This window comes from Dermacentor silvarum, chromosome 1 (genome assembly GCF_013339745.2).
Source record: "Dermacentor silvarum isolate Dsil-2018 chromosome 1, BIME_Dsil_1.4, whole genome shotgun sequence".
Lineage (NCBI taxonomy): Eukaryota > Metazoa > Arthropoda > Arachnida > Ixodida > Ixodidae > Dermacentor > Dermacentor silvarum.
This window is the reverse complement of record NC_051154.1, coordinates 198780163-198924341: the sequence shown is the minus strand read 5'-3', so window position 1 is coordinate 198924341 and position 144179 is coordinate 198780163. Positions and strand designations below refer to the sequence as shown.

The window sequence follows — 144179 nt, the reverse complement described above, 5'->3', positions numbered from 1 at the left end:
TGTCAGTGAGGTCTTTTTGCTCCTCGCACTTTAGTAGAAGCCTGTTTATGCTGTCCTGCTGTTTCTGTTGGCTTTGGATCAGCTTGTCGATGAGGGCCTGTTGGCTTTGTAGCTAACTGCTTTGAATTTGCACTCTATTTTCGAGAGCCTGGAAGGCCGCGGTTTCGGCCAACGACGTTTTTGTGGTTCTCGATCCACTCGATCCGCTTACCACATCCGAGTAGCTCACGCGTTTGGGCGAGTGCGAGCGTGAGCGTGATCGGGAGGACGATTGTAGTATAGATGTAGATCTATCTCGTTTGGGGGTGCTGCCAGCACTACTGCTCAAGCTGCTGGTTAGGCTTCCTAATACCGGAAATTCTTCGCCGCCTGAGCAACAGCGACTGTCTCTCGCTTTGAGCCTGTCCATGCGTTGCTGTCGTATGTTGAATGGCGGTAGGTTGGGCTTCAGTCTTTTTTTGTAATCTTTGCTTGCGATTTCATGCCCTTCTCCACGTAACTTCCAAGCTAGTTTGTACTCATGGTCAGGTAGTTGATCGGTTTTGCCACATTTATAGCAGAACGCTGGCAGTGGTCTTGGACAGACATCCTGGCGGTGTCCCGTGTTGCCGCAGGTCTTGCAGTATTGCACCGACTTGCGGTAGGGTCGGCATCGAAAGTCGAAACTCTGGAAGCGGACGTAATAAGGAACGTGCGGTCCTTGTAAAAAAGATCACGGCCGCGGACGATTGCCCGAGCATACGGGCGTGGAGGACCGTGCGCCTTGAGTTCCTCGTCACTCGTGCCGAGCAAGAGTCCGCTTATTAGACCTCTGGATACATCGTCCTGAGTTCTTGTGTTGCCTTTTACAGTGAAGAAAGTGCAGCCAAGTTGTATTCTGTTGATATTTTCAAGTTTCTTGGCATCTTCCCAGCCGGCCGTGCTTGTAATAATCAAGTTCTCGATTCTCTGCACTTGAACACGCACTTTTTCGCCGAAGTCTTGCTGCGAGAAACCGCTGGCGCTTCCGGTGGCATGCATTATGGCGACATTGTTGCACTTTGCAAGGTCAAGGCCTGCTTGTGAGCGGTATACAACCTTGTAGTCATCGACTGGTAGAGGCGGCATCTTGGGCTTTCGCTGTTGCGGTGGTGGTGGCATTCTGGTCGTTTGTTCCTTGGTTGGAGCCAGGAGGGAAAAAATGGCGAAAGCTTGCACTAGGCCGCGCAAAGCTCAAGACACAGCGAAGCTGGCTGATTGATATCGAGCGGCTAGCCTCCAACGCGTTCGGCGTCAGCAAACAGCAACGTTCTTGGCCCTGTGCCAACTTTGGTTAGCCTGCCTGGGTTTGTGGCATGCCAGGAACGCTGTCACTCGTAGGCGCCGACGCGTCCAGCGCTAGTCTCGCGAAATGTCGTCAACGCGTTCGGCGTCGCCAAGCGACAGCGTTCTTGGCACTGTACCAAACTTGGTTAGCCTGCCTGCGTTTTTCATTCTGTTTTTTTTTTCAGCAGAAATAACAGTTTTGTTTTTCGCTTTGGTTGCCACGCATCATACGCTCAGTATGAAATAAAATATAAGCATGCAGGCCTGTTTCATGCAAATATCCCAACAGAGACCTATACAATGTGTTGTCCATAATCCATAGTTAGTGGCCTTCAGCTTGATCACTGTTTAATTTCACACCTCTAAGTACACATCCGCGAATTGTCTTTGCGCCACGGCACGTCCAAAGTAGATGGTGGGCATTCGCCATCTACTTGCCTTACATTGCCTTACATTGGTGCTGTCTTCTTTGCCCTGTAAGCCTTTGCGGCGTTGCTCTTGTTGGTGTAGTCTTCTTGCGGTGATAAAACCCTTTTATCCCCGCACAGAAGCCGCACCACTTCTATGCCTAAGCACAGTATGTGCCTGCTGCTTTCTTTTAATTTTTGCCGGTGACGAAGAATCGACTGGAAATGTTTTTGTCACCGCTCGCCCTTCTTCCCATGAACCGCAAGTGAAGACTACATGTTCGACGCCGTCTACATGTACAGCCTCCCGCATTTTTAGCTATATCACGCGAGCGTCCATCACTCGTCATTTGTGATAATCAGTGAGACCGGCAGAAGTACTCTCAACTGCACTAAGCACTCTCCTGTGCAAGAGTCGTCTAATGCGATGTTCTCTTCAGGACGACGTACGTCCATATTATAGTGTTCTCGCGCGACAAAGCTAAAAATGCGGGAGGCTCTATATTTCATTGCCTAAGGCACCACAGAAGCACTTCGCATTTTTCATTCAGCGGTGGGCATTATTGCGGGAAATGTGCGACGTCTTCCACGACGTTACAAGTGGAGCAAATTTGCGTTGGAGTTAACCAAATCCGACCGACCGACCGACCGACCGACCGACCGACCGACCGACCGACCGACCGACCGACCGACCGACCGACCAACCGACCTGCAGGCACATCAGGGATGTGCCTGCCCAGTCTCTCTTATTGCATGCTGTATATGTTCGACCGAACTCCTCAGGGTACTTACGAAAATTAAAACACATGTGAAAGTGGCAGCCAGCTTTGCTGGCTACAACATGGCGAGAAGCAGAAGTCGCGGAGGGCGTAAACATCCTCTTCTTATTATTTTTAGGAGCGAAGCTTCTTAGGCTCTCATGATGTCCATTGTCGTTGTCGCCGGCAACGGCAGCAAGACCCCGAAGCGAAAGCTCGAGCAGCAGCCGTAATTGTCCAAGGAGCTTCGCTCCATCATCAGCATTCACTTCGTGGATCGGCTGCCTGCTTTTTATTTTGAGGTCCCATTTCGCTGATTTTGCAGCGAAAGCCGTATATGGCTAGGCGAAACGTAAAACCGTTCGTCCCATGTTTCTCTAAACGTCTCCACTGACTGCGCCGTCAGTTACGTCGTTCTCTACGTCGCACCCAAGCAGCGTCCGCCCGTCATTGGCGCTTGCGTTGCACTTCGCGATTTTAACGAGGACGTTTCGTCGCAGCTGAAGCTAAAGTGCCGCTCGAGAAACTACCGCCGAATGTGGGCGTTGGCCCCGGCGAACGCGTTCCCGCCATTGCCACGTTGACGCTGCTCTGCCCACAACGCCTCCTCCTCGGCTCGCCGTTGTCGCAAACGTTCGATATCTCGAGTTAGCTCGGCGTCGTGGTTAGCAGCAACCGCCCGCCATTGGCGCTTGCGTTCCACTAGAAACGCAAACATGTAACCAATAATTGAGAAACGCTTCAGTACAGCATCGGAATTAAACCACTGCTAAACACCGGGGCCGCACGTTTCAGCTTCGCTGGTTAACCATCTATACGGAGTGCTTCGGTGGTGTCTTTTTTATATTACTAAAAAATTACGCATAGTTTATTCCTTTCTAATGCCGCCAAACTCAGACTCTTCCAAGCGGTAGTTTCCCCGTGGCTACGTCCAATACGCAAGCGGACTGCAGGCGACGATCATGCGTGCTCGAGCCAGTATAGCCTGCATGCACAACAGCTGCTCGCTGTCTGTGATATACAGAGACTGAAAGTTACGAAGGTCCCGCGGTTTCTTTTTTTTCGTCTTTATATATAAGTTAATTGTATTTCTTTAGATTCACAAGGTTGTTGCACAATTCAGATTTCATTTCAGTTAAAAGATATATTAAGCAAAGTTTGAATGCAGCCCCACGTGCTCTTGAGCACTTTTTCATGTTAAATAGGCGCATTGAATTTCGAAGTCTGGACCCCTATTTCATTTTCCACGTTTGCTCCGCAATCAGAATTTGCTTTATATTTCGCAACCTCTGTGTTGCTCAACTGCCGCTTTTTGCCGTCTACAGCGAAGCAGAATCCGCCTAAGTGATGACTGTCAGATCAAAAGCTCTATTATATACCGGTGACGGCAGCCGTATTTCTACATTGTTCAAGTGAGAAAGCAAAGAATACAAAATTCATGGTGGTAAGCGAGACGAATGCACAATCTTTTGCCCAGCAAGGTGGTTAACGGAAAGGGTATAGAGACAGAGGGAAAGTGAATCTGTGCTCTCGCAACATCATGCACAGCACAACTATACATACGTTTGCTCGGACCAGTGCGCTTCAAGAACTGCGCATACAGTAGCGCTCGAATTGCTCTTAAAGCAAAACTTTTTTTTTCACAGTCTCTCGGCTTTTTCTGACAGCGGCTGCTGACGACGATGTCTTACCGAACAGCTCCCACCCAAAAAAATAAAGTAATTACGTGTCCGACGCTGAAGGCGAACCCTCCGTTTCCCAGCGCAACCACCCGATAGTGTAACCATTAGGCCACAATTGCACGCACATACTTCTGTGGCCCCACTCTATTTTTCTATGTTTTGCCGCAGAAGAAAATAAAGAAACAAATAATAACAATAAAACAGTGACAGTGAAACTAGTAAGGATGACGATGCACTAAAGGAGAGTTCACTAGGTATCTAACGCATGTCCATACCTCTAATCGAATAATTTATACAATAGTAGCCTTCATCCGTTGGTGCAAGAGTCCTCCACTTACAAAATGAATGGCAGATCCGTGCACACAGCTCAGTTTTAGTTTATTCCCCCAGTACAGATAACTGCATCACTTCCAATCGAAGCCTATGTCTCTATGAGTCGCGGGAGATCTGCTGCTATGATTGCCTATGTGGATCGATTTTTTCCTACAACCCTTGACGTTTCGTTGTATCGCCGTCAAACCTCTTCTCCGCGAACAGTGGGAAAACCTTTGTCTTATATTATTCCCTTTTCTCGTGTCGACACCAACTAGCATATTGAGACGGTTGACGCCTGTGCCGCGCACGCGAGTTTTCATTAGTCTAAAGACACAGGAAAGAAACGGGCTGATAATAGTCAGTTTTACCACTGTGTTAGACGTCGTACTTCTCTCTGCGTGCAACTCTTTACACCGCCCTCGTGACACCACTACGTCGACGTGTCACGGTGTACATCTGCATGAACTGGTGTTTGCATTTCGGCATAGCCTAGGAACCGCGTTGTTCATAAACATAAACATTGCATAAGATTAAAGTTATGACCAGTGTGGTGCATAAACCTAAACATTAAATGAGATAGCGCGTTGCATATAGGATGGCAATAAATACACTTGCACTTATCGCATTCACTTTAAAGGCATTTAATTAACCGCTTCACGAAAGCTTCGCTTCACATAATTATATTCCAACATGTGTGTTCGACATGCATATTTCTATTTTCCTCCAGTGATGCATTCGGCACCGGTCCCGGAATATTTGCCTCTTGACACGCTCTAGAGCCCAGCCTATTTAACGCGGTCTGGAAAAAGAGGCGTTGGACAGTATATCGAGGGCACATGCACAACAGAGGCTCAATGGTCTCCTGGCATCCACGAGGGCCACACTTTCATGTATCGGTCATCCCAAAACGACAGTGTTGATAGATTGGTGAACGTCTACGTGCACCAGATACAAAGCAAAGCTACCAAGAGCCTTCGTGCGCTCCTTGTTTTATTTGTTCATTTTCTCAAAGCCGAAGCATTACAGAGAGGAGTGAAAAAAGAAAAGAAGACATCACAAGGGATTACAACACAGAGCAGGCACTCTATTCTTTAGCAAGAGCTGTCCCGAAGGTGGTAACGCCAATGACCGAAGCGATGGAGGCAGGTGGTTCCACTCATAGCTAGTTTTCGGGCTAAAAGAGTCAGCCTATAAGTTGGTGCGGCTGGCAAGGCACGCCGACTTTGAAAATGTCGTCATTGCAGGCTGAAATATATGATGACGGGTAGAAAAGAGTGTCTCCGAGAGTTTCGTTTAAGTTGATTTTTTTGTCAAAGAAAGAAAGAAAGACGTGATATCTTTCGACGTTGTGATAAAATAGGTAGGTCTAGACATTTCTTCATTTAGCTGACGCTGAAAGCTTTCCTTGCTTTTAGTTTCGTTGCTGCGTTATTCTCGGCTGCTTTTGCTTTCTTTTTTTCGCATTCATGCTACAGAACAAAATCTTCACTTTCTTTTCTCGCCTGTTCGTTTGTCTTAGCCGCATGTTACTAAGCAGAAAGGCGGCCGGAGTACGACGAAGCAGGAGCAGGGCCGGTAAACGTAAGGCTCTCTTTCGCATCGATTCTATTCTTTTCTTATCATCCAAAGTTTACGGCAGGCTGATCCCACTGATAAAGAGGGTGGAGCGCAGCACCGTTCGTGCGGCGCACTGTCGAAGCAGCGCAAGAAGGAATATCATCGGAATAGCTTCGTTACGCTATTCTGGCCCAGTATTCACAAAATGTTCTCTTACGTAAATGCCGTCTCTGATTCGCCATAGACGCGGCGATCGGCCAGTTATCCCGCCTATCGCTATCGTAAATAATAAGCAAGCGCCCGAACACTGGTCATAGTGGAAAAACTTAAACATGGAAGTTTTGTGAATAAGGACGCGAATTTTCACGGACAGAATCGATGTATCGTGCGTGGCAGGTGCACACGCCGTGGTGGCTTATCTTCTATGGCGCCAAGCTGCTGAGAACGAGCTCGCGGGTCCGAATCCCTGACGTGGTGGCCACATCCCATGGCGTAGGGTGGATGACGGAATGGACAAAAAAGACGTCGGTGACCTGGGGACGTATTTTGCGACGATCACTTTCGACGATAGTATTGCCTCGGCAACAGTGTCGCCGTCAGGCGCGCACTGATTGGCTGGTTGAGCAATATCGAATGAGCTGATTGGCTCGTAAAGCACTACGTCATGCGAAGCCGATAGTATCACCAGGGGATCATCGCAGAATACGTGGCATGAATTCAGTGGAACGTAAAAAAAACCCTGATTTTCAAAAAATTCATCTGAAGCACTCCATTCTGCCCTTCCTTCATAGCCGATGGTAGTTTGACGTCTTTTCGGGATAGCCTATACAAGACAATAGCGAAAGCAACGGCCAATGAGCAGCAGCTCAAAGGATAGAAAAGCTTCCTTTTATTTCACGGTGGCTCTAGGTTATTTCGGAAACAACGTGATGCAAATGGACGCGTTGCGATGCATGTCCATTCCGCGAATATACTACAGACGTAACGAGTTTCGCTCGACTTTAATAAAGGGAACGAATTCAAAAAGCTCACCGTTCGCAAGAACTGTGTGTCATTGACCGAGCGGGATAATATGTTCGCTTCCAGTATTGGCCACTGCTGGCGCTTGCTAACCGCTCTAGCCTACGAACGGCTTGTGTACACGGACTTGACAGCCTTACGATCGACTCATTCGCAACGACACGCGTTCCATCTAGGTGTCTTCGATCGTGCTCGCGCTCCGGAAACGGGGTCATTTATTACAGTTTGCTGCCTTGCTCACCACGGTCGCGCAATGCTTTCCAGCCGATTGCTGCTTTGCCGCCGCTTTTTCGAGTCCCTTGGGCATTCGGCATATCCATAGTGTTTGTGGTTTTCGGAGTAACATGAACGCTTGCCTGTATTGCGTTTTACGTAGAAAAGTTTCTCTCGCTAGGCCGTGTGTGTTCGTATCGCAATAAGCCGCGAGCTTTGTTCCAAAGACTAGTGTCGCAATCGCTTCTTTTGTAAGCTGGCGTGTTCCACTTAACAGTTGCAGAAAAGGTGTATTGGAGACTGAGTAAAATGGCTTTGTATTCTGACCGCTTATATAAGTTGTCAGAATAGAAAAATATATTACTAAGCCTCTTATTTTTACAAAGAACCACCTTCTCTCACAGCGTATCAAACCATCTGTGCCCTGAGATCTTAACTCCTCGTTTATTTATCTTATGCAACGTTGAAATTCCTTTCGCCTAAATTTTAGTGATGATTAATTTCAACCGCTCACTCGTCAGGCTTTACATACGTTCACTTGTCATTTTCTTTTCAGCTTCGCATGATGAGCATTTCAAACTTTGGCGCGCTGTGCTGTCTTGCTCTCCAAAGGGCCAGCTTACTCATTTTGTTGGTATATATTTTAATGAATGGTTCAAGGAATTCTGAGTTAACTATTTATTGTGGGCTAACTTGTACCCGGCAAGTAAATAAAAAAAGTGACTGCAACGTTCTCAGCAGGAGATCATGAAGCCTTCTTCTCTTTTCCTCGAGCGGCGCCTCACTTCTTATATTATTCACCGACAACGGTCACATATTATGCGAGTGCGTGCGACGAATGCACGTACCATTATGTCTTTGTCTTCGTTATTTTCACCAATACGCCGTTGTTCTCTTGGAGGGAAATTGTTGCAAGCTGTTGTCCATAGTAAAGTGGTATATGGCACTGAGTAGAGGTGTTTGACAGAATATTCACTGCCTGTCATAATAAGGTTTAATTCTGACCACATGCACAGTTTTTGTGCGACGTCGGCATCGTGATGAGCTCACTTGACCTTCTGGCGTAACTTCGTAGTTTAAGGGACTAATGCGGCTAAGTACTCGGTACGGGCCGAAATAACGGCGCAGAAGCTTTTCGGACAGGCTGCGCGTCCGTACGGGAGTTCACACCCATACTCTGTCACCTGGTGCCACTCGACTTCTCTTCGCCGCAAGTTGTATCGGTCGGCATCAATGCGCTGTTTTTGTTGAATTCGGTGTCGCGCCAGCTGACGTGCTTCTTCGGCTCTCAGTTTAAAGTCGCTGATGTCAGGGTTCTATTCTTCACTGTCGCTTATCGGCAGCATTGCATCTAAGGGTGTAGTAACCCCTTAGGTGCAATTCTGGCCAAAAACAAGCTGGAAGGGCGTCACTTGAGGGGTGCAATGCGGTATTGCAAGCAAATGTTGCATATGGTAGTATACCTTGTCCCATGTACGGTGATCTAAGTCTACGTAAGTTGACAACATATCGGTCAGCGTCCTGTTCAATCGCTCGGTGTTCCATTTGTTTGAAGGTGATAGGCAGTTGTTTTCCTGTGGCTGGTATGAGTCAGTTGCATAATGGACAGCGTCAAATCCGCTGTGAATGCAGTTCCTCGGTCCGTGATAATAACTGCAGGGGCACCGTGTCGTAGTACTACGTTGGTGAGAAAGAATTCAGCCACTTCAATGGCTGTTGCACTGATTAGAAAGGCTGTCTCTGCATATCGGGTTAGGTAATCAGTCGCAACTACAATCCATCATTTCCCTGATGACGATGTCGGAAAGGGACCAAGCAAGTCCATTCCTACTTGTTCGAACGGGGCTTCTGGGGATTCTATTGGTTGAAGGAGGCCTGCGGGTTTTAATGGAGCCGTTTTGCGTCTTTGGCAATCCCGACATGTTCTCACATAATGCTGCACCGAACTCAATAGTTTTGGGTAGTAGCACTTGGCATGGATTCGAGCGAACGTTCTACTCACTCCGAGGTGTCCTGCGGATGGGTCATCGTGACAGACTTCCTAGATTACGGATCGCAAGGCTGAAGTAACGACGAGTAGGAATTTCTCTGTGCTGTGCTCAAAATTTGTTTTGTAGAAGACGTTATTTCTCGTCACATACGATGATAATCCCCGCTGGAAAACTCGCGGAACATGTACGGGGTGTCCTTCCAGGTGCCTGATGATTAGACGCATCTCGGCGTCAGACTGTTGATGTTTGGCCATCTCAGATGTGGTCACGGCTCCAAGAAACGTAATTGTGTCCATCTTCCACAGGAGCAGATTCGACCGGTGCACGTGACAAGCAATCAGCATCACTGTGCTTGCGACCAGATCTGTACACGACCGTTATGTCGTATTCCTGCAGCCTCAGACTCCATCTAGCAAGTCACCCAAAAGGATCCTACAGGTTTGCAAGCCAGCCGTGTGAATGTCGGTTTCAGCTTCGTCATCAAAGTGCGCAAGAACCGGGTAGTCTTGAAGTGGGCGTCGTAGCTCATTGAATGCATCTTCTTCACTTAGCCAAATGAAAGGTATATCTTCTTTTGTAAATCGTGTTAACGGCTCGGCAATCTTCGAAAAAATTTTGCCGATATGTCTGTAATAGTCTCAAAGTCCTAAGAATTGACTAACGGCCTTTTCATCTCTTGGTCTAGGAAACTTTTCTACTGCTGCGGTCATCTCAGGGTCAGAACAGATGCTTTCAGAACTAATCACATGGCCGAAGAAAAGGTGCTCATGAAAGCCGAAATGACATTTTTGTGGCTTTATCGTCAGCCCTGCTGAACTAATAGCTTTGAGCGCAGTCCGTAGTCGTTCCATATGTTGATCAAAGGTGGTAAAAAAACCACGACATCATCAAGATAAACAAGACAGGACTGCCACTTTGACCCGGAGAGTACACTGTCCATCATCTGTTGAAATGTGGCATGTGCGGAACAGAGCCCGAATGGAAGTGCCTTGAGTGCGTACAGCCCGTCTGGTGTGACGAATAGTGTCTTCTCACGATCTCTTTCGTCCACTACTATCTGCCAATCTCCGATTTTGCGGTCGAGAGAGGAAAAGAATTTCGCATCCCGTAGTCTATCAAGGGTGCTATCGATCCTCGGAAGTGGATAAACATGCCGCTTTGTGACGACGTTCAACTTTCGGTAATCCACGCAGAAGCGCAAGGTTTGATCCTTTTTCTTTACCGGCACCACAGGCGAAGCCCACGGGCTGGTCAGCGGTTGAATTACGTCGTCTCTAAGCGTTTCTTCAACTTGGTTTCTGATGACCTCTCTCTTTTTCAGTGCCACTCGGTAGGGATGCTGGCAAATAGGCCTCACAGCTTCATCGACAATTATACGGTGTTTGGCGATGGATGTTCTCTGGACTGTGGATGACGTTGAGAAGCACGTAGCGTATTCTCGTACAAGGCTCTCTATTTGCTGCTTCTGGTTCGATGATAGCGCTGCTTCAATATTGATGGATGCGAGTATGAAGTCTACGTTATCAGACTTCAGTGGTGCAGCCTCGGAAGGGTTGAAATCCATAATCTGGACATAATCGTTAAGACGAGCAATGATAGTTCCCTTCACAACATGCTGGACTTTATTTACAAATTTAGTGAGAAAGACATTCGGACATCCATCACGCAGCCGAACAAGACCTCTGGCAATACAGATCTCTTTTTCGAGTAAGAGCCCAGTGTTACTGTCTGCTATTCCTTCATAGTCGCTGAATATGTTGCTTCTTACGGCGACAGCTGTGCTGGATCTTGGGGGTATCGTAAGGTCGTCGTCTATAATCTGGAGCGAATCAAATTGCTCTTCACACTCGAATGTCGCGATGGTGTGCTTCGTCGAGAACGACACACAAGATTCCTGCAAGTTGATTACTGCGCCACACGCCTGCAAAAAGTCAATTCCAATAATTAAATTCCTTGAGCATTCTGACTGGACAATGAAACTAGCGACGTATGTGAAGCCGCGTATTCCAATTCTATAGAAGTGCACCTGCCCACCGGGTTGATAAGGGGTCCTCCGGCGGTTCGAACTTACGGTCTTCTCCAAGGAGTCAGCACTTTCTTCAGTCTTCCGGTAAGTTCTTTACTCATAACTGAATGGTCTGCGCATGTGTCTACTAAAGCCGTAATTTCGTAGCCGTCTAAAACCAAACACAAATCGGAAGCAACATCACTGTTTCCGCAACTGCTCTCGCGTCTGTCGTTATATTTCGGAATTAGCGCTGGAGGCTCTGTTCTTGCGTCGACAGCGGCTTTACCTCCACAGGTCGCCGGTATCAGTTTTCCCGACGCGGGCTTTGGGAACGTCGCCTCGGGCTTTGGGAACGTTGCCTCGGGGAGCTTGAGGATGGACGCGGGCTCGATGATCGATACCTCAGCGGCACTGTTGACCGAGGTTGATGTTGCTGTGAAGTGTGAGGGCTTTGGCTCGTTGACAAATACTCCTGGATTTCAAAAGGGCGTTCACCGTTTCTTAAGCAAGGAGCGTTTACAGAAAAACCCTGAAGTCCCGCTCTGCGGTATTTGCACATCCGGTAGAGATGACCAGCTTCGCCGTAGTGGTAGCACAGTGGGATTTTATCAGGACGTGCGCCATATGTCAGCCTTCCGGAATCTCGTCTCAGGCAGAGGGGCCGTGAACCAAGGTTCAGATACATGGGTAGTTGCCGTGACGAGGTTCCTTTGAGTACTTCGGCGTACGATACTGTTGGCAGTACCGTTGACGATGCTTGTGGGTGCTGTTCGCGGACTGCTTGTCTCACTTCTTCGCGAACTACTTTTGCCAATGAAGAGACTGCTGTAGGGCGATTGCTATGTTGTTGACTCTGGAGCTCGTCTCGAACCACAGATGTTACGAGTTCTCGTAAGACATCGACGCTGTTCCCGACCACCGCTGATATTGCGTCCACAGATGAGACATTAATATCGCGGTTGTAGAGCCTCGCTCGCTCTTGGAGCGTCCTTTCCATAGTTGTCGCCTCGGAGCGGAATTCGGCGACGGTGCGTGGAGGGCTTCGAACAAAACCGGCAAAAAGTTCCTGCTTCACACCGCGCATCAGATGCCGAAGCTTCTTGTCCTCGCTCATGCTCGGATCGACCCGGCGAAATAAGCGGGACATATCTTCGACATACATTGCCACACTTTTGTTGTTTCGTTGGCTTCTTGCTTGCAAAGCGGCTTCAGCTCTTTCCCTGCGGTCTGTGCTCGAATACGTGGCCAGCAGCTTCCGTCGGAAGTCATCCCACGACCGGAGGGCAGCTTCATGGTTTTCAAACCACGTTCACTCAGAGTCTTGCAAAGTGAAGTAAATGTTTCGGCGCTTCCAGTCTTAGTCCCATCTATTGTAGTCAGCGACGCGCTCAAAGCCTTCTAACCAGTCGTCGGCGTCTTCAAAAGTGTAGCCGTGGAAAGGCTCGGGCGTCCGCGTCTGATCAACGACGATGCGGGTTGAGGCGGTCTGGGATGTCATTTCGGTATTGTCTGCTGCAGCTACTCTAGTTGGCTCCGGCAAAAGAGGAAACTCGGATGGCTGACTACGTAGGAGACGGCTAGTGCGCTGGTGGAAAGGCGTGAGCTCATAGGGTCCGAGTTGGCGTGGCTCGGGGCTGCTTTCTCCAACTCAAATGGGGCTGGAAATCATACCCAGCACCTCCACCAGAATTGTAACGAATGTTTCAAAGAATTCTGAGATAACTATTTATTGTGGGCTAACTTGTGCTCGGCAATTAAATAAAAAAGATGACTGCAGCGTTCCAAGCATGAGATCAAGAAGCCTTCTTCTCTTTTCCTCGAGCGGCGCTTCACTTCTTATATTATTCACCGACAACGGTCACATATGATGTGAGTGCGTGCTGCGAATGCACGTGCCATTATGTCTTCGTCGTTGTTGCTTTCACCAATACGACGTTGTCCTCTTGGAGGGCGCACGAACCTGCACGCGTTTATTAAATATGGTTTCTGTCTTGCGTCAATATAAAGTAGCCACCTGTGCAGGCTTTGCAATTGTTGTGGATACTAAGAAAGTTGCTTTTTTGTGGTAAACCATCCATCCGGCCAAGGAAGAGAGGTTGTTGCTCCTTTCGCCTGTTTTTAGAATTGATTTGCTGCCAGATTTATCCCCGAAATATTCTTATTATTTTAAGCACAACCATGCTACCACCTGTACGAAAGGCATACGTGACATCGAGCAACAAAGAAACTCCAAATAAAACGAAATGTGTTTCACATAAGCTTCAGCGAAAAAGATACAGGAAACGTTGTTCTACTTAAAAGGCAAAGGCTTAGGCGAAACTGCATCGGTGTCGAAACTACATAAAAGTAAAATAGTTCTGACTCTCCGAGAAAAGGAGTGATCTCATGCCTGTTCCGCGGCTCTGTCTTAGGATCCATCTCCTTCCTGATGATTTACCTGCAGTAATTAGCTTTTCTATTTCGTTTTCTCTAGGCGATTGTACGTGTCTTGCATCGTGCTTATTATGACTGTCTATACTTCGCCGCTGGCACTGCTGGCACTAACATATTGTCTGGTTAGGAAAGTGCAATATTAATCTGTTCGTGTTTTGTAGAGGTCAATGGCTAATGAACTTAAGCTGTTGAAATGCAATAAAATCACATAATAACACCCGGTCCTAGCCCAGAGAGTTCTCCCGCTTACATTCTTAAAGAGAAACTTCTAACGAGTGTTATTTCTTACAAATATCTTCTAATTCTTATCACACACGATCTTTCTCGAAATATCTGTTTTTATTTTGTGTCTCATAACGTTGCTTGCATGCTTGATTATGTTTCAGAGTGGGAGGTATTCGGACTTGTTGGTAATTTATATTGCACTATTTTCTTGGAATATGTTGATTATACAGCGTGAACTGAAATTTGTCTTCTCCTCCACCACCTCCTAAACTCTCATTTTTCAGTACTTATTTATGATTCTTCCTGGTGAGCGAAACTGGAATGAACTATATGCATCCCTACAATAACGCCCAATTGAGCTATGTAGGTTCCTGAATAAATAAAAAATAACCAAACAAACAAACAAAGAAGTAAATAACGTGCTCGCAGCGCTGTTAGCTGGAAACGCTCTAACGCAAGTCCTGAAAAGTCTTCAAGACTGCATGCACCGTTTGTTTATCGCTACTGGTTCGCAATCAAACAAGCAACAACATTGGTGTTGGTTGTGTTGCTTTTTTTTTTTTACTTTTGCGCAGAAACAACCCTTTAGTCTGTCTGCCTTTCAACCACATCTTTACTTGAAACATCTTCGTTATGGCGCACTTTATAACATTTATTTACTTAAGCCCAATCTATACATATTTTCTTTCATCCACGAATGTTTATTCTACAAGCGACTGTCATTTCAAACTCCGAGTTTCCACAAGCAGTAAGAACCGTTTTTCTTTTCTGCTCCGCGTGTGCTATAACTACTGAATCTTTAAAAACTTGAACTATGGAGTTTAAAATGAAAGGAGGCTAACTAGACTTTGTTCAGTTGGCTACCCAACGAGTGAGGAGAGAAAGGCAAAGAGAGATATAACACAGAAGTTTAGAGTAGTCATTTGGGGCACTTTACACGGCGCAGTGTGTCCACAGTCGGGCACTCAACTCTGTAGTCTTCAAGTGCTGCAGAAGCATGCAGTGTAGCTTTCTGGGATAATGAAGGTTGACGCAATGCTCCTAGGAACTTTGCCTCCACAAAAAAAAAAGAAAAAAAAAAGATTCAAAAAAAAGGATTCTCCTGGCAGCTCAAGGCACGGTGGAGAGTCTAGCATTGGTCTTCGAAAAAGGAACAGTGGCAGAGGATGTGCTCTGTAGTCACCTCACGTTTGCACTGACAACACATCAATGATTCGGTCATTCCGTTGCTATTAGTATAGTATGAATTACTCAAGGCCACTCTGACCCCGAGGTCGCACAGCAGCGTTGCATCACGTCGTGAGACGCTTGGCGGTACCTGCCTTCGTAATGACAGATTGAGGCATTGTAGGCGAGCGATTGAAGTTCTGGGGAGTCTTCCAATGAGCCAATGTGATATCATGCGCCAAGATGGCGGAACTCTCTCGCAGAATCCACTCCTGATAATGTTATAACAATTCTCTGTGCTCCGGCGTATGCACATCGGGCATTGTTTCGGTAATGGGGTTACTAACAATGCTGCAATTACATGACACCCACCTGAAAAACTATACAACATGTTTCAGCAGCCGTACGACAAAATGTTTTGTTGATTTTAAACGCTAATGGCGCATAATTTTTTTGGCGCGCTTAGAATGGATATCCAGCAGAATATTCCCATAATATCCTCCTCCGCTTTAAGGTTCGTCTTGTCCAAGATATTCTACAATGACGCGTAAGTGGTGAGATCGCGCGCGCGCGCGCGCGCGCGCGTGTGTGTGTGTGTGTGTGTGTGTGTGTGTGTGTGTGTGCGCGTGCGTGCGTGCGTGCGTGCGTGCGTGCGTGCGTGCGTGCGTGCGTGCGTGCGTGTGTGTGTGTGTGTGTGTGTGTCCTCCTCAAGCCCGTCCGGGGCTGTTCATGGCACTGCCAGTGAACGGATACGTGGCCCTCAAGCCCAATCTATGAGGTAATCTCCGGGCGCATCGCTTGGGCGAGCTGAGATGGATGGTGGCTTCATGCGCGTGACTAGTGTTGGAGTTCGCATAATCTCAAGTTTCGGAGAGGCGTTGAAGCAAGAAGCCACGCGAAGCGTTTACTCCTCTCTGCCTGCGCCATTTATCCCACCAGCGTTGTAATAGCCAGTGCTGTTGCCAGACCTGTTGGGCGACGCCGGTGGCGGAAAACGTTTCCCTAAAGGTGGTTTCACGGGAACGTGGCCCCCGCTGCCAAGAAACCGCACCTCAAGGAGAAATTGACGCTGCAGTCAAGCCACACCTCAAGTCTAAATTTGCATAGAATCCACACTCAGATTTTATTGTGAATTTTTTGTGCGATTCAAATATATGGACACTCTAGGCGAATTTCTGCCGTTGTCATCGCCGCCGTCGCCGTCGTCGTCACCGTCAGGGTCCGTGTAAAATTCAAGGGCGATAACACCGTCGCCGCGCGCCCTACATTGTATGTGCGAGTGAAAGCGTGCGAGGGCAGCCCGCGAGTGCGGCTCAATCTCGTGCGCGCGAAAGGGAGGAAAGCGGGCAGAAAGTGCGTCGTCATTCGCCGCGCGCGAGGCTCCAAACGTTGCCAGCCATCGGGGGGGAGAAAAGGAGGGGGGGGGGACGGCATTTTACTCCGGCTGGAAATGTATGTGGCGGCTGCGCGCGGTCACGCGGCCCAATCTTGCGAGCGATCTTCGTTAGGGGCACAGTCTATTGACCCTTTTCGCGGAGCAGTTTGTTTTAGAGAAACGAGATGGCGCTCACGGCAGCGCGCCATACCTCTCCTCAGCGACCGCGCACGAAAACGAAACCATTACCGCTTCTGCCTTGCTTCTGTGCGATCAGCTATCGGAAATGCAACTGAGTTTTCGCTAACACACTGTGCTCCAATCATGCTAGATTGAATCATGTGGATTGAAGACGTGTGCAGTAGTTGGCTGCAAAAATAGTGACTGCCATGTTAAGGAATAGAATGAATCTGCGTGGCCAAGTTCGCGGACCGCTGCTGCAACTGTCCGAACGTGTTACCGGCACTTCGTGATGTACGGCCTTCCTCGAGGATACTTAAATTTGCTCATCCGCCAGCCTTGCATCGTTAACCTTCAAAGAAAGGGCTTCATCCCCAGAACGTCGGCAAGAGTGAGTACCACTCGTTAAACAACGACAAAGGGAGTAGCGCCGCTTCCTGTCATAGTAAGTTTCGCGAACGTTATCTATGCACATCTGTCCCAAATGACAGGAAAACTTACACCCACTCTATCGCCAACGTATCAACAATAAGTCAATGGGCGCACACTTGAATATATGCGCGCTGTATACGCACAATAAATGACGAACTACACCTATGGCGCACGAGTGGTCGAAGCTGAATGTTTCGTGACGGTCCACAAGAGTAAGCGAGTTACTAGCTGTAATATATATTTTCTACAAGGTATTACAATGTCCAAAACAGCTACGTTTCAAGTCTTGTGCGCAGCAAGAACAAATCTATCGAAACTGAGCACACCCGCGAACGATTAGGCAGAATCAGATAGTGGCCGCACCGAGGAACTTCACTGAGTCAGAAACTGACAAGCCACTGCTTCAATATATTTGCCGAATAAAGAACAAAGAGAAAAACACACTAATCCTGACTGAATTCATAATCGGAAAGCTTGGACAGCTTGGAATACATATTTAGCCCCGCTTTTAGAACAAGCACCATATGCGCTGCTGGCGCCGTTTGGACATAGCTTAATGAGCTCCGAAAGCGCTTTTGCGTGTTCTCTGAAGCTGTGATCAAAGATTCGTGTCGTCCACCTAGTCACCGTCTACGATATCTCTGAAAACAGATGTTTTCCAAGCCGCGCCGGCGTCATACACCTCTATTGTAAACAAGGAGGCAACGGAGGCAGTTTAGGCAAGCAATGGACGCGTCACCACGTGATCAAACATGGCAGCGCCCACGGGATCGGCGCGAAAATGGTCAATAGGTGTGTCGGCGACTCGCAGCTTTGTGCGTGCTGTGTATTCTCGGCACTCAGTTTACGTTGAAGCAATAGATAACTGCATGAAGGTCATTTCACACGCTGCTGCGGCAGCGTTTCCTCACGCCAGCGTTTTGACAGCGAGTGTCCGCGGTCATCGAGTGTGATGACTTCATGCTTGCAGTGCGCGCTGACACTATGCTTGTGAATTTAGTTAGCAAGCGAATGATTACAAGTCGATACGGCTGATAAAAGCACTGTCTTTACTTCGTATAGCTCTCTGCTAATTTGCTATCGCAATCGATGCTTTGCCTTTCAGACGAAATTGCGACTTTGTTTTTTCTTAAGCATGAAATGCTTTTTGTTCCTGTTTCCGGCGACCTTCAAGTGACATTTAGCCAAAAGCCAGAGCCGTTATCCGGGCACTCAAACGAAAACATCGGGGCATCGTTGCGAGAACAAAACGAGATCATCCGGGCAACCAGTCCAAACTTAATAAAATGGTGTCTCTGGCCCCCACTACTTCGTACAGGACCGCATTACATACGCTAGTTACTGCCCAAACAAGTTACAAAAAACTATTGCTTCCAATTTCTTTCTAATGTTTGTTCACAATATCACAGAAGCTGTAACATCTAGTACTTTGAAGCTTTATTTGTCATTTCCAATAGCGACGTTCAAAAAGAAGATACAGGGCACCATACACTTGATTGTCATCTTTTGGCACTGAAACAGGGTTGCCTGTGCTCTTTTTAACGCCGGTGGTCCGTGAGTTGGCCGCACGTTTGGAGCCGACCACTTCGACGCGACAAGAAGAAAAAGTAGCGAGAGACGCTGAGCGCGCTGCACTGTTGGAAGAAGAAACGCGGTTGAATACGGTGGCACCACAGGCAGCGAAATATGCACAGATCCTCAAGCTGAACTTGCGCAATAATAAAAATATACAAAAGTATTGAGCGATAGCGCAGTGGTCAGCACGTCCGGCTCCCAAGTGCACGTTGCTGCAGCGACATGAGCTCAAATCCCAGTCAGTGGTGGCGGTTGTGAACGTGGCTTACTTCTCTTCGCCCTGTGGCGATAGTGAAGCTCAGAATGAAATGCAGCCTGATGGCAACACAATAATGTCGATGCGGACAACAGTCGTCTCCAGCGCAACAAAATGGACGGACGAGGGGCGGACTAGTCATGTTCGAGCACTTACCTGCTGCCACGCTAAAATATCCCCTTCTCTACATAACATTGTCGCAGCTTCATGCTACTAAAACTGCAAAATTTCAAGAGTACAAATTCGCCGCCCTTTGCACATTTGGCCTGGGCCTCTTTATATGTGCGAGAGAGAAACGCATTCTATAGCTCTCTATCAGACAAGGGAAAAAATCAGTTTTATGAACCTTCGTGTTTCAGCTAGTTCTTAACATTTTCTAGCTGTTCGGTTTTCTTTCTTTTATGTTTTGTAAATTAAGAGCGTGTTGCCCTCTCTGTATATATTATATACTGTTGTTTATCAGTGCCCCGACCCCTTATTTGTGAGGTCTGCATGCAGCCGCCTCTCATGTTTGACGTCATCAATTCATCTGGTTCTCTAATAGCAAGAAATGATTGGGCCGTAAACAGCGAGCTTCGTCAAGCATAAGCCATTTGAACTTGTCTGCAAAAACAAACCAAAAACAAAAAGCAAGAAATTCTACACGTATGCTTTAAAAATTTTCCTGCTGGGAGCTGATGAAGAAAAGAGCTCCAGTCGATCGGTGAAAGTTCATTTACGCGGGATCATTATATGAAGCACGGCGATGGAAATTGTGGAACTTAGATCTCACGGATTTAAGTGACGTTCTGCACTAATAAACTCACCGCCAGTCTTGCGAAACGAGCTCTGTAACCTTTGAGTTCGCGCGGGTTTAATTCGATCCGCATGGGGCTGAGAGAGGACTAACAGTTAATGAAGGAAAGGCCGAGGATGACGTCTGTAACTTACGGCGTTAACCGTCATTATGGGCGGCTTAAAACTGCCGCTTCGACAAGGCTTATGTTTTCTTTTTTCTTATGTTAGGTTCCCCTCTTCTCTCCGTTCCTTCGGATAAATGCCCACGAAGGCGTGTGTGTGTTTTTTTTTCCCTGATATCATTTTTGTTATTCGTCAACGTTTAGGTTTTCTTTTTAGCTATTATTTGAGATCTGTACATCTTAAGACAGAAAATTCCTTTTGTGTTTTTCATTTGGTATCACACCATCTTTTCCTTTTGTCTGCAACGGAGCTTGACGCATTTCTTCTCACGCGACAGCTAACTTCCTCCACCGAGGCTTTTCGTCACTTCCAGCGAATATAATGTGGACGCTTAAATAACGAACCGCTTTTACGGCTTCAGGGGCTTACGCATCAGTTTTTTATATATATTATTATAATTTATGAAGCCCCCATATTTCCCACCTAGAATGCGTACATATTAGCAGCAGGGTTCCCTCCAGACAGCAGCTGTGGCTCGGACATGTTGTCCCTCGGGTGTGACGCCTGGTCATAAACACTCGAACAACACCGCTAACACCATTCAACGGAAGCGTCAACAGTTTAAGAGTGTGATGATGAGTCGACAACCATCGGAGAAACAGCTATGGCAAAAAATGGAATATGGAATATAACTCCCACAAGAGTTATTGTGTCCCACCTTTATAACATACCCAATGTAGATATCTTCATGTGATCAATAAAAAACTTGAACTTTAACTTGAACTTGTGTACGAGCTTTGGTTTGTTTTGAGTGGTCCGTTAATAGCACCTTGTGTTAATAGCACCGGTTGAAGATGGCAAGCACCTCAGGCAAGTGAATCCCATCGCAATGTACACAGACAGTGAGATACGTTGGTGCACAGCTTCAGTCAGGAGCCATTTTATCACGCAACTAGCATTTCATTTAGATGCAGAAACGGACCGACGTGCCAATGAGCTTTTTTAGTGGAACATAATTTAAAATGAAGCTATCGGCGCGTCCATGCCTAAAACCTACTTGAAAAATACAAGCGTTGTCCAAACGGTGCCAAAATGGCGTTCAGATGAAGACCCCCTTGCCTACCTGAGACTACAAGGAGTATTACACGCAAAATGGACGACTCGTCAAATCTGAGCAAAGACTTCCGCGTGGGAGACGACGGCGTGTCGACTGTTGGTTGTGACGTTTTCTACAACCACCAAACATCCGAAAAGTAAATATCTGCTTCACAAATGATGAGGTTGTGTACCACGGGTACACAACCTCATCCCCAAATCAACCTCAACCCCAAATGATGAGGTCGTGTATCTTGCTTTAAGTACCAGTGTTTCAGGCACGTAGCGAATCCCTGTCATTGGGAGCAATGGCGCAAACGCTGCTGTGGGCTCTATATATTCAAGACCTGTGATCGCACGAAGGGTTTTGTATGGTCCAACTGTGGCGGTGGCCATCCGGCAAGCTATAAGGAAGGCTCTACCGACCTGCAACTCTGCACAGGAAGAAAAGCTTCATCGTAAGGGCTCAAAATGCAGTCCGATTTACCCAGCAAGAAGGCTTCTGTGAATCTGCCTCAAAACTGTGGTTCTCACTTCGACAACACACAGGGATTTCCTCTCATGAAATTGGTGAGTCTGGCTTCCAGCACAGCTACCACGGAAAGCCGAAAAGCAACGGAAAGCCTGCTATCATATATATATATATATATATATATATATATATATATATATAAACTTTATTTGGCTGGAAAATATTTTAAGTATAGCGGTGGTCGGAGCCCCTCAGTCCAGGGCCCCACTGGCCTCTGCCGCCTGCCTGACCTGGCTAATTAATAGCAGGAGCTCGCCCGTTCCTGCTATCATGGAAAACCAGAATGAGATACGTGAAAGACGTCCACAACGAGCCCATGAGGTGACGCTACAGGATTTCAAGGTAACTGCCAAGCCATCTGCACCGACTGATGCTACTTCCACGCCTGAGAGCATACCTTCAAGTCTTTATGACAGATCTTATGGGTCGGCGCTGAAGAAAACACGAGCGACACACAACGCACGTCAATCGGAAGAATGTTATCAAGTGCTGTGAGCCCTGTTCTTGGTCTTGCGCTTACAAAATGTTGGAATTTCTGAAAGCTCTAAACGACTTTTCATTTCATTTCATTTATTTCCTTCAAACCGTACATATATAGTTGTTGGCAGTAGTACTATGTAACTCCAAAGACAGTGATCTCAAGTGCTTTCTCCCGTTCAGACCCATTGCAGGATGGCTATGACTCAGTTTCAATGCTTATATTCCCGCCCTAAAGTTCCCCTTACAATGCAGTGGAACTGTTTCAGTCTTCATCTCCGCCTATCTAAACTCGCTTAACTCCTACGAAACAGCTCTGTGACCATCTTCGTCCTTTTTGAGGGCACATGGTATACCAACGTTGGGAGAAAGTCGTATAGCACATGGAACCATTTTTGCGAGGTCTGAGGGTTCGAGCGGCCACGAAGGTTCCATGGATGGTGACGTGCCAGGTACCGGGAGAAGAAGAGGTCCAGCGAGATCAGAAGAAGGTTTTATGTACAAATGTACATAATTTACACGAAGGGCTCCATGAGGTTTGGAGCCGTCTACATGCTAACATCTTTGCATGTTCTAGCGTTTACATCTCCGAGCGTCTACATGGTGGAGCCTTTCTCAAAACACTCAAGCTCCGCTTTTTATGCCGTTAATTTCCCCCTTTCACTTGATGAGGGAATTCACTGCAGTTCTTCTTGCCCAATCACAAACTTTGATCAGTTCGCAAAATCCCGCCCATCATGTGTCCCTGTTCGGCCGGGCTCCGCCTCTAATGTTGTCTGATCGCCCCCGCACACCAGGCAACGCGTGGCAACAATCAAACGTCGATGGTGTTCCCACGGGAAAGCTCGACGTTGGCCCTTTTCAAGTATTAGTGACCTCTCCATGACGGTCAGTTTGACATGGTCTGGAGACTGGCCTTCGCGGAAGACCCCGTTTCCGGGGAAGGCGGCGGTTGCTATCGTCTCGGAAGGGAGCTCCTGGCTTGCGTGTCACAGTCGGCGCCGAGCCCCGTCGTAGTTAGTCCGGGCGGGCGCTGGTGATTCCCGGAAACACCACAAAAGTACGTTGTCGTCTTAGCGCCGCCCGAGGCCAATGACCCATTGCAGCCTGGGGTCCCAGAACTCGTCTCGCCCATCAGCTCCGGGCAGTCGAACGGCCGAAGATACGAGACATAATTGCTCGTTCATTCGCCCCAGGTGACGCTGAATTAGTCGCCAGCTCCTTGGCCACGAGAAAACGACGAAGCGTTAAGAGCACTCCACAGCTGCATGTCTGCCGGTGAAGCATTCTTTGTCCCGAGAGACCGTCAGGCACAACACCATGCAGGTATACTGAGCAGTGGTTCTATCCCAGCTTATGTTGGTCCCGCCAACCAGAAGATTCCCCTTTTTCCCGAATTGAAGTGCCATGATTTTCATCAGGCGCTAAATACCACACATTATTTTATCGGCACAGATATTTGCACCCCTGCTGTGGAAGTGGTCGCTGTGCAAGTGTGACTAGGCAGAAGGATCCATCATTGCCCCTTGGAAAAAGATGCCCATGAAAACTATGCCATTATTGCCATGGTCTTCGAATCTCTGGCAGCGACTTCAATACACACCATTCGCTATGGTGTGATTAACTCGTCGACGCTTGAGGAAAACAGCCTATTGAGTACATGGACGCGGAGAACATATGTGTAGCGAATGACAGGAAACCAACCTTCTTCAGACCCTCTAGTTCTAGCAGTGTGATTGACACCGTGTAGATGACCTAGTTTCACTGATGATAGCTCAACCCACCGTGGTTGCTTAGTGGTTATGGTGCTGGGCTGCCAAGCCCGAGGTCGCGGGATCAAATCACGGCCACGCGGCCGTATTTCGATGGGGGCGAAATTCAGAAAACACTCGTGTACTTATATTTCGGCGCACCTTAAAAAAAACTCCAGGTTGTCTAAATTAATCCGGATCCCCCACTACGGCGGGCCTTATAATCAGATGGTGGTTTTTGCACTTAAAATCCCATAATTTAATTTTTTTATGATAGCTCCAGATCAAATGAACAGTGACCACTTCCTTATATTTACAAACGTTGCTGGATACTAGACAAGCGAAAGAAACTACTCCTCTGTCACTCGTTGGGATACATAGAGAACTTCCTGATGCGTCAGCGGGAGATCTTTTTGCGGACATGATGCGCACCAGTAAAGCAGCTACCAGATTTATGAACATTTCCAGTCCATTTTCCTGCTAGAGACTTATAGTTATGGAGCTTCTGTGCAGGCCGCAGAAGAGCGGAGCATATTTTTCTAAGGAAAGCGGAGTGTCTGCCACTGAGAATAACATTTGGACAAATAAATGCTGGGATTTGTACGCATAATAAATAAAAGAGATAACTGTGGGAGGCATTTCGCGCGAACCCATTGGAGTTTACCCTCTTGTCAACAGTGTAAGAAATTATTGGCACCCTTGTTGGGAAACCTGGCGAACAAAGACATTTTGACGCTGTCGTCTTGAAGCTGTACAAGTCTTTCGAGGCCTTATCAGAAGATTTTGCTCATGTCCACTCATCTTTCAGATCAACGAAGGCCACGGGCTCTTTACCACCTCTTCCTTCATCTGTTATGGGCACCCCTTTCACACTTCGGCTGCGAGAATCATCGCTAAGCAGCTTATGACGACGTTGTATTCCGGGCCTTGACCTGATTAGCAATTGAATGCTTACAAACATGCAGACGGTCGCAAAGACAATAGCTGCTTGTCTTCTTCAACGATATGTAAAGAGAGAAAAAAACGTAAAGACAGGGAGGTTAACCAGAGATTATCTCCGGTTGGCTACCCTGTACCGGGGGAGGAGTAAAGGGATTCGACAGGAGAGAAAGAAAGAAAAATAAGTATAAAAAGGGGGGGGGGGAGGAAAGAAAAGAAAATCGCACACACACACACAAAACAGAACTGTTTCTGTGGGCATTGTCACGCAGTCTGCGAAGGCGATATTTAGAGCACAGGTGATGTACAATAGCTTAGAAAGTTAGCATGGGGGTACCAGTTCCTAAACCTATAGTTAAGCTGCCGCTGATTTAGCCTCGTATCACCCGGTTTTTCTCTAGAGAGAGAGGGGGACGGGAAGGTAAGGAAGCTAACCGCTTAAAAGCTCTAATGAAAATAATGATATTTAAAAAGTATCGCATACACCTTGAAACAATTCCGATCGTCCTGTGCGGTAATTTTAAATGATACATTTAAAGTGTTTTAGTAAAAATAGTTGGAAGGCAGACGCCCAGGTGTTCGCTCTCGGTGTTTAAATGTCATGTAGCTGGTTCACTTCTTTCATTGTTTTCACAATGTTTTACATCAGGCTTATATTCCGAGTGTCTGGATAGGTTCTTTCCAAGAATGGTAGACATGAAATAGTTGGAAGTTCTCATATATGACATTCCTATAGAGACTCCTCGCATGAAATACACATTCTTTATACTTGACAAAACTAACTGAAGAACTGATATTTCCTAATTTGTTCTGAACCTGCACGTTTTTCATGATTCTGAAGATGCAAAAAATGTGGTGAAACTAAATATTCAGTGGACAGGATTATTCGGCACCTTCAGGGATTAACTAGAGTTTGCCCAGTTTGGATGGAGGAGTAAAAGAGAGATATATACAGCGAGAAAAGAGCAGCTCAGGTCACGTCCTGGGTGGGGAAGGTCAAGGACAAAATTTGTCTACACTAGCTCTATTTGGTTCGCCGAGCAGCAAGGGAAGCGTCTATAGTCGGGTACAACTTAAAAAGACAGGAGAGGCCCCGCCCAGACGACCGAAGCGCGGCAGCCGATTGCCTCCGCGACTAAAGAAATAGTCCCGCTGACGCGACTCGGCTAGACCCGGCCCAGCTCGAAGCGCGAGCTGCATGCTTTCCGTCGGCGGTGTCACCGGCCGACCGGCGCATGACGTCAGTCTAGAGTGTGCGCCCATTGGTGGAGGCTCGTGTGCATCCGCCTTTGAGGAGCAAATGCCGCTGCCTTCTAAAGTTGTACCCGACTATAGTATGTATGACTGGTTTTAGACAGCGCCGATGCGCTCATTGCAGCGTATTATATCTGGTAAGTCACATTGAACCCCACAAGGAAGGTGGGCTATCAATCCTTGTCTTCACAGCGCCGTAATGCTCTGTGATTGGAAGTCGACAATTTAGCAAGTATCTCGTGACGTTCCTCCAAAGAAGTTCTTTCGGCAGCCTCTGAATTCATTTAAATTATTTACCAAAGAAGGAACTAAGATCCCATTTCAGTGCCTACATTGACACGTTGATGTCACTGATAACGAAATAGCAGAGGCTCTTGCAAATGGAGCGCCTTCAGGGTAGAAAAGAGTGAGAGCTCCTGTTAATCACCAACATCCTAAAGAGACAATTCGTCGCCACTTTGGTTCACTTTAGACTCCACCACATAGATCTTCTATATAGAATATCAGATTGTGTTGTGTTGGTCATCAAACTTTTTTCTTTTTTTTTACGCTTCGGTACTGTTACGTAGGTTAGATGCAGCGCTGCCAGACCAAACGCTACATACATCTAGCCTAATAGAACCTGCCCGGTTTAGATCAGGTCAGATCCGTAGCAACCACCGTGCCATGCCACAGACGTCGAAGACGGTATACGCACGTGACGTTGCCTCTGAGATTGCGTGTGACGACCCGAGTCACATGCGGAATGAGATGAGCTTTTGTTGTTTAATAATTGCACACCGATGGGAAGATAGGCTACGTTAGAGCCAGCTATTCCAATACTCAGTTGAGAAATATGCACACACATTTCACAAACACACAAACTTACTAAGTCTAAAAGCAAACGTAAACTACAGAAATAGAAACTAAACCAGGAAAAGCGACCCATGTGCAGCCGGGTTAAATAAGATTTGCTGTACACCGCGCAATAAAAACACTACTTGCACACAACACACGAGTGTCACATAGAGTCCATAGAAATCTACAATTCAAATCATATTAATCAGACTGGTGAGTACAAGAAATCCCGTGAGGTTGTCAAAGCAGCACGGGACCATCAAGCAAGTATTATCGAAGTTGAAAATTCTCGCCTGTACAAGTGGCTTAACTTATCTCGAAAGTGGACTCGCTGTTGTTGGTTATATTGTTGACAGTGTGTGAGCAATTGTCCCACAGCATCCACTTTGAAAATGGATGGGGCCTGGTGTCACCAAGCTTCGCCTTCTTTTTTTAACTTTTATGCTGCGCCTCTTCTAAACCCTAATGTCGGCGGTTCGTGCCAACATACATGAAATACGAAAGTATCCAATTGCCGCTAAACGTAATGTTCGCGCTGCAGCTCCGGGCTCCTCGATGTCGCAGCGCGCTGGCGGCCCGCTGCTGGGGGACCTACGCAGAACGTCGCCTCGAGGGGCGCGACTTTGCGCTCGCTGCAGTCTCCCAGCTTCGGTCTGGCGCGCTCTGATAGCCGAAATTCGTCGTGCCACAGCTCCGCGGTAATCGCATTTTTCCAGTTCAAAAAAGTTTAATGGCTCACACGGAGAGCTCGCTTCAATTTTCCAGTCACGATGAGCCCACTGAAACTAAATGTTGAAGAGTAAATTAATAGATTTTTGTTAATTAGTGACTAGTTAACAGTATCACCCATCACACTGTGGTTGCTACCATTGACGCCATGTCCCCGAAGGAACCGTTCTTTTATTTCAAAACGGCTATTCTAAAATATTACTCAAAGTCCTTCGTAGAAACGCCCTGTATACCTCAGTTGAAGCCGAAGTCCGCATTTAAAAATCCGCGGCTGTCACCATACCTCTTGTATGTTCCGTTGTTGTGGTGGGCATCTGTTGAGGAGTTCCTGACTCATGCCACCTAACTGTCCGGATAATAACACATTTCACCTACTCGCCGATAACGAAAGCCGCCAATTAGAATTAATTTATCCATTTACAGGGCAGAATATGACAATAGTTACTGAGCACTGCACGGTTGCATTCATGACCTTGAGCATTGCTTATGTAAACATTATTTCGGTTATATGGCTATAAGGTTGCTAGGTGACGTGAAGAGGTACAGTCTAGCACCTCTACAACGAACGCATGTACAAAGAAGTGACCTGTATAGCGAAGGATTTGGTATGTACCGGCCGAATACTTTCAGCAATGTGTATCGTGAACGCCTCTACAGCGAGGACTCCTACAACGAATTTGCCTGTACAACGAAGGAATGTAGTCGACCCTGAGGGCTGATTTGTTGCCTTACAATGAGCGCACGTAGCGGCGCCGCCACTTCCATTCGTATCCGCCAGAAAGCGACTGTGCTCGGGACTCGTCGTACACAGGAAGGCACCCTAGGTGGTTCACATAGAAAGCGTCACCGTGCGGGAGGTTCCGGACACCGCAGTAGCTATGGTACACCCCCTGCCTCCCCCCCTCCCCCCCCCTCTACGTTCAACAGACGTGATGGTCTAGGAACTAACCACTGAAGTCATCGTCGCCGCCATTAAGGACGATGCGAAGGTACACTAAGGCAGCAGTGGTAAAAAGCGTGCAGAAAAATTACTAGGGGTCCCTTATGCTACAACTAAGACGTCTTGAAGGCGAAAGCCCGAACGCGGCTAACTCATTGACACGACGACCACTTTTTACGCTTTGTGAAATTTCTTTTGACATTTTCTTTATTTTCTTCATTCACATTTTTTTACACTACGCATCATCACAGCGAGTCCACATTTTGCAAAGTCATTTTTGCAAGTCATCCTTATTTCACATAACGCTGACCGTGACTCAGCAGTTATTTTGCTGAGTCATGTTCACTCCACGCCCATATTATGCAGTCATTTTTGCAAGGCATGCTTTATTCACCACACTCGGACCATGACTCAGCCCTTTTTTTGCTGAGTCATGTTCACTCCGCACCCATATTTTGCAGTCATTTTTGCAAGTCATGCTTTATTCGCAAAACTGGGACCGTGACGACTCAGCACTTTCGTTGAGTCATCGTCATTCTGAAACCACAATTTACAGTCATTTTTGCAAGCCATCATGTTTTTTGCAAGTCACCCTTCCTATGATTCAGCAAACTGAAACCGTGACTCGGCACCTTTTTTTGCTGAGTCACTCTCCCTTTGAACCTCAAATCTCACATATTTTTGCAGGTCACTCCCCCACTACGTAACCCTTTGATTCACTCTTAATTCACACTAAATTCACTCTTGATTCACCCTATCATTGCTTGGTTCACCTTCATTTACTCTGTCATCTCGGTTTTGCTTCCATCACACTTCGTTTGCTCTATGACTCCAAATTTCCAATTTTCATCACTCTTGATTCACCCTATCACCACTTCATTCACCTTCATTCACTCTGAATTCGCTCTCATTTACTCTTCATTATCTTAGCCCACTCTATCTCATTATTACCTTTCACTTGACTCTTGTCACCCAACAAAACTACTTTACTTCACCATCAATTCACTCTTAAGTCACCTCATTCACCTCTCGGTATACCCATTATGACTTCAGTTCACTTGCTTTATCATTCTTCTATCCCTAATCGCTGTTTTGTGCGCATTATCGCCTCTTATCCTAAGAGGACCATTTCGTGTCGACGACGCGGTTTTGAAACGGCCTTGAAAAGGAGACCTCACCATCAGACATAAACGTTTTTGCCTTAGTAACCAAGAATTTTTACGAAGCTGTACCTTGCGTCACTTCCAGATTTCGTCGCTGAGCATGCATACCGCCAAACCGTTGTTATAGCGTCGGCTGCAGTCACATATTTCGTCAAACTAAGTGCGCAGAAGACAATGAGTGACTTATTTCACTATGCATATCTTGAAATTGCGCTAAATACAACTTTTCTTTTGCCGAACATGCTTACCCTGCTTTATAATGAGTGGTAGGGTGCGCGATCTTCAGAACGAAGTGACCTTTATAATGAAGTTTTTTAGGGCCCAAGCACTTCGTTATATATAAAGGAGTTTGACTATACATTGCAATGAACCTGCTTAGTGCTGTCATTGACTTGGGGCTGTTGAGTCTGTCTTTTTTTTTCTTCGTTAAAACAATAATTTTGTTAAAATTTCTGTCCTGCGAGTTATATTTCTCTATGATACCATCTTTTCGCCGCACATATCCATGAACTGCCTCATTGTGTTACTCATGTCTAAACAAAAGTCATAATCGCATTATTTTGCAGTGGCGTTGTTTATGGCTAGGGTTCCGTGGATTTTTCGTGTGCGTAAGTAAAACATCAGGTCCAGGGCGAACGCGCTTGTGCCACTGCTCGCGCGTTGGTCGTCGTCGTCTTCCACAACTGGCTCGTCGGCGTCCCTCAGATATGCATTTTGAGTAGATTAGTTATCAACAGGCACCATTTTCAAGATCAGTAGACTCCCAGGTAGATAATAAAGGTTTCTTAAAGATTTGCCGCTGTGCGACCCACGTCGGCCATGTCTACGTTCGCACCGCCCTTTCTTTGTCGACGTTCCAAGCGCTTGCGTATCTAATTTCCTTCCGCTCTCCCGTGGTGGCGGTGTATAAACAAACCAGAAAGACAAGTTGCCGTTCTCCATTTTGAATTTCACTTCTCTTCTGTCGTCGTAATGGGGAGGCCGCGTATAGTCCGGACTCCCGAGGAGCAAGCGCCTATGAAGAGCGACGGCGAGAACAGATGCGCGAGTGCACTCGGCACCGGCGGGCCGCAAGCGCCAATTGTCCACCGATCAAGACAAATAATGATCACCGATCAAGACAATAAATGTGTTCGTACCTTTGTTCAAAATTCTGTGTCATGTCTGTGTCGTGTGCGAAACAGCTTCGCTGGTAATCCACCTTCACAGAGTAGAATGACTCATTTTTTTTTCAAATTCAGGCTCTTTGTCTATTTCATAACTGGTTATAACTTTTATTTCTTTAGGATCCACCGACCTCAGAATTAAAGCCTGCAGGGTGAACTGGGGCGGTATTCTGAAGAGTCCAATTAGTGGACTGTCCATTTCGGCTGTCGCTGATTGGCTGCTGCTTGATGTGCAGGAAGGTGCCAGCCAGTCTCCTTCCTGCACGTGAAGCAGCAGCCAATCAGCGACAGCCGAAATGGGCAGTCCACTAATTGGACTCTTACAGAATACCGCCCCTGGACTCCATAATCTGAGCCGCCATGCATTACGGTTTCCACAAATCTCGTTCCCGCTGGCAGCATTCCAAATGCGTCAGAAACAATTATGAAGATTAAATGAACAACAGACGCGACATTTGTAACAGTTATAAGCATTTAGCTTTATTCGTTGTACACACTTCATCAGCATTGAGACGCAAAACACGAGCCTCGCAGAGGAAGAAAAAACAGGGGAGGGTAAGGGGTGGGAGGGGGGTGGTACATGCCGCCTGTTGAGGTATGGCACATATAAGACAGCCTGACGGAGTAAGCAGACACATCTAAGTATTTTGCCTTCTCACGACGCCTTCCCAACGGCTTGATACAATGGTTGCTGTAATACAATAAATGATGCCTACAACAAAAGTAACAAATAAGACGACTAGAACTTCCGTTGGGTACGAGACCCAGCAAAAACGAAAACGAGAAAATGCAGCACACCGGACGTTAGCAAAGCGTAAAGGCACGAACAAGTGTATAGGCGAACGCGACGAATGCAATGCTAATTGTTAAGTACGTTTTATTTTAGCGTGCAGGTTTGCGCCCATTCAGTTTCGCCCCACTGATGTGACGAAGATCGCGTTTCAGCTTGCTTTGTTTCTCGCTTCTAATTGTTAACGTTTGTTTTAGTTGAACCGCCTTATTCCCACGACATTGATTAGAAGAATGTTTAAGCCACTCGCAGCTGTCGCCTTGTGCAGGCGCAAAAGATGATAGCGATATATGGGGTACCATCGCATTCATGTTTCTTTGTTTGTCTGGTTATACCAACATTGATGCTTTCTCAGACACCAAGTTTATCCTTCGCCAAAAACGTGGTTTCTAACTTTTGTTTATATTTTTCGCTTTCACCCCAGTGAAATAGTTATGACATAAAGTGATGCAATATGCCCAAGGCTCTTCTGTCTCTCTCATTTTTTCATGCAAGCAGAGAGCATGGCATTTGTAAGAGATCCAAAGCAAAAATGTTTGACGACGTTCAAGCCAGCTTTCGGACCTATGAGAAAATCACTTTTTCGAGTAGTATCGGTCGTTTTTTGAGCCTCGTAGCTTTCTGCACCTGCTCCTCTCTTGTTGCCCAGAGGTCATTCTGTTTAAAGTGAGTGAGACATCAGCAAAGAACACTGCCCTCTTCATCACCCTCTCGCCATAGCAAAAAAAAAATAAAAAAATAGAAACCTGTATGTATTGTATAACATTGCGTAATTGCGCCTAAATGATGTTCTTTCCTTCATCATAGCTTGTATAGCCATGCCATAAAATAACTGTCGAATTCAGCAGCAGTTTGATATTCTCCTGCAAGCATAACTTTTCGGTTGGAAAATATAAAAAGCAAGTTTCTCGTTTCAATTTAGTTCCTTGTTCAACTCTGGAACGCGCAGAGAGATGCGGCTTCAAGTAAAAGAAGAAAAAAAAAGGCTTCATACCCCAGCGCGTAGCAGCTCTCAGCAAACTAATAATCGCAAAGACCGACAGCCGACTAGACGATTGCAATCGGCCCCTTTCCATCCGCTCGAGCTGCTTCGCTTTCCCACCGAGCCGATCTTGTGAAACTTTTGCTCCTAGTTCTGCGCTGAAATTATCTGGCGAATCGGCTTCACGCAACCATATAACGCTGGGTATCGAAATCTTTCTTTCTCTATCTGTTTCTCTTTCTTTATCTTGTGCTTGATGAGTCCAAATGCCCCTGCGAATGCCCCATAGGCGCTGAGTCCATCTTCTTGCCCAAGAGGCCGGCTTAGCGGGCGTGCGCCTTACAGAAGGGTCGTCCTCCTTTAGCAAAGAAGCTCTGGCCCTCCAGGTTTTTCTGGCAGATCTGCGGAAGGTAAGTAAGCAGAAATTATTCATCAGGTGTTCGAAATAGCGCAATAGATGTGCCTGTGTCTGCAAAGCACGCGCACCATAACGTAGCCAACACCTTATTTGTGAACATGCAAAAATTTACTGGCGGGCTGCGATCGTGATGGTGATCGGTTCGCGATGACAGAAAGGCAGTGCTAGAAAACGGGACAAGTTGTAGGAAGGGGCACACAGACTTTGCGCTATCCTTTCTATCATGTCCCATCTTTCGGCGCTCCCTTTTTCGGATCGTGAACCTGCAATTCTTGTAGTTTTCTTTCTTTCAAGCTTTTTTGTTTTGCATATTTTAAGCTGTAAGCTCAGCGCACTCTAAAATGCCTTTATCAAGACAAATTACATTTACTCTCAGTGACAAATTTGTTTTCCTTTTTTCTTTTTCTTTTTTTTTCTTTTTTTACTGAGCCGGAACCGATATTTGGCTTCAAAAACGTCGCTAATTAAGTGTGCCATGAAACAGTGTTTCCTGCTTTTAAGCCCCTCAGCCGATTCCCGTTTTGAACTTCATTAACGTTTTGTTACTCGTATGGGTTAACCGCATGCAAGTAACAAATGGCCTACATATGCTACTAAAACAATCAACTCGAATAATGAGATTTTCAGAAGATGCGTACAAACAGCGCGTAGTAAGGAAAAGTATGCTCGACTTATTCTGTGGTATTACTGCGCCACGAGCGGTAAGCAGTCCATTTTGTTTGCAAACGTTCCATGTCTTTGAACACCAAACGTATCAAACTATAGAACGGGGTGGACTACAACCTCAGTGGCTCACTAACTACAAAGTATGCACTGTGACATTTTAACTTCGATAATTGAACTAAGGCAGGGTACTTCAAATAAAATTTGTCTGCTTAACTTCATTTACATTCCAAATAATTACGTTTGATACCATTCAGTGTCACTTAAGCTTCCCTCATAATCTCGACTGTCATATGAATAAAGTAAAGCCGCATACTGAGTCTATTCAGGCCGGCGTGTTCGCTCAATGTTCATCAAAGGTAGTTCACCACTGCCTTGCGAGGACACTACAATTAAAGCCCTACGTTAAAACGTGCTGTTTACTTCGTGTTTTCATTTCTATCAGTATTCGTTCGCTGAGGTTTGTGATTTACACCCGTTGTATCATGTCTGCGACTCACCGTGCATTTGAAGCACTGGGAGTGGTAGTTGTTGTTCAGCGCTTCAACCCAGCGATCTCCGGCCTCGATCGGGAATCCGCAGCCCACGCACTTGGTGGTGAAGAGCTCGTTCCAGTCTGCGATTTCAAGAGGATATTTGATCTCCGATTTAGTGCGACGGGGTGCCGATTCATTCCGGAAGTAAGGCGTCAGCTTTGTTTCACTGGACCATGACGCAGATCGCACTTGATTTGTCTCGCGAGCATAAAGCACGTAGTGGAAGAAAGTCAAGGTACACAAATCAAATTTCATGAAGTGAAATATTACGAAAACAAATGAAACATATTTTTTTCTCTGCTACATGCGCTGAGGTGTTTCTATCGAGTCACATTGGCGGGAGCGCACTTTTCACAGAGTGTGTGTCAATATGAAGAAATAAGATGACCCTAGGTCTCAGCGCAGTTTCTTTTCCGGCGCTTATTGGACGTGCACTTCGAAAAATATTCGCAGATTGGTTGACCTGCCCTTTCCCGTTGCCACATAGACATCGCGGTATGGTATTGAGGAAACGAGTTCTTTCACTCTTGTCTAGCCATCTATTATTTTTCTTTTCTTTTTTTTTTTTGGACTCTGCACACTTGCGTGGACACAGTACGCATACGCGTATAGCTTTGTACAATTTAACTTCCACTGTCTAAGTACGGTTACACATGTACTAGTGACAGAGGTGACGCAAGCACTGCGAGAACAAATAAGTACTGTAGAATTACAAAAACAGCGACCGTAGCGAATAGACTTCAAGTGATAAAGAGCGTTCAAGTTTGGAAACATTCTTGCGCAGAGAAAAATACTTCGCGATGGATCTACCGTGTCGGGTGGAATTTAATGGTTTTACAAAGTTGATAGGACTCCTTGAAACAGCGCATCCCGAAACGACCATTAGGTTCTTCCAAAATTGCAGTCTTGATAACAGATTTGCAAAATGAAGCGCAAAATTATAGATAAAAGCCATGCTGGTGGGGATCTGCTGCGTTCATTCGGGCCGTGGCCGAGCGTTTACGACGAACGGCGATCACACTTGTTGATAATGTGAAAGTGGGTTCCATGGCTCGATTCATGTGTGCAGAATATTATTGTTTCGCAGTAGCTATATAGGCTCCGTTAAATTATTATAATCGGAAATGGAGCACTTCGGCAGCAGCCGCGGGCGTTTCCAATAATAAAACTAACGGCGCGCATTGTGGCCGCGAAACGGCCAAGCTCCACTTTTAATGTCCCAAATTTACCATTATGAATCAGCGTTAGGGCGTGCGCACGCCATTTTTGCGAAGCAATATCCTTTCCTCTATGCGTGCTCAACGGTTACTGCTGCTTGAGCAGACTGCCACACTACTGGGAACAAACACAGAAGCTTCCCTCAAAAATAACTCATAATAGACATTCGCGGACCGCTTTGTGCTAAGCACGCGTCAGTTCTAGTTTATTTTCTCCACGCCTGCATTTAAGCCTGTAACCTGAAGCATCCCTTTGTTTCTCTTCTCACTTCAAATATTTAAACCGGCGTGTTCGTAGGATAACGATTTCTGGGTAAATTATCTAATGATGTGCTGCGCGCGTGTGCAGCACACGAGAAGCCAAGGGCATTAACATAAAGTGCGGGTATTTAGCAACCTGTTTGTGGGTTGCTTTCGTGGGCTGGACGCTATAGTGAATTTAATAATAATAATAATAATAATAATAATAATAATAATAATAATAATAATAATAATAATAATAATAATAATAATAATAATAATAATAATAATAATAATAATATGAAGAACAAGAAGCAGTGGCTGTAACGGCCTAAGGCTAAACGAGTGTTATGACGCCTGTCGCAGTAGGGGGCTTCGGAATAATTTTGGCCACCTGTGGTTCTCCAGCTTGCACCTATAGCTATGTACACGAGCGCTCTGCATTGTGGCCACTGAGACAGGTCGAGGCTGGGTATTGAACCCGCGATGTCATGCTCAGCAGCAGACATCACAACCACCGAGTCACTGCAGTAGTTGGTCAGTTTATTAATGAGCAATTGCTCTCGCAATAAAATATTTATTTTGCGCACACTGGACAGTAGAAGCGCCGTAAGAATAACGCAGTGCGCGTCTTAACACTGTATTTAACTTGCTACAGCGCCAAATAGTGTCATTTGCCGACAGCAAATGGCAAACACGAATAATGAATTCGGTGATAACTTGCCTTACAACGAACTACTGAGTACACCATGCACAACTGCAGCTGTATTGTACTCAGCGTGTACAATAATGTGGTAGTCGACCTCGAATGCAGCACCCTACATGGTCTATAAAGGAAGATAAGCCAGTCCCGGTGGTTCAGTACTTATGACGTTCTGCTTCTGTGAGAGTGACCACAAGAGGTCACCATTTTGATTCGCACTCCGAGGGGACCGCGTTCCGATGGCGCCGATATGCAAAAATGTCTGTGTGGGCATTTATGCAGCCGTAAAGAAACCACTGTACTCCAATTTATTCCAAGATCGTTCCTCATTGCTCCTACCTATATGCCTAGATTTGGGTGGTAAAACACCAACAGTAACTAAATTTCGGTTAGAGTCGATGTGAGTATAATTCTGACGATTACTACCGCTTTCAAAGCGAACGTCATAATGTCACCGCAAGTGCGGCAAAATAGTGACAGAAATAAATTGATTGTCGCGGAAGTGAGAGAACAGTGAAGCGTGTTCAGGATAGGAAGTGGTACAGATAGACAAAATACAAAGAAAAGCCGAATAACATGTGCAGGTTTGTTAAAGAGCAGACCTAGCCAATAAGTGATGCACTGCGAAGGAAGAATTTGTTTTCGTAAGAATAGAGTCTAGATCACATTACTTGATTCTAAATGCTACGTGACCAGCGACGAGACACCCAGGCGCGACGTGCTCAGAACCTGCAGGAGCATTCATGGCTGTGCCGTCCTTCAATTGTCTCACAATTCCTCGTAAGACAAGCATAGAAGCAGAAAATTTTATAATACGCTAAGTAACTTATACGTGAGATCGTTAACACGCTCGCCGTTTACACTGCAAGGCTCGTTCTGGCATTCCACAATTACTTTCAACTTCACAACCTTTAATAGCGGCCAAATGCTTCACTACAGCTCCATACATTTTTCAACAAAAGCGTGGTACATTGGGCATGTTAGTTTTCCATACTGAAACCATTCACAGCGCGAAACGACAAGAATCTTTTCTGTGTGTTCTTGTCGTTTCGCCCTGTGAATGGTTTCACATTTTTCAAGTCAGTCACCGGCTCCAGAAGTGACGCCTAAATCGTTAGTAGCTTACTAGATAGGAAAGTGACAGTAGACGTTTCATTGCGAATGTGTTATGAGTGACTCTTCATTATTTTTCTCGTCTTCCCTTCTTACCTATTCTTCTCCTTTCCCCCTCGCCAAGTGTAGGGTAGCTAATCGGGCACGTCCTAGGTTAACCACCCTATATTTCTCTCTTCTTTGTTCACTCTCTCTCTAACAGATCAATCAGTCACAGAGAGTATTTTTGTTGTCTTAGCTCGGAAGAAAATTCGTGCATGGCGGAAGTACTCGACCTTTTTCGCAGTAGGGCATTCCATCTTCGAGGTAGAACGAGCTGTTTCCAAAAGCTGTTTTGCAGTACGTGCACACGAAGCAATCCGGATGCCAAGTCTGCTCAAGGGCATTCAGACAATCCTGCAGGGAGAGAGGAGACCGATGACAGGATATTTGAGCAGGCGGTAAGTTCTCAGAATGAGAATAAGATAGGATATTAAGTTGCGTCGATAAACTCTCAGAACAAAAAATGCCGTCCCTGTGTTCGCACTTGAAGTTCATGGGTCAAATTCATAAAGCGTTTCGTTCGTAAGTCCACTTTTCCACTGGCAGGCTGTCTTCGCTAATATTATACCCAACATCAGGATTGGCTGCAACTTGCTCTTATTAACAATCATAGTTAATAACTTTTCGTGAATACGGGTCCTGATGCTTGTGCTTTAAATCTTAGCTATAAGTAACAGTGAAGTATTGAAATGAGCTTCGTTACAGATTACATTCCCTCAATGCACACCGTACGAGAAAAACTGTGTGCCGACAAAAGTAACCTAGACGGTAAGCGTAGGCCGCTATGTAGTATTGCCCTTCCTGTTTTAGTGAACGAGAGGCTGAAATGTGACAGAGTCTTACGCCCTTGATGCGATGTCCACACTTCCTGCAAATGGGTGCCATGTAGCATTCGTAGCAGTGTTCGCAGTACAATTTTCCCTGCTCCTCGACGAAGCCGATGTCCTGGAGCGACTTGCGGCAGCTACCATTGGAGCACAAGAAGTGATCCGGGCACCAGTTTCGTCCTAGCGCTGTCACAAACGGCCCTCTGCGAAGAACATTCATTGGTGCTCAGAGCTCGTGCTTCGTTTCTTGCCATCATAACTTACTTGGTTAAAGTATGAGAAAAATTGCCTAACACACGCGAGACTCACAATATGCCTTTATAATTTCCCTGCTTGATATCGGTACTTCTGATTTCAGAAGCAATTGCTTCAGATTGGATTCAAGATGACGACGAGGCCATCTAGAAGATACCCTTTCGGCGTGCACCCTATCACTGGTCTAATCAAAGCGACGTGGAGAAAGAAACCGATGGGTGGCCATAATCGAATCGGATTCTTCACTGGCGTCAGACAGGTTGTCCCGATAGCTATACCCCTAAGCGTTTTGTAGGACATCTTAAGCTAGATTGAAAGTATGACCTAGAGCAACCGACAGAGCATGGAACGTTTTAATATAGTTTTTGTCGCTCCGGTTACCGACCCAAGCAGGTGCCAGCAACGCACTCTGATTATACCGAACCGCGCATGCATCGGTATCGTATCGGCACCAGTGATATCGCAGCTACATGTTTAAGGGAGTATACGCGCAGACACCTGTGTGAAGTTGAGTTAGGACCAAAATAGCTATAAGATTCACTGGGCTATCCGCGTACCTCGTAGACCGGGGAAAAATGCCACAGTCGTAGCCTGGCAGCTTCTTCCGTCGTTGTGTATAGTACAGTTCATTGTATACTTGCATTACCCATTACCATCATATTTTTCCTGTCCTTGTGTCTCTCAATTTCCTTTACCCCAGTAAGAGGCAACAGGCCACAGACACACGTTTACAGCCGACGTTTCCTGATTTCGGCTCGTTAAAATCCCTCTCTTTCCCCAATCGCATTCAACATGTGTTCCGCGGGCGCATGGAGCGCGCGAGGTGGCGTACCTGATGGGTGATCCGCAGCTGGAGCAAATGGGTATCTTGCCGCCGATGGCCTGCGTCAGCTTTCCGCGGCCTCTCTTGGGCGCCGGCCTGGACCCCGCTCCTTGGGAGAGACCTGAGGGGCCCGTAAAAGGAGCCGATGAGGCACCGGTAGCAAGTGCAGGCGCGGGCTGCCCAACGGGCGCCCAGGGCCCACCGTTGCCTATTTTGGCAGGCGGAGCGCGTGACATCGGCTTCGGTGCCGTGGGCGGCGGCACCTTGACGCCGCCGATCGGTTGCTGCTGGCCGCCGCCGTAGCCCGACAGTGGGCTCGGCGACGACGACACAAACGAAGGTGGTCGCGACGAAGCTGGGCTCGACACGGGCGAGTATGGGGACGCGGATGGGGATGAGGGCCGGAAGGGCCCTCCCAGCGGGGCCCCGATCGGCTGGCCACCGCCCCACTTAGGGGTCGACGGGGCCGTCGTCACCCGCTGAGTGCCCGGAGGAGGTCGGTACGTAGGCACGTTCGGCGTGGCGTTCGACTCCAGAACGCTGCCGACGTGAGTGGGACCGCCGGCATGTGCGGGCGGCCAGGTGAACTTGGCGCCTCCTTGCCGGCCGACAAGGCAGCGGTGGTCCGCCGAAATGGCAGCGCGGTCAGCGGTCAACAGGGCGTGGCGAATAGGCGGAAACCAGGGAGATGAAGACAGGGAAGGCGAGGGCAGAAAAGACGGGAAGAAGGGGACAGAGCCAAGGAGAAAAGAAATGAAAGACAAGCGAAAGAAGACAGTCGAGAAAGCATGCTGGTGCTGGGCAGAAATCTCTGCAGCACCGAGCACTTGGAGATATCTACCCTCGATTACCCGTAGCAGTCAACTGTTGCATGACACAACATCCGTACTATACATTTAGTTGACATACCTAAGAAGCTTTGGCATGGAACTTAGTTTGCCTGTTTCGCCACCAGGGTGTTACTCAAAGATATTTATCGCTCTGCTAGTAATCAATCTTGCCTGTGGGGGCACTGCTTTCTTATTTCATTGTTTCCTATAAACTAATTTCATCTCGTTACGTCGTCCCTGCATGTTGCTTCTGTTGGATTGCGCTAGTGCTTTGTACTTTTGTGACAAGGTTGTGTTTTGGTCAGAGTTAGTGGCAGGCTTTCATTTTTAGCTTCAAAATTCACCTTTAATGTCCCGAGTTTTTGTGTAGAGAGGATTAGAGTACCATTCATAGTGTAAAACATCTAATTATATTATAACCAACTCATTTTATTTGTGTGTTGATGACAGCAGCGGCGAGTAAGGCTTCATCAGAAACGCAGCGCTTCTTGGGCATTTCTACATTTTATAGAAAAGAAAATGAGCATACAGATTCTTAGTTTTTTTCATTTTCGTGCCCACAAAGCCTTGTTGATTTCTAAATGACCCGGTGTATGATCCTGTTCAGTATAGTATTTGAGTTCTGTGACGACTGATAAACGTAATTGCACCCTTGCACAGGCAACTACAGAGACTCAGTATTTTTCTCGTTTCAGACTACGGTTGCTTCGGCGTTTCCAAACCGGCTATCCATGTTTAACTTAGGAGCGGATGCAAAGTTTAGAAAAAATAAGCTTTGCGAAAGAAGTTGTTTGCCCCGCAGTGCTTAAAAAATATGAGCTGCCTGCCCTTTCCCGCCTACCAAAAGACCAGTGTGCACAACAACTAGGCGCGTTGTATGTGTTCTCCGGCGACCGACAATCGCATAGAAGGCATACGCTCTCGTAATGCTTCTTCATTGGAGAGTTAAGCACTTCTGAGGGAGTGGCGATTCCAGTTGCGTCTAAAACAGCCAATGGCTGCCCATGGGAGAACGAAAATATCGACACTAGGTAGCTCGTTAATAAATACAGTAATATAAAACAGATTTCGTGTGAGTATTGCAATGTATAAATTTACATCCTACGATACACATATCGTACAATTGGTAGAATTTAGTTCACTCATATATGGACCAGTTCGCTTAATAAAACACGTTGCGGGACTAGTTGGTGATGCATTTTTTCTTGTTTCTTACTAAAGTAATCCAGCGCTACTTTTTCAAGACGACGACACAGAAAGACATGACAATAATAATAATGTTAATCATGTATTAACTCGTTTGTATGTTATTTTACAAGCAAATGGTGTTCTGCAGTGTGCTTCAAAGATTGTTTTGTATGTAGTTATGAAATGTCTGTTTTACAAACTGCTTTTGTAACTTGCAAATTCCGCTATCTCTGCTGCCCCAGCGAGGTAAGGCCTAGTCAGGAGATTGAAGCCCTCCTTTTGCCTTACCTCGCGGGCAAACCTTGTACCTGTTTTGCCCGAATAAAAAATAAATATATATATAAAAAAAGATAAGCGCTAGCCCCCCCCCCCCCCCCCCCCCTAACTGTGTTTATTGAAAGACACACACGTAACATTTATGAAGAATGTAGGCACTGAGCGCATGCGTATTCATGACTGCAGGAAACACCTATACATACACCAAAGAAAGAAAAAAACTACCGTAAGATTAATGTGAGCAGACTGCACATTATCTCGCTTTGTTTAATAATCTGAATTTTCTAGCACGTAGTGAGACTGATGTGGTGCTGACGCACGTGTATAGCCTCTCTGCATGATAAAAAAAGGCTTCCGATAGCTCGCGCACTAATGTGTCCTTACTTCTAGTTAGAATTTAGATTTTGGTTGATTTAGTGATTTTAGTCACGCCTCGCAGTTCTGATCGCTTAGATCTTTGCACTAGTGGCAATGGGTGGGTAGATTCTGGAATTAGGCCGTAACGTCTCCTAGTGATCGTTCATGTTCCCTGGCACTTTCGTTGACGCAGCGCTCAGTTTGACCGACGTACACTTTGCCACATGCTCAGTGTCTTCATTCTTCATAAATGTTACGTGTGTGTCTTTCAATAAACATAGTTGGGAGTCAGCGCCCGCCCTGTCATGCCTTTCTGTGTCGTAGTCTTGAAAAAGTAGCGCTGGATTACTTTCGGAAGAAGAAGGGAAAAAAATATGGGGACTAGCTGAAGGAGCTAGTTTCGCTTTCGGGGGTTTCTTAATTTTGCATTGTTGCGTATTAGGTGCACAAACTATTTTTGGTGCTAATTTCACGTGCATATCATGTCCATCCTATTGCAGTCTTGGCGCCGCTTGCGCAGGTGCCGAAATGTAGACCCCCCCCCCCCCCCCTCTATGTGGCTGACCTCCCTCCCTTTTCCTTATTTGCTTTCTGTCTCTTGTGAGAAAAAAAAAAGAAAGCAGAATGGCTTCAGGGAGGTACTGTTTCAGGTGTGAGTGAGTAGTGTTGTGTTACGTAACTCGGTAACTATTTGTCACACACAGAAAGGTACATTTATTGCAGTCCTGTGCACGTGCACCATGCGTTTACTGAAAACCGAGTCTTAAGAGGAAGCTTTAGCTCGGGCCCAAATCCTGTGCCGCCTATTCAAATACATGTAAAACGCAGAAACGCTTTTCTGGAGTAACCACTGGGCTGATGTTAATGAATTCGTAGCATTTGAGAGAACAAGTTAAATTCTAGTGACTGTTGTAAGCCGAATTTTGATTTAGGGCCTGAATGTTTTAAAAGAAATTTTCAAAAATTAGGTACTTAGAAACAACAGAAGCATGAAGTTTACAAATTTGTATCTCTGCACAAAGAACTAATATCGCAGTTTTTTTAACTGCTTCCGTTAGACTATTAAAAGCGGACAAATTTGATATATCAGCTTATATCTTACGTAATTTGTTACATTGTTTACGAAGGTTTTGCAAAAGTCCTACTCACATATTAGTGGTCCACTTGAGAGCCATGTATAATACATCAATATTGTCCGCTTTACATGCACTATTAGACGCAATTCACATAAATGTGGCATTCTTTTTGATTGCTGAGTTACAGAGTTCTGAACTTGATGGTTTCGTTTTCTAAGAATTTGCGATCTTTAACAATCTTTATTAAACATTGACGACCTAAATCAAAACTTCGCTACCAACAGTCACTAGATTGTAACGTTTTTCTTTTAAATGCAACAAATCTCATCAAATTTGGTGCAGTGGTTGCCGAGAAAAACGATTTCTCCTTCCCCATGTATTTAGATAGGAAGCCCCTAGCTAAAGCTTCTTCTTAACAAGCGTACAATCTCAGGCTTCAGGCTTGTCGGACACGAAACACTATCAAGTAGCGAGGCGTTGACTGTAGGATAGGGAATAGGGTGTTTGGAAGCAACCTGCTTCCAGTTATTCCATTTCACTTCTGGGTGAACACACACAGGAAACAACATGCAACTGCATGCGACGCACGTTAGAACTGAGCAATTCCAATACATCGATGCTACCAGTGATAAAAAATAAACATAAGCACTATCTCAGCCTCCTACGCTTGATTCAGCCTAGGAAGAACCGAAATAATGCGAATGTAATAGTCGATCCACTCTAACGTCTGATTAAGTCGTACGATATTTGACTGGCTTCTCATGGTGACGGTAATACGTGTCCGTCATGAATATGAAAATATGAGCACAGTGATTTCACTCTAAGAATTCTCGAATGCGTTGTTGTATGGTTTTGAACTTGCAGGTTTTGTTCCAGTTCATCTTCCTACTCAGTCTGCAAGCGCAAAAGGTTCACTTATGCACGCATGTGATACGCTGTTGTACGCGTTATGTGCCCCCGCCCCCCCCCCCCCCCCCTTTCCTTTCGTCATCTTTCTTGCCTTAGCTGAGAGTAGCCACCCCAATGTCACCAACTCACGCTGCTATTTCTGAATCCTATGGTGAGTAAATGCCATTTTTAAATCGAGTATAACGCACGACAGATGCAATTCTTTTGCGAGGCAACTAAATCAACAAGTAAACTTTTAAATACAGGTGGCGTCCTAACTATGGAGCTGGTACCGGTGTTTTCATTTTCATTGTGCGTTCAATACAAGCGGCAGTTGGCTGGGAACAGGGGAACTCCTGGCCAGTGCCGTGGGATAACTAATCGACGATTTATACTCCCTAACAAGGCAGTACCTAGGTGCTTATGGAGCTAACGTGTGTGCACAAAGAGGGCTATACCACTGGAACTACCTGCGCTGCGGCAGAGCCGCCTTTCCTCTAGCGTTAATTGTTTGTGGATTGGCCTATTGCGGCTAAAATTTAAAAAAAAACTGCACAGACTTGCATAACCTTGTTCGAAGAGAAAATAGGAATCTAGGATGAAAGCTAAAAGCTGGAAAGAAGAACCCAAATTCGGCGTGACACATCTTGCTCGAAGTTAACTCCGCCTCATTGCATAAGGCTGCAACGTGTCAGCACACGACACGCTGGAGACCCTGTCATCCGGCGTGCTGCATATATATATATATATATATATATATATATATATATATATATATATATATATATATATAAGGTTCGACATTAGCATTATACGGAGCACTGGCCTAGGGTTTTAATGCAGGCTACGCACTACCGAGTTTTCTGTGATAGCGATCCACCCTGTGCGAAGCGCGTATCGCTATGTTCGTCCACACCGCCCCTGTTTTCAGTTCCATTCATTCGCGTGATTCCGCTGTCACATCTACTGAAACGACAATGTCTCGTCCTTCTCCGGCATTTCGCGGATCATATGTAGCTCCTGGCTGAATCTTTGCACTAGTGACTTTGTTACAGAGATAGTTTGTTGTTTAATAGTCTTTACAATGCAAGGCTTCTTGGAACCATTTAGTCCAGAATACGAAGTAAGCAAACGGATTTGAAATATCCCTCTCCCTATACCGGCGTTGCATAAGTGCAGAACATACCATAGTTTTCGACCTGTGGATACAAGCCTATGACCGCCTAGACTGCTCACAAGACCTAAAGCACTAGTTACGGAACTAATGTGCTGGTTTATTCTTGGAGTAGAGCCTGGGATATGTAACCTAAAAAAACTAGCGTACGTCTCAAGCATTATCAAGCTTTTTAGCCAAACAGCTGCTGCCCTACGATTGCATTACCGCCCATGCCAGGCACCAGTGCGCGAGTGCTAGCCGTACCGCTTCAAGCATGATGCGTGAAGCTAGCGCTCGTGTGGCTGGCACTTAGCTAGAAAGATGACGTTAACAATAGCTCGCAACAATGTGCTAAAGCGCACGTGGACTCGGTCGGCCCCAGGTGCAGACATTTTGCCGCGTAATGAATGACGCTAATGGGCGAGGTGTAGGCCCACCGGATGTGTTACGGACGCAGAGTGGTGCCGCCTGATATCATGTAGGTGTCCGTCAGGAGAAGGCTAAAAAGTTAATCGGATTTAGCGAGAACGAGAACGAAAACGGCCATAGCAGTGTAATGGATGAACTGTAATGCAGAAATGAGAGGCTAACAGCCTTGCTAGTCGCTTTCCTTCACGGTTCTATTTTATCGTGTGTGAGTGGCAGCCGCTATACACGTTTCGACGTGGAGGGTGGTTCATAATATCCGCTCAAACGCAGATTAAGCATTTAGTGATTTAATATTTGATAAGCTTGATGCGAATGAAGTATATATTAAACGGATGAGGTGTGAGACAGCTATCAGCAATGTGGCAGTTTATTCTGTGCCCTATGCACCCGATCGTTTTTATGAATCTGCAGCAACCTATGGTTGGCACTGTCCTTTCATGGCATATGTCCACAATAGTTGTTTCATCCAGTAAGAGCCAGTAAGCGAGAACAACGCAGCTTGAAAAACAATATACAAGCAACGCATGTTGAAACACATCTTGTATTCAAACAGGACGTCTTAAGAAACAATAGCTTATGGTGGCATCATGATCGCTTACAACCGAAAGCTGCCGTTCTACCAGCGCGTACCTTTGTATACAGAGCGATTACTTACTACCTATGAATTTACACCGAAGTTAATCGTTTTCTGCTCGCCACTTTATTTTGTCTAAGATTAGAAATAATTTCTCCTGTGCAGCCTCGATTGAGGTGTCACATTACCACGAGCGCTTCTGCATGTGTTCCGGACAAACAAGCCAAGTGTCTCAATAACAAGGCCGACGTTCTCGCCTTCTCCTCCTTGACGCGGCTCTGTGCTTGACTGGTGCTTCGATCCCAGGCTAGGCTACTCGGTGTCCTCCACAAGGTCAGAGGCTAATCATCTTGGAGGCTCGTCTTTCGATCGCCGAGATCGATCCAATTACAAAATAGCCAGCTGTGACCAGCTTCGTCACACGGAAAGCGAAATTGCATGCGTTCGATAATGCGTCGACCAGGATTGGGGGCAACTCAAGGGGAAAGAACCTTCCGCACCATCAAACAATGTGGCACCAGATGACGGCTCTACTCGCGTTTCGCCGTGACGACCGCGCATATTGAGTATTTCGACAGCAGCCTACAGTTTAACTAAAGGCTTTGCTGAGACATTGGTTTCTTATTTGCCCGTTTTTTCTTTCTCCAGTGCAAGTGTCAAAATCGGGGCAGCAAAGCACAGTTTCTAGCTTGCTAGCCAGACTTTCTAATGCTGCCTTCATGCTACCAAGAATTCTAAGTGATCCGCGAATTTGTTAGAGTCATTTCCCGCGTCTGCTTCCACACCCCTTCCCCCGTTTCTCCTTCCCGTTCCGATGGCGCCAGAAAAGAAAGGGGGAAAACGAACAGAGAAAGTAAATGGCCTATCCCACCCGACTCGTCTGCATCAAATATTGCATTAGCCTTGCAGACATTCTGGTCCAACACCCTAGCGATGAAAAGTAAGCGTTGACCCCTTAACCCCTGTATTCCTTTATGTCAAGGACACCGTAGGTCGCTGCCCGTGACACAGTGCAGAACATTATGCAATACTTCTAGTGCACAGAGTGCTACGCACTGTAGCAGCAATTTTAGGGCACAATAAAGGGCTGAGTGGCCTAAGTTTTCTTCTATTTGAATCTGACGGCGTCTTGCATTGGTGTACTTTGGATAAAAACCGCAACTATACTGATGTTCCGTCTCGTGGTCTCATATCCTTCATAACAGCTCGAGAGAGATTTTTCTGACGCAGACCTTGAATACTTTCACTCACCCATTTGACGATATCTTTTCTTTTTTTTACGTTTTTGAGTATAAATAAACTTTAGACCTCACTATGTGCATAGTAAGGCATGGGGCGAGCGCCAAAGCTACCTATCGATGACATTATGGCTTATTCAAAAACATGGGTCAAGGTCTTTCATTGCTCCTCAGAAATATTTCAGTCCTAACAATCTCTTCCTATCCCGAGGCTCGTTCTCGTTCTGCGATTGTGAACGCTGGTTACATCCACGCGCAACTAGCAAAAGTTGTTCATGTGTAAAGGTAAATAGCCTACATTGAGTGATTATCTTCAAAGGCACATCAGCATACACAGGTGAGTTTTCTATACACGATACTGCCTGTGTGACCAGCTTACATTCACAAGTGCGCTCTCTGTTTAGTCTCCCTATATGTTTTGTACGACATATTAGTTTGCTTTTTCTTGCATCCATTTTTTTGTTTATTTTTTAAAAGAAAGGTAATGGTTAACAAAAAAGAAAAAGGGGCTGCATTTTCGCCTATGGCAGGACGCCTTGGCTAATATTATGCCCGCGGTCACGAGTATCTGTCATCTGACTTTGCGAACCACTATAGCGTACTAACAGCTTCGTGTGGACACAGGGCACGTATTCGAGCCGCACTTCATGCGCTAGAACTGTTCGTAATAGCACGTGCTGAGCAATGCCAATAGTGAAAATGTAGCTCCAGAAATATAATGATGTGTGTGCGAAGATGTACCCGTTGTTATTCTATAACCTCTAACGCCCTAGAACAAGTAAAATACAATTCACGTGTAGTCATGAGCGTCACCGACGTTGCAGTATTTCCCCTGGGCTTTGTAACTGCGTTTCACCCAAAAATTGGAATGTTGAATACGTGAACGGGCTTGTTATGGTCACTAAAATGACAGCGGTTGACGTCATAGTAATGCTTACACTAACTATAACATAAAAAACTATCTAAGCTTCACTAATTAACTTCTAACTAGCGCACTTACATAGCTGACTTTACGCTGAAGTTTTTAGCTCCTCGCGCACGTAGTGTAGAGGACACTATATATATTTTTAAGTGCAATGCTACTATGTGTAGAGACTTCAATTTTGGCGCATTTCACGCATGGTAACAAAAATGAGTGAGTGATGAGTGTATATTCCATACCAAGACGTCCTTCGGTTATATTCCTGCGAGTGGCGAGCAAGCATGGTAATCTGGTGGCGACTATAATGGCCAGCTCATTCTAGGTAACAAAAGGCCGGTGGGCTTCGAGCCCTGAAGCTAAGCCCACGCATTTTATTGCGGGACGCGGAGCACACCTACTAGCACCGATCTGAGCCGGTATTCAGACAACTTCTCTAACGTGAGAGTGCTTCCCTATTAGCTGGCATTCGGGCTCCCGCCTCGCATGATAGCGACAGGCATAGTATAAGGACCATTGCCGCAGCTTAACCAATCGCGCAGGCACTTGCATAAGAAAAGTGTTTCTCATAGCATGAGAGAGCGCGAGATATAGAAAAAAACAAAAGAAAGGCGTGGAGATTAACCAGAAAGTGTGGTTTGCTACACTGCACGGGGAAAACGGGAAAAGAGATTTGAGGAGATGGGTAGGGAGAAAGACAAGTGTAGCAACGGGAATCGGGAATCGGTGCGCAAGATGGAACCGGCACACATCACTATCACAGCCCATCTCGCAGGCCCGTAGATCGCCGGAAGCGAAGGCTTTCAAGAGAAGCATCGATCTTCTAATATGACGTCACTGTAACCATGCCGGTCTTCCACAGACGAGGAACTCGCGTACCCTGCCTACCAAACTACCGCACCGTGCGTCGTATCAGCCATATTTCACTGAGACAGAGCATCTAGCAGCCTCGCACTTCCGAACATCTAAAAAGGGATTATCGAGTGTTCAGTAGCGATTGTAAGTTAAAAATAAAAAATGAAACCGTAAATGGCGGACATCTAATAAGAATAGCTCATATTAATAAATAGTCTGCTAATTCATAAATTCATAGATATTTACGTCTGTCAAGATGGCGAGAGCGACGCACTTGATTCTTCTCTTACAGGAGTACCATTCAGATACTTCATCTGACACTACAGTATTCATGCACGAGGACCACATGGATGTTGCAAACACGTGTTAAATTTTATATGTTAACACTTCTTCCATGTAAAAAAAATTTGCACAGTGCTCGGCACAGTACACTGTGCAATGCCTTTGCCGACAGCACTCACGCTTAACATAAATTTTCGCTCACGGCTATATTTTTCATTGCTCTCGGCTGCTTGGAGAGATAATGGCTGGGCTTGTCGGAAATACATTTTAATGCAGCGGACTGAGTTTAAAAGGACGATGCAACAAGGTATGTATGCACCAACCCGTCAACTTGTTCCCTTGTCTAGCGAAAGGCATGTGGCACCTGCAGCGAGAACAGTGAAGCTATCCGCTGGTTGCAAAGTTAATACCTGTTAATGTTTTTTTTCTTACTTTAAGTACGAAATGTACCAGTGTAACGTTATTTGGGTAAAGGAAAATGCTGAAAACTTGCTCCGCGTCAGTAGTACGACAAAAGTTACGCTTTTTCGTAAAAGTAACCAACAAATTCTCTCATACCCTTCGTGTTGCACACTACCCTTTATTTGAAGACGATGCTCATATGCGCGCCGCAGCGATCGAGAGATACTTCAAAAGATATGGCCAACATCGTAAATGCGAGCGAGTTGGCAAACGCTAATATAGTAGCCTTCGACTCAACAAAACTTGAGATCACGACAATTACTGTGCATGCCATTAAGGCACACTGTTAGTAGGGGAACAAAAGGAGGCAAAAAAACAAAGGTATACTAACATTCCAAGAGGTCTTCGAGTTCTGGTTCTTCGTGCGCATGTCCGTTTCCGATGCCATTTGTGTAAGGAGCGGGAGGCTCTGGAGCGGCTGCATGCCGTGCAAGTTGTTAGTGACACTGCAGTTCACTCCATCCATCAGTACGAGACACACGTGCTGTTAGCATTCACAACTTTGCCTGTTACCCCCCCCCCCCCTCTTCCTACCCCTATTAGCCCGCCTTGACGGCACAGCGTTATTATTCGACGTTAGGAACACACACAATCACACATAACAGTAACAACGTGCTAGATGACTTAACTGAGTTACTGTAAAAGCATAGGGTCATAAAATAAAAAGGGCCAGAGGTGGGGTAGGGGCTGCGGGGACGTAATTGTAATATGTGAGCTTCCGTTGGTGAAATTTACTCTCCGTCACGTGCTGCTGCTAGTTTATCACACTTAGGACGATACACTATTCCAGCAGCGCCAAACGTATGCAAGCAAGCAGAATACGGTCGATGTTGTCCCCTCTACCCACAGTCCTCTTTTCCACAAGTTTTCTGTAAGCTGTCAGTTTAGGCCCTCTGCATGTCCCGGCAAACGCAGAGCTACCAAAGATCTTCATGTGGCGCACAAAGGTTCTTCGGCTCTACACGCGTGCTGGTATACTTTCGTTGCAGCGTTGCAATGACTACGAGTATAACGAGGTCCTTATCGTTCCTTGTTTGCGCGGGATTAATTCAATAAATTATTAGCAGGGCAGTGTTCAGATAAGTTCGATCGGGCATATCTGGTGACCATTTTTAATTCAGCTCAAAAAAATTATATTTTGTTGCTTGAGTGCCAAGAACAATGACATCATTCTTAGTTTTGGCTGAAAAAAAAATTGTCTTCTCGACAAAAATATACAAGCGCCCGGTCAGTGACAAGCTCTTTTTACGAACTTGGCCGAATAGGAATTTTCGTCAGCTCGCCTCCCCCCCCCCTCCCCCCACCAAAAAATAAAAAATAAATCGTGGGTCTACGGTTCTAAAATATTTAGAGATAAACAACGGGTGAATAGCATTGATTTTAACTTTTCATCAAGAAATATCACTTCCATGATGTGAAGAAAAAATAATTACGAAAAATTCCACAATTAGGCCAAAGTCTAGACTTTTTTTCTCCGTATCTGTGAAGAGCACAGCTTTAAAATTTTGTCAGTCTGTTTGCGGTAAATATCTTCGCCGTACTCGATGCTAAACGTTCACTAGAAGTGATCATGTTTAGGTCATGTTAGTAAATTAGCGGTGTTTTAAAAGCTTTTTTTTTAAATGGTCATCCTCGATATTTTTACATATTTTCCAAAATAACTCTGTTGACTTGAACTAATGTAATCCTAAAAAATAAACAAAAAATAAAGACAAGTTGCAATTTCTGTTGTTCTGGTATTACAAAGCGAGAAATGGGACGGAATAAACGGTACCGCCGCAGCGACACAACGTGTGCGTGCGTGCTCGTGTTTGCAGGTTCCTTTCTTTTACGCCACGTTAATGCTCCACGATAATTTAGAAAGCGAGGATTGACGAAACAGAAAATTCGGTACTGAAGACATCCCGATCCCGAAGGTATACTGCACTCTCAAAATATGGGCAGTTCCCATGGATATGTGCTGGTTAAAAATGTGGACCGATCACGAAGATATTGCAGTAAAAAAAATTGCAGTAAAAAAACATAAACGCTCCTTCTACACGACTCATGCGAGGGGTGACGCGATAGAGTGAGGGCAGTGACTCCGCCCCATTCACGCCTCCTCCTCACTCAGGCAACATTGTCTTCGATTGATTTCAACAGGCGGTTAAATCGACCTACAACTTTTTTTTTTCTTTTTTTGGGGGGGTCAGTAATACGTCTTCGGGTAGAGCAAAAGTACATCTTTCCACAAAATGCAAGTGAAGCACTACGCTACCTATCTGCAGGAATTGCTTCGCCTGTCTTATCGGTTTGCCCTAAGCTCAGCTTATGCAATCATGCTGCAACCGTCCGCGATCCATACTCTCACAGCGAGACGGCAATGCGAGGTTAAACATTCGATTGTATCGACAACCGTGCGGGGCCTATTCCTTCCTAGTTTTCGTTCGCGATGCGCGGCCCAATGTAGCCATGGCTCACTGAAAGTTCCGCTGCGCGCTCCCTCATTGATCAAGTTACTACCCCCTGTACAGCTAAACAAATCGTTCTCGCATTCTCTTCACTCTGTTTCTAATGAAATGCACGCAGAACATGCGGTTAAAGGCTCGATGTCAGGAGCACGCGCTCCAAACATGTGTGACAATGCCACAGCGTCCTGTCCCTGCGAACTATCTGTCCCCGTCAACTATTTACTTCGTAGTAAATAGTTGACGCGCAGAGTATGTCTAAATATTTTGAGAGCCTTAGCCGCAACAATTTTTCTTTGGAAGCTGAGCGAAATTCGGATTCAGCGAAATCCGCTATTTTCACTGACTGGGTGCTTGGTATTTTTATCTTGAATACAAGTTTATTTTTTTCTCGCAAAATTAATATTGAGTGTGCAGTCCTTGGCGCTCAGGCAACAAAATATAGTCTTTTGATAAAAATCAAAAATGATCACAGGACATGCCCGGCCAGACTTGTTTGATCCCGCCCAGCACTTAAAATGAATTTATGTATAAAGTATATCCTCAGACAGGAGCAAGCTAAAATATTTAGACGCTGATGGCGCACGCGTTCTGTAACATTTAATATGCCAAGAACTGGTAGTAATAGCAGGTATATACTATATACATAAGCAAATATACTGCTGCGTCGCCAGGGCTCCACTGCTTTTATTTAATCCCGCACCAGCAAGACCTACTTCCTGTCTGGGAGCAGAGGTGACGAAATAAATACAACGGGATATTTAAATTTCTTAATATCACTTACTGGAGCGGAAGGACAGCACAAAGTCATAATGAAAGAAATACTTATGTACGAATATTTCAGACAAGCTGTGGCCTGTATATTGGAAGTCTCACCGGGCAAAGCGTCAAAAAAAAAAAAAAAAAAAAAAACACTGACCTCAGCGCATTACGAGACGCCGCAACTAGCGATTACGATGACGCGCACGTAGGACATCGAGTGCATACACGATTTAATATTTAGAAGCAGCCCTATATGTTCGGGGCACGTAATGAAAAATTCCGCTTCAGGGTCATTCGGCGCGTTAAATGAAAAAGTAAGTGTATGAAGTGTTTCGTATTAAATCGTTTATTTAGTACAGGTGTAGCTGTAATGCCTGACCAGTAATGTGCACCAAAGGGGAAAAAAAACGGCGGAGGAACTAGGCACTGTTCCTTTATCCCTGAAGGTCGCAGGTGTGCTCCTTCACACCACCATACTTACCAACTGATTGATTGATTGATTGATTGATTGATTGATGACTAACCGGGCACTTGGTAAAGCAGTAAGAAAAGGTCTTATCATTTATTTAATCCCGCAAAGTGCACATGCTTAGTAGAAATAGCGTCTAATAGCGTCTTTCTTTTTTTTTTTATTAACTACGCAATAATCTGATCCGCCTATAGAGAGCAACTGAGACTTGCGCTAAGTGTGCGCCCGTAGGCCATGCTACACTCGAGTATTGTGATCACAGGTGCACGCCAACGTGTCTCCTTCTGTTCGCTTCGCGGCTCTCACCTGGTATCGGACGGTGAGCGTCGGCCACAGGCGCTGTCACGGGATGCAGCGGTGTCATGCCACCGAACGGCGGAGTCGTCTTCGCTGACTGTCAGGTGAGCAAACGGGAACAGTGGCGTCAGTTCCAAGGAGCGCCTTCTTGCTGTGTCCTTTTGTTTTGTTATTGCTGGCGTTTTTTTTTTTACAACTTTTCTAAATCCCAAACAGTGGGCCCCCTCTTCTGGAGTATACGCAATTTTTTCGCAGATGAATAGACTACCCTAGTTATGCAAAGCATTAAGTAGATCGTCGTGCATTACCAATTCTCTCTCAAGTCCAGCCGTTCTAACGATCATTAACATAAAATCCGAGCAAATTATCAAGGTGAGAAAAAAAGTGCAGAAGTTAAAAAAAAAGGGTGCGCAGCGTAAAGACCTGTCTATGAAAAGGCAAATAAGTGGAGTGAAGACAAAGACCGACACGTTTGAAAACAGGCGAACATCAATCGTTTCGGAAGAGACAGAGTTTGGTTGTTCACACCTCTAGCTGACGATAAATAGCAAGCGATTTTTCTAATATATTGTTCACTTGGGTGATGAGAAGAGTAATACGAGTCAAACCTGTAAGGAAGGTTGTTACGCATAAATATGGCTCGCAGGGATGTAAGTGCGGTTGCATTAACTCGCTTGTGATCTCATTAATGCCGCGCATTTCTTATGTATGTATGTTGTGTGGATCAACAATCACGCCGTAATGAAAAGCAAGCCGGACAAGCCAAGATAGAAGGCGTATTTTCTTTCCTACATTTGCCAGTGTTTGTGTGGCACAGGTGCTGTTCAGTCATACGGGCTTGGCTTTGGTGCTAGAGCGCATTTGGGGCCTGCTGACGCCACGAACAATGATCGCAGTTCCGAGCGTTTAATATCCGTCACGCAGTTTCGAACATTTAAGAATAACATGCCTTATTACTTGTTTCTTCCCATTCGCGTGTCATTAGGGCGTGACAGCACTGGCATAACTGCATCTCGGGTCATTCCGTAATAAGGCTCTCCGTTTCGTTCAAGCACATTGAACAAATTCCGGCTATAGTGTGCGGGTTTCCAGTGGAGAATGCAATCGCGTATACGGGTTTACTCCCCCTTTTCCTTGCACAGTGTTCTAGAACAGACAATCACTTGCCAGCCATTCGCAATGTTTTAAAATCTGTCAAATATTTCGTTAATTACAGAGTAATCGAATGCATTTCTTCTTTTTTTTTTCGCATAATGACGTATATATTACGTTCGTTTGTCTTCGCGTACATATAAGCTCTGTCCAGCTTAGGATGTTCACCGTGGTGTTCAGGAAAGTGAAAGTAGAGTGCAAAGGACACTAAAAAATAAAGGTTACCTGTTTGGACTAGTTGGTAACAATTCATGATAAATGTTATTTGCGCGCCACTGGATACAAAGACAAGGAACAGACAGACACAAGCACTTGTGTCTGTCGGTTCCTTGTCCTCGTTTGTGGGGCGCAAATAACATTTATCATAAAAAAATGCAAGTTAACGTACCCTCCAGTTGTGTTCAATGCGTATCCAGTACAGTAGTACGAAGCGCGAGGGAGGTATCGCGATAGGCTAGAGTAGTGCTCGCATTAGCGAACTCCGCTAAGTGTAGCTGCGAAAATGACGCAGAAAACCACGGCACAGCACGCGACGAACGCTCGTCGCTTCCCATGTCACCTCGGTGTGTTGTTTTCGTGGCCTCCTAGCGTAATTCGTCAATGCGAGCTACCGCGAATTAGCTTATTTATGTTGCTTTGTTCAGCCAGTATGCCGGAGCACAAGAGCGCACGTTCCGCGCTACCGAAAGTAATATATACACCTCGGCCGTTCCTTCAACGTGTCTCACAAATCCAGTAAATTGAGCGTTCATGCCATAAATCCTCACTTAAGAGGCCCTTCTCAGCAAGAAGGCAGTGCTTTCTTATTTCAGTAGTAAAATTAAGTGGTTCGCTTCATTTTTCTTTTTGGCGCAAGAACAGAGAGAATGTGGCTCGAGATGTATATAATCACCCGCTTCAAGCAGGAAAGGTTTTGTTGTGTCTGTTTCACCACTTGTTGTGTAAGGTCGTAATTGAGTTGGTTCCCACTTGAAACGCCTTACCTGCGGAGTCTGCGGCTTAGAACCCGCCATGGGCGAATGCGTTGACGCCGGGCGGAAATCGGACCGCTGTCCAGGGAACAACAGAAGTGCCGCAGAAAAAGAAGAGACCAAAGCGACAAACTCAGCAAGATGCAGGGGTGTTCAAATGTGCAAGTCAACACAGCTCGCATGCAGCTCACACACTGCGCGTTAAGCGTTGCTGTTGCAAATCACGCCATACTACATGGAAGCCCGTGTATAGTATCCATGCAGTCTAGGTCTGGCACCCATTACTTCTCTGCTTGCACAATTTCTTTCTGCCTCACGCGTCTGGCAAATATTTTTTACCAAGACGCATAGTATTTCTTTAAAAGTTAACGGTCATACCGATCTATTCCTAGACTGCGTAGAATTTGACCAATTCTCGCCTCCACACTCACGTTTATTTATTTTTTTTTTACTATTTAATACCATCTTTTTTATAGATCCTTAGTAGGGAGGTTGTTAGCGCCGCGCCAGAAGTCGTTAAGTATCTTTTTAGTCGAACATGCAAGCAAACCTCGTACGCAGTAGGCGCAATCGAAAAGCATTATTCGTCTCTTGAGGTCGGGAATGGCAGGGCTGACTAGTGACGGGTTTGCAGTTTAAACGACCGAGCCAAAGGTCTCATGGTGTGAACGAAGTTGTTCTACTACCATTAATTTTATCCGCAGACCACACACCTACACGTACGAGCAAGCGGGCCCACACCCGGTGACTCCGCTTGAGGTCTAGCAGCAAGGCTAAGTGCTGGGCGATTCGGTACTATGGTCAACTAAGATAAAAACCAGCTCAAGAAACGCATGCACAAGAAACAAGGCGCACACAGGACCGATTACTGGACTAAAAACTGACCTCTCTTGTTGACAGCCCGTAAGGTCTCACCAGGCGTATGCACCAGCACGAAGCAACACTATAACCACCACGAGTTGCACACATTATCATTCAGACTGACTATCACACTCACAGTGTTCGTATCTAGAAACTTGAATGTGATAGTAAGATTGAGTGATAATATTTGCAACTTGTGGTGGTTATAGTGTTGCTTTGTACTAGTGCATGTGCTTGGTGAGATCTTGCGAGTTTATGCCAACAATAAAATTCTGTTGTTAGTCCAGCAATCGTCTTGTGTGCTCCTTGTACCTTGAGCATGCGTTTCTTTCGCTGGTTTTCATCTTAGTTGGCTTGAGTTCTCTTGCAACAATAGTAGGCTGTGAAGCGTGCATTTTCTTTGTACTTAATGCGAGCGGCAACACACGCACCATGGAGAAAAAAAATACATATTAGACTCATCATAGGACAGGGCGATTTCGACATATACATGTACCCGCTAATATATTCGCGACAAATGTAGGCATGGGAGGGTACGACGCTGAAGGGAAGAATAAGATTTATTTGTGCCAGCAACAAAAGCAAATTAATATGGCTCCACATTAGCCACAGATGGCTTCTTGCCAGAAACTGCGGACAGCGAATGTTGCAGTTGAAGTCCGTATTTCAAAGAAGGAAATAAACTAGGCTTTCGATTGGTTGAAATGTTATCGCATCGCAAAACAACAGGATGATGGGGCCTGGCGCAAAATTAGTTTGCGTTAGTTTCGCCGAAGCGCTGCAAAAATTGACTTGGCAGGCACTAACAATATTTCCTCTTTTTTCTTTTAATTATATACCCCATACGGTAGGAGAGCCTTCAGACAGCACTGAAGCTATGCTTAGCCCCCCCGCGATCTTCCTACGGAAGAAAAAACTGCACTTTGTAAGTGTAGTCGTGGCTTATGAGCACGACCTATGCAACGTAAAGCGCAGCAGTCAACCATCAGCAAAGCAGCACGAAAAGCGTACTGCTCATTCCTTATTTCTTTTCTTTCTTCTTTTTTCTTCTTCTTTTTTTTTTGCAACCTAACCATATCTGGTGGCGCCGCTAACTTCCTTATACAGCTGCACATTTCAGCATCAAGACAAACAAACGCAGCCGTCACGATTAAGGCTCTACAAACAGCACGCGAAATTCAGTGCTAGCCAAGGCTTGGCACACCACACTGTGGAAACACGCGGCAGAAGAAACTGGCTAATGTGAAAAGGGAACAGGAACAAAGGGCCGGAAGCCTCTATAGGGGGGTTAGGTTCAAGCACGTAGTCACACGTAATCAGCCCAGGGCCAAGCAGCAAGGAGCACCGCGTCGAAGCACACTCGCGCTGAAAGCCGTGCACTCTACGACTACTCAATCCGAGCACCCAGACCCACCAAGCGCCGCCTATAGCCGCGTGCAGCCCGAGCGCGCGCCTGTGCCGAGACACCGCGCGCTGCAAGATCGCGACCAGAGACACATTCTCGTGAGGCCGTGAGGAGCGTTAAGAGCGAGGCATTTCCAGCCGCTCATCCCGTCGTGCATCTGTTACACGGTTAGTCTTCTTATTCGTGCACGTGACGACGACAAGAGAGTAAACAGAACCCAAGATGGCCAGAGTGGATTTGGTTGATTGTTTGGCACTTTATTTGAAAAGCATTTCATCACACGATGGACAACACAGCGAAAATGACGTTCTTAACACTCCTCTTTGGGTATCGTAGTGCGGTCCACCAAATTATTGCTGTATACACAAATATAAAGTATCGCGAAATCACGAAGCTCATACCAGGCAAAAGGTTCCGCGACAGCACTGGGATAGAAGACTGGACGCGGCCAACAATACCGAACGAGCAGAACAGTTATACACGAGGCAGACGACACACGGCAGTCGAACTCGAGCTTAGTACAAAAAAATGAAAAAAAGAAAGAAAAAAGACGCGATGGACTTGCTTTTTTCTAGAGCACATTCATTTCCACACGCGTCTAGAGCGGCCACTTAACAATCAACACAGAAGACGAACTCTGATCGCGTGCTTCTCATACTACCCCCTATCTCACTTTACAGTGAAAAAAGCCTGACGATCGTTAACAATTGGAGTACCACAGTACGACTGCAAAGAAGCTTCAAGAAATCTTAAAAAAAGGAAGTTGCCGTTTCTCTCTTAAGAGCGACCACGAACACTCTCCACTCTACCACACTCATAGGATTACTAAGGAGGTAAACAAAAACCATAACGTTTGAGTATTTTGCAGGTACTCTTTTTGACATTCAGCATTGCAGTCTCCTGAGAAAAATGCAAACACCTTACATTCGACTAACTTATTGCTTTTGGTAGAGCATCATTATTTCTACTAAAAATATCAAAAAAGCATTATCACACATATCGCCTAAATACCTAAGAGAGACACATGTGAGCAATATAGACGCTAAAATCACATAAGTTTGACAGGAAAGAAATGTGCTAAGAAAACGGCAAAATAGCGCTTGGAAACGATCGCTGAATGCGCTTTGTGGGTCAGGCGCCTATATTCTCGAAAGTATTTTAGCCACACTCTTCTGCGCACAGATAATGTGAGGAGAAACTTCCTTTGTCAGTAAGAGACAACAGCAATGATTATTTCCTTGTCCCGTAGCTCACTGCCTTTCTTAGCAGACACACGCCGAGTCCCAACTTCAGCAAACGCAAGCACCCTATCAGCCTGAAAGCAGTATGTGCAGAATACCACGGCACGCTTTCAATTGCTACACAATCTGTACAAAACAGTTGCCACAAAAAAAAGAAGAAAAAAAGAAAGAACAGAAAAATGGAGAGTGATCTCGAAGCATATCGGCTGACCGCAAAGTCTACCACAGGCTTATTTTTGTGGGCGTCTCATATCAGAACAGAATTATCGCCACACCGAATTATGTACTAGTTGACTTTTAGCACCCGAGTTTGAGTTATATGCTGCCTGATATGCAACCATACGCCCCTGCCAGACAGGTGACGAGAGAAAAAAGAAAGCTAGCTATTGCAAACACTGCCAGCACAAGTATTCGAGGACGAATAGAGAAAAGCAGAAGCGTCCTCCCAGAAAACATAGAGGTCGGCACAAAAAAGGTTAGCTATAGCCACACTCGGCGCAAGAAACTGCTCTGTCACCCATATTATGATGGCCCGGCGTGGCGAGTGCCACTATAGGTGTAGCGTAGGGCACAGTGTACACCGACACAAAGGGCAGACGACCCGCGAGCATTTCCTAAGCTCCACATCACACCACGCCGGCCGCATAGCTTGCCCGGTCGCGTCGCGTGACGGCACTGCTCTGCGAGACGCGAGTCCTGAACCGCGCAGGGCTTGGCTTCCTGTCGATGCAAGCGGAAGCGGCGACGCGCGTGCCGGCGCGAGCCCCCTAGTTCTGGAAGACTTTGCGGAGGTTACTCACGCCCATGGCAACGGGGGAGTCATAGCAGATGCCGGGGCTGTCGGGTGGCGGCGGCGGCTGGTCAGCCAGCGGAGCGGCCGCTACCGGCGAGTGCGCGGCGGGCGCCGCCTGGGTCGGCGTGTACGGAGCTGCCGGGGTGAACTTGGGCGCCGGCGGCGTGTACATCGGGGAGGAGACTGCTCCTCCGGCGGGAGCCCTCGGGGCTACGGGCACCGGGGCTGGAGCCGGTGCGGGAGCCAGTGGCACTCCCTGCGGGATGTGGCCGCCCCTGGGAAGATGCAGCAGGCGGTGCGGAAGGACGGTTCCTTTAGGGTGCTTGTTCACGCATAGAGAAAGCTTAAAGGGACACTAACGAGAAAAACGATCTCATCTGTATGATTTAGAAATACTGTAAGCCACTCATCTACAATACCAAAAACCACTCGTACCATGCCACTCTTACCATGAGCAGAGACTTCGTAAGCAAAAAAGCCGCAAATACGACAGACTAGTAGCGACGCCGCCTTGAAGTTCCCGCACCACTTCGCAGTGCCATCGAGGATTTTGACTGCGTCTGCTAGAGCCTACCTGATTCTTTATCAGTAAAAGCGGACTAGATTGCATTCTAAAGGAGCTAAAGATTGCACCTGGCAAGTTGCCCGAACCTTTACTCAGCTAACGAGGCCTAAACACGATAAAGTACTTTTAAATCCGTACTGGCGTTGAGGGTTCGGCGCAAAGGCCTCTGATAATCAGCCTATTATTGCGAAATTAACGAAAATTGAATTTTTAAAGTATACTTTCTCGCTCTAAAGTGATTTATGATTATTTTTAGTGTCCGTTTACGGGCGTGCAGTGTCGGTGCATACCCGCCGTGGTTGCTTAGTACCTATGATGTTGGGCTGCTAAGCACGAGGTCGCGGGATCGAATCCCGGCCACGACGGCCGCATTTCGATGCCGGCGTAATGCGAAAACACCCGTGTACTTAGATTTAGGTGCACGTTAAACAACCCCAGGTGATCCAAATTATTCCGGAGTACCCCACTACGGCGTGCCTCATATTCAGATCGTGGTTTTGGCACGTAAAACCCCATAATTTAATTTTAGTGTCGGTGCATGCAGTACTTTGAAAGCGGTTACGCTATTGGAGCCGACTTTTTTTTTAATAAACACAAGGTGTTACAAAGTTTACCTGAATACAGTGATAAAGTTATGGTCAGTCATGACACCTGTATAATATTTGTGACGGATTCTGGCTACTGTCTGACGCTGTTAAACTGCAACCGCATGTAGTGGTGCAACATGCTTAAAGAAGACGCATTCAGCGTAACAAAATGGTTAGTCACGCGTGCTCAATCTTTTGCTTTTATGTTCTAATATGCGATTTTCGAAGATTACGAGGACACCGAGCTTGAGCACAAAATGAAGAATAACGTTCACAACCTTCGTTCGTCCTATAAAGGTGTGTCGTTAAGTATAAAGGCGAAACAGAAAGGCGACGTTACGAAAATGCTTTTTTTTTTTCGCCTTCTTCAGTCTTTATTTTATGGCTAACGTTTCCTAATAGCCAACATAGTGGCTCAATGGCTTTTACATTTCCCTGCATAAAACGAGGCCATGGTTTCGTTACCTGATGGCAGTGAACGAATTTCGTCTCGAGTGAAATGTAGAAATGCCCGTGTACTAAACTTTTGACGCTCGCTAAAGTCCCAAATATGGTTAAAAAAAATACCGAGCACTCAACTATACTGCATCCCTCATATCGCAGCCGCAGATTTGCTACGTTAATCAACCGATCATATCAATATCATTCCCCACTTGCACCCGTTCGCCATGATTTTTTTTAGAAAAATATCAGCAATTTCGACAGGAGACTACACATTATTGCTCCGAAGAGGAAAGAAACGGTTACAAAATTCTTACTTTGGTTTGTTCAATGAAAGCCAACGCAAAGGATCGTATGGACGTGTTCCCGGAGTGACATACCGGACAAAAAAAAAAAAAATAGTGGTCCCAAATCGGGTAACTACAATGTTCTTACGAGGAAAAGCTTTTAAGGAAGGAAACCTCAAGAAACCGGAAGACGTGAAATCTGCTTTCGCACATCAGGGATTCCTTCGTGGACACTATAGCAACGCACTATTCGCCTTACTTGGCTATGTTCTGCTTTGTTCCACGATAGATGCGTTGGTATCGTCTTATGTTGACGTTCAATGTCATGAATAGGTACACTGCAGGGGGGGTGTATGACTTCAAAAAAATGCACACTCTTCCTAGGACGGGGTAGAACGCTAGCATAGAAACAATCTCGCTATCTGACAAAATATCATTTTGCGTCCCAATAAACTAAACAAAAAACATTCTACTCATCTTCGACATTTTTATTCTCATTGCGACATTGGCCATAATATTCACTACGAGCCGTCTGAACTTTATAACATACTCGTACCCCCTTCAGAAAGTTTGATGAGCGCTCGCTTTTTACGGCCGCAGTCAGAAGAGCGTCGCAAACATAGAGGAAGGTCAAAACGCCAAATCAGAACCCATCTTGCTTTCCGAGCCTTACAGCCCTTAGCTTTCCTTCGCACATTTTCAGTGTTACACGAAGAGCAATTCAGCATGGCCAGAGCATCCGTTAGTATCACTTTAGTGCCCCACATTCCTGCAGGGCGAGCACATCTTTATCTCAACCGGTGTTTCTTAGTCAGCCGGCACAAACGTAATGTGCTGCGTGCGCGCAGCTGTACTTACGGAGGAACGGGCACTGGCTCCAGGTTGCTACCAGGCGCGATGTGGCGGGCGGCCTGCTTCGCGTGGATGTCGCAGTACAGCTTATCCTTGATGTTGAAGTACCCTAGAATGCGATGAGATACTGGGATCAGAATGCAAGGTGCGGTGAACACCAAAACCTCGGCACGCTCTCACGAGACAGCTCGTACGCTATATAGAGCGGTCCGTAGTGGCTCCCTTCCCCCAGTATAGGGTAGCAAACCGGGCTCAGTCCTGATCAACCTCCCTGCCTTTCATTTATCATTTTCCTCTCCCTCTACCTCTCTCTCGCTGTCTCTCGCTGTAGTGTCTGGCGCAGGTCATTTGTGACAGCGAGCATAATTCGACAGAAACATAATAAAATCCAAGGCGCTCATTCAATGAGAAGCACTTTCTTACGATGAACTGTGTGAATGCGGCCTCTCAGCTTTCTTCCTTTCTTTGCTTATCACTTTCTTTTCCTGCTGTGAATAGCACAACGTACTACTAATCACGAAGCGTAATGTTGCTTATCCCAACGTAGTGTGCGCTTCTTTAATTATTACGATTATCATCTAATAAATTCAAAGTTACCTACTGGCCAATTTTGGACGCAGCCGCACGAATTTCTTGGAGTGTTTATACGCGTAGAAAATACCATGTGTTAAACGTTGTTTTCCCAGTGAGTGATCTTAACACGCCGACATGTTCTCGTTGTTCAACTATACACCTGACGTCAGAAGCCAGCTTTATCTCGCTTTCGATGTAGAGGAGCTCAGAGTCGCTAAGTCGCGAAATCGCGACAAGCAGACAGAGCGGGTTAGGCGCTTCAGCACATTTCCTCCAGTTCAAAGTGTCCTGAAACACCCTTGTTCGTCCTTTCTCATGCTTGAATAGACCGCGACACACTGTCATAGTTTCTACCACGTTCCTTACAAATGACAGCTCCCATCGGCAGCTTTCCTCGCAAGGTGGCAAATAAGGCGCCCATAAACTTATCAGTGAAAAGGCAGATGAAAACGACGCATTCGCAAAGACAAATAACATTGTGGCACAGCGAAAAGTTTATCTAGTTGGTGGCTCCTGCTTGGAAACGACCTGGCAGCTCAAAATTAAAAAAAAAAACTCACAAACTGCACAAGTGCTTGTCTTGTCGCGCCCTTTTTGTTGCTTTCGGCGTCTGTATATTTGTCTTTTTTTCCTAATGTTACACTGCTAATAAAGCTGTAAAAAAAAAAAAAAAAAAAAAAAAAAAAAAAGCTGATGCTTCGACTAAAGCTGTGTAACGTTCATTGTAAGCACTGCAATGTTGACTTGTAGAAAAAGAAACGCTCTCAAGCCAATCTTTAAAGTATCCTACTGTCTCCATCTTTGTCCCGTGACCACTTAATCGTCGTATCTCAGTGCCTCCTGGCTATGTCATAGTATGATCACTTTTGATAAGTTCGCGTTTTCGCTGCTGCTGCTCCTGCAGTGAAATTTTCTTTGTATTTAGAACGAGATGCACATAGATCTAAATATATCGAATCAGGTCATCGATTGATATGACGCTAAAAGCGATAATTCAAACTTAATGTCCCATGAAGCGTGTGTTGCAGGATATAGCTATAGCCCTCTCATAAGCGGATTTAGGCATACGAAGAGAAAACACATGAACCTACTACCCCATCCTCTTTTGTTCTTGTTTACCTTGCACCACAAGAATCATGCAAAACCATGAGCGCGTGAACCACTACTTTGGTGAAGCGTTAAAAGGCGTCTCCGAAGTGGAGTGACATTAAATCGCATAGCCTCTTCATGACATCTAAGTACGCGGCCTGGCGCAGCATTATTACATATATATAAAAAACGAACATCAGCACTTACCTATATTCTTAAGCGACGTTCCACAGGTGGCGCAACGGAAACATTCGGCGTGCAGGGCGCGATCCTTGATGCGAACGAACACACCTCTGCGATAAAAAATTAGGATATCAGAAAATCATTCATCATTTTTTTACTGTGCAAACTGTCATCCTCGCCACAGTTTGTCATTAAATAGTCACACAATATAAGGCTTAATCATTTAGCGAAGCAAAAGCACCATGTGGGACAACACAAGCAAGTACAAAGACGAACCACCTAAGTAGACGTCTTCCGACGTTCCCTCGCTATCGTTCACACATCAACTCACCAAGATCATGTATATCAAAAAGGCTTTCACATACTAATTAAAAAAAAAGAAACGAAGTTACCTATTCACTTAAAAGCTGATAAAGACAATCGTATTTGAGAAATAAAAAGGTATCCACAATTCCTGGCCCCTTCCTCGCGGTTTGTGCTTCAGTCTCGATAGTCGCGTTATAAATTTATCCTTGGAGTTCCCTGACGCGGTGCTTTAGGAAGTAAACATGGGCAACGCGCAGGCATGAAGCCAAAGACCAAAATAGAATCAATTGCGAAAATCAAGTACGTGCGCTGAATTTTTCCCACTCTGAGACTCGGAATACACGCCCGCTGCGATTCCACTCCACCTCTCCCCCCGACAGCTCTGCCGCGTTCTTTCTGCAGCCGTGCTCTCCGAAACAGGGATTACTTTTGTTATCAGCACCTCCCGACGTGCTAACCACACCGTTATCGCAACGAGCTCGCGAATCTTTACAAATTCTCTCCTTCCTTCACTCTTCGTTTCTCTTATTATTTTCCCGGTTTCCTCAGTACGGCATCCGCATTTCAAAGCACTCCTGATGCCGGACGTCTGCGGAAATCTGAAGCCCACCTCACGCGTTTTGTTTAATTCATGAACTGACGCAGAAAGAGCGAAAGGGGAGCGGCACATCAAGAGAAACAAGCAACAGCGGCGGGAGGAGTATGGACCCACCGAAAATGGTGCAACGTTGCGTGAGATGGAGCTGGCGGCATCCAATCGGGGAGCCGAATTCACAAACTATTGCGCACTTTAAAAGCTTTAGCGATTGGCCGGCACCTTAGATACCGTACCTTCTGCCAAGTGTTACTGGCCGGCGCAAGAACGCCAGTCAGTCGGGAACCTGTGTTGCTTGAGAGCACATCTGTGCATTCAAGCCCCGACTGACTGTCGTCAGCTTCAGCTTCAGGTACGCTGCACGGTTTTAGTACGAGTATAGCGAAGGAAGTGGTGCAGGAGGGGGCAGCGACACGAGCGTCCGGCCGACGATCCCTCGAGTGACAAGCCTTAAAGGCGAGCAGACGGTGGCACGACGGCCTACTCCTCCAGCGTTTGATGCGCGCCGCGCGCGCGGCGTCCCGCTGCCCGTAATGCATGTATACGCGCGCCGTGTGCGCGGCGTGGGAGTGGCGCGGTACGTACACGATGAGCCTTCCGCAGTCGGCGCACGTGTTGGGGGCGCCCACGGAGGTGTTGGGCTGGCCAGCCGGTGGTGCGGGAGCCGTCTTGGGGGCCTCCACGTGGCGAAGGTTGACCATGGGTGCCGGCGTCGGGCTGCTGGCAGCCACAGGCGAGGGCCCACACGGCGCGGGGCTGCTGCTACCGCCACTCGAGAAGTCTGCGGTGGAAAGGCCCGCAGGCACGAGGTGGTGAAATCTCCCAGTTCAACAAGCCTCCTTACATTTTTTTTTTTTTTTTTTACGATGTGCAGTGGTCAAGTATAGGGAGCCTGTCCCTGACTTATACGAGTACTAAAGATACTATGTACAAAACAGGAAAGAAAAGGGGAAACGGATAAGTTACAGCCCCTCGGCTAGACGTACTTAGATGGTTCTCAATTCAAGGCACGCCAGCTAACAAGGCAGAGTGTCTAACTAATCTAAAGATATCACCATCCACTATCCCCCAAAGCTGGCGGTGTCTTTTGGCCGAATTCATCTCCAACCAGACTGGATATTCACGTATCGCTCTCGTTTACGCTTAGCCCGTGCACTTAGATCTATGAGGCCGCTGTCAAATGCTTCACCGGCGAATAACTCGCTCGGCAAATTCGAACACTGCACCCGCGCTTTTTCTTTCCGATTATATTGTTATGACTCTTTTTTTTCTTTTAGTACCAAGTTAGAGCTATACGGGATTGTCACAATCTATGTATACTGTATTACTGCAAACGGAGACACCGTGCATAATCACGAAAGAGAGCACTTGCTCTGATTCTATTTCGTTTAATTTCAATAAATTTTTGCGTACCCACAACAAGCTACATGTTCCTTTTTTGATGCGAAGCATTGTTAGGATCGATTCCCAGGTTTTATCCGTACGTCCGGACGGGTAACCTCAATCGCTCGATCAAAAAGATATTTTTAAAAATCGGCCTCCCAGCGCAGAAGCCTGATCGTTTATCTATTCGGCCATAGACGCCATACTTAGCTCGACAGAATAACAACCTTACCAGTTCTTTTATCTTGAAAGCGAACGCTTTGAGATACTTGCGGGTACGTCGCGTCGCATAGCAACAATTTACTTATAAGAGGGAGCTCGCCATTTTCCCCCATGTTTCTCCCGTGGCAGCTAGCACATTGAGACGCTATGTAACACTGCATCGCCTTCGGGATTATTCGGCACAGACGCCCGTGTAGCATTTAATTCAGTAGTGCGTTGTGCCCATGCGAGTGTTTCCTTATTATATCTACGCTGATATATCGCACTTTGTACTCCAGGTGGCGTTAGGTGTTCCCTCAATAGCAGCCGGTGCGCCACGCCGCACCCGCAAAAACAGTTGTAGGCAGGTGTTTGAGAGTGACGTCAAACGTCTTCTCCTTCTTCTCCTTTGTTTTCTCGCATACATAGAAAATCATGCGTCCCGTACGCAGCAGGTTAGAGCAGCGCCGTGAGTGTGTGTGGCTGTGTTTCCTCATTCTAATTGCGCTAATTCCAAGCCTTCATTCTAATTGCGCGTTGTGCTCGAGATGGCTGCGTGTGTTCCACTACGCCGCATGTTCTATTAGCCTGTTGCCGATGTGTTGTGGCCACGCGCAACTACACAGCTGTTGTACTCGCATGGGTTCTTTTGCATTTAATGCGCTAAGCGTCTCGACCAAGAACGAACCAGTTGAGCTTGTTCCCAACTAGCACTAAAAAAAGTAAGCAAGTGAACGCCGTTGCCCTGCAAAAGCAACTATCGGAGCCAAATCAGTCGGTACAGGTCCTGTGATTTCTCAGTGCCCTCGATGGGCAGACTTATATTGTCTGCAGGCTCTCCCCGGTGTTCTCCAGCTCTGCGCGCGTTACAACATAGGTGAACCGCTCCCATCAACAGGGCAATGCAACGTAGCTGCGAAGCTGGTTGGTCGTGACGTCTTGTAAAAGGATTTGCCGATCACATGGGAACAGTCGGTGCTCGTGTTTTAGGTGCTACGCTGACAGCTGGAGGAGGGGGCTCACTCAACAAGTATCCTCCTTGTGTACTTTCCATTTCAACCGCCGCTGAGTGGCTGGAGCTGAACCAGCGAGAAGGAAACTGGCTGGGGGCCCCTGTTTCTACCTCGCTGGTTTCCCAGACCAGCCAATCAGCTCTTCAGCAGCAGCTCAAATGGACATGTCCACTAGGTGGACATTTAGAGGATACCCCCCCCCCCCTTTTTTCTGGTTCGCTTCATCACTTTTGTAGTGGTCTGGCTGCAGAGGCTTCGCCGCCTTGCCGCTGGATCGTTGTGTCAGATCTACTTGATTTTATTCTGTCGTTGACGCATATGTCGAATTAGGTTTTGTGTTTCAGCTTTGAACTAACCTCGCAAACGTAAAGATGCTGGGAGGTACGACGCCATCATTTATTCTAACCACGAACTTCTTGCTTATTTTGTACGACTTCAGCTTTGTATACTCACCGCACTTGTGAAGGTACTTGCAAGTCACAAGGAAACGTGTGCAAGCTTTGTACATGATAAACTGAGCGGACAAAGTAACATTTACCACATTTACCACTCTGTGGATTTGACGAACCCGTAAGCCTCCAGGGTGCATGCAAGAAGGCGTTCTGCTTTCACGGTTCCAGCACGGTAACATTACTCGGTTCAACTGCAACAATTTTACAGATACATTACATGCGTCAATGAACTTTAAAGATACCTTAAGAAATCTAGAAGCCGACACCAGACAGTGCCATTAAATTTCTTTCCATTTGCTAACTTTCAGTTATTATTGTTTGCTCGATTCCGCAGTGACAGATATTAGGCCAAATGCGCTCGCCTGCCTCACTGATGCCACTCGGCATAGAAGCTTTTTTAATGGATACAAAAAAAAAGAAAAATATGTTTTTGCTTACCCATGTTCGGTTAAGTAGCACAACTTACGTGACATAAATTCATCAAAAGTAATTTTAATTATGTCACTGAATGATGTTTTTGCTACAAAGTAATTACTAGCACTCAGATGTTCTCAGCGGGTAAAAAAAAACTTCCACGTTTCGGCCTCTATTGCAAATGTTACAACCCTAAAGGAGCATTATCGCACAACACAATGTTACATATAGAATGGATTTACATACCAATATGTACTCCCGGCATCTGAATGTCACCGGACGATGTTTTCAGTTAGATTTTATTCATGCTCGGGATCTTTCGTATAAATGTGTGTAGTGTTCTCACTCACAAATGCAAAAAAGGGGAAAAAAGACTCCTGAATTTCTATTACAGGATATTTACTTACCTTTGGCTTCCCAGGTGACTGTTATTTACAAGCATAAAAGTATAGCGTTTAGTTTCCACGGCACTAAGGTTAAGCACTTCATAAAACCACACACAAAGCGCATTCATTCGTTGTTTGGACCTTAAATATCAACGCCAAATGGTATATTGAGGTCCAAGTAAATAGCAGACAGATGCAAAGCTAGTACGGGCTCCAACTAAGGCTTCAGGAAACGAGAATTCCGATGTAAAAAAGCAGGCTGCTTCATGCGAACATCGGAAGCCCATTTAACGAAACCTTATTCAGAGGTAGTTTGTAGTTTTTTTACAAACCACATGTAACAGACATTCTTATATTCTAAATATATGCATATAGTGCGAAGCTTTCACAGATAGCGTCCTTTTCAAGCCGAGTTATTCGCCTCTGCACTTAGGAAGGGCTGCCAACTAGTACAAGTATATATTTGGGAATCATGCATAAATGGAGATGCCAGTCATGCGGGCACATTGAGGAATTATCTGGAGGAACCAAAATGCACACCCTCTATACTCTCTATTAGCTGCCCAGTAGCTTACGGTACTTTGTGCCGGAGACTGAAGTTTGGAGAACGCTGTCGCAGCTGTGTACCTTTTCCTTTTGTTTTACCTTTGTTTAAAAGAACGCATGCCTCCTTTAAAGATTCAAGCATATATCATTTTTAACCATATCACGACTTTTTACTTCTGCCTATCAGTGCTGTTGCTGTCATGCTGGTGTAAACTCTTGTGTAGGCTATTGCACGTCTGCGTATTTTTATAGCTCGGCGAGGAACTGCAATAATATAGTCTGTAATTTTTTTCCCGCTTTCCTTGCAGTTTCTTCCGGATAATGTCTACGTAAGTGGCTTAATGTTTAATGACACAGTCATTCATTAAGAAAACAAAATCACGGCTTACGTTGTTTCTGACCTATCATGTATAACTCCGAGAAGTGTTGCAGCCGAAATTGTATACCTATGATTTCTGCAGTTTCTGTTCCTTAAGAAAGCATGCCTGTGCACATTTACTTGCTTCTGAATAAACGTACATTATGACACTAAAGTGCGATATGCCGCGATGAATATTGTGCACAGCCGTTCGTCGCTGGAGCTATCTTAAACTACCGCAACCAGCACCGTCAGAATATACTCGGAATCTGAAATGGCGATTCAAGTATAAAGCATTCTGTTGGCCACTTGTCTCAAAGGTCACGTTTCTCAAAATAAGTGAATTACGTTGTACCTTAAGTGAGCGTTTCTCGACTGCTGCCTGTGTTTCAAATATCGAAATGCGCTGGCGGTGGTGGTTGTTGATATAGGACACTACATATCAGGCACAGCCGAGCTTCTGACCATTGGCAAAACATGCAGGGCAGCGTGTTAAGAGAGGACGGGGAAGGCATGCGTGGAACACACAAACCTGTGACGTCATGCGAGGAGGAGCGCAGGCAGTCATCGTCATCGCCGAGCGCAGCCAGCAGCTTGCGGAAGGCGAGCGATTGCGTCCGCGTTTCGGAGACACTGATCAGGTCGCTCTCATCACCTTTTGGATGCTTGTCTTCCTCCAGAACCATGCGGTACACGGCCGACTCCTTGTTCAGCGGTTTGTCTCCCTTCATGAAGTTTATGCTGCAGCGAGAGGAGAGGGCGTCAGCTGAGTAAGTGCAAGGGTTCACAGCTGAAGTATCTGTCGAGTCTATCTAAGCATGCGCTCTTCAAAGCTGGGCGAAGGCACAAGTGTAAAGAGCGTGCCACTCCTGCCTGTAGGGTGGCTGATCGGTGAGCCGAAGAGAAAAGAAAGCGATATTTGAGCGTGGCTGCCGGATTCGAGAGACAATGCTTGTGCGCACTTGCAACGACGTCAATCTGAAAGAAGCAAGCGACGACGCACTTTGAACCCAGCAGCTGCGGTTACATGTTTCTTCGCTCGGCGGAGCATCGCTCGAATGCTGAAGAAAGGAGTGACACATTCTTTACGCTGTTGGCAGAAGAAATCTTTCGTCCGTGCACTACATACGTTGTGCACGCTCTGAGTCAGCGGACACGTGCGTAGCGCTGCTGACTCAGAGCGCTCGTCGTTATAGGTGCTGGTTCAAATATGGTTGGCCAGTATGTCATTTTGCTAATTAGACAACATTGATTTCCCTTTCAGTATTATTATTTCTTTTGTCTCATTATTGGTAGCAGGTAAGAACCGACTGGTTTAAATATTCTACATATCGTTATAGAATATGACAAAGTATGAATTGTTTCCTTCGATAAGCTCCAAGTATGCGTGTTCGAGTCATCGCACAAAAACAAAAACGACAAAAAAAAATGACGATCCCGTTGAATCAGCCATGCGAGCACCTGTTCTTTTTATTATTTTCAGGTGTTCTTTTTTGCGCAATGATATTAAGTAGCTGGCCCAGTGGTACATGTTGCACGTTTTGCGACCGTGAACACGGGAGCGTGTGTCGGTGGGTACAGGCAGAGCACCCTTGCGTGGTATGACCCTCTGTCATATAGTTTGTAGGCTTAGCGGACACATTTCCTGATCGCGTTCACGCGTCGTCTGCTGCAGTCTACTGCCGGACGAAAAGTCAAGGCACGTGGACATGAGACTATATACTGCTATGTCGCTTTGTTGTGCGCATAGGCTGCAGAAAAATAAATAAGGCGACACATTTCTTTCATTAGAGGGCTTTCTCAAGAAAAGCAATGGAAGCTCGAGATACATCAACGGACGCTTCTTTCCTCTGCGTGGCAGGACAATGAAAAGCGCTTCATCGGCATGTGTCAGCATTTCCAGTTGCCATGCGGTAGTGACAGCAACAGACAATGCACTAGAGCGATTAGGGAGTGCGTCCACTAATTGTGTACGAATCGTGTGCGTATCGGAGTCGTCCATCTCTTTGTTAGATTGTGAGACGCACGCGCTCGGTGATCTATTCCATGTGGGCTAATGACATGCACACGCAGATGGTGTCTTCCTTCCTTGCTTCTTTTTTTTTAAACTTCAGTTATTATACAGCGCTCGTCCTGTGTCCTTACTTTTTGTGTTGTAGTCGTTTTCCGCGCCGATTCAAAGAACGCATCAATTCCAACTTGCCCTGCTTTCCACTTTACTGCAGTCATGCACGAACTACGGTGCCTGTCGGTCGGTGGACTGCTCAGCCTCTATCGAGCGGCACGCACTCCATGTTAAGTAAACAATCACTCACGAATCCCATTAATGCAGAAGCTAGATTGCTGTAACTTGCTGCAGTTTGATTTCGGACATCAAGAAGACACATTAGTAAAGCCTGCCCATCGCTTACGCCACCCCGCAGAATATAAGAATATTAAAAATAACACTATGAAGGAATAAAGCAGCAAAGGCGTGTTCAGCCTGTCTATAGTTTGCGCCGTTCTGTGTGCTTGGCGTTTTTTCTATTCCAGACAACATCTGCTGACTATATTTATGACGTCAGGTTTTCTAAAATGTCTATTTTTCTTACTTTTGGAAACACGGCGTGGTTAGGGGTTGCGTAAGGCGTCGCTATAATGCACTTACCCAACAGCGCCCGACGTGAGCACCTCTGTCTGTGCGGACAGCGTGTCAGCAATGTTGTTCGCGGAGTACACGGGCATCGGAGAGTTGTACTGATTGTGCACCACTGCCTGCATCGTGCCGCCGAAAGGCTTGGCTGCCGTGTTGTGCCCAGTACCCACCGGCTTGTATGGCTGGAGAAAGAAAGCGCCATTGTGACATGCGTTCCGACACAGCACATCGTCATGCCATTGCGCGCCGCCTGAGCGCCGCGGCTAAGCTTTACAATTTTTTGTTGTTGTTATTGTTGAGATTGATTCATCTACGCCCAACCTTGCCATTCACATTGCCTGAAGCGCTAAATGAACTTAAGGACCGACGCTGACTAACAAGTGACAACTTTATTAAGAAAAATAGGACATAAATACAAGTGAACCTGCGCGGGCGTACGCTCAATCCAAACTATTTTCCGGCAAATCTATCCCGCACTTGAATTGGGAAACAGACGGTACTGACAAGGAATTATCAAAGTCTTCCCTAATATGATGCTCCTCCACGATCTCACTTCTCTTTTGATATTTATGTCTTGTTATCGCACAGGTGCGCTCAAAGAAACGGTTTCCAACCACACGACCTGCAGTGGCAGGCAGCCACAGGCGAGTAAGGCATGCCTTACAGATTATGTTGCCAATACCTATCATTAAAGGCACAGCTTGTCTGCCCAATGTGAACATTTTCAGAAGAAAGGGGTGAATGCGATACACAACATATGCAACACAGATGACGAAAGTATTCCGGTGCTTTACACCACAATGACCCTTACAACGTTGCCGTAAGGGTCATTCATTTTATTCGAAAGCCGCACAGGCTCTTCCATCTTTTTGAGTCGCAGAAAACACATCAATATCGAGACTTTCTTTAATATATTCTCGCCTTCTCTGTCTGTTTTTATTCGCTTTTCCCTCTTCCCTTGTGTAGAGCAACCAACGGAAAGCTCTTCCGGTTTAACTTCACTACCTTCGTCTCTTCATATTCTCTCCTCTCTCTCTTTATTCTCAACAACACACGGCATACATGACGAAAAAAGATCTCTTGCACTTCTTGACCAAGTATTCAGAAGCCGAAGAGAGGAAAGAATCGGGAAACTCGGTAATCTTTATGCGACAGAGCTACAGTAACGAAAAGTGTGCTTCATGTGAAACACACAAGACTATTTGAGGGCTGAATTGAGGCTGTTATGACGTAATGGTATTCTTCACAGTCTTAGAAAAACTCAAAAGGGACTCCTTTGAGCCTTGCGAAAAATACCAGCACACTCATGATCAGGACCCAAAGCCCAACAATAGTAGGACAGAAAGTTAAGCAAGTTGTTAAGGATTCATGACTTGAAAAAGCCGGCCTGAAATGATCGACAAAAGAGTAGCGAAAAGGACAACACAAACGGCGGTGGTCAGTCCATGGTCACATGTAGCCGCCCAAGATTTCAGCTTCACATGGGCAGACCCGGTGGTTTCGAGCAAAGCAAAACAGTGTTCTTCTTTTCACTCCTCTTTTGTGCGTTCTTCTACGCCTGCCTTTTCATGTCATCAATCTTTACCAACTTGCTTATTTTTTGTCTTCATAAGTTTTCTTTTTTTCTGAGTGCGTTTCTTTCCTTACAAAATCTATCGGTTGAGCAACTTCGGCTTCCGTTATGGCTATTTTCTCTTGCCATGCCAAGACCCGCGTCTAACCTTATGAAGTTAAAGTCTTGTGCGGCTACATGCTACCATCGACTGGTCACCAACGTTTGTGTGGTCCTTTTCATTCAGCTTTTGACAGCATGATCTATTCGCGGTGAACTTTCAGCACGAATAATTTATCTTCTAATATTTCAATTTACCCATCTTCTCAGTATTATCTGCCTACCTTTACTAACTATGGCAAACAGACTCAAAAACTGCACCATACCATTTTCTGGAAATTCGCACCTGAGGCTTACTATTCTTCTTCTTTCGGGGGTTTTACGTGCCAAAACCAGTTCTGATTATGAGGCACGCCGTAGTGCAGGGATCCGGATTCATTTGGACCTCCTGGGTTCTTTAACGTGCGCTACAACGCAAGCACATGGGCGTTTTCGCATTTCGCCTCCATCGACATGCAGCCGCCACGGCCAGGATTCGATCCCGCGATCTCGTGCTCAGTAGGCCTTAGCTGACTGAGCCACCGCGGCGGGTCTGAAGCTTACTATAAAATCCCTTTTCTTAAACATATTCTAGAAATTGATGTGGTGTCCCGAGTCACAGTATTCTATTATACAAAACAAGATAATCGTCAACATAACAAAAGATTCTAAGAACGAGAACCGTTCAATAAGTCGATGAAATGCAGACAAAAAGCGATTCCTTAACACTGGGGCTATTCTTGACCCTATTCATGTGCCCGTCTTCTCGATATGAAGAACACCGTCCAAAGCCACAAAGGTAGAACCTTAATTGTTCTAAGAAGGTATTCTGTCCTGTGTGCTTGCACTCGCACGCTTAAATTCATTTTGCTCTTCAAGCGAGACGTGTGTTAACCTGCCTATATGTCCACCTTTCTACACTGAAGAAATGTGGAAAGCTTGGCTGACCAGGTTGTAGGAAGGCGGCAGTGTAGGAAGCTGCACAGACCAACGTCACTCTGACAGGTGACGTCGTGGCCTCACCTGTTTGTTGGCAGCCAAAGACGTCTTCGTAACCGGGGCTGGTCCACCGTTGCTCATGGGACTGGGCTTCGGCATCGACCCGACGGGTGTCACCTTGGGTTTCCATGTCATGCTGGCGCCCCTGCGAGCGGCACCTTTTGCTGTAGCTTCGACCCGACGTGCGCATTTCTCCCGACGGTGTGATAACAAGGTGGTATTCCAGGCCGAAGAATATTGTTAAAATGCGCAGTGCTAGGCTTTCTATCGGTTCTCTGTCCGTGTCGAAGGCAGCCCTTAAATCAGTCTCGTTGAATTCGCTGTGAAGTTTTTCGTCGGTTCCAAAGCAGCCTTATGGTTGTAACGCTTTCATGTACCTCTTCTCAAAAATAGTGCATACATGTTCCTCAGTTTTCAATAAGCCTCGTCATCAAATGGTTGTTGTTGTTGTTGTTGTTGTTGAATAAAGAAAAGCATAAAATGCAGAAGCTGCAGTTGACTCTACCACTACTCCACACTTCCCTGTGTTCCTTTCTATGAATTTGTATTTATGTACGTTTTCAAACCAAATAATAATTCTGGATTTGTAAGTGACGGGGAGATATAAGACAAGAAACTGAGAAACTACGTACTAGATAAGAATTACTGCATCTGAGGAACGGCCAAATGTGCGTATAATGCAACAAAGCTTCAACAAGGAAGAGGGAAATGGTATGGGCACCTATCCTGAAGGGGCAAGTGCTATATCGGTAAGTAGCTGACGAAAATGAATGCCGGCGACAAGAGGAAGCCCGGTCGGCCGACTCAGAAGTCCGCACACAACACCAAGATTTATATCCCAAGAACGTGAGGTGGGGAGTGGGTGACCAACACAGCGAAGCGGAGGAAACTCATCAAGAAGGACAATCCCTTACAGAAATGGCATACAGCTTGCAGAAAGCAAAAACGAGCTGCTGCGAGGCGCGCTAAGAAAAACGGCTCAAGGAAACGATGCTGCCGCGCCGCAAAGGTACGTAAGCAAAGTCACAATGTCTGCCAGCTGTGAGGTGCCTGGGGCGTCATTCAGGCTTCTTTAAACAGCGTGTGCTTGGTGGTCCGTTTGTGTCTTCCATGATGGCAGCAGCATATGCTAGTTTCACATGTAGCCACATGACGTTGTTTCTTATTTAGGATAGGAGAAGCGTTTCCCAAAGAGCAGAACATTCTAGTTCCAAGAAATTATGAATAGAACAAGAAACTTCGGCATGAAAAAGAAAATAAAAACGATTAGCGTGGCTTGAACTAGTGGCGCAAGGCTAAAGAAACAGCGGAATTGATCGGCACCTAGCTGATCCTGGCCTTACGGGTTAGGCTTTACCGAAATTTATTGATTATTGATCTATTACCGATTACGTATTGATTGGCTATCGCAAGGTATTGGCCACGTATTCGGGCTACGCTTAGCACTACCAAGTCATCCCCAGCATTTTCCCCCGGAATTTATTCATTATTGATTGATTATCGATTAGCTATTGATTGGCTATCGATTGGCTATCGATTACTGACTAAGCTTAAGTAGTCCCAACCATGGTAATCTAGACTTAGCCGGGTTCAGCTTCCCTAGTTCACATGGGTATGTGCCATTGCGCTTGGACCCTTTCTGCACTAACGCCAGGATCGGCCCACATTTTCTGTTCGTGGTTGACACATTGCGTCCGGCTTAAACAGCTCCGCTGTTAAAAGTAGGAAAGCTCAGTCCTTAAGTAGGACTTAAACTAAGACTGTAAAGGGCAATCTTAAATTTCTTAACGTCCTAGCAGCCTGAAAATTACTGTTTCCGCATGTTAACATGTAATACTGCACTGCGTAGGCGCGTTGTACCCTGAGGAATATTTTCTAGTTGGAAACAATGAAAATTGTTTTCAGCGGATAACCCTTGTAGACATGAATGCACGTACAGAACCACATGAATAGGGGGCGGATTGTGCGCTTTATAATGAAAGAGTAGAATGGCCGTTGCCTATGCTGAGCCAAAAAAAAAAAAAGAAAGTGGGTGCACAACACCTCCTCTTCATACGGCCGACGTATGGCGCCATGATCCACAAGCGCTCACGAAATCACCCTCTGAAGTGTTAATGAACCATTTCCTTCCACAACACCCTCTTTTATTTCTTCTTTGCCGACCTAAGGCTTAAGGTGGCCGCCTATTACTTTTCCTACAACCGGAGAACACGCCTCACCGCAGAGGCACTCCAGACGCACGAGACAGCAGTCGAAATTGACCAGACACCCGCCATCGCGTCATCTTCTCTTGCCACATGGTTATTTTTCACTTCCTCTCGGGAGGCACGACGCGCCCACTTTTTATGACGCGTCTTCAAGACCTTTTATTTTAGTGTGTGTGTGCGCGTGTGCGTGCGTGCGTGCGTGCGTGTGTGTGTGTGTGTGTGTGCGTGTGTGTGTGTGTGTGTGTGTGTGTGTGTGTGTGTGTGTGTGTGTGTGTGTGTGTGTGTGTGTGTGTGTGTGTGTGTGTGTGTGTGTGTGTGTGTGTGTGTGTGTGTGTGTGTGTGTGTGTGTGTGTGTGTGTGTGTGTGTGTGTGTGTGCATGTGCTTTCTCTTCCACTCCTCTTGCAGTGACAATATCTGCACGACGCAAGCGTACGTACGCTGCCCACAGTGTGTAATGTGGCGCCTGTTATAACTTAGTATTCAAAGCGACATCGTATTCAGTGATACTGACATAGCCACGACTTCTATTTTGCGACAAATTTATTAGTATTCCTTGAGCTTATTTGGTTGGGCTCGTTTCCTGCGAAGACTCGAGTAATTCTGCGAGAACTACGCAGTATGTTCTTCGAGGACTCGCATCATACATTTGTTTAATTCGTGAACACAATAGATTCGAGTGGGAATTCAGCCTATACGAAGCGTCGCAAACATTGTAATTTTTATAAGCTTGCATTAATCTTTCTCATCAAGAAAACTGCAGACAGTAAGCTGCCAACACCTGCTGATTCAAAAGCACATGCCACTGTGCTGAGTGCGTTGTAAGTCAACATGTGCACACAAGAAAAAATGCTGCGTCCTGGTCGCAACACTTCGAGTACACCTCGGAAATGTCTTTCCATCGCGTAAAGTATGTCATGTCTCGTACACTTGCAAAAAAAGAAGAAAAAAAAACAGAGAAAAGAAAGCATTAGCGCAACAATTGGACAGACGAAATTGCAACATGGTTAATGCTTGCACGAAAACAGCACTCTTTGTTAATTGCAGCAACGTGGACCGAAATTCGACCGTTTTGGTCGTCGATAACCAATATGGAATAACAATACACCTGTAACCGCCAAGCTACTCCGTAACCGCCTTTTTGGCACTAACCTATCTTCGTCTTCTTTTTCTTCTTGGATATTGTGGGTTGTCAAGTTCATACTATTGCCACGGGACGTTTTTGTAAGTAAAGTCCGCAGGGCGTGTAACAGAAGAACAGGAAGACGGAGCAGTCTCAGCTGGAAACCGATCGAGCACGCCACTACTAGTTCGTCGTCTTCCTCTTCCACACTTCACCGTACCGGCGCCGATAATCTCTAGTACACTATTTTTATTTATTGTTACTGTGCTAAATTTTATTATTATGTTATTTATTTAAAAAGACACATATATAATAAATAAGTAAATAAATGTGCAACTTTACGCAGCAAGCTCCACGTGACTGAGAATTATATTTTTGTTTGAGCTTTGCAGGGCCAGCGGCGAGAGGTGGCGTCTCGCTACAGCCACCGATACACCAGGACTAGAACTGCGTCTGCAGCGCCGCCATTTCACCAATTCATGCACTGTTTCTTGCATCACCCTACAGCGTTATACGTGTCTTTGTGCAAACTACGTTACAAGGCTACTTTTGGCGCAAACCGCACCTTAGCACAGGTAAACGGGAAGCCTTCGCCGTCAGCTGCCTCTTACAAAGCAGCTGCGCAAGTAGTATAAGGAAGCCGCACAAGCGGCGTCTACAGAAATTTTTCAGCTCCCGACCATCCGCCATGCATACGTTTCGGAGTATAGGGCGCGTTTACCTTTTCTGTTGCCCTCACTCAAGCGGAAAGATCTGGGCGATGTGACGGGACGTCTTCAGAAAGCGGCGTGGTGAGGGCAATGTGACCACAGTATCAGATTGTACACAAAGCACATGGTAGTTTTGATAGTTTGCAACAGTGTATATGCCAAAAACAACGTCTCGAGTGGGTTTTGAACAGTATAAGGCGGCAAGCAGAAGAGGCCGGCTAGGACAGTACGAAAACTCCGCAGCGCGCCATCATGGACAGTGACGCGTGGTGCAAAGTGGTTACTCCATTCAGTGGAACACCATACACCATACAGCAGATAAGCAACGTGCAAGGTGAGGTTGTAGAGACTGGGGTGAAAAGAAAAAGTCTCACCTCTGAACCTGCAGTTCCAGGTAGTTCCCGGCGCGCATGATGGCGTCCTGGGCTTCCTTGTGGCGCATCTGGTCGGTCGACTTGCCCTGAATGCTGAGCAGGGCATCGCCAGTCTGCAGGCCACCCTTCTCCGCCAGGCTGCCGGGGTTCACCTGCGCGTAATAGAACGAGTGGACCTCAATGTCTGCATGTCCGAATAAGGCTCTGAAGCTGTCTTCTAAAACATGACATTTCGCTGTACTTTATACTTCGTAATTTCATCGCCACAGGGTTAAGCCTTATGTGGTTACTGATAGGTGATAGAGTGGCAGCAGCTTAATGCCATTTCATGAAATCAATCAAGCTAACGTACAGAGGTGATGCCATAGCACGTTCATATCTGCTTCTTGTGTGGAAAACACCCCTAAGAGAAATGTTAGTGAGGAGTAATAGTAGAAGGAGTTATACGCCAGAAGTTTGTCGGCCCAGCAGCTACTTGCCGAAACTTCTCAAATAGAGTTGTCGTTGTACAAAAGGATGTAGCAGAAGAAAAACACACACGCGGGGAACACTGCTTCTAGGTTTGTATCCCGTTGGCTATAATTATTAGGTTATCGTGCTTTGTCTATCACTCGCATAACGTGAATCATGCATTGTACTGACGTTTCGATGAAAAAAAAAAACAGGACATTAATCCCAAAATACTTGCTTAGACATTTGAAACGTTTAGCAAAGGCTTAACTGAATGAAGAGTGGCAGGAAATATCTTCGCCTAAAACAGCCACGTGCTTCGTAGTGTTTTCTCTCCCTCTCTCTATTTCTGCTTTTTATTGTCGTCAGTGTACATAATCACCTGTAAAACTTCAGTGTAATAAAAATTATTCAGATCCAATGCACGTCTTGCAATCTATGTGAACTGAAGATTTCGTGAAGAGGTGAATTAAATGCTATATAAATTTGACCATTTAATTCCTGCGTCTTTGGCGTTAAGGAAACTGGCGCATGCGCTCGTGCACCCGTGCTACGCAATGTGACACAGGCTGCGATCATCTCAAAGCGCTATAGGTGGCGTTGGCACGGTAAAACTGGCCTAATGGCCTAATTCTGGCCGGATTCTGGCCTAATGGTTAGAGCGCATCAAGCGCTCTAACCAGGGGCGTCGCCCCTGCAAATTGCGGAAACGTATTTCTGATCATAGGTGTTATATTTTATTAGTAAACGCTTCTTTATTCTATGAAGACGCGCGACAAGACTGTCAAGAGGCTCATCAGGGCGCACGCAATCTTGGAGCTATCTCGAGCATCCTCTGACCAATGGCAGGCTGTTATCGCCACATGTACGTTGCCGAAGGGCTTTCCGGTTGACCGTCCAGCATACGTCGCGCTTTAGCGTTCCCGGGGACGAGAGTTCTTGAAGGCCGTATACCGTGCACACCTTTGCCGAACCTGGTCTCCCGTAGAGAGGCGATGAGAACGATAGTACCAATGGTAAAACCTCTTGTGGCTGGAACACGCTATAAAACACTCTTCAGGGCGGTGGGTGTTGCCGATATGAGACAAAAACACAGAAAAAAAAAGCGTGCACCCCGAGAGGTGTATTTCCGCCGCAACGAAGTGCGTATAGCCACCGGCCGCGCCGCCGAGGATTTCATTCCGGGCACGGCGCTACCATACATCGCGTCGTCACAGAGCGCTCGCACTGCAAAGTGCCATATGGCGCACTCGAGAAAAGGCGCCCAGTATCAATTACGGCCCACCGTTCCCGTGTACTGCTTCTTTGCTGCCGGAGGAGAAGGGCAGCACGCACTTGACCGATATCCACTGTGCCGACAGGCGGCGAACGGCGGCTGAGATCACCGGCGCGGAATTTCCGAAACGAGCACCGCCCCTTGGGCGAGCACACGAGAGACCGGTGGTCGCGCGTGTGGAATGCCGCGTGCGACCGACGGACAAGAAGCACAAAAATAAAGTCAATGACGGTGGGCTTTCGGTTCTGGCGAAGAGATGGCAGTGAAAGAGAGCTGGCAATAATCGTTAGGGACGTCTTTTAAACGCCTGGCGGGTTGCGCCCCATTAACGCGGCACGGGCTTCTCTTTATACTGCGCGCAGTGCACAGGAATTGAGACGGGCAGGGAAGTTGGAAATACGACCCATGCTTTAATGTTACTTTCTTGTCTTTTGGTCTTTTTTTAAAAAAAGGCAACTGTGCGCCATCGCCTCGCGGCCTGCAGCTGCTCTAAAGAAAAAGATGTACTCTGAGAAGTGTTAAGCGACGTAAAATAATGTCTGAATACTACCAACGATTAGAGAACATGCCTAATTATTAAACAGGATCAAGTTCTTTGGCATGCTCGTGGTTTCGAGTATGTCCCGCAAGGAATAAATTGCAGATATATTTCAATGCTCCCATCGGAGATCGCAGAGGCAGGGTTTATCACTAAGCGAAGGAAGTGAGGCCAAGGATTCACAGGCTTCTATTGTGTTGGTTTACGCACGCCTGGCTGCTTCCTAAGTGCCTTACAAACACAATACGTACAAGCTCTGAGCAAGCAGCTCCACTTGACCGAGGCATGGTGACAGGCTATCCTACTTGCACTTAAGCATCATCTCAGATAAGATACTCCAGTGCAGTGTCACTTCTTTAGAATCGAAAAGTGATGTGAGGCCTTTCTACAAGAGGCGCCACCACATCACTCTTCTTTTGTCCTGTCATAACTCTGTCCGGTTAGTTATTATTAAGAGAACTGAATGGTCAATTTTTCGACATTCAGTTCTTCAATTTCAGACATTCAGACATTTAATTTTTTGACATTCAGGCGTTATTTACACTCTATTGCCTGCTCATTGAATCGGTGATCCATCGGGTGTCATATAACGAATGTATTATTTTATCTACATCCCTTTTTTTCAATCTTTGTGGGAGCAGGGTATGATTCATATTTCGTAGCAGGATGAATAGACCCAACTTCACCTGTCTGCAAAAGGGAAGTGGCTTAACTGCTTCTCTGAAAAATTTACTTAGAGAAGCTCGTACATTTTTTTTAGGCTTATCACCTTCCTAAGAAACACTGGTAATTTAACGATACAAAGCCAAGTCAGTGTAGTGAACTACTACTGCTGCAACGGAGCAACTAAAATCTCGTCATAAGAAACAGAAGCAAACACTGCGTAACTCAAACAGGGTTCACAGCAGCCCGCTTCGTGTTGAACTCCGTACATTACATTCGTATCTGCTTTTACAAGCACACTAATAGTTCACCGAGACGAAGTGTCGAGAGAACGTCTGCCTATCATGACGTCGACAAACTGGTTTGTAATTTACTACTATCACCACAATCATCGTCAAACGACGGTCCAACTGCACTGCCCTCTCATCGCTTTTACTGAGGTCGAGTACACTCAGGATGACTCACTTGGTTCATTAATCGGTGTTTAACAGGATAATGGCTACATTTCTGGTCAATACAGTAACCAAGGGAGCAAGGCTAGCCTTGTTTACCTCTGACATTCGTGACTGAGAATATGCAACATTCGCGTACACCAGCGCATGTATCCTCTATGCTGGTCATGTATTGTCGAAATTTCCGTAAAGGCAGACACCGAAGGGCGAAATGCGGACACCGCGGCTGGGAACCGAACCCACGACCTCGTGCTCAGCAGCAGAACGCTAGAGCGACCTCGGCGGATACGTAGCGATTACTTAAGTGTGCGCTTAACACCATTCCGCTCACTGAGACCACGTTGAGCCTTACATTGCGAGCAACGCGCCGATGGCGACAGGCGCTCAAGGTTGCGATCTCGAAAGGTTTCTAGCACAATTTGAGTGATTCATAATGTAAGACTTATGAAGCAATAAATTATGAATCGTTACGAAACAATGCTCTCAGCTGATAAACATTCGGTTATCTATAGGATTTCCTATAGGAAAGAGGCGTTACGATGATAGCTCTTCTATATGGTCCCACGGGTTGCGGGCAACACTCATGGAAAGCGTTAGTTAACATGTTCCCGATAGATGCATCGGCGTGACGACTCGTAAGCCTTTGAAAGGGCTTGTGAAAATGCCTCGGCATTCTATCGTTGGTGTCTTTCACGCGCTTGAGCATGTCACGTTTCGGTGATTGGAGTTGTCAATTAATTCGGCCTCGCTCTGCCACCCCATTAGCTCCTGGTTATCTCATATGATAGAGCAAATGAGGTCTTATTGCCGTAGCAAATTGGATTCCTCTTGAGTGAGAAGTTCCTTTTTTTTTTTTTGAACAGACGAAATTGACTCCCTTTGTAGATCGTGCTACACTTAACTGGATGGAAGTTTCTTCCTTGTGTCACACTTCATCCACCTGGCCGATTTCCGCACAACATATTTGGATAGTGGAAATCTCAGTCATATCAACAGCTTCTCTCCCTCATCTCCCTCTGTGGCAAGGCAAACCGCACATCTACAGCTGCACGGCAGTGGGCATGTCACAGGTGCGAGACTGGTGCAACCTCCGACCGCCAGCGCCGACGCTAGGTAGCAGTCACTCTATATACGAGAGATTTACATGAATGAGAAGAAAGAAATTAGAAGGTAAAATCTGTACGATAACACAAAAGGTAATGCTTTGCTATTGGAGGCGCGAGCCGGTTACTTAAGGACAAAAACATACCGGTGGAAACATTCGGAACTACATGAGGCACGTGTGTGCTGCGGCCAAAATCCGGAGAGCACTCAGCACATCCTAATGGAATGCGAAGGGATTCACCCAGTGAGAACCGTAGGTAACGTACACCTTCCAGAAGCGCTTGGATTTAATGTGGAAGGAAGCATCAACCGGTCAGAAGTGGAGATAAGCAAGAGGCGTTTAGAGTATTGGTGGAAAAAAAAAGCAGGGTAGAGATTGATACGACCGGATCTGTTACAGTTATAGGTAGCGGTACAAGGTAGATAGTGAAGGGAAAAAAAAGGCTAAGGAGATGTATACAAAAATGCTAGATAACTAACATGTATAGCATGCCTGATTAAATCAAGCAGGCTGGGTGACTATTTGTCCCCCTCGTTTTAAAGGGGATGCCATTAAATAATAATCATCATCGTCAGTAGAGGTACGCGTGCTGTAAAGTGCTGGCCACTCGCACTCCCCACCGAGCGCTTGCCTCGCTGTGTTAGAGTAGCGACACAGTGCGCATGCATGTATAAGCGCGTTCCAGAGCAGATATTGAGCAGCCAGCACCTGGCATTCCCATCGGCTCTCGGCGTCACTATCGGGCACCCGGTCCCGCGTTCTCCTTCATGCAGCTCAGGGTTGTACCGCACCTGAACCTCTCTCTGTACTTTCACTGGCATCTCTCCCCTGGCAGCCTTGTACGCCCCCCGTCTATACTGCCACGAGTGGACGCTTGAGTGTTACACAAATATTCGCGGCCTTGAATCGCTCCGCCACCGATGCTCATTTAAGTGGTCTTTATACTCGCCCGGTGTGGAGGGTCACTCGTCTCTGTCTTTGCACGCGGCGAGAGGAATTTCCTCGATTTCCCACGGCCAGTTTCCACTCTTTTGCGCGCATTCCTATTCTTCTTGAGAAAGCGGTACCTGGGATTTATCCTGGCGACTGTCATCAAAATGTCGTTACCACATAGCGATGCGCGAGCGGCCAGTATGGCGCATCGTCGTTCCGGTCATGGTCGGCACGGTGCTTACTGAGGAATGCCCACAGAAAGGTATTTCGGTCTCCCTTTCGAATATTTGCGCGCCCAAGAATGACAGATTGCGCTCACTTCATTCCTCTTTCGTCGAAGGTTAAAAATACCTCACACGTATGCAAAAATGCCACCTCTTCGGCACATTCCGATAGCCGTGGCAGCTAGAGAAAATGTTGATAGGGTGTGCTTATTTTGTCTAGCTGGGCTGCCACATGTCAGAGAGCTGACCGCGCGCCCCATTATTATAGCATATACGTGGTTTGACCAAAATTCTAAGAGCTCTCATTTGTACCATATCTATCCGGTTATTGAATTCAAATTTCCATTTTCATTAGACAGAAATATAGAAACCCTTATTCATCGATTAAGGCCAGGCACTGCCTACACAAAACATTTCTTACATAGAGTTGCCCGTGCGGAAACCCCCGAATGTGATTGTGGATTTGTAGATGCAGATATACATCACCTCCTTCTAGATTGTCCACATCAAGACGCCGACTTAAATCAACTTTAATGACATTAGATCGCACACCTTTCATTTTAAGGGAACTTTTGGGCCCTTGGTCAACAACGGCCTTGCAGAAGAGCGCTTTAAAAGCATTAAAAACCTTTCTCGAAGACAGTGGCATTGCTGGCCGTTATTAACGCTTATAACGTTGCCTTTTTTTTATTTCAACGTCGCTGTATATATGTATGTGGATTGTGTTATGTTCTCTAGAGTAGATTATCGGGTTTTACGTGCCAAAACCACGATCTGATTATGAGGCACGCCGTAGTGGGGGACACCGGAAATTTGGACCACCTGGGGTTGCACTTAAATCCAAGTACACGGGTGTTTTCGCATTTCGCCCCCATCGAAATGCGGCCGCCGTGGCCGGGATTCGATCCCGCGACCTCGTGCTCAGCAGCCCAACACCATAGCCACTGAGCAATCACGGCGGGTTGTTATGTTGACTATTCTGTTCTGACTATATGTGATAAGGCATTTACACGATGTACACACCACCCGCTGACTAGAGACTGTATTGTCAGGTGACAATATTATTTGTATGTTTGAGACTTTCTTCTGCAGTGCCATGGAGTAATCCAACATATATATATATATATATATATATATATATATATATATATATATTGTTTTTTTACGTTGTAGTGTTACTGTGAAAACGTTGCTTGACAAGTTTTTTCTATGTTCTAGCTTCTAGTGCTTGTACGAGAAGGTTGTTTGACATGTAATCTTGAACCCTGTATGTTGTAGGTTAGTCCCATTCAAGAGCTAAGGAGTAGCCGGCGCCTTGTTTGTGCCTCAACATCTCCTTGTATCATATCAATAAAAAAAAATTAAAGACAATTTTCAGCTGCATTTTAACGAGAGACAACCACTAAGACAAGCTGACGCGGTGGTGCTCGAAGTGGAAGGTGTAACGTAAGAAACGAATTGCAAGGCATAAATTCTGGTCCGGTATACTTGGGACGCTTCGGCTCTTACGGTGGATATAATACACGTTGTGTTCTCGCCGGAACGTAAACTATCAATAGGGTAGCCAAGTCGCACACTTATTGTCCGAGTGGGTGGAGTTTGTATAAATGGAATAATGGCAACACTGTCCAAACACAATGGAGGGTTGGGATCTTGAAATTAAAAAAAAAAAGAAAAATATACAGCTGTTCTTTCTTCTAAAATGGCTGCTAGCTATGTGTTAGCGACGAAAACCAGCGACGAAAATCAACCGTACGACAGTTGAGTGTTTTGTTGTTGCTGACTGGGACGCCTTGTTATCACTATAGCACAGATTGGAAGGTACCGGCTCGAGCGGAAAGGGCCTTCCACAGAGTACTTCTCAGAATATCTTCACACAACTTACGCGAATCGGTTTTTGGAATGCCCGAAACAAGATAATCAGTTGCTCAGAGGCTGAGACAAAATTCAGCGCATGAAAAGACAATAGACAACAAGAAACAGACAGTAGTAAGTGCTGGTTTCCGTCTGTTTCTCCTCGTTCGTTCTCTTTTGTTTCTTTCTTCGTGTCGCGTTTTTTACCAAAACTTGAGGGCTTATTTAGGGACCAAGTGTTCGATCTGTTATATAAATGCACTAAAATAAAGAAATCCTGGAAAAAAGAAATCTAGGATCTTGGCTATAGCTGGCGCATATTTGCAGGTATACTTCACCAACTGCTGTTGATACAACTTCTCGTCACCTGGCGGTTTGCTGTCGTATAATTGTGAGCGCTACGCTCTATAGTTCTTTTTCCTTTCCTTATCAAATTGCCGTATTATAAAAAACGGACCTACTGAGAGGGTCGCGTGATTTCAATAGTCGTGGTAATATGCAAGAAAATCAACTTGCACGTATGCGCGGCTTTCGGTACGCCTTATTCAGAAAAGCAAATTAGCCATCTTTCAAAAAGCACGTGCGCTACGAGCTCCCGTCACATCTACCACTTATCTTTGTTCCTTGCCACCGACGCTAATGTGTACGTGTTTGGACTCGACACACAAACTCCTGCTCGACTACGATCAACACCATCTATAGATAACACTCAGGCACATGCACGCACACGCACAGGATACGCTCTAAGCAATGACGACACACAAGTGGACCGACAGTCCGTATACAGTTATATCGACATGTTGACATGCAACCAGCGGCGCTTGCCACCCTCACGCTTTCGCTGCGCTGTGCTTAACAATGAAAACATAGATGCGTTTAGCTGCCAAGCACGAGGTTACGGGTTCGATTCCCAGCCACGCAGCCCCATTTCATTCTTCTTTCTGGGGTTTTACGTGCCAAAAACGCAGCCCCATTTCAATGGAGGCGAAATGTAAAAGCGCGTCATATGGTGCACGTTGAAGAACCCCAAATGGTCAAAATTAATCCGCAGTCTCCCCCACTACGGTGTGCCTCGTTATCACATCGTGGTCTTGTGACGTAAAACGTCAGAATTAAATGAACGTAGAAATGTCGGTCCACTCATTTGATGTCTGTGTTACCTCAGTGGTGTTGCTACAATACACCCAGCTCGTAAATAAAGTGTGTTTTCTCTTTTTTTTTCCCTGTTGTGCGCCTCTCTAATCAAACTGGGGGAAATATATAAGGACAATGGACTATTTTTAAAAATAACAACATTGTCATTTTCACCTGTCCTCGACAGTCGCGCGCCCGAGTGACAGTTCATCTATAGGGCAAAATACAGCTGCAGTGTAAGCACGCTATACCTGCAGCCTCCTGCGACAACGGCACCACGCGTTCACCATACTCAGCCGTGTGAGCCCGTATACATATAGGAACGAGCCTGGAGTGAATGTTCGCACAACATTTGCTATTGCGGCCGCACGGGCGAAATTTGACCAACATCCACAAAATCTATTTCGTTTGGCACGTGGGACTTTCTATATAATCAGTGATAGTGCCCGAATGAATAACTTCAGATGACACTCCTTCATCAGACAAATGGACATTTTTTTTTTCAATATAAAAGAGTGTCGCGTGCGCATTAAGAAATGGAACGAATTAATACTTTTTCACTTTTCATAAAGATGTCGCGTAAGCTCATGCTCTTCAGTTCATGTCCCACCGGGTGCAGCGCGGGAAACACTGAGGACAAGATATGGGGAGAAACAGGCACGCCACTCTTTTGTACGGCGTTGTTCTGTTTTTCTTTCTTCGCGTTCCGAAGTCATGAAATCGTGGCGTCTATTTCTGAGCTCCTTACACCAATAAATATGCTCACCTTAATTTCAAAGCAGCTAAGGTGAAGAACCTTCAAGCCACATGCGTTAGCTTTTCTCAAGTCACTTCGCCCCCCCCCCCCTAAAAGAATAGCAAATAAGTAAAAAATAATTATAATAAAAGTGCCTTTCATTTATTTATTTTTCTCTCTCAGCAACCGACTGCGTTGTATCCTTCGTAGAGGTATGATACGACTCATCAGAGAGGACAATTCTCTTTCGAGTCGAATACATTAAAATACGGGATGCTTCGCTTGTGTTGCGTTGCGTCTCAAATTTTGTAATTACTATATGCCCACATAAACCACAATATTCAGAAGTACAAATCCCTTCGGTGGTTCGTCGTGAAGAACATCAAACCCAAAGTTTCCTTTTTTTTAACGCTCCGCTATACGAGGCGAACATTGCAAGCATCGAAGGTATAACAATTAAGTCTTTTTTATCTCTCTCTTTCTCTCTCTCTCTCTTATTCTCTGTCGCAGGGGCAGGGCGCCTTACCTCACCCGTCCCTAGTGCGGGCGGGCAGCCGAACTTATTTTGCCCAGCGGTATGCAGGCTCATCAGATGCAATCGTTCGAGAGCGGCATTCCGCGACGCTGACCGAATCTGGAAGACTCGCCAGGTGCGGCTTTCCGGAGAAAGCGGATGTGGGAAAGTAATGAAAGGGGATTCATGGTCAGTCTATATAGCGGTCCCACTGTGGGTGCTCGATTTAAGGCGTCTATACACATCAACAAACGAAGCGCCGCATAGCTTCAGTTTAGTGACCCCTCGCTTGCGTCTCGCAGAATTATGGGCTTAAAGAACTTTGTGCACGCAGTCGCTATGATTGTCTCGCATCACATACCGAAGTGCCATGCGCGTATAGCTTTGCTTCTGCCCTTTCCCGGCGCGTTTGTGGTTGCGGAAATGCATTTTATGTTACACGCATTCGCTCATATACTTGTCACTAATTTTTACACCTTATCCAACAAACTGCACGCTTTCAGGAAAAAGAATCAAAGTCAATTAAGGAGCTTATTAAAAAAAAACATTTTGTAACAACCGTACGAAGACGACAAACAAGGAATCCAAAGAAAACTTTCTTGCAGTTAACTATGTTCTTTGATTGAGATGTCGAAATAATAAGGAAAATGGGAACACAAGTGAAGGAAAACACAAATTTCCCCCTTTGGGAACCGAACAACCTACGCATTGCACGTACGATAATAACAAATGGAGCTGTATGGTGGCGGCTGTCCCATTTTCCAGATTCCTGAGTACATGCGTATGTGCACTAGATTTATAAAATAAGCTTTCCTTGGCTTCATTGCCTCTTCCGTGGCTTCATGTGAATGTTTCATGACGTTACGTTTAGAAGATAGTGTTTTCAAAGCCACTGTAACACCCACCACGATCAATACAAAGTTGTTCGTAACGAAATTATTGCAGCGAGCGCCGACATCGCAGGGTTACTCATGTGCGAAGTCGTCAAGAGAAGAAACGCACTAATAGCGCCCACTTATTATTAGCGACTCGGAAGCGTTTCCGTTGATTACGCCTTTCACGAACAAGGCAACGGTTGCGTGTAGTTATATTGTTATGAAAATGCCAACACTAGGATTTCCTGCCACTTATTAACTAGGTGACGTCAGTGTCTGTGTGTATTAGCGGTGACGGGACGTTATTAAACCTCAGGTGAAACACGGGATGTTCCTTTTTCGGCGCTCAGAGGCATATCACTGCATTAATGTAGTATATGCACTCCTTGTGTTTTTACGATTCGAGCTGAAGTGTCGCTGGACGAAGATCGGCAACCGTAGTGCTGCTGGAAGCCCTTGTCTTGCCTTAACCATTCCGTCCCGCAGTGCCAAGAAATAAATTTCGCACTTGAAGCGTATCAAAACATATCTCCACCGACACCTCGTGGAATGCGCTGAAAGGGTGATATCTAAACATTTCTGTGCATTCCGAAGCGTTCTGTAAATTTACTTAGGAGGGAACCTTAGGGTCTCTGAGCCGACTTCCGATTTCTTTGTTCAAGTAGACATGGATCAGCATAAATTCTCTAATTCATCAAGCGAAGAAATTAATAGGAAAATATATGTTCAGAAAAAATCAAGAACATAAAGAAAAGAAAAAGTTACAGACTTTTTACTTTAGGTTGCTTCTTACTAAGTTACATTTACTTGAAATTACATGATTTCTTTTTTTTTTTCAATTTTACACCTTCCTTTCACGCCTTCCCGAAAGAAATTCAGGGATGTAAAGTCACAGTTCTGCTTCCACCAAGACTTGGACGCAACAACGTGCAACAAATTTTATTAAAAACAGCTCATTGATTGATCATTGAGAGCTTTTCTGTCTTTCTTTTGTATTGAATTAGTGAATTGGGCACACGAGGAAACGCATTCTCGTAATTATCCTTTCTTGTAAAAGCGTAGGTGCCGCGTTTTAACCGTTAACTGCAACTTCCAAGTAAATCGAGTGGCCCGCGACACATACCTACTCCATCGCCTGAACCGAACGCAGCACCCGGCGTGCAGGAATTTTCTTAGTATTGCGTGGTCGCTTGACGGACACCAGCGACGACGAAGCAAATAAACATGGAAGAACAAGGTATGGAAAAAAAGGGGGGGAGGCGGATAGGATGCCCTCTCGCGAGTGGTGGTTTTCCGGCGCCGAGCAGTTGTTGCACCAACGCCTTCCCGCCTTGGTGAACTCCTCGAATGGTGTCGCCGCGAATGCACAACCTTAAAGAAGAAAATTGAAAAAGGAAAGTGGCGAGAGCCGAGATAAGAGTGCAGAGGAACGCCAGTCGGGTCGTTCTTCCTGTCGGGATCGACGTGATTCGGGGTCTTTTTCGCACCGGCTCTTCCTCCCCCCACCCCAAATCTTCGCCCAACACCACCTTTGAGGTTTCACCTTCCTTGCCTTGTGTACTGTATATAGTATATCGCACTCTTCCTAGGCGCGCATCCACGGTGTGGGCTTCGTGATCGGCCCCCCGGCTGCGCGACCGCCCCTTGTGGCTTACATTCTAGCGGCGAGCGTCAGTGGCGAGCAGTGAGGGAGGGACAGGAGGGCACGCGCCGCACCCACAGCGGGCCTCCGGCCGGAAAGCGGGCGGCCGCCGCCGGCGGGCCAGCGCACACGCGCCGCGCCTTGTACGGCGACGTTGCACAATCCGAAGACTCGCACTCGTTCGGATTGCGCCCCCGCCCGCACTCCTCTTTAGCGAGAGGTTGATGCGTTCCGATTCACAGATCGGTCTACGCACCCGACGCATGCCCAGGCAGCGAGGCCGGCACTTTCGCGTGCGAGATGATATACCGACTCTGTGTAAACCAAACCGAACCATCTCGCGCTTTACTGCGGCGAGATATCAGCATGGAGTTACTACTACCGTTGTCAGCAATTACTGTCCATGGCGAATGCCAGATACAGTCAGCGCGCAACTAGGCGATAGCGGCAAGGCGGAAATGGCGTCTTGATATTAAAAAAAAAATGGAGGCCGACGCTCCCATTTAAAATTATACAATATACTCACTTAAAAAGCCTCGTACTGCACGCTCTGTATTTCCTAATTTCCTATTGATGACCATGGGGGACTCCCATACTGTTTACTTCGGCAGATTACTTTATTGTCATTTTTATTATTGCATTTTTACCCGCAGCGGTAGCCCAGTGGACATGATGGCGTTGCGCTGCTGAGCTCTAGGTCACGGGTTCTATCCCGGCCACGACGGCCGCATTTCTGATGGGGCTGTTGTGCTAAAGAGTCGTGTACTTAGAATCATCATGATCATCATCATCAGCAGCAGCAGCCTATTTTTATGCCCACTGCAGGACGAAGGCCTCTCCCTGCGATCTCCAATTACCCTTGTCTTGCGCTAGCTGATTCCAACTTGAACTTGCAAGCTGCAATTGGAACACCTTCAAGAACAGCAGGTGGTCAACAATGAATCCAGATTCCACCACTACAGCGTGCCTCATAATCATGTCGTTTTGGCACGTGAAACCCCCGAATTCAATTCATTATTATTGCACTTCGACAGAAAGTAGGATACGATGCAAATTGGTTTGTACCGAATTCTTGTTTCCTTGTCATATTCTCGAACCTTCACCGATATATCAGGGCACGGGCGTTTTGGATTTGACAATAAAATGTTCTGATAAACACGTCGACGAAAGTTGCCAACAATCAAACAACAAAATAAATAAATAAGCCACGAATGTTCTTTTATGTTTTTTCTACATCGGAATGCTGCTGGGAATAGGGCTCATGGCCTGTCCTTTCCCCGCAGAATCTTTGCTGAGCTTGTTGATTTCTCTGTGCAAATATCCGCTTCCCTGTGAAAATGCACAGACAGAGTGCCAACGATATTGACACTAAACAAAAAAAAAGAAAAAAAGTAAACAGGCTTCGGCGGTTCCTCACGCGCTGAACACATTTACTACGGCAGCAGCTAGCTCTCACGGTGGGCATCCTTCTCAAGAACATCTATTTTTCGGCGCGCACAGCTTGATCCACTACAGTATTGCCTGCTGTAACCTCCGAGATCCATACACAGACACTGGGCCAATCGTAGAGCATGAGTGGCACACAGGACCCCTCACAAATTGCCTAACACCGAAATTCGATCGTAGCGCAGTGGTTAGCGCGTCAGCCCATCTGCACAAGGGCATGGGTTCGATTGCGAGTGGCCGTGGTGTCACGTTATTGCGAGGATTGGCCGGTCGTGACCTGCAAGGAGGGAATAAAACAGAGCGTATGGCAACTAGATGAATTGTTTTCATTGGAAGAATTAAGAACGCCCTCGTATCGGGCCGTCAGATTCGAGCGGCGTTCATAAAGTTCGTATTATTGGCATGAAAAAAAGAGAGACAAGGAAACGAAATTTTATTGCAAGTTTATTCCTTCTCAACATAATCTCCTCCCAAAGTCACGCACTTCTGCCAACGATGCATGAGCTGCCGCAGTCCAGTGCTGTAGAACTCTTCATTTTTAGAGTTTAGGAAGAGCTCGACTTCAGTGATGACTTATTCGTCGTCCCGAAAATGTTTCTCGCGCAGTGTGCTCTTCATTCGAGGGAAGAGGAAGAAGTCACATGGCGCGAGGTCAGGTGAATATGGCGGGTGAGGCGAAATTTTGTAGCTTAAGGTGGCTGAATGCGTCGCCGTCACATGGGCTGAGTGAGCCGGTGCATTCTCATGGAACAGACGGACGCCTTTCGTGAGCTTTCCTCGACGCTTCTCCTTGATAGCAACTCGCAATTTGGTGAGAAGCTCGCAATAGTACTTTGCTGTAATAGTTTGGCCTTTGCTGGCATAATGTGGGAGAAGAGCCCCATGGCAGTCCCAGGAGACGCTCAGCATGACCTTGCCTGATGACAGCACAACCTTGGCCTTTTTTGGCGCGGGTGAGTTTCCGTGCTTCCATTGCTTGCTTTGAAGTTTACTCTCAGGGTCATAATTGTGCATCCAACACTCATCCATGGTAATCAGGCGTTAGAAAAAGTCATCAGGGTCGCTCTCGCAAACCTTCAACATTCTTGCAGCTGCTTCCTTCCGCAAGTATTTTTGCACTCTGGTCAGCAAACACGGAACCCAGCGCGAGGCAACTTTCGTCATATGCAGGTTGTAGTGAAGTATGTTGTGCACAGAGCCTGCACTTACGTTAACCTGTCCTACCAATTCTTCAACAGTTATCCGCCGGTCAGCGAGTAGGAGAGCCTCCACTTGCGCAGCAATTTGTGGTTCACCATCGAGCGAAGGGCGGCCACTTCGTTCTGCGTCATCCAGGCTTGTTTGACCGCACTGAAATCGTCTGCGCCATTTGACAACAGTGTCATAGGCTGGAGCGTTGTCACCGTACTCCGCCACCAGCTCGACATGAATCGTCTTGGCATCTTGTCCCTTCAAATACAGAAAGCGGATCACTGCACGTGCTTCAACTTTCCCGATGCGTGGTGCCATTTTTGTTTTGGCCGCCTAGCGGTGTTGCGCGGTATTATATAGAACATTAGTTTTATATTACGCTAAACATAGACAGACGCACACTCATTTTGATGCATATTGTGCACGCCTTTTCTAAATATGTCGCACTGATAATACGAACTTTATGAACGCCCCTCGTACACAGGATGGCATATGCTGCTTCGAGAAACTTTGGACTTGTTGGTGCTAGCATTTTGATGAGATTACTTAATCGCATGTGAGGCATCAGAATGCCTTCCTCCTTGTTAAAAAACTGCATGGGTAGTTCCTGCACTTAAACCTGGCAAGTCTCCGCATTACGTAGGTTTCTTCCGCCCTAGCTCTCAGCCTTAGAAGCTGCTTGCGTAAACTGATAGAGAAGGTGATTCATGGTCGAGAAAAAAATAATGTCACTGTCCTTTTTTTCTAATCCATGCTTCTATTATGGTCATCGTTTTGAGCGCAATTATCGCACAGAAGAGGAGTAGCCGGCGCTACCTACAGGTACCAACATCTCCCAAAATACAGTTAATAAACATTCACTATATTATGCCGGCCCTGGAAATGCAGCCGCATAATTAACCTGTAACTACAACTAAAGGAAAGTGCATCCTTGTTTCGGTGTATATACGGCTTTCTTTTATTCTTCATGTTATTATTTATTATTATTTCCTGGTGTGGCTGCGCGTGACTCAGACTTTCTGAGAAGCAACGTCTTGTGTTCTTTGTTTTTTTTTTCTTTGTTTCCCTTCTATCACGTAGCAAGCGTATGAGAGTGATTAGAAATTCCCTTTCATGATTCTCTTCCGGTGCCGCACAGCTGCAGAAGCCGGCGCGGACGCGCGGGTGGTCGCCACCGCTGCCGCAGAAATCCGCCCATGCATGTAATGCGCCGTTTTGCAAGTCCAAGGTTGCCAGTCAGGTGTGACCCATGCATCACGCAGTCGTTAACGCGCGATGCGAATCACGCCCGCCTCACAATTGACGGGCCTGTCTCACTGAGTCAAGCACATCGTGTTTCAACACAGCGCGTGACACCTCACGCTCAATGGGCCGCGTATCTTTATTGAAAACGTGCCTTCCGTGGCCCTTTTTTTTTTTCCCTTCTTCTTTAATGCGATAGCATTACAGGTGGACCTCACCCACTTTGTAGGTATCTGTTTGATGAAAAATATGAGCCGATACCGAACGCACTGCAGGCTAACAAAGCGTCTCAAAGCGCCAGCTCTCACGAGGGGAGAATGTGAGAAACTGGCATATGATGCACGCGCCAGACGTTTCAAAGAGTGGCTTTGGCAACTATATGGGACCCAGCACAGCTGCCATGCTATGCAGTAATCGCTATGCTGCAAAATGTGTCGCAGAATATTAACAGTTTTATGGTATTTAGGTAACGCATCACGAAGGCTCCGCTTCAAATAAATTGCAGCATGTGTGTTGGATCTGACGTTCCCTTCTGCCTATATGAAATTATATACCTCTCAAACTTATAGCATGCTGTGGCATACTTTGACGATTAGCGATAGCTAAATGCTGCCCGAATTTTGTATGTTTGCTTGTTTGTTTGATTGCTTGCTTGTTTGCTTTTTTACAACGCGCGTTATGTTCAAGTGCTTTTTATTCACATGACCTAAAAACGCTCGTATACTTAGATTTAGGTGCACGTTGAAGAATCCCGGGGGTCAAATTTAACCCATAGCGTGTTTCATAATCGGATCGTAGTATTAGCACGTCACACCCCAGAACGTTTTAATAAAAAGCTGTTGTCTCCTGTGACACCGATAATCCATAACATGCCGACTGAGTGTGCTGGCCTCGATGACTGACTGTGAATGCCCTCAACCGCTGGTCTTCCTAGTAATCGCTTGCCCTAAATAAAACGAAACTATTCAATAATTCCGGTGTACTTGTTATACTGTCGGACAGGCGACAATAAACGCCTTCACAGTGAACGTATACCTATAGTAGCGACCGGCGTGCCAATCTTAGTCAGTTGCAAAGGAGCTGCAAGCATCGCGGTAAAATCAAGTGTTTGCTATGAATAAAACACAAACATGTAATCTTCTCTTCTTTTCTAATCTTTTTTGCCCTTACCCCATCCCCCTGTGCAGAGTAACCAACCGGACACTTAATCTGGTTAACCTTTCTACCTTTCATCTCTTGTTTTCCTTCCTTCCTTCCTTCCTACACAAACATGTATAGAACACATTAACATTGGGAACGTTAAACTTTTATCATGGTCCAGAGCGACTAGCTCGCTCGTCCTAACTGGAAGCTTTATTGGCTTGTTAATTTAACGAGTTCATGGAAACCGTCTTAATACAGAAAATACCTCAAAGGGCAAACCACTTTATTTTTGTGGAGCCATTCTATGAGTATGGCAAACATCGAAGAGGAACCCTTAATTTGTTTAACTGAGGGTAAAAAATTACTATGACCGAAAGTTAGCGCATTAGGATTTTATGCTGCAGTGCGTGTCTGCGAATATCTTGACACTGAACATAAGACCACATGTTCGGACGTCCATGAATATTAAAACTCAGTGAAGGGTCCTCGTTACAGTTTTAGTGGTTTGCTATGCGGTTACGAGCAGTTGACGATGTCTTGTATTTGACGATGCCGTTTTCTACTGGAGGAGACGGCAATAAATTTTGCTGGTTACCGCGTGCTGCCATCCAGCAGGCGGGTGCGCGTAATATGAGCTTTTTCCTTGTCTTCATGGATGAGGATGAATTGCGGACACGGGTTCCAAGGTTTAAAATATGATGTCGGCCCTTAATGAGCATCGTTGAGAATATATGGGCTTCTCCTCACCTACGCACCGGCATACCCTTTGTAACAAAACAGCTGGACGCACTGTTGCCAAGAGGCCAGACGCGAGCGCTGCTCACATATGCAAGACCGTTCAAATAATAAATCCAACTGAAACAGAAGCACCGCTTCAACGCTAAAAGCACTGCATGAATATGGATCCCTCTGCCTCTGCTGTTGAGTGTCGTTCAGTGACTTGTCAATAAAATATTTTTGAAATTAAACAATCAAAAACAGAATAAATCAGGTCACTACAACGCTAAGTTTGATTGCTTAGATACGCTTATGCATTCAAAACGTCAAACGGTATTGCAGAAGCGGCTATTTGTCTCTTTTTGTCTTTCCCTGTTTGTACAGGCATTGACAGTCGACGGGCTGTTGCGTAACATGGGTGGAAACAGTCGCCATTTTTTCGGTCAGAGCAACCGGGTAAACGCGTTGTACCCTTCCTGCGACGCATTTTTCTTGCGTCGGGACCGGTTGGCCGCCAGCTGTAATGCAGGACTGCGGGCGGCCGGCCGGCGCCATACAGAACGGCGTTGATTCAAACCGATAGCGGCACGCGTTCCTCGCTCAGCGCGACGCGCTGTTTCGGCGGCCACCACCACCGCCGCCACCCTTGCAGGCTTCGGCACACGGACGTGTTAATTGGAAGACGAATGACGCCACCAGCCACTGCATGTATACTCACTTACGTGCGACTCCTGCATTTAACAGCAGCAGCAGCATGTCTGGTGGAATAAAGAAAGTTCCGGCAGCCACCCCCTCCAACCCAGTACGTGGCCGCGGTGATCAGAGTATAGGCGTGTGTGTGGCGCCCTAGTTGCGGGATCGCTGTGTTCAGCTTGGCGCCGAAGTGCATACGCGCCCTGTGCGTTACAGACGCTCGGCCTTGAGTGGCGATAGTTCTGCTTTCTTTGTTTCCCCAGGGTTGATTGCCCCTTTTACCGGCGCCTCCTACTCCTTTGTTTTGTCGTGCCCATTGTGAAAAAATATTTGTCAGCCCCTTTCAAGTGCGCACCGATTTCGTTCACAGTCGCCTGCTCTCCCCTCCCCCACCCTAGACTGAATCGCCTTGGCGATTTGGCCACAATGACCATTATCTAATTAAAAAAAAAGAAATCTGACCGACACGATATGGGCACTGAGTTGCACATGATCTTTGTGTTCATCATCGCGCTGTCGGTATTATGCGGCGTCACTGCAGAGATTTCCCAATTCCAGTCAACGTCGTATTGTACAACTCAATCTTCTCCTCAGTTCTTAGTTACGGTGCATTTGCTTGGGCGACGACCACGTCTGAAAACATAAATAAGCTTTTAGTTCTGCAAAAATGTGTCATTCGCATAGTGTGTAAAATGCCTTATCTATCCCATACAGCAGAACTGTTCAAGAATATGCACTTTGTTAATGTGGTCTCACTTTATGATTTCAAGGTATCTCGATCCTATGTAATCCAAAAGATAAAAACAACATATTAGAAACCCTTGCAAGGCTTGAAATTAATGAAATTACGTATGCTACCCGAAATACTGAACGATGGATTATCAGTCGTTGCCGTACGAATTATGGAAAGCAGATGCAACGATATCGACTCGCTACCTTGCTAAAGGGACTTCAAATAAGCGCATTGATATAGCAATGCTACCAGTAAGATAATAATATAATAAATTATAGGGTATTACGTGCCAACACCACGATCTGGTTATGAGGCACGCCGTAGCAGGGGGGGGGGGGGGGGGGGGGGTACTCCGGAATAATTTTGACCACCTACGGTTCTTTAACGCCTAAATCCAAGTACACGGGTGTTTTCACATTTCGCCCCCATCGAAATGCGGACGCCGTGGCCGGGATTCGATCTAGCAACCTCGTGCTTAGCAGCCCAACACCATAGCCACTAAGCAACCACGGCGGGTATCGATACCAGTAAGAGTGCTGCGAGACATTTTTGTTATGACTATGTTCAATTGGAGGGGCAGAGTTTTTTCGTTTTTTTTTTCTCCTGAATGCTTTGTAAACAGCTAGACGTCCAATGTTATGCGTATTGTACAAGCGCTTCATTGTATTTATTTGCTTTTGTTCGCGTTGTTTGAAAGCTGAGAAAGCTGCATGTATAATCTTCATGTTACAGTACCTAATTTTTTTTTATTGTACCTCTTACCAACATACTATTTGTTATTATGGCTGTATACCTGTCATGTCTGTTGCCGTCGTGTCGAAGGAGCATTCACCTCGTCAAGTTACCGAATGTAGTGCTTTTAGTGAATGCTCCTTTCCTTTGATGTAAATAAAAAATAAAGATATTGAATTGAATCATGCGATGGTCGTGTGAAGGCACGGAATAGTTCTTCATTAGCTGGCATTAGCATGAGTCCATCGTTAGTGTACATGAGCGTTCAATGTATACGGACAAGCGAAGGAAAGAAGGTCTGCGCGACAGGTCGGGTCGTCAGTCAAACCCTCGGCTTGCCAATTCTGAGGCAGATGCTCAGGTGTCAAAACCATCCGCTTATCACTATCAATGTGCGCTTGAAGTAGATTTCCTTCTTTAAAAAAATGCTCATGTAAGAACAAGTGTCCTCAAGAAGGACTTTCTCGGCAACGAAGTTCTTCGTCTCGATGATGAAGTTCGAAACAGCAGTGAATTCACCAGCAAATTCAGCAATTGTATAATAAAGACAGTAAGGACAATATTACCAGGAAAAAAAAGGAGACAGTAAACTTGCTCAGCTGTGTGCAAAAGGGAGAAAGAGAAATGAATAACGGTGGTTTTGTACATATATTTCACATATAAGAGAACTTACTACATTCATACCTCTCTCCTCGGTAAGCAGAAGACCTTCTTGTCTCTCTCCTCGTCACTGACGTTTTTCCTCTGTGTGCTTTCATACCTACCCCTCCGCTAATATTCGTGGAATGCCTTTCATGGAAGAAATTATCACCACCCGGTGAACCCCATCTCGCCTTACTCCGGTCAGCGAGTGCGAGTAACCAGATACGTTGAAGGTAATGACACGAGCTCAGCGTGGCCAGAAAGCCTTGAACATGGAGAAACAGCATCTCAACGAGCAACACTGTATAGACTTTCACGGCTCGCTTGCGTCAGCCTCTCTACCGGCAACGCCTGCCGGTGGCTTTGGAAGCAGCGAGTCTTTCCGGGGCGAGAATTTCGTCTTCAATCTCCTCTGTAGCTCCGTGTATATTTTTTACCCTTACCGGTGGCCTCTTAGAACGCACTGTGCGAAAGAATGGATAGGAGCTGCTCAATGAGGAAAAAAAAGAGATTGAGTGTGCGCAGGCCGTTCGACTAATGAAGTGATTTGCACGACGTGAGTGACCCAGATGGCCAAGCTAATTGGTGTCGGCGTGCTCTCCCAGGCTCTGCCGGTGGTCCGCCAGTGAGGTTGTGCATACTGGGCACGCGCGCGCGCCAGTGACCGTGATGTTGCGCAACGGCCATTCTCGCGATCGTTGCGGGCGCTGCGAGTTCGCGTGAAGAAAGACATTCCTATAGCAGCATCTCCTCTACGTCCCGTGGTCTTTTTCACGGAATCAAGGCCATGTCTCTATCATCCAGCCGAGAATCCTGGTGTGCCTTTGTACAAGCGCCTATACTACAGCAGCGAAACTTATTTTCGCGCGTTAACTTCACGTGCAAGTAAGTTAACAGGCTAACTTTCCTCTCGTTTGCTATCTGTATTGCTAGGCTTGCGGTACTCTCTGCGAGGGTGTTTTGTAGTAAATTGTGTGCTGTGGAGAAGATGAAGCCTCGGGTGCTCCGGCTGATTGAAAACGATCAGTTTCATGCATAGCAACTAAAGAAATAAAATTCAGAGGAACAAGAAATAAAAAGAAGACAGAACTATAGTACGTATACATTGTGACGACATCTAAGAGGTGGATATTAAAGAACGCTAACCAGTGTTCTACATACTGGATAATTAACACCCTTAAGGGTATTAAAAGGATGTTTTCTCACTTTACACCTTTCATTTACCCATTTAGCAGTATTTTTACCCAATACACCCTATAAGAACTGTGTGCGCGAAAAAAATCTAAACACAATAAAAAATTGACACCCTAAGGAGAAAATTAACAATCTACACTCTAAGAACAGTTGCACCCTTTGGGGTGCATTTTTGCCACACAACAATAATCGTCATCAGTCTTGCTTGCGTTTCCTATCTTGAAAACTCTGCACTTGCTGCTTTCCTGTCGCGAACGCTGTGTCACGCTGATAACGCTCTTGTCGTTCGTGACCGAGAAGTGCCGGGCGCACAGCGTTAAAGAAAGGAAAGCCACGCAGGTCAGATGAAGATTATTGTTCTGTGGCAAAAATACGCCCCAAAGGGTAACTGTTTTTAGAGTGTATACGAAAGGCACGTTCGCCACCATTGGGAACTGTCCTTGCAGCTATAGGAATGTTAGGTTTCGAGCATAACGAACGTATTTTCTTCGATGCCAGATGTGAAGGCAAGGTTTCTCATGAAATGAAGCAGGTGGAGTTTCTGGACAACTTAAACATATACGTGGAGTAATATTTGAAGAGCTGAAACGTAACTCCTGTGTTAGGTTAGGTAGTCTGGTTCCCACGCGAAGTTTCTGGGTTCGAATCCACCTTCATGCATTTCTTTCGTAACCTATTTAGGAATGAACTGTGTGCCCTTTGATACCGTTTGTGTAGTAACGCTAATAAACAACTCGTACACAGTGGAAAGTATAACGAGCTGAGGGCGACATTTTTCTTTCGTTTCTCTTCTACCTCAGCCAAACACTGTTCCATAAGGTTGTTAAACATATAAGGGTGCTTGGATTAACACCCTAATAAGCTCGTCTGGCGGCAAATTGATTTACACGCCTAAGGATGCTAAATGCCTAGCGTGTACGGGGGCAGCTCAGCGAAGGCAACACGTGCTCGTGGATTGGAACACACTCGAATGGTAGTGCGTGGTTGTGTACTGTCTTATTTGCTGGCTAGCATTTTAAAAAAATGTGTGTATGTCTGCGACGCGCACGCGAAAAGCATCGTTTCTTTTTGTTCAGACCTAAAACAATCAATTTGACCTTGCGGAACCAAAGAAACAGTTCACGCAAATAGCTACGCGGCAATCACAAAACGGTAGACTAATGAAACCGTAACGTACGACCGTATATCTTCCAGCATTTACATCATTGCTGAAGCATATGTGAACAAGCGAGCGCAGCTGAAACTCATAAACGACGAAAACAACGCGCGCACCTTAACATTGTGCAATTGCAAGTGAACAGAGTAAGAAGCATACGGTGTCTTGCATGCTTCTTACTTTGTTTATGTAAGTAAACGCTTCTATTAAAGCATTCTGTAGTGAGCGAAATGGCTGGCCCTTATAGATGTTTCATGTACACCAGTCTGCATTTCCTCTTGAAGTATTTTTTAACCGTTGAACCATCCGTTAATCTTGTTCGAAGTTTCACGGTATCACGTACGACAGCACAAACTTCTCCGCTGACAGACGGCACGTAGGGTTTCCGTTTCAGGAACTAAAGGTGCGCTGACCTCCGTCGAGTAAGCTTCGGGAAAGGCTCCTGCGCTTTTAGGCAAGTCCCCGACGTCTAATCAGGACAATTTCGGCGAACCTAATTAAAATGGCTTCATCTGTCGAAAAGAAATCCAACAGTGAGTCCACGAGCCTTTCTTTCTTCGCGCAAAAGTTTAAAAGCGGATTTCTTTTCGCTAGCCTGCCAGTTTTAATTTAGAGCGCGCATCTAAAAATGGAAGTTCTCGTAACTTCCATAGGTAGCACAGCAGCTTTGCAGCCTGTTAGAGCCCAGAAAGCTGCGTACCCTATAAAGAGTAAGTGTGTGTGTGTGTGTGTGGGGGGGGGAGCGAAGCTTTTGCCTACTGGCTGCGACCAGTACGTTGTACTTGCCCATAAGATGAAATTGCAAGATCACAAGCAACAGTGACAAAAACATAGACCAGAATGTACGCCGACGTGAAGCAGACTGTCGGAACCAGACGGAGTCATGCAGCGGCACCCGAAAACTTCACACGACCCTAAATGTGGAGCGCACCAACGACTTCACTGCGGGCTAGTACTAGATGGTGCTGTTTGCTCAGACAACTTGCCGTGTAACTTCCTTCCATGTTGAGCTAACACGAGGCTACGCGGCTCGCTGCGCAATCCTTTTGCGCCCGCACACTGTGCGCGCACTATATAATACATCCACCCGGACAATATACGAGACCCGCACTTCGCCGCGACGAAGAAGCGGGGCGCGTCGTCGAGTCGAGCGTCATCCTATCAGCGCCCTCATTTGCATGATGGCCTTGGCTGCACCGCGGCGTCATTCACAGCCGAGCAGCGGGAGGTCGTGGCCTTTTCGGCGTGCGTTCGACAGCTCGTGCAGCTCAATCCGAGCGCGCGACGGCGGTGGTGGCGGCTGCTTTCCGCGTGGCGCGACCTCGCTCCGTCCCGCGCACCCGTGACGCCGTAATGTGTTAATTTAAAATCGCGATACTGGGGGACCACGCTCGAAAAACAAACGTCTTCGGCTGCGCACTGAGCTATAGCGCGTGCACGTGCGTCTCGTAGGCGAGGCAAGAGTGCGGGTTTCTGCCGACACCCTTTCTTTTGCTATTGGTCTCATTCTACTTACTCGCCGTGCGTGCGGCCACCTGTGAATTCGCGTGACGTTCGTCGTGTGGCCCGTAGCAAGGCCATGGCTCATGTGGGAGCACTCGGTTATAAGTATCACTTATAGTCGAGTGACTAACCATCGCTCTATAGGTAGAGTGATGGTTAGCTGCATGCAGGGGGAATGAAACAGCGCAACATTTCCTTTTATTGGGCGCTGATAGAGTCAGAGGTATGCATATTGTAGTATAGCCTTGTTGTCCCGCCTGAAAACTCCATAATAGGCCAAGCCGCATTGAGTGCTGGTCACCGCGGTCTCTTAAGCTCGACAGAGTTGGCGGGAAAGCGTTCAGACGTGCCCTGGTGCATGCGCCGTGACTCCGCCCCTTCCTCACCCTCAACTCGCTCAGTAAGACTGTCTTTCGTTGACTTCAACTGGAGGTTGAATCGCCTTCCAATTTTTCTTCTATTTTTCTTCCTTTCCTGACAAATGTCTTTGCGACAAAGCAGCTGTCGTGCATACCAGCTAACTCGACGTCGAGGCTGACGGGTAATTAAAGAAATAGTTTTGATTCAGACCACCTATCACTGCTCAGTTGCGGAACCAGCAAAAGAACACGTAACGTGTCTGCGTTTTTCTACAATGAAGAGCCGCCTGCGTGCTATTGGGATAACGATTTGCTGCTTGTTCACCACACGGCAATGCTAACACCCCGGATTTGTGCCCGCCTGAAAGATCCCTCTCTCAAAGTGCACCTCGCATTTATAGCTAAGTTAGGTCAGCGTCCGCGAAACGGACGTTACGAGGTGGCGGAACACTTCCAGACGTCGTTCAGTATGTCCCTCGGGGAACATGGCGACCGCTGAATTACTGCGTCGAGAGTACAGGCGCTTGAGGCTCTCGAAAAATGTCAACTCATAACACAGTGTGTGTACTCGGAACAGGACGTGGTATGCATCTTCCACGCCATCTACAGGCACGAAACTCACAGCGAAGAGCCAGGGTGGCGTGTCTTGCACGTCGACGTCAATGTTAATACGGATCGTGTGGGCGAGTGTCGAGAGTGGCTCTATTCCTTGTTGATTATACACGCGAGACAAGCTACGGGTGGTGTGGTGGGGGCACGCGATCTAGGTACACGCATTAACAGTACCTCAATGTTTCTTGCCTGAATGCCTCTTTATATTGATATTGATATTAATTAAATCATTGACACGTATACTTCTTTGTCCTTTTTCCTGAGACTGTATTTCACCCGTCAACTTAAAGTTATCGCTCAGCGCAAGACGCGCCTGCATGATTTGGAACTTACTGGAATGTTATGGTTGAATCTACTGTTGTGTATGTTCTCGCCGAACCTTGTAAGATTGGATTGTGTGCGCGACACTAACTGGGTAGTGCTTTCTGGAAGCCATACGGGCACCAGCAATTACGCTAGAACGTTCGACGGGTCATGTATCAAAGCCGACGCACTTGACCCGCAGATCCGATTTTCGATGATCGATGACAGTGCTCGCCGTCTTCGTTGTGCTTGAGTGCTACTTGCCTTTCTGGGCACATGTTCGCTCAATAAAAGGTTAACGTTTTTAAATCCCGGCTTTGACAGCGTCTTATTCTACGCTGTTACGACAACGTGACAACTGGTGTGAAATGCAGTCCCCGGAAAAAGGATACACAAGTTTACGTGTCAGTATAATATAGCACGCATTTTCACAAACCACTTCATTTTTACTGAATGTCGGCACAAACACAATCCGCTCAAGTGGGGTGCTGTAGTTATAATGCATTGCTCCATTATATTATGGAGGGAAACACAGCACGCAATTCTCGTATCGCGCGCACAGCTTCCCTCCAATCGACAACTTGAAGAGCCTCCGAACTGTATCCTGTGAAATGTATACAAGAAATTCTTGATGGAGCTCCCTGCCTACTCTCCCCCACTGCTTTGAAAGCCTAATTTCACATGGCGATACAGTGCGCGCCCTACGACACTGCTTTTTGAATGAACAAAGCAGCGGCGCTTACTACGCCCATATAGTTATACTGAGACGAGTCATCCATTAGAATTTTCAAGAACGTTTCAATATCAAAAAGGTTTGCGCATGAGGCCATAAATAGCAGGAGGGCGTTCGCGGCCTAAATGTGTAATTAGTGAACAAACGTACTCTCTGTGTCACTTTCATTTTGGTTAGCAAAATGAAATTGCAATTAAAGATACAACCCCGCCCACATGATCTTAGCAAATTGGACTGCACACGAATATTCAATGGTATAATTCTGTTCTCAGGACGTGATCATCATGCTGTTCTTTTATTTTCTGAGCACTGTGCGTTTCTGGGATAGCGTCCACCGATTTTCCATGGCCAGTGCTCTCTAATGACTCCACCAAGACACGCACAGGCTCAACTCCAGGCACTCCAAGAAACGCCGAAGTTTCTGCGTTTACATTGAAGTTGGTGACCTTTGCTGCAATAGGTGTATAGTTGAGTACATGCACGTTTACACCGAGTGCTCTGCTTTATTTACGAGCTGCTCAGGTGCTGTCATCATGACGGCATGACGGTATCGACGGTGATTGTACTTGCCACCTCACCGTAGCGAGGTAAATCATGACATGCAGGAACCACCAAGAAATTTTACCGTCTTATGCGATTCGGTAAGCCAGCCCTTCCGTGCCTGCTGTCTAGTCTGCATCACAGAAGTTACGGACAAGTTAGTGACCGACATTCGGCAGGCTCGCGCTCATGCTCCCGATAACGCACACAACGTCGCTTCTCACTGGCTGTCGGGTCATTGCGGCATCGCTGCCTCGGTGACGGTGCTGCCCGGTCCGCCCGCGACAGTACTCTGACAGTTCCAATACCTACGAGTTGAGGGACCTCGAAGAAGAACGCAGTTCACTGGCTCGCAGAGCCAGGCTAACCGAATGGAACTCCCTGCGTGCGTCTCACGAACTGTCGCCTATCGCCGGCTCACTCTCAATCCTTCCCTCAATGCTCAGCAAGGCCTCTCCCGCTGCGATGCAACAACGTCAAGTCGTTTGCGGCTGTGGCGTTTACAAAACCTTATTCGTTCTACACTGGAAGGAATCCCACACCTTCACGCGACAGTTGCAGCTGTGATGAGTCCGCCGAACATCTATCCATCTGTTCGCGGAACTACTCCACCAGCGCCCTCTAGTCCACACCTCGTAAGATCACTTGTACTTGAAAATATTCTTGGTGACAAACGTATACAGCGGACCGTGGCCACATGCGTCGATAGCTTAGGAAACGACACGTTCAATGACGCAGTTCCTAAAGTCGACTAACCTTAGTGACCACCTGTACTTTTCATGTACCTTTGACTTGCTCAGACCATCCGCGTGGGTGCACGAGCTCACCGCGTCCTTCCTACGCCCCCTCCCCCCCCCCTCCTCTCTGTATCTCATCTTTCAATTCCCTCTTTCCCGTGCCCAAGAGTAGGGTAGCCAACCAGACGCATTTCTGGTTCACATCTATCTGTTTCTCTACTCCTCCTTTCATGATGAGTGCGCAGTTAGTATTCCTTTTTTCTCTCCTTTGTTCTTATCTTTCCATCCCTTAGGTTACTTCCCCCTGCACAGAAAAGCAAACAGAACGCTAGTCGGGTCGAGCGCATTGCTTTTCCTTCCTTCCTTTTTTTTTTTCTCGCTTTCAGAAACAAATTGAGAGCTCCCGCTCTATAAGCACAGCCTGGCCGCTCCGTACCGAAGAAACACACGTTTACCGTCCATGTCAAAGTATAGAGCCTGACTGGAAACGCAATCCGCTCGGGCAACGAGCGGGGGGGGGGGGGGGGGGCACTTGGAAACTTCGGTCGGAGACAAGCCGCGGTGGCGTAAGGCATGGCAGGCCCAGAAGCATCATATTTCAACGAAATAAACAAGTGTTTTTCTTGTGTGCGTCGTTGCTTCGACGCTCATTGACATCACGCTGACAAAACCCTAAACCGGTTGGTATGATGCAGTACATCTTGGAAGAAGCAGTGAACACTGTAGAAGAATTTCTAATTCCCACAGGACTCAGATGCTCGCCTACCAAGTCGGAGCTGCTCGTACGCAGACCCACGCAGAAGGGCCGAAGGCCATATTCAACAGACTTCGATTACAATCATGAAATTATCGTACGAACCAATTCGGGACACGCCATCCCGTGCGTCGACAAAATCAGAGTATTGGGTATGATAGTAGAGACTAAAGACGTCAATGCCTCTACTGTTCAGAAGCTCGTCACCAGACTAACAACGCTATCGGGCTCATCAGAAGAATTGCCAATAGACACAGGGGCCTCAAGGAACATAATCTCGTCAAACTCATACACGCGTTCGTCACCTGTCACTTCGCTTACGTTGCGGCAATGCTCAATTGGTCAAGATCCGAAAGAGACAGACTCAATGCGCAAATCAGAAAGGTCACCAAGCAAGCCCTCGGCATTCCGACCAGCACCAGCAACGAGAAGCTGGGGTACCTGGGCATGCATAACACCCTGGAAGAAATTTCCGAGGCCCAGCAGCGCGCCCAGTTTGCTAGGCTTTCGATGACGCCTCCGGGGCGCACGATCCTAGCGAAGCTAGGCTTTACTCAAGGAAACATAGAAAAAGACTTTGCGGACCTCCCACGGGACATCCGCGCTAAGATCACTGTCCGACCTATACCCAGAAACGTACACCCCGAAAACAACAGGGGCAGACGACAAGCGAGAGGACAATTCCTCCTTAACCAAGCATTGGCAAACCGCGAACGCTCAGCTTTTGTGGACGCGGCGGCATACGCGGGAAACAAAGCTTTCGCAGTGACGATGGTGGACGGCTGCGGATCCACAAGACATGCAGCCACGGTAATCGCAAGGTAGCCTGAACAGGCTGAACAGGTTGCGATCGCCGTTGCGCTGACCAGTGACAATATTTCTCACATCTACAGCGACTCCATAGCCGCTATTAGAGGTTTTCAAAAGGGCACGGTCTGCGCACAGGCTCTAACAATTGTCACAAAGAAAGAAATTAAGCACCACGTCTTATATTGGTTCCCGGCACACTTAGGACCAAAGATCGGCGACGTCCCCAACCTTAACGAGGCGGCACGCGCGCGCTTACAGACCGCGCGGCTTCACCCGACCACTCGGAGAACAAGGACGCCCCCACTACATACAATGAAATCACTAAACACTACTACCTACAACATAGACAGTTTAGCACGCCACACCACATGCTCACTCGAGCTCAAGCGGTCACCCTCAGAATGCTACAAACAGACACATACCCCACGCAAAACAGACTACACCACTACATGCCTGAGCTCTACGACAAGTCTTATTGCACCAATTGTAATACATCCCTTAACGTCTATCATTTACTCTGGCCGTGCTCGCAAGCTCACATAAACTCCGAACCGGACAAGCGCAAGTTTGAAGAAGCAATCCGGAGCGAAGAACTCACTCCCCAACTCTGGGCCGTCCAGCAGGTCAACGACGCCGCCAGGAAGCTCAACCTCCCGGTTCCGTCGTGGGAGACGCCCGCTCCATGAGAGCCCCGAAGCTCTCGTGGCCTGCAGGACCTTTAATAAAGTTGATTTCCTTCCTTCCTAAACCGGTGCACGTGCCCAACAGTCATGCCTGTTGTAACCCTTCCCTGCCCGCATCGAGGCCGTACATCGCATAAGACGCAAGCGGTAGTTGGTTTTGCAGCTCACTGCATTTGTTCAGTCATGGACGTCAATTATTTAATTCCTATGACAATGTTCGCTATCTCGCATGGTCGTCTATGTGCGCCCTTTTTGCAGCAAAAGAGGTGGAGGGTGACCGGGAGGAGGGAGGGGGGGGGGGGGGGTCACAGTTACTTGCGTTCTTGTGTATCTCTCGGTTTGTCTCTTGTATTACTTTAAGCTGATTCACACTAGGCCGACCCGGCACCGATTTTGGTCTGCCGACTGTTGGCGACAGCGTTTTCCATCCTGTAAACTGCTCGCGTCAACAGTCGGCAGACCAAAGTCGTTCTCGTGTCGGTGTAGTGTGATTCAGCCTTTTGTGAAATCGTGAAGCAAAATGGCTGCTGAATTTTTATAGCACTCAGTTTAATCCTCAATGTCTAAACTTCTGTACCTTTCGTTTGTTCATATTATCACACTTTGCCAAATACATGACACAAACTGTAGAAGAAGGATCCTCGGAACCTTTTCTTCTCTCTCTCTTTCTTTCTCTCTTATTATTTATTTGCGTCGAACGAGCGGCAGCCGTCCTTCCTTTCGGTTTTCTTTTTTTTTTTTTCGAAGGATATCCGGCGTGCGGCAGCCACGCGTCGTTTTCCGTCCTGTCTTGCAGGAGCAACGCCTGAATCCTCAGGAGACGCAAATCCTTCGGATCAAGTTCGTTTCCTAACACCGCGCATAAGCGGAGACCGTGACAGCGCCCGTGACTAAATGTTCGTATTGCAACTAGCAGCGCTTCCAGCGTGTTTTCCAAACGGTGATCGTCTCCTCTCGCCGCATCTGTAAGGCGAGACGTCCCTCGCAGTAGCTACGTTCTCGCTTTGTATTTTTTTTTTTTTTCGTTTTGCTTTGCTTCGTTTGTTTGGCCTTTGTATTCGTTAGCGCTCCTGCGCAGTGATTCACATTCCAGTAGCGAAAGCACAGCCGCGTCGTCTCTCTCCTCCTGTGAGGGATTGTTTCCTCGTGGCGGGAGTTGTTGTCGCTCGTGAAGAGACCATTATACGCGTGCGCCGTGTACGCCGTGTACCGTTTGCTTGTGCACGTATCCACGCCGGCGTGCATATAAGCATTCTGGGCGCGTTTCCGCTTCGCTCGCACGCTGTCTCATTTCCTACGGACGCGGTCGCCGTATCGCTGCGGCGACCGGCGAGAACGAGATGCCGGATGGTAACGCGCGCACGACTTCGCGGGCTTCTTGCATTTCTTCGCACCTATATTTTGTTTCGTTTCATTTTAACGGAATTCCTATGATTTACTGGTTTGTCGCTTCCCGTTTATTAACAAAGAAAATGGCGTCACCGTATTCTTTTAAAGTGCTACGTGTCTTCAAGTGTGAAATATGGTTTCGCTCGTCAAGTCAGCTGGAAAGCCCCCCGTGTATGTATTAAAGAGGAAAGTTTGCTCGCATATGCTCGAGAGTATTGACCTCGGAGAAGTCCGACTGCCGCCAAAAACGCACTCGCTCAACCTCCCCTCCGCCTCCTCCTCCAATTCTTTTTTTCTTCCTACCTTTCGTAAAACTGAAAAGGAAAGACTGCCTCACGAGTGGTGCCACCATTTGCAAATAAGTTCTAATTTATTGGTCGTCAGCTGCCAAGCACATGATTTTGGCTACAGATGCTGATCAAAATTCCACGTATGCGAGTTCGTCTTAGTCGTATGTTGCGTTCGTCGACGGCTAACTCTTTCACTGATTTTTAGCGGTGTCCTTAATAAGCCCCACACACCTTGCAGTTTATAAAAGTAATACCACCAGATCAATCGAATATTGGATTACCCGCATCTTGCATGGAATTTATTTGTCCAACAAAAACGCCCCTCGTTTTTTCAAGAATACGAGTAATAAAAACATGATACTATAGGATTTCGCTTAATTTCAAATGCAGGTTAAAGCACGGGAGCGGGAAAACGTTGTATCCACTGTAGACATCCTTGGCCAGAAGACTGCAGTATCGTTTGAGAAACTTAGAAACGGGAGAGCACTGAACGCAAAGGCCGCGGGTTCGGCTCCCATAGGCGGCAATGTTGTCCTTTTTTCGACTTTCAGTTGCCTTTTGCTTTGCTAAAAATGATACTATTACCGCAAACTTAATGACCTAGCATGATTGCTCTGACAGTTTAAGAACTTTCTTTTCCCTACACTTTCTTTGACTTCACCGTCTGTTGACTTCATGTATAGTTGACTAAAAATATAGAGCCCGTCGTTGTCCCGGATTATTATAATTTATTTCAGAAACGTGGACGACACCTAGAGCAGTCATCGCTTCCCAGCATTTACCCGCCATCTTCTTCGTTTGAAAGTCTTTGTCTGGATTGTGACGCGGACCTCAAGTTTCCGCGGATACGCCTATCGGTGTCACCGCCGCGCCAAGTTCCCCGAATATTCCACGCAGGCATCCGCGTGACGTTGATGTCCGTATGCTGCAATGGATGTCGCATTGCACTGCGAATGTCACAGGCTACTGCAACAGGGTTTGCCCTTGCTTCGCACAAACCTCCTGCCTCAGTCTTGCGCCGATACAATCAGCAGATAGAAAATATTATTTTCACCACTACAGCTTTTTACGTTAGAAAAAGTCCAAGAGTTCGTAACTCCAATTGACGTTTAGAACTGCGCCTTTTCGTTTCCTTTATTACCAAGCTTTTCTACTTTTTTATTCGTGGTACACTTCATTCGAATGTTACATGAGCTATACAGATATCTGTAATGTGTATGTATGCCTCTACCAAAATTAGAATCAGCGAAGAAGTCTTTCTCTGTAGTGACAGTTTCCCCCTTTCGCTCGAGTGAAGGTATAGAAAGGCTAATGAGTATACAGAACACAACAAATTATCCATTATCCATATCCAACAAATTATCCAGTACACATGCACGCACACAAACACATACAGACAAGCGCGCGCAAATGCACGAATGCTCACGCTCAGCGTGGTTCTCGTATATTTTGACGGGATTCGCATCAATAAAAAAATTAAGATATAGGCGCCATACTTCATTGCTAGAGTATAATGACACAGATGGTTACACCAATGTTATGACTAGTTGGCCCGAGTGCGTTAAATAAGAGTTGAAAACAACCGGTTTTCGTCTGCATGCGTAATGATGGTACCAATTAAGCGGACATAATTTTTTTAAAAAGAGCTTTTAAGGCTACAGCGTATGTTTTAAGCTCTCGTATACACAGCGCCGTATCCTGATTTACCTATCTATGTGCCGTGCAGTTAAACTTAGCAACTTTTTAAAAATCTAACCTGTACGTGCTTTTTTTCCAATATTTCGACCACTCGCGGTTTATGCATTTGCGGGGGAAAACACTCGGAGTTCGAAGCAGACAGTCGGCGTGTATTCGCGACATCGCCCTATCTAATTACCAATTAGCCATGTGAGCAATCTAGCCTGTTTTGTTGCGCTGCAGCTTTGGGCAGATTGTGTACGCAGCGTTCATTTCGGTGACGAGCGCGTATCAAGGTCGTAATTCACGTTTAAGGGTTTTGTTACGATATCGTAGACGCGTAATTAGCACACCGTCCTCTTTACTGATACCCACGATGAACATTGCTGCGCGGTTGGTGCTTTTGCTTGTGCGATCGCCAGCGGGAGGAGCAATAACATCGACGAGAAATATTCCCAACGTTGTCTTAGTATCAAAATCTCTAGCGGATCGGGTCTCATAGGAAAACGACTTCGGCCTTAATTGCGTGGTTAGTGTCAGTTGAGAAGCTTGCTAGTGAAGCTCAATAATTAACGTTCGCAATTTAGGGCCCCCGTATTGTGATTATTTTGACTTTACATTGTTTCTCCCCTTCGTCATTGGATCGCACGAATCCGCACCCCCGCTGCCATTGGGATCGGCCAATCAGAGGGATCAGGAGAATTTAATTTATTCGGAGGAGGAAAAACTTTTAGAAAATATGGCAGTAGATAAGTGAAGCAATTCGACAGACTAATAATGTATGAATCAGCTCTCCATTTTTTCTTTCCTTCGACTAAAATTTAACAATAACCACCAAGGCAAAATTAAACTAAATTTTGCAAATCCAGCTGCGTGCCTGCGTGCGTGCGTGCGTGCGTGCGTGCGTGCGTGCGTGCGTGCGTGCGTGCGTGCGTGCGTCCACTTTCACTTCTCTTTCAGTGACTAAATCCGCACGATGAAGGCGAACTGCGCAGACAGCGCGCAATGGGGCGACTGTTATCTTGGTTGTCAAGGCGATACCGTATGCAGGGTACTGACGTGACTGCAACTTAAACTTCTACAAATTTCATAGTATTTATTGCGCTAATTGGGTAAGGAATGGCTAGAGGAGTGCACCAATAAGATTAGCGCGCGAGGAGAGGGTAAGGAAGAAGAAAACGTAGAAAGGAGTGCAGAAAGCAAGAAAAAGGAGTGGCAGGGGAATACAGCCAGGTACGAATGAACACCCGAAGTGACTGGCGCACGGCTGGCGCTCAAAAGCCCGTTTGGAAGCGCTGGAGGCGAAGCGTCGGGACCGTGCAAAACGAGACGTCTGAATAATGGTGGTGACGTTTCAATGAGTGCACAACCCAGTATATACTATGAAGCGAGTTATAAGAAAACGTGACGGGATTGGCGATGGGGTCAGGTAGTATGAGCTTGGCATTGCGGTGATGAGTATAGAGGAAATGAGACGGAAGAAAATAAATATAACCAAGATGTATCGGCCCATGAACGGATCATTTCTCAGGAAAAAGCCGATAGAAGCTGTCGCAATTACGAAACGACACATACGCGCTGCGCTGCTGAAACGCCCGAGCGACTTGCTGCGTGTTCGGAAAGCGCTGAGAGTGCGGAAGTGAAGGCACCCATAGGAAACGAGACGGCCGAACAAGGCGCGCCGAGTCATAGTCGGGGCACAGCACATGTGAATGAAACATCACGTATTTGGGTGGCAGTTAAGCAAGGGATGTGCTACAGTTTATGCACTGCCAGTAATATCGGATCATCACATTGTAAGCGCAACATTGATCTTGAACGAGGGTCACAAGAAGAGCCGGGTGTGTTCATCATAGGGGGATTGCAACAGAGCCAATTGTACAGCAATTGTTGGTGAGTTAGATTTTACATTTGAACACCTTTAAACAATCAGTCGACAGCCGTCGATAAGCGTAAATGACATGTGGGTCAAATTTAAAGCTCCGGTGCACAACTAGCTCAATACGTGTCATTGAAAGTAAAAAAAAAACATTAAAGGTGTGCATAAGTATCCCTCGATATCAAAAGGAAATTATTCCGCTCAGGAGAAACCTGTACCGACGCAAAGCAAAACGACGCCGGGACCACAATGAAGCCTTATTGTAAGGAATAGCAGACTTAAGCTCAGAGTTAAAATGCCGTATTAAAAAGAGCCTAAAGTTTAATCTTGCACTGCAGCAAATCATTCGCTACTCACCACAAAAGTTTTCGCGGCACTTTAGAAAGATAAAAATACGATACACGAGCAAAGCACACACGATGGAGTCATCAATGATAAGAAGCAGATTACAAACCAGTTTAATGCGTTTTTCTTGAGCGTGTTCATGAAGCATGACGACAAATGAGTTGAAATTGAATCATTCAGCGCTTCTTCGGATGTGGGTGATGTGGAACTTTCCGAAGAGGGGATATTAGCAGTATTACTGAATTGCAAAACGTCTAGGTCGATGGGTCTAGAGTCTAGACTAAATTCCCAACGCCTTCCTTAGGAGGTATTACCAATGGATGGCTAACTGCTGGTAATATTTGACAAACCACTCTCAACGGGTTGTCTTTCAGAGGACTGGAAGTTGAGTAAAGTAATTCTGATAGCGAAAGGTAATGACGACGTCGAGCAGAGTATTAGAGCACATAGTTTCTAAGCACATAGGAAAATTTCTCTTTTCTCAAAACATTTTCAACAAATATCAACATGGGTTTCTGGAGGGCTTGTCGACAGTGACACAGCTAGTAGAAGCAATTCATTATATTGCCGAAATGCTTGATAGAAAGGGTCAAGAAGAAGGAATGATATACTTTTACTTCAATAAAGCATTACATCAAGTAAGTCACAGGAAGTCAGTCATTAAACTAAGGGAAACCTTAGAAAAAAAGTGACGTTGTTTAGTGGACAGAGTCATTTCTAAATAACCGCTGGCAGTATGCCCGTAATGATGAAAACGGGTCTGAGACCTGTGATGTTGAATCAGACGTTCCGTAATGCTACCTGTCGGGCTTTGTCGTTTTAAATCTACGTTAATTATCTGATAACTCAATGTCCTCGTCAAGCTATATTATTCGCAGAAGGTTGTGTTCTGTAAATTGAGGTTAAATCTAATGCGGACCAAACTAAATTAAATAAGTATTTGATTACAATTAACGAATAGTGTAATAAATGGGCGATGTCACTGAATGCGCAAAAAACTGTATGCATGATCATAACTCACATAACTTACATACGCCGGCCTCTAGACTTCAATGACGCATTGCTAGGCAACTCTTTAACAAAAGTGGTGGAGTATAAGTATCTGGGCGTTGCCCCAACTTTCCACTTAAAGTGTAATCAGCACATTGGCAGTACTTTTCACAAAACGAATAAAAGATTAGGATCCATCCACCGCACTCTCAAACTCGCTCGTACCGAAACCAAGTTAATCGCCTAAAAAAGGATAAGGCGTCCTATATTAGAATATGTATGCGAAGCTTGGGATCCATATGCCAATAACCATGAACTCGAATTAGAAAGTGTACAGCGTCGAGCACCGCATTCCATTTATTCTCGTTACAGGAGGTTAGATATTCTGTTTCGCCCATTGTGAAAAAGCCGGCTTATCGCTTACTCCTACTTCGAAGAAAGCACAAGAGTCTAAACAATTTTTTCGCAGTATCATGGACAACTTGGTCTTGGTTAACGAGAATCCGTATGTAAATGAAACTACGTCTAGGATAAAACGGAATAACCATAGCATAGCAGACATGTCACTGAATTAAGACCGCATAAAGACTGCTATACACATTCATTTTCTCTGCGCGCATATATATATATATATATATATATATATATATATATATACAAACTTTAATGATATGCTGGAGATGTAAGCCTGGCTGATCGCGAGCAGCAAGGGAACGAAACCAATTCCCTCACTGTGTTGTCGGTGAAGTTAGCCGATAGGAGTTCGCGTCTATGTTTTGAAAATTTTGTTGAGAGTGTAAAAGTGGAATTCTAGAGTCCATTTACTACGACTGCAATTGTCTTGTCTAGTGATTGTACTTGTGCTTGTTCCGACGCACAGTATGACTGAATGTATAGAATGCTTTTTTTTTTCTTTTTAACCAGTGTACATACCATGTGATTTTTGTCCTATTTCTATCTTGACTCTGTAAGGGATCGATGTATCATGAATAGACAAATAAATGAATGAATAAATAAAAATTGGTGGTCGCTCACTACGGTGCTTAAGAATGAACCACGATGAATAGAAATCTCGCCTTGGTAGACGCCTATCTCTCGGTCATCTGTAACATGACAAGTTCCTCATGATAAAATGAAACATATCCTCTAGCGCCTTTCTTCAAATGTTAATACCAAGAATTCTTTGCGAACTTCAGGCACGATGAGTGTATCTAGACTCCTACGCCGCCGCGGTGCTGGCGACACCTTTAACCTGCATGCGAAGTTTTTATTTTATTCCTTTTGCTTTTTTTCGCTGAAGCCCGGTTTGAAACAGGACGCATTTTTATCCTGTAGTTGGCATCATTCCTGCCGCCAAGTAAGTCTTATCGTGCGGAAAGCTATGGCTCCTTCGTAGCCGGAATTAGCGCACATTTCGTGGTTGCGCTTAGCGCTGCACTTAATTTGTATTTCTGTTTATTCTTATGTTTATTTTTTTGCTGTATGCAACAAAAAACAAAAAAAATAAAAGAAAAACAAATTAGGTGCAGTCACGAATTAAGTGTCGAGTTACGAAGCGCGCACGCTTCGCAAATTGGCAGCCAAATTCTATGTGCACGAGCCTCCCAACATGGCTGCTTCAACTCCCCCTTATTATTTTTTTTCTGATGAATAACTGCACGTATTTTAATACCCAAGTTCGAGAATATTGCATAAGAAAGTATTCCCGGCTCATATTAACAAAAATATATTACGCTAGAATTGATACTTGACTCAAAGCGCTAAAAACGAGGACACAGGAAGGAAGACCAGCCAGGTAGCGCACGTCCTGTCTGGTCTTCCTTTTCGTGTCCTCGTTTCTTGCGCTTTGAGTCAAGTATGAATTATTAACTAGCCCAAACTTCAGTTCTTGGTGCCTAGAATTGTTCGCGATGACTTATCGCAACCAATCCTGCACTTAGGAATGAAAAGCTTTGTGAATTCGGCTCCTCGTTTTCCTTGCAATTACTATTGCCAGCTTAAAGCCGTTGTTAATTGCTTCGCTGCGATAGAATTGTGCGTACGGCCAACCAAATCCTTCAAAGGAACTGTTCTCCGTCAAGAACTTGCGTTTTTCTCGATCTAAGACGACAAGTAGAGAAAGGCCTAATAAATGCGGGCCGAATTCACAAAGCCTTCGTAAGTATTGTTTGCCATTGGCCGAAGGCCTTGGCTAATATTATGTCCGACGTCCAGTTTGGCTGATTAATCTGATTTAGCGTGGAAGCTTGGGCGTGTTGGTGATGAAACTCAGCGCTGTGTGCGTGTCGCACTCTCGTGTCCGTGTCTTTTTTGCGCTGTGTTTTTGCCAATGATTAATCTGCTCTTACAAACAATTCTAGAGTACGAAGGTATTTTGTGTCAATAAATAAACAAATCATTCAATCAATCAATCAATGGTCAAACAATCAATCGAAGGAACTTTTATATCTCCATGAGACATGTGGGGGTCCGACCCCCTACAGAGTTGGAAAGAGGGGCCCGTATTTCGTACCTCCCCCCCCCCCTTTTTTTTTTGGCATTCTTTTTATATGCGCTGTGATCATTAACTCGCACGAACTATAGTTGAGATGGACCACTCGGCGAGACGGGTGAATCATAAGAAGTGACTATAGAGTCTCCAGAAAAGGATCCTAACAAAATATAGCCTCCAAAATTGATGTTCGCGCAGGAATAGCTCTTCGGTACCGAATAATTCTGGGCTCAACATTTTCTACACTTCTGGGATGGAAAGAAGGACAGACAGTGAAAGAGCGTATAAGGGACGGTTGGTGCTGCCCACTGGGAGCGTGTGAGCTTAGCCCCGAAAATTCCCAGACGACGCGACTTGCCCCTCGCCAAAGGTGCCCTCGCCGCTGTGTACAAGGCGCGGGGCCCGCTTATATATTTAGGGGTGCCCGGAATAGTGCGCGTCTCCTCGCGAAGCCCACGAACGGGCTCCCGCGAGCAAGCCGCCCGCAGAAGCTCCGAGAACGTCTCGGGGACGACGCTTCTCTTCTTGCGCGCCTACATAATGCATCGATTTCTTCGGGCCACGCCGTTTTATGTACGCCGTCACCACACGGCTGCCGGCACATAGACGATGGGACACGAGTGTCGGCGGGAACGATTAGCGCGGAGCACTTAAAACAACAACGAAAAGAGTAAGTAAAAAAAAAAGCAGGAAGCAAACCACTTTATAAAGAGAGAAAAACTGGGGCGAGGTGGGGGCCACCGTCGCCGTCGCACTTAAGGACCCTTTCGTCGTGGAAATCAAAGCGCAACGATGAGCGTCACTTTAATCAGTCCTCACTGCGCTGCAAACCGGGGTCCTTTTTTTTTTTGTAAGCGATTTGTTTTTCTTTCATCGGTCGGCCGCTTTCGCTAATAATGTCCAACACCATGCACGATTGGTTGGCAGATGCTCTTACGAACAATGCTAGCGGAAGAACCCTTCGTTCTTTTTCGTTTTTTTTTGTGTGTGCTTGTGTCAAGACAAGCCAAAACAAGACAAATCAAGACAGAGCAACTGCATACGTTCCCGGCGCGGCAGTCGCCGTCTTTTTACACGGCCTTGCTATAAGAAAAAATAAAAAATAATAATAAATCTACGGTGTGACGTGCTAAAACCACAATATGATTATGAGGCACGCCATAGTGGGGGGGCTCCGGATTAACTTTTACCACCTGGAGACGTTTAACGTGATTGATAAAGCACACGAGCGTATTTGCATTTCGCCCTCGGAAATGCTGCCGCTGTGACCGCGGTAGCATAGTAACTATATGGAGTGGTGCTGCTGGGAGCTCGAGGTCGCGGCTTGGATCCCGGCCGCGGCAGCCGCATTTCGATGGGGGCGAATTGCAAAAGCGCTCGTATGCTCAGATTTACGTGCACATTAAGAAAACCCAAGCGGTCAAAATTATTCCGGAGTCTCCCACTATGACATGCCACATGGTCTCGTGGTGATTTTGGCATGTAAGGCCCTTAGATTCATTTTGAGTTTTTAAATTTAACAACTCTGCCCCCTGTATCGGCTCGATTATCCTGCCGTCGAAGCTTTGCGAACGACGATTCATCAACCAATTGGAAAACATGCACTTCTTTCCAAGACAGACGCTGTAACTGGCCGTTCGTTCACGCTAAGGAATTGCACCTGCTGCGGCGTGCAAAGCATGTAAACCGCAAAGAGCATTGTCAATTAATCAACATTCGTATTCCAGTATAGCGTTCGAGAGAGAGCTACTTCTTTAATATTCGTAATTCTTGAATAGGAGATGAACCGAAAGGCGCGAAAAAAAATTAAAATTGAACAAGCAAAGTTTGCTCAGCTTCCCAGGAGAACGCAACTCTGCAGCGTTCTCAGTTGCGCAACAGCATCGGGCGTCGTTTGGCTGGCCGTAAGTATACAGTGGAGGCCCGTGCCTAGCACGCGTAATCGTGCGAACAAAAGCGCCTATTGGCGCCGCGGGCTTCATTAAATGTGGCCGCGCTGCCGCATCGTGCATGGCAATGCGCGCGTCGCCCGCCCGCCTAATTAGCAATAATTGCGGCGACCCTGAAACTTTTCTCATGTTACGCATTAGAGCGCGCTTTCAAGCGCGGACGCACTGACTTACGACGGTCAGGCACGATTCTCGCGGACGGACGACACCCGACCCCCACGGAGCTCGCAGGGAAGACGCGAGGAATCGTGATTGCCGGGACATTCCGCGGAGGCCCGGCTACACTCGCGCACGGAAACCAATACGGCGGGAAATTTCCATAGCACTCGCACGTGCTATGTATACAGCGATGCTGCCAATTATCAAAATTCACCTGCTTTTGGGCTGAACAAAAAACGCCGCATATACGTGTAGTAGCGCCTTGGAATGTTTTGCTCGAAGAAATCTTGCTCGTTGCTTCGATGTTCGAAGGAATCTTGAAGACGATGACGAACCGGCACCAACGCGTGTAACTCCAACCTCCCCCCACCGGCCTTTTTCGAAGCTTTTCTTCTTGTATTTTGTTTTAACTTCGACATTAGAGTGGCACAACGCACGCCATAAAAAACAACACTCGGAAGATTAGCTCGGTTCGCGCGTTTTATTCCCAGCAATTCAAGAAAATGACGCGTTTCTGATGACGACCTTTCTTCTGCACATTGCCCAATTGTTAACCGCGCATCAGGGGTGGGGTGGCGGGGCGAGGGGGCTGTCTTCTGCGCTAACTGTGCGCACTGCCATTTCGAGGCGTCCGTGAGTAGATTGCGCCTCATTACGGCGCTCTCGCTAAGCCTCGTGAGAAATGGCGACCTCGAATACGGCCGGAGCTCGCCCTTGGGGGACGCTGCCGTAAGTATATGTATACGTATAACCCACGAAGGAAAATGAAGCACACAACGTGCATATACAGCGTCGAAGGTATACTGCCAGGAGGGGCCATAAGCTTGCGCAGGAAGTACTAAGGATTTGAGCTTTTCAGCATGACGTTGCGGCCTTACGCTATAGCGTTACAACCCTTCCAAGTTCTAAGTATACGCATGCGCATCACAATATAAAGCAAGTGCGCAAGTACACTGGCACAAGGGCAATTGTACACCAGTAACGGGGCCAACGCTTTACGCTTCAAACGCTCTGCTCGTCCAGCAGCGCGGGTCCCCATGCGTGTACCTCTGAGAACGATATACTTGAACGCGATGAATGAAAGAGAGGTAAAAGTAGCTAATAGTGCTTGTCCGACATGGAATTAAACTAAATACGATTTTGCAAGAAGTGATGCAACGTCGCTTGGTCGGTATGCTTGCGGACAAACTGTATTCTATGTGCCTGTTAGTACAAACATGGTTAGTACAAACCAAAGTATCCAGAACTTTGACAATCCCCTTCTTCTGCTTCGAACAAAAATATTTACAACGCAGCTCTTGGAAACATAGGCACTGCTAATCATTGTGGATGGCGAGGTAATTCCCGACAGGAGAGTTTGTCATTTTTTTTTATTTTACCCACACAAAATGTTGTGGCAGCGCCACCGCCATGTTCGTGACATCACGCTCTGCAGCGTGCATATAATATGCGTATACTATCCCGCTCAGTGTGAGCTACAACGCGCGACCGCTTTGACACGCGCTTTCGCGTTGTAGCTCATACTGAGCGCGATGGTTACGTAAGGAGGCTTCCTATACAGAGTTACACTATCGTCACCGAATACGGTTAAACCGCCGCATCATAAATTCCCACTTCAAACGGCGAGGAGGATCGGCAATGTGCTGTTGCACTAGTATATGTCTCATCTTGACGCAACCGCCTGTAACAAGTGAAGGATGTGTGCTTTAACAGCCTATAGCTCCTTCAATATGGCCGTGTCCATAGACCAAAATCGAAACGTTGTGCGGAGGCGAGGCTAACTTCATACGCCTCAGCTTTGCCAGCCGCCGCCGAAGTCTAAATTATGCTCAACGTCAGTCGGGTAGTTGGTAGCTATTGACGCTTATCACAGTAATAATACACCCTGACAATAACTAATTTTCGTGCTTGCTGTACCAACCCGTCACCCGCAGTCACTCTCGTCTTGTTCTGATAAAATTTATATTTAAGTTCAACATCTAAAAAAAAAAATTGCAGTTCACAGCGTCGCGCTCAAGTGAGAGAAAAGAAAGTTTTTCCTCCAGTTCCAAGTTTTTCTGCTGGTCATAGTTCTCTAAGTAAAACAGTTGCTTAGCCACTAGATGATTTTTTTTTCTTCTCGTAATTAACGCAGTTTACCGCATGCAACGACACACATTTCGTGCCGTTCTGTACGCGTCGGCGTCGAAGACGGCTCTGATGAACTCTGGTATGGGGCGAAAAACACCGCGGCGGTGTTCAGGTGATATTCTGGGTTGTTTATCGCTGTTTCTGCGCATCCTCGCCGTTCGCTTCTCCCTCGACTTTCTCTTCCAACTTCTCTCCTATTTCTTTTTTTTTTTCTTTTTTCGGCTGACATTGTTTACCTTTCCTCGGCTTGGAGACAAATATTCTCGTTTATTGAGACTCGCTGAAAACCCACCACGTCTGTTTGATCCAAACGTGAGGTCTACATTGATATATTGCGAGCTGGCTGCCGGTGGCGCATGCGCTCCGACGTCGCGACATGCGACCCGGCGGAGGGGAGGTCTGCTTGCGTGCGTTTTTGTGTGTGTGTGTGTGTGTGTGTTTTTTCTGTTCGCTGAGGCAGCAAACAGAAGAGAAGCGCGCGTTGAAGGGTCGCACCAGTCGCGGGAGGCCCGCCCGAAAATAAACAGCGAAGCGCGCGGCCCGCGCCCTCTTGGCGTTTCTGCGACGTGCCCTTTGGCACTGCCGCAGCTGCAGCAGCAACTCCGTAGCGGACCCCCGTGCGCGGAGTCCGGCGGGATCGGCGATGCGCGCTTGTTGTATTCCAGAGATTCCCATCTTGGCTCACGGCGGCCGTCGGCGCCACAGCGCTGACAGTTGGCCTTTGCCGTCTCGCGCAACCCACATATACCGCAGAGAGCCGTAAGCGAGAGGCGTATAGAAGAAATTCGCTTGGCAGTTTCATTTGCAACGTCGCGCTCACTTTGGCCGGAGCTAATGCGCGATGAATAACGAAATAGGGAAGGCGTTTCTCCGTTTTCCAACAGCAGCGAACCCCATGTCGAAACTGCGCTGCCGCGTGTGCCAGCGTACGCAAACGATTCCGCGAACTTCGCCCACACCGGGGAAACGCGCGCACGGCCGATTGAGCAATGTGCAGTTCTGTAACCCCCCCCCCCCCTCTCCCATTCAGCAATACTCCGAAATAGATGGATTGCAATATATTTGACAGCACGCATCACGTAACGGTCGAGTGTGGAGGTAATTCGCTTCGCCTCCGTGCATAACTTGGTTCCTTATTCTTCCTTCTTTAAAAGCATGCTTCTGGAAGACGACGTCAGAACCTGACGACGTGAGTGAAGCGTCGTTCGACATGCGCGGTTTGTTTCCACCCTTCCCTCGTGAAAACTTATTTCCTATTCTGCCGCTATACTTTTCATTTCTCGTCGGTATCAGATATCCGGAAGGCGCGTCTGTGATGCGCACGTGCACAAAAGAGACGGGGTCAGTTTGTGCGCAGCTCTATTCTCCTCTTGCCAAGCAAAGCCTGAGTACGAAGAGCAATATCTTTTTTTTTTCGCTGACTGGCATCAGTGCCTCATGGCGACGCTGCGAACACTCGCAATTCGTATATGCTGCTGAGAGCCTATACGTTCTCGACGTCGGGCACACGATTCGCAATTTGAATGCAAGTGGCACACACGTGCGGGCGTATCTTTGCTTCTTCTCGTCGTGTGCATTCTTCCATCACAAGCTTTATTGCTTTCCGGCGTCATCTTCATTTCTAGTCGGCTTTTCCTGCAAAGCTCTTTCCTTCGCGTGGTTTTCGAACGTCTCACCACGCTTCTGTGTACATGAGTACCTTCGTTGACGTGCAGTGGCCGCGGCGTACGTGCGGTCTCCCTTTTCCGCGCCACTTAGAACCGGTTTCAATGATGCTCTCACTCCAAGCGATTGAGTGAAAGCGGAGGTTTTAAGCAAGCGCGCTATTTATTTTCCTCCGCCTTTGTGACTCACTGAGCCGATGGAATTTCCTATCGGCGTCTTCTTTGCTTCAGCCGCTTAAAAAACCACCTGGATACGCAGGATGCTGCGTCACAGTGGTGTCCAACCTGTCCGATCAAAAAAAAAAAAAAAAAGTCTCAAGCCGGCATAAAAGCACCATACGGGGCTCCCATGTCAGCAGAAATGATAAAGTATTATCTAATAGCCAAAAATTTATCCCGGTGATGTTTATTTTTATTATTTTTTGTGCTGAACATGCACAGAATAGACTAGTGCAAATATTTTTGTTTCCAGGAAATAAGCTTTCTGAAAATACTAAACCTAGCGCTGGCAAAAGATAGGAAAAGTGGAGAAAGTAGTCTTAAAATTTGCTATGAAGCCTGTAGTCTTCCGAGAAAAAAAATGCGTCTTCTTAGTTTTCAGAGTGTGATGCACTCTCATCTAATGAAGCCCTGTCAACGCAGAGGTGATTCGAGTGAAAGAGGACCTCGCTCCAACGTACAATAAGCTTAGCCTCGACGGGGATCGCGCCCCACTTTCTTTCTCTCTTTTTCAACTGTCATCAACATATAACCGAGTTTCGTATTTCACGTCACAGATATGCCCCGATAGATGTTGTACAAGCAGTAAGCAACTCCTCTTCCTCCAACAGTTGCTACTTTTCTCACTGTTATTTCTAAAGTGACAGGGGATGAAAGCTCAATTCGAGTGCATAAGCCACTGCAGTGTTTAGAAAGGAATAGATCCGCGAATTAGATACAAAAGCGGGACCTTGGTTTTACGGTAGTAATTATAAATCTGTAAACGTTTGTTATAGGCTCACTAGACGCCAGCTTCCCCCCGTCCCCGTAAAGCTGAAAGGAATTCGGCGTCAGGCGTGTGAACAAGTTTCAAGTTGCGTTCGTGACTCGGTGTTGGGTATTACCTAAACCACGACACTTGCTACAGTACTGAGGCTTCAGCTAACTGGTACATACTTATAGTATAAGCAATGGCACGGAAAAAACGAGGACCTGAAGAGACACAACACGTACACCAACAGCGCCAACCCCCAACTGAATTTACCCATTCAGTTTGCCAACATCAAAAGCACGAACTTCCAACTAATAAACTTAGTTGGAAGTAGGTGCTTGTGGTTTACATTTTGTGTGCCGTCGCGTCCTCGCTATTTCGGCGCCATTTCGTCTATTATAACTAAGACACTTTATTATTACACGATGACTCCCATGTCGAAGATCTCTGTAATACATCTTTCTTTCTTTCTTTTTATTGTTGTGACCTCTCTTTTCTGAAGAACAGAGAGAAATGGCGTAGCCGAGCCATGTTCTACCTCGGTCTCTTTGAGGTAAAACACATAACAGAAACGATACAATCATTCACCTGAAGAGACCGCCAACTAAGTTTGACCTTGTATAAAACTGCGTCTTCTTAGTTACACAACAGCGAAATGGCTTTACTGCCAGGTAGAAACTGAGTGACCTGCACTCTGATTTTAATCCAGGTACAAATTACGATTTACTACCTTTGTTTCCTTACGCGAAACAAAATACTACAACAGGTTAGATGCTGTAAAACTGTGGGTCGTTAATATGCAGTTAAAAGGTTAAAAGGGGCGGGACAGTCCAGAAAACAGTGACCTAAGAAGCTGATGGTGGTGGCGGTCGTTGTGGTGGTGGTGAAGTTGCTACAGGCGGGGTGTGCGTGGCGGACCTGGCCACAAATTTCTCCCCTTGAAGGTCTCTTTCTGCGCAAAATGTCACCATGCTGAACCAGCCATCAACTTTCTGTGAACTCAATGTCACTCGGTATATTGGAGGTGGTTCAATAGGTATTGTTTACGCTACGTTATCGAGTTTTCATCTGGCTAGGTTGTTACAATAAGAAAAAAAATCAGTGACACTCATCCAATCAGCATTCGCCATGAGAACTGGCGCAAAAAAAAAAAATTAAAGGATCCGCAGAATGCAACACGCTCGTTAAAGACAGTGTCACATGTAAACGAAGGTCCGCGCGTTAGAGGCCTTCCTGCAGTAAAATGCTTCCTGTAGTAATGTACATTGGCAAGTACTTCAATTGAGATAGGACATTCATCATTCAACATGTTGTCACCAAATGTAACCAAAACAAAGATGCTACACTCAGGACAGGGCTGCCTATAGTTCGCTCATACAGAACTGCCGCAATGCTGATACCGCATAGAGAACGCCTGAATATGAATGAATAACAAACGTCTGTATATTCAGAGCTCATTCCTGACTAGTTAATCTCATATGCGTCTGTGCGTCCGCGCGCGCGCGCGCGCGCGTGTGTGTGTGTATGTGTGCGTGCGTGTGTGTGTGTGCGTGCGTGTGTGTGTGTGTGTGTGCGTGCGTGTGTGCGTGCGTGTGTGCGTGCGTGTGTGTGCGTGCGTGTGTGTGCGTGTGTGCGTGTGTGCGCGTGTGTCTGTGCGGCTGTGCGGCTGTGCGCGCGCGCGCGCGCGCGCGTGTGGGTGTGTGTGTGTGTGTGTGTGTGTGTGTGTGTGTGTGTGTGTGTGTGTGTGTGTGTGTGTGTGTGTGTGTGTGTGTGTGTGTGTGTGTGTGTGTGTGTGTGTGTGTGTGTGTGTGTGTGTGTGTGTGTGTGTGTATGTGTGTGTTTAGCGTTTGTAAGATTAGCAAATACATAGGCGCCTTATAACGCTGCTTTCATAGACAAGTTTACCTGCTGCCGATACGTTTTTATTGTTCGCATAGTAGTTGGCTTTCTTTCTATATTCTTATTTTTTTTTTCAGATAAGAATGGCACAATACCAACCGTACTCACACATAGTAGATGTATGCCCAGAAAAACCCGAACGAAAGGAGCAGCACTGCACTACGGCAGTGCCGTGCGTATAGTATATACTCCCACATTCTGTGTTACGCCCTATGCAGGAAGTTTGGTCGCATTGTCCTTTCCGTATACCTCGTTGTCCGCTGGCAGCAGCGGACCCCATAGCGACGAAGCTCTTCGATAAAAATATATTCGGGGACACGAAAGAAAGATTGTTCTGCTCTCTGATGTTGCAAGTACCGTAGATAACGCGAACGCGGAACCAATGTCGCTTATTGCGCAGTTCTGCAGGCGCGGTAGACTCTTAGTGCACACCGTGCAGTCCTATAAAGCTCCAAGCAAGACGAATCGTTTATACAGAAACACAGCGCGATACTCCAACACTGAAGAGCCGCGGGTCATCGAAGGGAGATAGTGCAGTAGCGCCGAATTCACGGAAAGTACATTTGAAACTATAGTATGCAGCAATCTTTTTTTTTTCTACACTCTAAATTGATTTTTATTTTAGCGTGCGCCAAAACTTTCTATTGTTCCTCAAGCGAAGCAATTCTGTACGTTATCCTTTTGTTCAGTCATCTGCCGGTTTGTCTCCAAAGCAAGCACAAGCAACTTTTATGTATTTTATGTATGTAGCACAGAATGCTTGATGTATCCAAATTGGTAAACGTCAGCTTTCAGCGAATGATAGAGGCACCGACGTTTGTTCACTGACGATTCGCCTTGAGTGTTAACGCTCTTTCTCGAGAATGTGGAAGTTTACGTTCAAATACCCAGCAAGTGGGCTCCGTCCACATGACGCCTCCTCAAAGAGCAGACACAGGACGCACATATTTTCACTGCCATCTGACAACCATAACTCAAGATAGTCTAGTATAGTAATCAATGTCTCACAAACGCCAACAACGAAAAATTCACTGCAGCCTTTATATTCAGGTGGTACTAAATTATGGTCAGCTGCGGAAGTAATTATAGACATGCTGCGTTTCTCCGCAAAAGCTATACGCCTCCTCTTAAAGCCTCTATAAGTACAGGGCTGGCGCCTTCGTGGATCCACGACGCATTTCAGCGCTCTCAACCATCAGATGTACCTGAGCTGTTATTTGCTACCGATATATATGCGTGAAGCTAATCGTATTGGCATGGAGATGGAACTCGGAAACCAGGCCAAAGGGCACCCAGACATCTTCGGGCACTCTAATCTATGTTTCCTTATCAGTGTTTCGAACTCTTATACAACGTGCACTTGTCAGCTGCCCTAGAACAAAATACCATTCCCCAGATAGAAGTGGCCCGCTTCTATCCTTCCCCACCATTCCACGCCACCTCCACGGCGTATCCGTATCTCGGCTATTTAATTGTTCTCCGAGTATTGTGTTCTTATCGCAAGGCGGATTCACTCTGACATTACGCATTATTTTCGAGCGCTCGGTCGTTCCTCGCACGCGAACATGAACTATTTGACATTGAGTTGACCGATCATGAAATATATAGCTTAGATAGTTGTGCAACCCGCAGTTCAAATAAATATCCCTGCTTGAAATGTATGCCGACAAGGACTGCAATCCCGTACGTTGACAGTGTTGTCTTTCAAAGCTGCGGCTGCGAATATCTGCTCATTCGGTGAAAAACTAAATACCAGGTACCAGAGCGGAGTAAGATGATGTGCACACCGTAGATAATTAAGCAAACTTTTTGGCCTCAGACCTAGCAGCGGCGCATGGATCTCGACCTGAAGGAATTCTCGCATCTGGTAGCTCAAATTCCCATTCGAGTGTAAAACATCAAATTTGAACTCTAGCCATCCTTCCCACATTACCAAACCATCTTGTAAACTTGCTGAGCGTTACCAGTCTAACAATTCCAACAAAATACAATACGTCGCCGCATCTAATACTGCGACTTGGCCCATGCGGGTCAACTACGGAGCTGAGCGCCGGTGCACGTTACACACGAGCTATATTTACGCAGCTCAGGCGAAACATTTGGCACGCGGCAACCATCCCACTGCTGAGTTTGTTCTGTTTCAGAGGCTCGCGAACTTAAAGAATTGATATTTCAGTGTTTTTGGAATTATATGTCAGCGTGCGTTCGATTGGAAGCGAACTGGAGGAGACCAGAAAGGGGAAGTAAAAAATGAGGGAAAGATGTTGGGTTTTCATTGCCCAAAACGCCGCTATTCAACGGCCATAAATTACCCGAGAGGTGACATAGAAGGCTTCCTCTGGCAGCATGCCAGGAAACTGGATCGGAAAGAATTTTACAGGATCGCTCCATGGGTATAAGACTAGAGGAGACAGTTTCTGAAGTCCTTGCACTTTCACCCTTCATTATTTAGAGAAAAAGAACATCTGCGTCTTTCTAGTTGGAATCTTTGGTCATTAAAGGACAGATTTTAACACTCAACTACTCAACTGTTTTTCTCGCGAGATAGGATATAAAATAAAGTCAGTTGGCAAAATAGTTTCCGATTTGTGATACGAGTATGACAACGACCGAAGACCGCCAGCAAAAATGCACTCATTTCCCACTTAACGAATTCGCACGTTATTTTTACCCTAAGGTGTGGTTCAAGCGAAACATGACACGAAACGTGAATTTACATCACTGTCGCGCACGGAGCTCAAATGTCAGACGCGTCATTTGAGCTCGTGTTGCGACGCACCCAAGAGGCATATGCAACCAGACGCTCCGTCATCTCTCCTTCTTTCTTTTTTTTTTTTTTTCCTCGCTCTCTTAAACGCGGAGATGGTACACGCGTCCTCTGAGAAATTGCACAAGGGCGTTCCGAATTTAGCGCCCGCTGTCCGAGCCAAGCGGTCGGTACCGCCGAGTCGGGCGGGAAAGACGAACGCCAGGCTCGGCCGGCGCCTCTCTCGTATAGGAGGCAAACAGGCAGCCTCGGTCTGACCCTTAGTACCATTGCTCAGGAAAGTTGGTGGGCGTGTGAGATAACTAACAACACCGAATAGTCTGCCCGAGACGAAGGTAGGGAGGAAAATCCCACTTACCCGTTGAACGGAGAGCGGGTATCCAAAGTCTTTGCCGCCGGCGAGCCGGAAGCCCCAGGAGGTGCCTTCTCCACGCTGGAGCTTCACCGTTATCACCGTGTCAACCATGATGACCTTTCCTCTATATCTTCAGTAGCAGTAGTAGTGGTAGTATTAGTAGTAGTAACCTCGTCGAAGGGCCGCTTGATGCCTCACCGCTTCGTCGCTGTCCACCTGGTCGAGTCGGTGAAGTCGTCGCACGCCGCCGAAAAGCCCCGATGCACGTTTTACTGTTTTTCCTTCCTTTCTCCACACGCGGCGCGCACTTGCTCTCTCGTTCGATCGTCGGACCCCCTGCCTGAACACGGAGGAGAGAGAGAGCGCAGAAGTTAATCCCGCGACAACTGGAGATCGGCAGCGAAGGGTTGTGCGCGCGGTAACTCGAGCGGCATCCAAATCGATTTACTCCGGTCACCGCGAGAAAGTTTTCCGAGTCGCTCCTCTCTTTTTTGAGTGCGTGCGGGCCAGCCGCTCGGCGGTGCGCGGGCGCGCGCTACAGTCGTCGCTCCTCGCGCGGAGGGTGGGGGGTGGAAGAATCGCTTCTCGTCGGAGGAGAGAGCGCGGCCGCTTGCGGACTGGATTCAATCCCTCGCCGAGCTGAACGGGGCGGCTTCGCTGCCGGACGGTCGGCGCGCGCGAGGCGCGAGGGGCGACGGCGTCCCGTGTGCAAAAGCAACTGACGTCAAGCTTTCCTGCGCGCCTTGTCGCCGCTCAAGAGAGCGCCGCTGCTGCGAGAAGGGGGGGGCCACACGAACCGCGTGTGCGCCCGGCACCGGCCTGCTTGCTCTCATAAACGCACGCGCATGCACGGGCCGGCCCCCCCTAGCACCACTCCGGCGAGGCTCGCTCGCGCGGAGGAAAACCACGCGTCATGAGTGGCGCATGCGACGCCAATCTGAGTGTCGTACTCGCCAGACAGACCGTAGGAAGCAAAAGAAACCAAAAATGAAAGCAAGAACGCGCTCAATCGCGTTATCAGTGATCTGCAGTGGGGCTTGGCACCCGCTTTGCGTACCTTATTCAATGCTGTCGATCGTTGTTTGTGATGGGATGCTCTGTGTTACAACATTGCCTTATTTATTTCGAGCTACTTCGTCTTCTTCAGTTCCGGTAATGTCACTACTACTACTACTACTACTACTACTACTACTACTACTACTACTACTACCACTACTAGTAGTAGTAGTAGTAGATATCACGGCTCCTACTACTACTACTACTACTAGTAGTAGTAGTATTAGTAGTAGTGGTAGTAGTAGTAGTAGTAGTAGTAGTAGTAGTAGTAGTAGTAGTAGTACAAAGCAGTGTTACTGGTAAGAAAATTAACGTATGTATCATTGGTTCTGAATGCAAATTCGCCAATCCTTCGAGAACTATATTTCTTCACACAAACCTTGATAAAATACCCAAGTGCAACAGTCGAGAACCTATATTTCCGTTTCCAGCAAAAGGTACTATTTTCTTGAATACTGTACTGTTAAAAAAAATCGTTATTAGTCACAGTGGGTGGTGAGACATGAACGAACTTGCACAATACTAACGCAACGTTAGTGCAGACGAGTCTTTAAGCACTCCGTTACTATTTTGAAACTGGTCGCAAGCGCCATAAATTAGGCGCAAGAATAGAAAACCAATAACAGCCCGAATTTCAACGTGGGTGCTACAAATTATTTCCTTAACTGACCCGAGTGATCCATACACCCTACGCCAATAGAAGTTCCATAAAGAGACTGCTGTAGAATCTTTTTCATTAATATTCTAGAAGTCTAGAGTTATCGTTGGACTCCCGGAGCTTTGTGGCGTGAGCACTTTAACCAGTATTTCATACCGACGTTAGGTTGTACCGGTTTGCCTCGATGTATATGCGAATGATTGTACGCGGCATTCGACTGCGACCTTCACACGACTGTTTTTTTTATTATTTTTTTTTTTTTTTGTTAGTAGGTTCACCGCTGTTGCCGGAACGGCCGCGTGCATTGTTCTCTGCGTTAGTTGTGCGCGCCAGAACGTCAGGGAGTATAACATGTGTATGGATACACGGGACGGGGGGGGGGGGGGGGGGCGCAGCATGAAGAGGGGCTGCTGCGCTTTCATAGGAATAGAGACAGCACCCTACATGCTCGCTATCGTGCCTCAAATATCTGTCGTGCCTGCGATAGCGCAATGTATCCTTTTTACGTAATGGCGAAATGCCCCCATAGAAAGCTCGCCGAAGCTTCTACTCTTTCAGGGCACCGTGAGTACATATATAACGTTCAAATATCAGGGCTCCTCAATTCTGCGCGAAGTTTCAGAAAGATAAATAAATAAATAATAAATAAAAATAAATACTAAACAAAGCCAGCATAAGCTTATAAACTAAACACTCCAAAATACATTTCAAGGAGGCCTTAAAGACGGTTCTCGGTCTGCTCAGTAGGTCAATCATTTCACAAAAGTGTCTTTTGTGCGTTCTTAAATGTTTTTTTTTTCGTTTTTTTTTTCATTGCCTCTTTTATTTATTTCGCTATCGACCTAAGCGCGTGAGCTACAGGCGCCAGAGGTGAGAATCATCAAAAAGAAAAACTCATTTTATGAGTCCAAATAGATTTTTTAACTTATCTTAGCTGCTTGTTTTTAGATTTATCTATAGATAATTCCCCCTTCCCCACACCCTTTCCTAAGGAGTTTTGATTACTTTCCTTCAATTTCTTTCTCTCGGTTATTTGCTTTATTTATCTCTTGCAACGCATAACATGGGGCAAGAAACAGCAGCTTAACGATGTATTTCTCGATATCAGAGCTACGGCTGCGAATATCAAGCAAGAGCTTTGTCCCGATGCACCTGCCAGTTTCGCACGTCACTCGTGCCGAACTGCCCTGTTTTAAAAACGACCGATTCGCTAATACGCTTCCGTCGTTTCCCACCATTTTGCCCCTACTTTACGCGCAGTCGCCAAGTAGCCAAGAACATAATCAATCTGGAGTGCTGCGAACGCGTACTGCTTCAACATATGACCCACCGCACCAGCCCAATGGCTATTGCGTTGCGCTGGTGATGTTGCCGGTTCAGTCCCGGCCGCCGCCTTTTGATGGGGTCAAAAAGCAACAACACCCATGTACTGTGCATTCTGTGCACGTAAACTAACCCGGATTGTAACTTTACGCCATATGTTAACAAAAAAAAAAAATCTGGGGTTTTACTTGCCGAAACGACGACACGATTATGAGGCACTGCGGCGTGCCTGATAAGCATATCGTTGTTTCGGCACGTAAAACCCAAGAATTTTTTTAATTTTTACATATGGCGCAAGATTATAGGCAAATTGGCATCAGTTTACAAATATGAACAGCAGGAACCGACAAAACACGAACGAAACCAACACACACACCGCGCATACGCTTTTCTTTGGTCTAGGTTTTCTATTCTTTTACCTCGATGTTGAAAGCGAAAACTATAGCGTGAAGTTCCTATCCTAATTGTTTTGCGCGTTCTTCTGCCTTTCATTCTTCAACTAAATTTATTAGGTAAGATACAGCGTTCAGTATGGGTAGAAGGAACAGCCTCCCTCCCTTACAAAAATATTTTTTTTTGCGTTTTAATTAAGTTTTCGTTGAACTTGCTCCATAAAATGAATTTTGTGTTTATTGCACACTGCAAATAAATGAAACTAACTTTCAATTGAAATTGTATACAGTGAGTACAGTCGAAATGTTCGATTTTGTTTTACTTAGATGCCTGTTAAACCACACGCTGTAAAAAAAAATGATGAAATCGACGGAAAAATGACGGCATTTTTTTTTTTCATTTCCTATTCCGACTTTTCTATTAGTTTCCCTATAATACGGCGTTTCCGTCAGTTCCCTTCAGCAGCAGGTCTCTACTGCTCAAGTTGGGCTTTGGGTGCTGGTAATGTCGCTTATCGCCTTCACCGACAAGGAAGTGCGCCGAGCCCTTGGTGCCTCGCTAGCGGACACTACAACGAAACCACTTAAGCACTTGCAGGTAGAACATGCAACATTCCTTAGCCCTGGTCCCTGTGTGCTGCTGAGCAAGTTGGATCGACTTAATGTTGCTCGAACTGCGCTCAATGTTATCTTCTTTCCGAAAGGTTGTGCTTCAACTCGATATCACACTAATGACGCTGTACTGGAAAACTTTCTCCACCACGAAACTATAGTCTCCTCTTTAATACTCGTACTCTGCGTGCGACTGTGGGATGTGTTGTGATGTACCTTCCTCGCCATTTTTCCTTCTTTTATCTCCTTCTTACTCTCTTTCTCACTTTTTTATGTTTACATGATTAATAATAATAATAATAATAATAATAATAATAATAACACTAGGAGTAAATGTTAGTGTCTTCCTGACTGCAGCTTTCAAGTCTATCGAAGAGTGGAATGCTGCGATGCGGTTGCAACAGATCGCATATACAAGTATAGATAATCACGCTACATAGAACATATCAGGAGCGACAAGACGCCCGTCACTATACGCGACGCATGCAAGTGTCCACTCAGACATTCTCCGAGTGGCATGACTAGCCCAATCAGCAGCTATACCTTTTTCAGAAATACAGACAAATTGGCTTCCGCATATGAAATATTTCTGCCTACACGTACGTGGGTGGTGCAGCTGAACAGAAATCGTAATTCAGGAGACTCGGGGAAACTACAGAAACTCATTTCGTTCATAGTATTCATGATAAAATATTCACTTTGCCCTATAAGGGAACAGTTACGTTGAAATCAAAGAAAACTGTTTTTGGCATAAACAAAAATTCCCCTTAGTATCCATTAAATGTCATTTTCTGTTGTAGAAATTGATATTTTCTGTTTCTCTGAAAGTAAACGCTGTCAGTAGCTGTTTATTGAAATTATAATAAACGAAGTCGCTTAGAAGTTTATTACGTCAATCCAAGGCAAGATATGTTGACATCCAATTGACAACACTCAGTAAGAAATGAAGCTTAATACAGTTTCCTTTAACTTCATAGCACCTCAAGAAAATCCATTTTTGTATTTGTGTCGTAGCATATCGTGACAGTTGCACTCGATTTTTACAATGGTGTTTTGCGCTGGCTGCAGGGGTAAAATTGGAGGCGAACGGTCATGCACGTGCGGCTCCACTGCAGTGCCTCCAGGGCCTCCACTCATTAACGAGGTGATGTGGCCCTAATCAAAAGAACGCCGCTTTGCACTCGTGGCCTGGTCGATAGCGAGAACAACGTCATAAAGAAGAAAACGACTACTTTGGAAGTCTTTAAACGCTGGCTGTAATCGTGGCGACCGGCCTTCGGCATTCTACTTATGACATGGGCTGTAGTTAACTGTGCCGTGAGCGTGGACTACAGGCAAACATCTCAGCTGAAACAGATCACCGCCAGCAGCCGTAAAGCTGATGATAAAGTGGTATCTCTTGCGGCGCCACACAGCTTGCTCGACTGCTGTGCTGTCCACATCGACAGACCTCAGTGCTGTCATTGCTTCACTCAAGCCTACGGCAAAATCGGTAATTATTATCGCCTACATGACGCAATGCCGATGGAGTGTCACCGACCTGGCCGTTTTCGCGTATGGGCTGGTTGCGCAGCCACGGGGTGGATGCAAGGCTCGTGTCGAGCGTAACGACAGCTGCTTTTGACACATGCATGCTGTTCTTTATCGCCCTAGAGTAACATGGCCGATGCATCGTATGGGCTACACGGTAAATAAGGTTCATAAAATGAATACTATACGTAACCAGAAACCGAAGGGTTAGCAAGTAAGAAAATTAAAAAAAATATGGCACGCGAATTACCGCTCTGTGAGCCTCCGTATTTTAGTGCGTGCTTGATTCTGATTCCTCAGATACTGCAGGTCCTTCCTCTGATACGGAGAGTCCACGTCCCGGTATGTGACGAGGTCTGTCACCCATCAACTGAATCCACGTCTTTCAATACAAAGCCGCACGTTCAGCGGCAGCTTAGTGGCTCCGGATTATCAAAACGCGAAGACAAATTTGACCTCAGAATCTGCATATCATCCTCTCTCTCTCTCTCTCTCTCTCTCTCTCTCTTTCTCCCACTAAGAATCAGTGGATTTAGTCAAGCAGGATCCGTCTCTCCTGCTTGAGGCTACGCAACTGCGTGTTATTTCTCTAATTCCCTCCGACCACTAAAGTCCGGCGCATGCGCACTAAGAAGAACGGTAGGGTTTTTCTCTCCTTGCGGTAAAGGGCACCCAAGCGTCAGTGCCTATTTCGTTTTTCTAATCGCCGTGAACGCGGCAAGATCGCGTCGGAGCCTCTAGATCGAGTCCTGCGCTTCCGTATACGTTTGTAATGTATACGACGGTTATACGTATACGCAGCATGAGGGTGCACGCGAGCGACGCATGTTCGACGGAGAAGAAGAAAAAAAAATGCGGTAAATCCTACCGGCGACCTGAAACTTCGGTGGGGGAAAACAACGTCGAGAAAGACGTGGGGCGTCGTGTGCTCGTTTTCCTCCAACACGGTGCCATGTGCTCCCTCGCGTTCTCCGACGATGACAGCGATCAGGTAATGAGGTAAAAACAACGTTGACCCCCCCTCTTTGGAAAAGTCTCGCGGCTTGCGGAAGAAAGAAAAGTGGAAGCCGCAGTGGCGCTACCAGGAAATGGAGGCACGCGAGGACTGCGCGCTGAGATCGAAAGCGATTTTGAGAAGTCGAAGGAGGAGGAACGGTCCCTCGCGAAGGGGTCGCGCCAGCTTCGATACGAACCTCGCCGTGTTCTCTGTTTTCTCCAATAATTGCTTTCTTTCTTCCCTTTTTTTCTCTCTTTATTTTTTGTTATTGTTGTGCATGATGTTGTTTTTCTTGGAGATTTCGTACCCCACCCCTCCGCTCTACAGGACTTCTATTGGGCGCCCAGAGCGTTTAACGGATCGCATGGCCCTCCCTATGGAGCAACGAAGAACCACAAATATACAGTGACCCGTGCGCGCCTCATAATGCGCGGCTGTTGTTTCTAGCCTAGCATAAAATAAATATGGTGGTTATGGAGTATAGAGCGCGCACATTGAAGTAGGATATTTACTCCCTGTCTTATAAGTCTGAGCGTATACTGGCAATTTTTCGCGTTTTTCTTGGATGATATGCCGATGGCCAGAAACGCGACGCTCAGTCATCGAGGACGTTCGTTGCCCCACTGACCGCGCGCGGCCTCACAGAAATCCCCGGCAGATACCGGAACCTGGCCTCTTGACAGATTCGACAACGGTAGCAGGCATTCGATGCGATAGGCACCATGTGATATTAAAGAGCGCTTGTACTTCTCAATAGATCGCGCGCTGTCGGAGTTGACGTCAGGTAACGGGAGTTCGAGGAGTTGTCCTTTCTACAGAGTTCGGCAGTAAAACGGCAGCGTTTTATTACCAGTCTATGCCGTTATCAACAACAACAGCTAGCTGACTGGTTCCGAAGGAGTAATGGTGATTACAGTGCTTCAAGATTCCAGGCTCTCGTTCAGATACACACACTGATTTCTACGTCCGCGATTTTGACTGTCACACGAGGCCACAGGCTTTCCGGGAGCAGTTCTGACGCTATATTATTTTCGTTAGTGTTTTTTTTTTTCACATACGCAAACATTGTGCATGTGCGTGCGTGTGCGCGTGTGTGCGTGCGTGCGTGTGTGCGTGCGTGCGTGTGTGTGGGAGTGATAGCATGAAATGAAGTGTATGTGTCTGTTTGTTTATAGATGATTAAAGACCAAAGCACGCGCTATCGCAGAACGTTCTTTTGCGGCTGGAGTGAGATGCAAAGTCTGAGCGCTGGTGTTGAAGGCCGCATCTGGTGTCATCGAGACGCATTAGGTGCCTAAGTAGCTCTTCCACTCATGTTAATTGAAAAGTCGCCCCGTCAGGGGAGAAGGTGGCACCGAAGCGACTGTAATGTCGCATCGTTTTTGTTTTGCTTTTCTTTTTTTAAACACGTTTTCTTCTTTATTTTTTTTTTCCAAGGACAGTTACCATACAATCACTTATGACACGCTTGAGCTGCGTAGACAATAGCATACGCGTGACAGAGCAAGTGCGACGCTTCCATACGTGCTTGTGCGTTCGTAAAAAGTCAACGACATCGGGGAAAATCGGCGTTGTGCGCTATACGCATACGTGCGGTGAGAGCGGCCATGAGGGCTGTGCGAATTTCCTTTCTGAGGAAATAGTTCGCAGAGGACAGTGAGAGAGAGCTAAATGAGATAGGAAAGGCTAACCGGAAGGGAAACCCCTGGTTTGCTACCGCACATTGGGGAAGGATGAGGGGATAAAGAAAGATAGAAAAAAAAAAGCGGGGAACGAATGTGACAGCGAGCCTAGATTGAAGTATGTGTGATGATTTGAGGGACGAAATGTAATAAACATTTCCCATATTATGCACTACTCGACATGGCGGCGAATACAAAGCTAACTAGATTGCATTTTTGCCCGCGTACTTAGGCGAGCGCAAGCAGAGATTAACGACAGTAGACGACACAAAATGACGCGAAAAATGCTTCCTCCAGCGGCAGCACAGCAAGTTTCTTGAGCGCCCCTCACCGTCGTAGTCACGTTTCAACAAGGACGTGCATGCAAATGGGGACCTAAGCGCGTCGACTGCCGGCCGTTTCACGTGCATCGCACCCATCGGCTCTCCTCATGGCCTCTTATCTTCAAAAGGGTTCACGCCGAAAGGGCGAAAATCTAAGTGTGTGTGACGTCGTACCGCTCAACCGCGGCTGGCCGACCGGACGGACGGCTGGGTGCATTTCGCAACCTTCGCGAGCGTTATCGGCCCTCTCCAAAGCGCAGAGCGGGCGGTGCAAGCACCTGCGCGCCCGTCGTTCGTGGGGCTAGCTACCCATTTTGCTCTTTTCCCGACCAAAAGCGGACGTCCACGTCGAGAAGCTGCCGGTGGCACGAGCGTTTGTGCTACGCTTGACGTCGGCATTTCGACGCGGATGCGTCGCGTATAGCGCTGAACAAGCGCACGCGTCCTGGTGGTCAGGCACGGGCTATGTGCTGCTCACTCGCGCAGCGCGTCCGCGTGCCTCCGTACAACTTGACGGTATAGCGCGCCGCGATAAGCGAGTAGCTCTGCCACGCATCGCTTGTCGCAAACAATATAAGTAGCCTCATGGCGAACGGTTTGGCCCGAACATATGGATGTCATGAGCGGCATTCCGAGAAGCAGCTGCTCGAGTCTGCCTCTCCAGTGATTCCCACGATGCGACTTTCTTAGAATTGCGTGCTTTGTTCTCGCTAGTATATTTCGTTCGTTCGTTCGTTTGTTCGTTTGTTTGTTTGTTTGTTTGTTTGTTTGTTTGTTTGTTTGTTTGTTTGTTTGTTTGTTTGTTTGTAAACCGCGCGGGAGTGATTACAAGTCTTTGTCTTTAGTCCGCTGTTCTATCAAAAATAAATTTTCGCTTCCTGTCACAAGTAAACTCAAGCCACATACTTCGCCGGATAAAACAGCAGGACCGCCAGACGGTGCACCGCAAGTTTACCTTTAACGGTGGAGTGGTGACATCCACCCTAGGGTCATCGAGCCGCAACCCAGCGGGGCAATAAGAAAAGAAGGAGGAGGTTTAGGAGGGGGGGGGGGGGGGGGGGCGACGACGGCGTATGGGCACTCAAACGCGTAAACCGCAAATCGATGGCGTAGTTGGATCGCAGCTCACACCTCTGCAAGGGATACCGCAATGCAATCTGTGTAACATGCATGGCTACACAGATCACCTTGTTAATGCATTCGTATTCCAAAACAGTCGTTCGCTTATTCTATTCGATTATCTTCGGCTTCCCATTAGATTTATTTTATTGCGATAGCAGTTATATGGACACTCCAAGCGCATTTCTGCCGTCGGCGTCGCCGTGAGGTTCCGTATGAAGTCTCCGGGCGCTAAAATCATCGCCGCGCACCGTATGCTCTATGTGCGAGTGACAGCGTGCGAGGGTGAGCCGGCGATCGCGGCTCAATCTCGCGCAAGCAAGGGAGGAAAGCGTAAACATATAGTTAGATAATAAGGAAGCGCGCCATCTTCCAGCTGCGCGTAACGCTCCGTAGGGAGGGTACGGAGGGGGGGATACACTGCGTGCCGCCCGAGCGACCGCGCGCGTCCGCCTGGTAGCAAGGCTCCACAACGCTCCGGGGGGGGGGGGGGGGGGGGGAGGCCGCGTACTACACCGCGCGCTCCCGCCCGGGCGGCTGTATCCTAAAAAGCCATCTACGGCGGGGGCAGAGTCCTTCTTCCCTGCACTGTGTTCTCACGGCTTAGTTCCTATAGACGAGAAACCGATCGCCAGAAGGCGCTACCGCGCCCCGAATGTGGAAATGTCGAGCAGCGTGGTCGCGCCGTGGTGCAGTCTTCGCCTTGTTCACAATGTTTCGCCCGCGCTTTCCTTCGCTGCTCATGCTCACGGCGCTCCGTTTTCGACGGCGGCAGATCGCGTGCTTGCTGAACAGCGATGCAAAGACTACAATGCGGTTCCAAGAAGGTTGCCGAGGCCGACAGCCTTTTCGTGGCGGCAACCTCAAGAAAGGGGAGTGTCTGCTTCCACACGTGTATGGCGTTGAACAAATTGTGGGTGGTGATGTGACAGTGAAAGCCAAGTGCGTGTCGGAGGTGTCCAACAAGATTGTATACGACATCGAGTTAGAGGTACACACCGAGTTCAGTAATTTAGTCACTTTTATTTCTCTATGGTGCAGTCACAAAGCGGTCACGCATGCTTGCAGAGATGTGCAGAGACGGTGACGATTGCGGTTGGTTTCGTTGGTCGCTGGGCGCGCACACACGGCTGCTCTCATTTTGGCTCCCAGGGAGTAGCATCCGCACTTTCAGCACAGAAAGAACACATGCATTAGGCACCAATAAGCCAATAAAATTAATTAACGATGTAAGTACTACGTATGCGCATAATGTCTTATATCATGCTGTATAAATATTTAATGTATATCATACCTTATTCAATGCAGATGTTAGTCATGGCAACTCATTGCATTAGTGAGCAAGGTATCTTTTCACTGCTCATGAGAAATCGCTCGTACAAACTGCTCCGCGAAATGAACCCAGATCACGGCAACCGGCGATTACCTCGGGACCATAGCACGAGCGCAAGAATTAGCGATACATGCCTCATCAAAGCAAATCTACTTTCTCGTCGGGCGAATGCCCCGCCGCAGCTAAAGTAAGCTCACACCGATAGCCGGCTACTACACGAAACGAAGAGTCTTGGCAGGAAGAGGGAAGCAGGTAGAATGTGCGAGGTGGCAATTACTTTAAAGCATGCTTGGATATTGTGAACCTAGCAAGCATCGCCAAGCAACAAACATAACGCGCATGTCTCGGGCAGCTGCTTTCCGATCTGCCGCTTACCGACGCACGCGATGACCGCCAGCTTGCATTAAATACGGATTGCCGCCACACAAATGACAAGTACGTGGACCCATTTGTTGCCTGCACAACTAGCAATTTAAGTCGCAGCGTTTGGAAAAGGGATGTAATTTTCTTGAGCTCGTCCTTGCCGATCGCGAGTGAACGAACAGGACAATCAATTAAATTCGGGGGTTTTACGTGCCAAAACCCCGATATCATTATGAGGCACGCTGTAATGGAGGGTCTCAGAAATAATTTTGACCACTGGGGGTTCTTTAGCGTGCACAAAAATCTAAGTACACGGTAAAAAGTGTATTATTGCATTTCGCCCCCATCAAAATGCAGCCGCCGTGACCGGGAATCGAGCTCGCGTTGTCGAGAATAGCGGGGCCACACGTATGCATTTACCGCTAAACTAACACGGCGGATGTCGCTGTACGATTCAACTACGTGACACGTCTGAAACAAACGGCCATGTGCTAAATACAAGCATATTACCATTGCGTTTTTATCGAGCAGCCGTGATATTGCACGCGAATGCGAAAGTACGTGACTTACTTGACTCGGCGCACTGCAGTTATCCACGCTTGTCGTCTGTCCTTCTCGTACCACCTTCCCGGAATTCTGTAGGTCTTCACGGGCAGCTTTCGTCCTTTCGAGGCTGTTGTGGCAATCAACAAACACAGCAGTATTGTGTGCCACCTTTCCTGGTGGATGAGGTCGCGCTCGCCGTCGCGAAAATAACGCGCACGATCGCTCGCGCCGTAGAGAACACGGACGCCCTCTGGCCCAGCGATCACCTTCGACACTTCCATCCTTCCGCCAGGGGAGCATTCGGCGCTGGTGCCGTGCGGGCAAATTTTAGGTTGCCTCGTCTATTCCGCGTAACATGCACCCGGAATATCACTTATGCAAGAGAAAAGCACGAGCCAAAACTCTCTCCACTGCTCGCTGGACAGATGTGGCCAAGTACCCGTATGGGGAGGGCATGGTAATCAGCGTGGCAGGACACAGACAGCAGGAACTGGTATCCGCCTCCGTTCGTACACTCAACGTCGCCGCCGCAGAAGAGGCCGCCATTGCCCTCGCCATCTCGGCATCAAGAGAAGATGAAGAAATATATATTCTTACCCACTGTCATTCAGCATGTCGAGCCTACGCAAACGGCCATTACATAAAGTAGCATGCAATATTTTCAACCACCTCTACGAAATACCCCGCACCACGATAATCTGGACACCGGGACACGAAAGCGTCAGCGGAAACCATCGAGCACACAGATAGCCCGAGGTCACTGCAACCTGGCACTGCAAGAGACGCCAGAAGACCCCAGTCCACACTTACTGCACACTTAATATG

At 46.5% G+C, this 144179-nt stretch overlaps 1 protein-coding gene across 4 annotated transcripts; it reads right to left on the bottom strand.

The window, feature by feature from the left end:
• Positions 1–31136: 31136 nt before the first annotated feature.
• LOC119436633 (PDZ and LIM domain protein Zasp-like) lies at positions 31137–132145 on the bottom strand. Of its 4 annotated transcripts, XM_037703559.2 has the most exons (17): positions 131424–132139; positions 80148–80299; positions 75760–75880; positions 73098–73267; positions 70983–71191; positions 66283–66478; positions 64821–64906; positions 62958–63060; positions 60227–60494; positions 55932–55997; positions 53806–53893; positions 50153–50239; positions 39301–39412; positions 38230–38416; positions 37620–37740; positions 34036–34151; positions 31242–32855 (listed from the first exon to the last, which is right to left on the bottom strand). In XM_037703559.2, the coding sequence occupies exons 1-17, from the start codon at positions 131529–131531 to the stop codon at positions 32778–32780; spliced, it is 2268 nt and encodes a 755-aa protein (XP_037559487.1). In that variant the 5' UTR covers positions 131532–132139; the 3' UTR covers positions 31242–32777. The 4 variants fall into 4 exon arrangements, with proteins under 4 accessions (XP_037559484.1, XP_037559487.1, XP_037559486.1 ...); XM_037703556.2 differs by lacking the exon at positions 50153–50239 and having other exon boundaries at positions 31137–32855; positions 39301–39889; positions 131424–132145; XM_037703558.2 differs by lacking the exon at positions 50153–50239 and having other exon boundaries at positions 39301–39889; positions 71106–71191; positions 131424–132140.
• Positions 132146–144179: the final 12034 nt, after the last annotated feature.

What these genes read in the sequence shown, in the direction of transcription:
- LOC119436633 (XM_037703556.2), bottom strand. Translation starts at nt 131,531, where the DNA reads ATGGTTGACACGGTGATAACGGTGAAGCTCCAGCGTGGAGAAGGCACC. An exon ending in CGCTCACCGTCCGATACCAG is followed by an intron (nt 39,890 to 53,805) that starts GTGAGAGCCGCG and finishes TCGGCCGGCAAG; the next exon opens with GAGGCGCCAAGTTCACCTGG. An exon ending in GTGGACATCGCATCAAGGGC is followed by an intron (nt 37,741 to 38,229) that starts GTAAGACTCTGT and finishes CTCTCCCTGCAG; the next exon opens with GATTGTCTGAATGCCCTTGA.